Source organism: Meleagris gallopavo, chromosome 3 (genome assembly GCF_905368555.1).
Source record: "Meleagris gallopavo chromosome 3, MGAL_WU_HG_1.1, whole genome shotgun sequence".
NCBI classification, from domain to species: Eukaryota; Metazoa; Chordata; class Aves; order Galliformes; family Phasianidae; genus Meleagris; species Meleagris gallopavo.
This window is the reverse complement of record NC_139406.1, coordinates 90,727,337-90,871,515: the sequence shown is the minus strand read 5'-3', so window position 1 is coordinate 90,871,515 and position 144,179 is coordinate 90,727,337. Positions and strand designations below refer to the sequence as shown.

The following is a 144,179-nucleotide window of genomic DNA, read 5'->3' as shown; positions in this document are numbered from 1 at the left end:
GGCTCATCCTGGATATTTCTCCTTGGCCAGAGATTCCTGCCTTAAATCCATTGCTTATGTTTCAACAAGAGCATTGTCATCACCATCTCCGGGCTTTTCTGGGGAATTTTTTTAAAGTTCTGGCTGGAGTATGACTGCAAGAAAATGGTCTGAAGCTCAAAATGCCTTTCACAACAGATCAGCTCTAGACCCATATACTATTCAAACCATATATTAGTTGAACAAGACCCAGTGTAATTTGAGAACAGTTATTGAGGTCTAGGCCAGCAGTACAGTAATGGTTTTCCAGCTTAGGGCTTCCTCTGACAGAGCTACAATCTTGACTTGCAATGGTTTTTGGTGGATTTTTCCCCCCTTTTAATTCATTCTCTGCTGTCTGGATCCACCTAGACTCCTGGCATCCTCATTGTCCCATGCCAAGAAATACAGAATGTTAATAAGAAGACTATGCAAAGAAATAAAAGAAAATTATTTTTGAAGTGCAAACACTAAGATCTTTCCCTCAGTCCCTTTATTCACCTGATTTACTGTGGGCTTTTATGTCAGTCAGCTTGACAAAGGGTCTTTCTTTCTGTTCCACTCACGTCATTGTAGACCATTGTCCTCAGACCTGGGTGCTCCCACCTATTTGAACAAATTTAGCTTTCTTCTCCAACTCTTGTTTATCTGTTTCCTGTCTTAATTAAAACAAGCTGTCTGCAGTGCATTCTGTTTCAAGAAGTGTGTGCACAGATGCCAGAATTATAACAAAATTTAAGAAAAAATTTAAGAAAAAATAACCTCAATAAATCCTCTTGTCCAACTTCCTGCTCAAAAAAAAAAAAAAAAAAAAAAAAAAAAAAAAAAAAAGGGCTTTGACATTAGAAAAAATTGCTCAGGGTCTAGTCCTATCTTTATTTTTTTTTTTTCTTTTTTTCTTTTTTTGTATCTCCAGGGCAACTCTACGGCTAATCTGGGCACCCTATTTCAGTGTTTAAGCTAGCACTGATAGGAATGAAATTTTATCAATACATTAATAAATTCTGGAACAAATTTGGGATGAACCAGCCTGGACTTGACTTGTGCTGTATCTCTGTTCTTTGTATCTCATTATCAGTATCTCAAAGTAATTCTTCTCAAGGATTTTAATTCCAGGAGCTGTGATTGCTTTCAAATTGATTGTCTATGGTCACTTCTTATTCAGATCTAATTTCAGAACATTTACTATGACCTCCTGGGCAACAATCTTCAGATCACCTCTTTCAGCTTTTTTGCTTCTTCATGCAAACTTTTTATTTGTACCATAGAAAATAAAAGTTAACGGAAAAAACCAGCGATAGGAAGACAATTTTTACAGTTCTATCCAGAATAAATGGGAGAGAAAGTTTTATACCTTTTTTTTTTCCTTTCTTTTTTCTTTTTTTTTCTTTTTTTTTTCTTTTTTTTTTTTTTTTTTTTTTTGTTTTTAGATCCTTCTTTATCAAGAGTTGAAAAATATCCTGCTTTCAGGTTTCCAGATGGCCCCATCTCTATGATTATTTATTGTGTGGACATGAGGAGGCTGGTTGGCAGTAAACAAAGGTCCACAAATTTTCAAAGGATTTCATACCACTTGTTGAAAAACTAATTAAGTATCATACAGACTAGATGCATGCTACAGTGATTGCAAATGCTTTGTGTCTCAAATGCTATCAGAGCACAGACATCAACTTTATAATTTTAATTTCCTTACACCCATCCTCTCTTCAGTTCCGCCCGAGTGGTTTACTTTGGCTTTTCAAGTGATATAAATTAGCATAAATTGAAATGTCAATATCAAGCAAGAGGAGGGGAAAAAAACTCAAAAACTAATCACTCTTGGGAAAACTATGTGTCTTTTTTCAGTTACTTGAAGAGTTTTTATTTTTAACTTAGGAAGCACTACCACTTCAAAATGCTACAACCTCAAGAAGTTTAGTCAGTCTAATAAATGAAAAGGAAGTGCAGATCATGGCTTAGAATATATGCTGGTCTGTTATTCTTAGTTTCCCATTCCTAAAGTGCAGGAGTGGTAATTTCACCGTTTATAACAGTAGAAGAGATGGAATTGCATGTCTCAGTACCTCAGTGAAGGGGCAATGGCCAATGATCAACCAGCAATTTCATATCAGTAGCTAAGAGACCACTTTGCGATAGATATGTGACATCCCGGTCCATGTTAAAGATTCACAGGATCCAATAAGAAATGGATATTGATCCTCAGCACTGGTTCTTCCAGGGGATTTCAACAATCCTGACATTTGTTGGATAAGCAATACAGCCAGGCACACAAGGTCCAGGCAGTTCCTGCAATGTGTAAATGATAACTTTCTGACACAGGTGGTGAAGGAACCAACAAGGAGGGGTGTGCATGGGGATGTAATGTTTGGGGGCAGCTTGAGATGCAGTGATCTTGAGGTGGTGGAGTTCAAGATCTTGTGTGGAAGAAGCAAAGCAATAAGTAGGATTGCTACCCTTGACTTCAGGAGAGCAAACTTTGAACTCTTCTAAGACATACTTGGAGGTATCTTATGGGCTAGGGCATTAAAAAGTAAGGGGACTCATGAAAGCTGGTTGGCACTTAAACACCACTTCTTCCGAATTCAAGAACAGTACATCCCTAAGAGTAAGAAACTGGGTAAAGGTGGCAAAGGACCTGCATGGATGAGCAAGGAACTCATGGATAAACTAAAAGTAGGTCCGTGAAATGTGGAAAACGGGCCCGTCCACCTGGGAAGAATATAGGAATGTTGTCAAGGCCTGTACAGATGCAACAAGGCAGACTAAGGCCCTCTTGGAACTAAACCTTGCAAAGGAACTGAAGGATAACAAGAAAGGTATGTTAAGTATGTCAACAATAAAAGGAAGATTAGGGAAAATATGGGTCCCTGCTAAGTGAGATATGTGCCTTAATAATAGGAGACGCTGAGAAGATGGAGATTCTGAATTCCTTCTTTGCTTCAGTCGTTAATGCTAAGACTATATAATGCGTCAGACTTTAATGCTGAGACCTCAGAGGTAAGATAGTCTAGAAAAAGGAAGGCTTCCCATTGGTTGAGAAGGATCTGGTTAGACAGCATCTAGCCAAAATCAACATACACAAATGTAGTGCGTCCACTAATCTAACTTGTACTAATCATTACAGTTAGGGGATTACATCATGGAGATGAGCTCTGTAGAAGAGGACCTGGGAGTCCTGGTGGAAAACAGGTTGGACATGAACCAACAGTGTGCCCTTGTGGCCAAGAGGACCAGTGGTATCCTGGGGTGCATTAAAAAGACCATCGCCTGCAGGTCAAGGGAGGTGGTTTCACCTCTGTGCCAGGGAAGATCATGGTGCAGATCCTCCTGAAAGCTAAGATAAGGCACCCGGATACAGATTTGATGGATGGCCTGTTCAGTGGACAAAGAAATGGCATCAGGATCGAATCCAGAGAGTGGTGATCAATGGCTTAGTGTCTGGACAGAGATCAGTGATAAGTGGTGTCCCACAGGAATCAGTGCTGGGACCGATGCTCTTTAATATATTCATCAATTACACTGGCAGTGATGCACCCTCAGCAAGTTTGTTGATGACACCAAGCTGTGGGGTACATTCAACACACCAGTGGGATGAGATGACACTCAAAGAGACCTAGATAGGCTTGAGCAGTGGGCCCAGGTGAACCTCATTAGGTTCAGCAAATCCAAATGCAAGATCTTGAACCTGGGGGATGAAAAGAATGAGTGTAGCCCTGCTGAAAAAGACATGGAGGTACTGGTGGACAGGAAGCTGAACATGAGCAAACAATGTGCCCTCGGCACAGAAATGCAACTGTATCCTGGGCTGCATCAAAAGAAGCATGGCCAGTAGGTTGAGGAAGATGATCCTGCTCCTCCGCACTACACTGGTGAGGCCTCACCTGGAGTATTGCAACCAGATTGGGAGTCCTCAGTATAGGAGAGACATAGACCTGTTGGAGCATGTCCAGAAGGGGAGCTACAGGAGAGAAGGGGACAGATTCTTTAGCAGGATCTATGGGGACAGAACAAGGGAAAATGTCTTCAAACTCAAAAAGAGTAGATTTAGGTTGGATATAAGGAAAAAGTATTTTACAGTGAGGGTGGTGGGAACCTGGAACAGGTTGTCCAGAGATGTGGAGGATGCCCCATCCCTGTAGACTTTCAAGGCGAGGCTAGATCAGGCCCTGAGCAATCTGACTGAGCTGAGTGTGTCCCTGTTCTTTGCAGGGGAGTTGGACGAGGTGACCTTTAAAGGTACCTTCCAACTCTAAGGATTCTATGATTCTATGATCCTCCCCCTCTACTCTCCCCTGGTGAGGCTACATTTAGAATACTAGATCCCCAGTTCAAAAAAGACAGAGATCTCCCAGAAGTAGTCTAGCAGAGGGCCACAAAGATTATAAAGGGCCTGAAGCATCTTCTGTATGAGGAAAAGTTAAGTAACTTCTATCTGTTCAGCCTGAGGAAAAGAAGACTGAGAGGGGATCTGATAAATGCTTATAAATATCTACAGGGAAGTGGGAGCCAAGTGGATGGGGCCAGGCTCTTATTGGTGGTGTGTAGCAGTAGGACAATGCCTTTAGTAATGGCCTAAAATGTGTACATAGGAAGTTCCATACTAACAAGCAGAAGAACTTCTTTACAGTAAAGGTGATGGAGCACTGGTACAGGTTGCCCAGAGAGGTTGTGGAGTCTACTTCTATTACAGATATTCAGTACCTATCTGGACGGCTACCTGTACAACCTATTGTAGGGTACCTGCTTTAGCAGGGGATTGGACTCAGTGATCTCTTGAGGTCCCTTCCAACCCCTGCGATTCTGTGAAGAGTGAAGAATATCTCTCTTATTCGAAGTATTTTGAGGCTCATGGGGAAGAAATCCATGCAGTCTCAAAGGATTGTCTATTCCTTTGTCTTTATATGGACTATGTTCAGATGGCATGTTGGACAGAAGCAGAGTGTAGGAAATTACCTATACCAAAGGAATCTCATGATCTCTAACACAGTGAGTTTTCCAGCTAAGGTGACATGGATTACAGGCACAGAGCATGGTGATGTGGTAGGTGACACTGTTTTACAGGAAGCTTTTGGAAAGACAAGATGCAGCAAACCAGTGAAATTTCTTGTACCTTCCTAAGTCTGTAGAGAATCTTCCACTTATTGTTACCATCTGTGACATGAAATCAAGTCTAGACGAAACGATTTAACAAATCACAAACACATGACTAAGAAGCAAAGGTGCTCCTTCAGTAACTATATCTGCAAGGGAAAGAGAACAGATGTGTTTCACTGCTATTCATCAAATATTCTAGAATTTTTAGACCAAAGTGCTAAATGAGAGCCAAGTGCTAAGATGCATGATGACAGCTAAATTAACAAACTATAACTAGGAGCAGCCAGGAAATAAATGGCACATCTGGAATGAGTTTTCATTTCAGAGTGCGATCACTTCAAATCAGTTGTGGCACTTTGGTTGTGACTTTTCCAGCCTAGATGGTATAGCCACTGCTTTTTCATATGATTGCAATATGAACAAGCAACTGTCCGTGACCTGGTGATCTTCTTACCCGTCATTTGTAATGTCAACCTCCTCTTCCCCATCAAACCCTCAAGATTCTCACATCCTAGCATAAAGGGGCTGTAAGTGGGAATCTTTTATATAGGCATACAGCCTCCAACCATGCAGCCCAAAAATTCTCTGCTGCTGCTATTCCATACCAAAGGGAGGAGCAGATATGCACTGGTAGCAAGAATCAAACATTTCAGTGCTCGGTGTTCCACTATTTCAATAATACAGGTACTCAAATGCTCCTTCGTGCTCATTATTTTCCTTGCCTTCAAGGAAGGTGGAGACCTTGGTGGGATCAATAAATACATTATTACTCTTGTTCAATTACATTCCTGCCTGCTTCTGAGCTGGCTGAAGGAAACCATTCATTGGGTTCAACTTTCATGGTCTTACTGCTGCTACACAGCCAGCAGCTCGGTTCTGAAGTGGTGCCAGCCATCTCCTCCTTGTGCCTATGAGGGCAGTCAGAGCACGTCGTTATCCGAGAGGCAGTGAAGCAATGAATGCATTAGGGATGAGGCGCAAAGATGGTAAAACTGCTGAATATTATTTCTGACAACCTATGAGCTCAACTGTAGAAATGCAGCAGCTTTTAGGGCAGGAAGGATTTCACTGCTTATTAGTTGCTTTGTGTGGTACAAACTTCTCTCTCTAGTTCTCCTTAGAAAAAGGGATGGATAAGACCCCTTCCAACTCAAACCATTCCATGATTCTATTATTCTGTGGATATTCTTACCCACGTCTGCACTGGTTATTACTGTCTATTACATGGCAAGACCAAGTGTTGGATTCATGATAAAAATACTCCTCAAAATGCTGCAGATGAGGTGGATCATTTAATAACTATGTGATTTTGCCAACGATCTGATATTGTATCAATAGCAAAAGTTGTCTTTTAATAGGAAAAGAACAAGGAGAATGTTATTCTTGTCTGCATGAGAACTGCAGCCTTCAACTAATGCAGTTTAAATTTACAAATGTGCTTTGAAGGAATGCCTTGGAACAGGGCCTATCTTTCCTCTGCACAACAAAGACCCATTACTGAGAATGTGCAGTGTAGCAGGAACACTTAATAAATGTGTTAATTAATCAATTTTCTTTAGAAAGTTGTCACAGAGAATAGGTCCCAAAAAATTCACCTAGACATTAAGAATAAGAGACTGTGACTGACCGTGTTAAAGAAGAAAAGTGCACAGACACACAGGGCTCTTGCAAACCACTGTATAGATTTACCCTTCCTATTTCAAAACACTGTTCTAAATTACCTCTCTGGGGCAGATTCATCAGATGGGGACAGATTTACAGTAGCACTTTCCAACATACTCATTTCACTCCGAAGTAGCTCCAGTTCTGAGCAGTAATAAAAACTAAATTACATGTATTAAATCCCTTGATCCTACCTTTAAGGATTGCCAGTAACAGCATTTTCATAAAAGGAAATGTCTCTCCTAACTCCAAATCTTTCAATTTCTGTTGGAATTTAAAGTGGGGAATAATTTCTTAAGAAAAGATAACTACCAATGACAGACATTCATGTTAGGAATGGTTAATGTTTAATAAAATGTTGAATACACCATGCCATATATCAAACACTTCAGACACCAGATACTTGAGTATCATACAAGAGACATTTCAATTTACTGAATGTTCATTCTCATTGCTTCAGAGACTGCAAACTTTCAAAATGCATTGTGTTTTGTGGCTATTTTGTAGGAAATCCTATTGTAGGAGATGCGACATCAGAAGATGTAAGTTCTTCTTGGGAGCAGGAAGGGTGTAGGCATCAGTCCCACACAGCACAAATCTTGTACGCTGGCTCCACAGTACTTCTTGGCTACTTGTTCACAGCCTTGGAAAGACTCAGAAACATTACTAGAGAGCCAGACCTGAGCACCTGGTATCCTACTTCTGTGTACAGTGAGCATGGTATTTATGATGGAGAAAAAGGACAAGTCATTGAAAAAACAGTACTTATCCAATACATCCATCATTTAGTTTGTTGTCTACTGTGATTTTAGTACTTCTCCTACTTGAAGACAGGGCCCAAGTCACTGCTGACACACCCCGTGTTTAATAACACAAAGTCCAAGAAACTAATATGCTTGCTGAGTGAGTGCCTCAATCACACCACTGCTAGGGGAAGTAGTGGGTATCTGTGGAAGGACAAGAAACAAGAAAGGTATTTTTCTCCTAAAGGCTCTCTACAGTGTGCAGAGACATCATCAGTCTCTCACTTCATCAGTTCATCATTTTCCATGACAAATAGATCTACTTTATGAATTGACAGGAAATAAGCCCAAGTGAGATCACTGGTTTCTCGCCTGAGCAACTCGACATCATTGTGGACTCTCAGTTCTGGCAAGTTGAAGCAGGGCTCTCAGTGACCCCCCCACTGTAGCTCCTCCTTACTGATGGAGGACTATGACATATTATCACAGAGACATGTTTACCACTAAAACAAGAAGCTTCTCATAGAAGAGTATGATGCTACTTGTAAAGTCCAAGTAGAATCTCTGGCCTATTCAGACTAATAGAATCCCATTTTCCACCTAAAAATTCTGAGGAGCACTTTCTGCTCTTTCCTGGTACCACAAATTGTGCTTCTCTTTTTATACTCTCATCTTAAAAGTCCGTCAGAAAATGAATTGGACCTTCTCAGCAAGCTCATTTTTCTACTGCATTTTTCTACAACAGCTACAGTTAACAGAGATGTAAGGGCTGAGGCTTTGCCGGGATGATAGATGATTATTGACTGTAGAATTCCCTAAAAGTAGTTGTATGATGCAATTCATGTCCAGCAATAGCAGTACATTTACCATCAGTGATGGAAAGGGACTTACAGTCCAAATTTATCCTGAAATAAAATGTGGTCGTCAAGGATAAACTAATTCAGTATTTCAAAAGAAAGCAAAGGGAAAGAAGCAAACAGAGAACAAGTCCTTCTTCCTCTGTGTGTTGCCACAGCAGTTTGATGATGAAGAAAGAGGTTATTAACAACAGATATGGAAGAATACCTGTCTCCACTTTGTAATTTTTTTCCTCCAAATAAAAATATGTGATAGCTTTTTGGCAGCATATATATGAATACAAGGAATACTTGACAAGGAAGGAAGGATACTATCCAACTGTGGGATTTTTTTGTCTGTGTACTTGCTCCTTTCTTTTTAGACAAAGTCTTAACTGGAATTTGACTATGTTGATATGCCAGCAGTAACAAGAAAACTTCGAAATAACTCAAAGTGCTCCTCTAAAACAAAGCCTAGTCTGTTGAGTACTGTCTGTGCTTGCACACCAAGGTACTGATTTAGTTGCAACTATAGGAGAAAAGTGCTGCAGGGGCTGAAAAGTTCAATCTTCTGTGGATTTACTGAATGAAAAGTCCTCAGATCATTTATCTCTGAAGATAAGCTACCTTACATTCACTGTACACAAGGGAATGACAGGAATATTCATGTATTATTATGGTCATAACCCATTTAATGTCTGTTTAAGAAAAACTGAAAAAAGAAAGCTTTGGAAATTCGTGGATATTAGATGAAACCTTCAGTTTACTTTTTTTCATTTACTTACTTCAAGCTTCAGGCATAAGGAGTCTTTGCTTTAAAAGAGTTTGGGATGTTTTTACGGGATGATCACAGAGTTACTGAGGTTGGCAGAGGCCGACTTCCTGATCAAAGAAAGGTTAGCTAGAGAAGGTTGCCAGGCCAAGTTTTGAAGATCTCCAAGGATGGAGACTCCATAACCTTTCTGGACAACTTTTGGTAAGTTTTTGACCAATGACAAAGCACTGACTTCATCTTCTTTATGCGCTCTTTGCCTCACTTACTGCTCTGTGATTGTGATTAGATAGTTACGAGCTGCAGCCTCTGGATTCTGATCCCAATTGCTTGAAGGCAAGCCTAAGAGCCCCTCAGAAAGAAAGACTGGATAGAAAAGAAACAGAATTCAGCTTCATCCTTCAGGTCTTCCTCCTCTACAGCTTCACTGTTGGGAAATTGCAAATACAACACATGGCCTTTCAAGATATGCATACTTGAAAAGAAAAGGCACTTTAGATGACTTGTGGAGGCTGTAGGCAACATGGGAAAGATGAGACTGAAGAAATAAGGCAGGCATTTTCCTGAGTATCTCCATGTAAAGAGGGACAAAGCCGACAGGGTTCCGGAGAGGACCAGATCTGAACACTCTAATGAAGTACTGCTGGTGGTCAATATGACAATAAGATAAATTACAAAGTGTGTAAAATAACATGACTTAGGCATGAAGGACTTTATCCATGAGTAAGGACAGCAGGCATGAGCCTGCTATCGCGTAATAGCTTTATTGCACCAAAGCTTGTTCCCCTTTTGTTACAAAACCAGACACGCTTTTACTTCTCCACCTGACTGTCTTTCCTCTAGCACTGAGAAAAAAAACACAGTCCATAGTTAATAAAGATCTGGCATCTTCTCTGGAAAGCATGGAGATAAATCCGCAGTGCAGTGGAATCATACGCTATTGAAATATATGTTCTGTCTCCAGGACTGTCAGATTAGATGCTTTCATAGCATTCAGTTGGCTGAATGCTCCCTTTTTTTTTTTCCCCACTTTATTTCTTTTTTTAATAAATACCCATATTTTCTCCAGACTGCCAGATTATCTTCAGGCAGGTGCACATCATTGGTCTAAGCATTTTTTTCTCATTAGTAGCTCAACCTTTAGACTGATGTCTGGGGTCTCTGCCAAGTTTCCTTCTCTTCTACTTGTGATTAAAAGTCTGTCATTTAGATGTGGAGGATTCATTCTTCTTTTCAGCACTTCTATGGTTCTTAATTTTCCCACAAGTTGAACATTTCCAAAAAAATTCAAAATAATTTGAAGTATTCTAAGAATAAGGTAGGTAGGGCATAATGTCTGTTGCTGGGACTGTAAGCTGAAGGCATTGAGCCAAAAGGGTTCTTGCCCACAGTCTATTCCTGCCAAGAAGTCCTGGTTTGGGTGACTGTACTTGCTGTGGATTTGGGAAAAGCTCTGTGTTTTATGTAGCTGAAAACAGACAACGTGAGGAAATGTGATTCTCCAGGCATCAGTGCCTGGGTTATCATGAAAATGCATTTTTAAGCTCTCTGTGATAACTTATGGAGTTATTACTTCAGAAAAATAATGGAATAAAATTTTGACTTTGTCAATTCCCTCTAGAAAACAAAGGAAAACTAGAGGAAAATCTCTTTACTGGCCAGTATGTGTTGATTTTCATAATCATCAGCCATTCGTACAGCCATCATCTGGTCTTTAATAATCACAAATAACTTTGAAGAGGCAACCTGATAGAAAAGCATTCTGCACTATTCCCATGGTCTTAATTAAGAGTCAGAGCTGAGATATCCTTAGATCATTCACGTCTGTTCTTTAGTTAAATGAAAACATTGGGTAGCTTAACAATATTTGTCTTCTTTTGGATCCCTGTTTCAAAATGATAGCTAAATACATCAAAACAAAATGTGAGGGTATGAGATATTCCTTATTGCAATTACATGTGGCAGCTATGTTGATTAATCATCTCAGCCTGGATGGTAGAGAGGTGAGATTATGAATTTAAAATGCCAGGGTCACATGTGTAACAAAGCCAGAATATAAACCAAAAAGACTGGTGGGAAAGGGATAATATTTTAGCTATCTCTATTTTGGAAAAGTTCATCAATGGTGAAATGCCGTAGGAGTTAAGAAAACATTTTATCTACTAAAACTGATTGAATGCTGTTTCTCTGCAGAGAGGAAATTCTTGCCTGTTGCTATTTTTCGTTTCTTCAGAAAAATTTTTTCTCCTGAGACTATACCAGAATTCAAGTCCTCATGAACTATTGCTACCAGCCATAAGCTTGAATATTTTGTTTTATTTGTTAGGGAATAAACTTGCTACTTTGTCCCAGCTAGTTAAATTAGCTTTGCTTTTTGCACTGATTCCCCAAGCTCAACAGAAAACAAAATATCACCATTCATTTGTTAAAGAAAAAAACATCAGAACTGGAAACTGGATTTTGGTGGATTTTTTAGCAAGGGATGTCTAGCAAAAAATAAAATAAAGGCAATTTATTTTCATTCTCCCTATCTCTGGGCTGCTTTGCAGAAACTTAATGAATGCTTCGAGAACATCTGTTTTCATTGTTGGTCCAGGATGAATGTAACAAACCGTACCTTGATTTCTCTTTTCTGTAACCCTGTTCCGTTACCCTTTGACAATTTGAAAGTTTCCATTTTCTTAAATTATGTTTTTGGAAGACGGAATGATGGGGTTTCATTCTCTGGGTACACAGCAAAACCATGGCTTTTTAGGTCTTAAAATCAATGAAAAGAGGAGTGACGGGAATTGTGGCAGCTTCATCTCCCACTGCCTCCCAGGCCTTTGCTTTTCTCCTCCACCTCTCCTCCTTCACTAAAATAAGGAGTGTATGTCCTTGTTAGTACCCACTCATTGTCTGGGACATTGCTTCTCTTTTTCCTTAGTGGAAGAAGCTCAGTGCCATCCCTCTGGTTCCACCTCCTGCTAAGAAGCCTTGAGTCATCTTTGGTTTATCTCTAAATAGAATAAGAACTACATAGAGATTAATTTTTGCCCAGCTCTAAACTCAGTGAGCTTCTCCCAGTCTCCATCCCTAAACATGTCACCTGTTTATCTAAGGGCACAGAAATTTCAAACCCTTGTCATTGTTTTGGAATCATATTGGCTATAGTTGGAGCCAATTGCACAAAAGTTTTTCTGGACTTTATAATTCTAGGGTAAAAAAGAGTAGATGCTGAGCAATGACTGCTGGATCATCAATTCTTCTTTTATTATTTCCTAAAAGTAAGAGGAGGCATTGACTTCTGTGATTTCACCCTAAAGATAACGAAAGGGAATTGCACCCCAGAAATTCTATGGTGACTCCATGGTAACTCCATGTTGATTCTAAGATGATTCCACATTGATTCTAAGGTGGTTCCACAGTTATTCTACAGCACGGTGATTCCACATAGTGATTCTAAAGTGATTCTACTTGACTCTAAAATGATTCTAAGCTGATTCTACTAAGGTGATTCCATGGAAGTACTAACGTGATTCCAAGGTGTTTCTAAGGTCATTTCAAATTTATTCTAATCTCATTCCTCAGTTATTCAGAGGTTATTCTGACACCATTCCAAAGTGACTCCAGGGTGATACCACAGTGATTCTAAGGTGATTCCATGGATATTTGAAGTTGATTCCATGTAAATAATAAGGTAATGGTATCTGATTTCACGATGATTCAAAAGTAATTCAGTGGTGGTTCTAAGATGATTATAATTTTATTCTAGTATGATTTTAATTTAATTTCACAGTGATTCCACAGAGATTTTAAAGTGACTCCAGGGTCACTCTAAAGTGATTCTAAGGTGATTCCACAGTATTTCTAAGGTGATTCCTTGTGATTCTAATGGTGTCTCAAGACTACATATAATCAGCTCATCATGTATGACATGTGCCAATGAGCAGCTTGTTTTTTAGGTGCTTGTAGTGGTGAGGGTTGGTGTGGGAGGGTTGACATTATCCTAAAGTAATGGTCTTGAACACTCTATAAAACACTGAACTTTCACCAGATTACTGATCCCCCAGAAGAGACCAGATTGCATTGTTTTTTAGGGCCAGTTTATTCATAACCATGCCTAACCTAAAATTTTCTCCTCCTGTATATTGAAAGTAATAAAATTTTCTCACATTGTCCCTTGGTTCATCTTGTTGGTATAGATAAGAGCTACTTTGCAAAATTCTCTATGCCTATGTATTTACCTAGGGCTTAGCATAATGAGCCACTAATCTTGTTTCCGGCCTCCAAGCAGTACTGAAATATAGACTGTTATTAATAACGATAGCACTTATATATTACTGTTGCTGAAATGGCAGCCCTTCCCACCTTGCTTGCAAATGCTGCAGGAGAGTATGTTGGCTGAATAGCGAATGAGTATGTCAGAAAAACAATGTTAACCACTCCAGCTATACCCAGCTTTACTAAACATCTCTTCTTCGAACAATGGCACTGCAGATTGCTGCATTAAATAATAAGTAAGTAAATAAATAGTGATATTACATGTTGGAATCTTCATACCAAGGATGCAGCTCACTGAGCTGATATGAGTCAGGCAAGGCACTGTTCCGTCAAGTCTGATGAATCAGGGAATTAAATACGATGGCACTTCTGGTGTCTCATCATATTCTCTGCTAAGTAATTGAAAATGGTCCAAAGATCATCGATCCCAGGAGCTGGGATGCACGTTATGGGCTGCTCAACTGGGAAAGCTGCCATGGCTTTGGTCGTATCACAGAACCGTAGAATCATGGAGTCATAGAACCACAGAATCATAGGATTATAGAATGGTTTGTGTTAGAATGAACCTTTAAGATCCACTCCACTGGTCACAAAAATGGCACTCTTCAGGTGTTTCACCTTTACAGCAAGTTGAGAACTTTTATCTCACAATAATTTTTCACCAGAAAATGACATTTAATCCAAACAGAGATGCTGTGTTGAAACCTGTTGGTTTCAGCGGCATTTCATATGGTAAAAGTGGATAAATAGGGATTGTTTTGACTTCCTCATTCCATTTTGATGCTAAAATATAATATTTTGCTTCAGTAAAGTAAAAGGGATCTATTTTTACTTTCTCACTCTTTGATTTCACATTAATTTTATGTTATAATCCTTTAAATTCTATATTTATGTATTTGGCTATTATGGCAATAGTTCCTTGGATCATCTGAAAATTTGAAAGAAATCAAGTATAATTCATATTTTCTGCTAATAATGCTGATTACTTCACATCATACTGTTTCTGCAATCACTGATGTTTTTGATGTGGAACTTTATTTAAAAAAAAACATGTAAGTTTTATTTTATTTTGTTTGGGTTTTTGTGTTTTTTTTGTTTGTTTGTTTTGTTTTGTTTTTTGTTTTGCTATATAGCAATTTTCAAAATGGCAGTTTTTCCCACAGAGTCCAATCCCATTCAGCTTCAGGGCAATAAGTTTGCCCACCGTGTAGCAATGGTTGCCTTTTTTTCAGCTGATTATAAAATCATAGAATCATTCAGGTTGGAAAGCATCTCTGAGATCATCAAGTTCAACCGCCAACTAATCATCACAAAACTAATAACCATGTCCCTCACTGCCACATCCCCACCTTGCTCGAACACCTCCAGGAATGATGATTTCACCAGCTCCCTGGGCAGCATGTTCTTGTGCCCAACCATAGTTTACTAGAAGAAATTTTTCTTAATATCCCACCTGAATCTTCCCTTGTGCTACTTAAAGCCACGACCTCCTAACCTGCTACTAGTAACCAGTCAGAAGACTGACCTCCACCTCATCACAACCTCCTTTCAGGGAGTTGTAGAGAGCTATAAAGTCTCCCCTGAGCCTCCTCCAGATTAAACAATCCCAGCTCCCTCAGCTGCCCTTCATGTGCTCCATACTCCTCACAGCTTTGTTGTCCTTCTCTGAACATGCTCCAGGACCTCAATGTCTTTCTTCTTGTGATGGGTCCAAAACTGAACACAGTTCTCAAAATACTGTGATCCATAGTGCCTCACTGTACAACCTTCCTCTTGCATTGGAGTAAGTCCTCTGGCCTCCTTGCTGGAAAAATTAGGCACTGCTTCTCACAATATCCAGAGAAGGCAGTTTTTGACTCCTTGTTTGATGTGATGGCAAACAGTGGCAGCAATCTCGATAATATTCATGTGAACATGTGCAGGTGATCCAGAAATATCTTCAGAGAGGAGAACAACTTGGTTCTGCACAGCATCTTCAAGAGGTTAGAGGATGATGGCAGTGTATCTACATCAGTCTTATTCCCTCAGTGTTCATCAGCCCTCAGTGTTATCTTTAGGTCCATACCAGTCCTAGTAGTCAGAGAATCACAGAATTATAGAATTGTTTGAGTTGTAAGAGGCCTTTAAAGGCCATCTAGTCCAACTCCCCTGCAGTGAACAGGAACACCTACAACCAGATCAGGTTGCTCAGAGCCCCATCCAGCCTGATCTTGAATGTCTCCAGGGACAGGGCATCCATCATCTCTCTGGGTAACCTGTTCCAATTTCTCACTACCCTTATTATAAATTATTTTTTCTTATATTCAGTCTAAATCTTCTCTCTTTTAATTTGAAACTATTTCTCTTTTTCCTGTCACAACAGACCCTGTTCATATATATATATATAAGAACATGTTTATATATTTATGTGTCTTCATTTAACTCTTAATATTCCTCATACACAGCACGCACAAAAACTCTGCAGTTTTATTCAAGAGTGGTGGTCTCTGGCCATCCTTCTGCCAAACAAAGCACTGCCAACATAATGCTGTTGTGACATGGCTTCAGCTTGAACGCTCTGACAAGTTTTTTGTTACTCCAGTTTTTTACTAACATATTTGTGTTTCTAAACACTTTCCTTGTTCTCACTTCTATTTCCACCTCTGTACTGCTGTTATCTATTATTACCAGGTTGCCACAGTAACCACATTCCTCAACACTCCTTATTTGTTCCATATCAATTGTTATATGGGCACTGTTTGTTCCCACTGTTGCCAAGATCTTGGTCGTTTTACTTGAAACTTCCAGCCTTATCTCCCCTCATTCATCAGCAGTTTGGAAGCTCTTGGCTACATGTCATAGGTGAGAAAGGGGCATCTACTTCTGTAAGGCATTCACATTTCTCATTGGCAATGTTGTTATTTTCTGAGGCAGCTGATCCTTAGGCATCAGTGCCTGTGGAGTGCTCGGTTTCTCCATCTTTTAAATATTAACACCCCTTAAGAAACAAGGAGACTCTCTTTAGCCATCAGTGCCTCACCTCTTTCCCTGGAATTGCTCTGATTTGAATTTTTAGCAAAATTCTCACCCTATCGGTTTTGACCAGGCTGCAGGAGCGTCTCCATATGCAGCACTGGGCAATCCCCAGATCCCATTAACCCATCTTTAAAACCTTTAAAAATGTTCTTGCAAGCTTTGCAAGGGGATCTCCTTTCTCTCTCTCTATGTTTTGCTGCCCTCTTCTGCACAGCTAGGAAATCTCTCACTGCTTTCAAATCAGAAAGCCCCTCTAAAAAAGTCTCCCTGGATATTACAGTCACCCGCATGCATATTATGGGTCTTCCCTGATCGGAACAAAGCAGCAGAGGCAGCAGCCGGGTACAAGGTGTTAGTGGAGACCAAGATTAACACTTCTGACAATGCTGCGGGAGGGAAAAAACACCCAGTGAATGCTCTGCAGAAGAGTCATCGAGTCGTAGGAGTTGGAAAGGAGCACTGGAGATCATCAAGTCCAACAGCATGCAGTAATGACCAGCCCCTGCAGCTTCACCACAGTGAAAGGGACATTTTCCAATGCTTTATGTGTGCCCTTCGAGTACTGAAGATGTTTCCCTCCTTTTTCCTCCCATCTTGCTGTTTTCCTTGAATATTCCATAGCTCAAGGTGTGGCAAAGGGGAAGACAGGAACATCGCAGGGGATTTGGACTAGATGACCTTTGAAAATCCCTTCCAACTTACACAATTCTATGATTCTATGATTCCATGTTGCAGGCATGGCAGCCACAGAGCTGCAATAAAATCCAAGTACCTCACCACCTACATACCTGGCCCATACTTATGGGACACATAATGGGGCTTAGCCTCCATTTCAGATGTGACTGGAGAGATTTTATAGTGCTTTTACTGATGTGCTGAATGGCTTTTCTGCAGAGCAGAACAGAAACTTAGTTTGGGTTGATAGAAACCGAGAACCGAGGGGCCTGTACATCTGCAACTCTGCTAAGGCATCAGGAATGGAGCAATTTCCTCCCATTAAAAGCCATCATAGGAAAAAGGAGACCGTGGCTGGTTTTAGTTGATTTTGTCCTTGAAAGGAAGGCAAATGGTTTCCGTTAACTCACTCCCTACAATCCAGCACCAGAACGTCACACAGTAATGCAGGAAACTGAGTCATCATGTCCCTTTCTTGATAGCTCTTGATTGGCACTGCTGTTGTACACATTACTGAGCTATTGGCTTGTTCTAGACACCACGTGGCTTTCCCCACCTGAAGACAAACCAACAAAAACATACATTGTAATATGTGATTTATGTTCATCATTTCCTTGTATCACTCATTACTATTTTCTCCATGGAGCCAGGGTATAAAAACTCAGCAAGTTAACACTTGATAGCAAAATATCAAATTAAATTCTTATATTAAATGGCATCCTCCTTCAGCAATATATCATATTAGTTTAAATTCTTTGAAAGGCTGGCTTGACTAGAGAGCTAATGAAAATCTGTACATCTTCACACTCTGAAGGAGCGCCAACTAAACTAATAACTGTTAACTCTAAGGTGTTCATCCAACCTCCATTAAGAAGATCAGACAAGCAGAGGTTGCTGTCCTACATGGGATATACTTCCACACACACAGAAAATGTTGGCAGAAAGCTTTGTCTAAAGCACAAGTGGAAGAATATCTAACAGAAAGAGAGATACATCCAAGACACAGATGATGGACAAGTTACCCACATGCTCAGTGCTTAGGGATGTGCTGCCCATGGCCTGGAGCAGTCAATGACATGAAGAGGTTTGCAGTTTGCAACCAGGAAAAGTCTGACTTCGCTGAATATCCAAATTATTGAAAATCTTTTCCAAGAACATAGTCCTTTATGACAATGTTAATATCTGGAGTTCCTTGTGCTAAGCATCTCCCTGGAAGGAACACATAAGCTGGCATTAGACAGCAGACAGAAAATAGACAAATGGCTGGGAAAAATACTGACTGTTTTGTTTTAAATTCAGATACTAACACATTGAAATGTTGAGCAACAGCAGAATGGAATCAACTCAGCGTGTTAAAGCAAAATAGGCCACATTATTTGAAAGCACTCTTAAAATAAGTTTTGATGTTCACTTAATTATATCCCCGTGGTTCAGTCAGGAAAACAAAACCTTGCCTTATTAATATCATTTCACATTTTTATGAAGGTCTTTGATTGGGTTTAGTAGATGGTCTTAATGGGATCTGTCAAACAATAGGATAATCGTAATTTAAATGAAAAAGCTATCTCTCCCAAAAGCACATTTGTTTGATTAATGGCTCTTTCATTAAGCACAAGCCTAGCAAGGCATTGAGTCATGTGTTCAAAATATAATGGTTCACATGATTAACACAGAGTTAACATAGAAAGGTATAAGGTACTTAAGAAAAATCTCTTTATTCCCAAGAAGAAAAAGAAGGCTGTGATAGCAGTATTAATATTTACTGATGATTCTGCAGCAGCTACCTCTGCACTCACTACGAATTATCATGTAAATTCTACAGCCCTCCAGTAACATGGAGGTCCAGGGAACTTAGGATAATAGATCATTTAGAGTTGTCTAAAAAATTCCACTGGAAGAAAATTCCCTAATATGTTTATCAAAATCATTGCTACAATGAATAATTTCTACCAACACAGTTAGAACTGGAGAATAATATCAATCAAATCAGTGAAAGCAGAAAGGCACATTTGTCAAAGCAATATTACCAGCAAAGAGGCGTATCATAGCAAAAATGCAGAAAACTGCACTTTTTCTTCTCAGAAAAGCCATAATTTGGCAAAGAACCTCAGTATGTGCCTGAACTATAAAGTACATTATACTCAATGGAAGTGAAGCAGTGAGGTTATTATTCCCTGTAACGGTGTAACTTAATTTCCCCCATTTAGCAATTAACTTAGCATGGGAAAAATACCTTAGAAATTAAAAAATAAATATACCTTGGGAAGTGCTAATAAAGGTCTGATGTATAAGACGGTTGGCTATGATGTCCAAACTTCACAAAACTTGTACAACTGCATACATTACTGATTCACTTGCAAACGAGCATGCTACAGATCTGCCAGAGTGCCTCGGGCCTTTTTGAAAACCCATTCTATATGAGAAACAAGAAAATCCAGACTTCCTTTATTTATGATTTAAAGCAGAGTCTCTGGGGTTTTGTCAAGGCTGAGAAATGTTCATGCTTCAAGGCGTGTTGCAACCATCAACTAGCAGAGGTCAGGAGGAATATGTCCTTGCTGGTGCGTCTCTTGAGGGTAGGACTACCCGTAGCATTTCAAGGCATGTGTGCTGGGCTACCTTAAAAAAGAACTCATTGATCCAGTCTAGTAATTCCTCTGTCCCTGGTCATCTTCATGAGGATCTCAAAGGATATTAGTTATTTTCAGCCCTTGCATATTCCCCAGCCAGATGCAACATGTCCAGAGTGTCTCTGAATTGAAGCTGAAGGATCATAGGCAAAGTAACACTGGGAATTGCAATTTGGTGGGGAGGACACCATAGCAAGGATGATTCTCAATAAGGCTGTGCTTTCATCTAAAACTAGACAAAGATTTGATTTGTATACAGTATTGCCCTTCATCTCATCGAGTCAGCTCTGGAGCAGCCTTATGAATATCAAGGGCATTATGCAGAGACCTCTGGACAGATCTCACTGGTTATGTCTCTACCATCACATAACTCAACTTTCCAGTCACCTCCAGAGTCCTAGCTCCTGAGGATCCATAGATATGTAAACATCAGTTCACTCCTAGGCAATTTTGGAATAAACCAACCACTTACTTCCACAACAATCGCCAAGTTTCACTTGGGTATTTTTACTCCAAAAACCTTGCTCTGTGGACAACATAGATGGGATTGCATTAGATTCAGCACTCTTAGCCCTACAGTGTGTTCGGATGGGGTTCCAGCTGGCTTTACACCCTCCACAGTACAGTGTGAACACTTCATTCTGCTCTAAAAGAAACAAGTCCTGATTACTGTGGAGAAGTAGTGGCCATAATGAATGAGAAGAACGGAGAAAGTGGGAAAGGATGGCAGTAGATGCTTAAAAAATCACAGGAGAGTGGGATGAAATCCCCAGACTCAGCAAGTCTTCTATGTTGAATGTATTATTCCCATTCAACAGAGTACTGCTGAAGAGCACCATTCCCAGCTGCAGCTCCTTTCTGTGGTCTGCCATCTCATCTTTCCTGCAGCAATGTTGACAAATACAGCAAAAGTGAATTCCACAGGACCACAATTTCGCCTAGTTACAGCTATGCTATGCTCAAGTCTGCCCCAGTAGACCTGTGTGAAGCTTTGACAGAGGAAATCTGGGCCCAGTCCTCAAGAGTTCATGAACCTTTCAGCAAAACTGGCTCCAGTTCCAAAAAATCCTGGGCTGATGTCCAAGAAAAACTCCAGTTCCAAGAACATCCTGCCTCGCCATAGCTCTTCTGCACCCATCCACCCAGCTCATGCCAGAGAATGCTAAACGCTCTCTCTGCCTTTAATTGCACAGACAGAAACAGTAATGGATCTTACTATCAGGAAAGCAAACAGAAAGGCCAGGTGTCTGCTAAAGCCAGCCAGAAGGAGCCTCTCTCCTCTCTAGTAGCTGGTATAACAAGAGGGTGTTAATTCATGCTAATTTACAGATGCATTCCCATGGAATTGTGCACTATACCCACATCTGTTCTTGCACTGAGTACTGAGGAAGAGGGAAGCAGAGACTGACATGCTTTTCCTCCTGTTTTGCAAGCATTTGGCTTCTCATATTTGTTAACCTCTTCTGGGAAAGACCAACGTCTCCAAGTGGCAGCTGGGATGTGTCACGTACCCCATCATGCCACTCTGTGTTGTGCCATGCCCATGGATTACTCTTGGAGCTGCTCCAGCTCTCCAGATATCACAGAATCATAGAATCATTAAGGTTGGAAAAGATTCCAAAGACCATCTAGTCCAGCCATCAACCCATCTTCACCATGCCCACTAAACAATGGCTTTGAATACCATGTCTCTGCATTTCTTGAACACCTCCAGGAACAGTGACTCCACCACTTCCCTGGGCAGCCTGTTCCAATATCCCATCGTTCCTTCTGAAAAATTTTCCTAAAATCCAACCTCACTACCCAAGTGTGAAACAGTCACATTTTTCAACCTGCAGTGATATAAAGAGGCTGCTGGTCCTGTGTCAGGAGCAAGGTTCTTACCCTTGTATGACAGGGTGCACCCGTTGTTGATTCTACTTCTAGTTGTAATTCTTTTAAGAAGAGATGGGATGTACTCAGAGGATTTAAACATCTATTGTGCACCTCGAGTTTTAGGCCCCTCACTACAAGAAAGACATTGAGGCCCTGGAGCTTGTCCAGAGAAGGGCTGTGAAGCTGTGGAGGGTTCAGAGCACAAGTCTTATGAGGAGAAGCTGAAGGAAGAGGGATTGTTCAGTCTGGAGAAGAGGAAGTTCAGGGGAGACTACCGCTTTCTCCAACTCCCTGATAGGACATTGTGGCGAGGTGGGAGTCAGTCTCTTCTCCCAGAAACAGTGATAGGATGAGGGAATGGCCTTAAGTTGTGCCAGGAGAAATTCAGGCTGGATATTAGGAAAAATTTATTCTCAGAAGGAGTGATGAGGTATTGGCACAGGCTGCCCAGGAAAGTGATGGAATCAACTGTCCACGGGGATGTTCACAAAACATGGAGATGTGGCATTGAAGGACACGGTTTAGGAGGCATGGTGGGGATGGGTTGATGGTTGGACTAGATGATCTTGGAGGTTTTTTCCAACCTTAATGATTCAATAAGTCTATGCAACAGCAGAGGGCAGAAATCTCTGTGCCAGGATTTGAACTTAATTCAAACACAGAGCTCAGCCAGAAGGTCAGGGGTTTTACAAAGAACTGGTAGATCAAAGAAGCACTTACATAGATATTTTCAGGTATTGTCAGAAATGGTTAGACAGGACTAGGCAAGCATGCTGTTCTCATTTGCACTGTATTTCTGACTATCACATGCTCAATGAACAGAGAAAGTCTGCTCTTGATGTATGTACTAAGTGTGTAGGAGAGCACTAGAGCCACTTAGCACAACATCACTATTTCCTATATCACTGACATTGATTTTCCTTTCAGTCAAGAAGTAATGGGGGAAATCTCTGTTTCAGTCATTGTCAAGTCCAAGAATTTACAATTCTACATATGGAGAAGCTTGTTATCATCACTTTGCAAATTATAAAGGAAGAAAAAATCCTTCTGTGGATTTGACATACAATGCCAGCCCTCTGAGAAGCAGGTTCAGGTCTTCAAGTCACCTCTCATTTCCTCTATGACTCCGATAAAGTTGTTTAATCTCTCTGTGTCCTTCAGATCTGTCTCTCTAAGTGAGGATAATGCTGCTGACCCAGAAGCCTGTTGTAAGGAGAAAGGTCTTCGATTATCCTCACTACCATGCAGAACAAACTGAGAGAGAGTTTAAGGAGAGGAAAAAGGGATTACTTTCAGCTCTGCTTCTTAATTGCATAAAACTCTATTTGCAAGTAATTGGAGGAAAACACTCAAGTGTCTCTGAGTAGGGAAAGAGGAAAATTCCACTAATTTGCATCTCACTGTTGCTAACTGAGATAAATATGCTTTTCTCTTTCTTATCAAATTTCTATGAATGGTGGACAAATTGTGCAACACTGATCTTTCCTGACTATGGATAGATGGTGTATGTGCTCAGCTCTGACAGGACAAATGATTAATGAGATCTTCCTTAATGGTGATGCCTTTTTAGTCACAGTTATCACCTAACACTTTGGGTAGTTAAAGCCTGGAGGTTTCACCTATTCTTTTTATGAAAAAAAAACTCTCTCATTAGAACCTCCCTTGCAGGAAGTTCTGCTGCAGATTTACCCAGTAATGGAACTGGAAGAGGTTTGAGCCTCTCTACAGTCTTGATACAAAGGTCCAGAGGAGTCCATATAAACTGCAAGATGAAGAGTCCAGATTTGCATCCAAAGAGAGAATCCTCAGTACAAGAGAGACACAGACCTGTTGGAGCACATCCAGAGGAAAGACAAAAAAAAAGATCCAATGAATGGAACACCTTCCCTATGAGAACAGGCTGAGAGAGCTGGAGCTGTTAAGCCTGGAAAAAAGAAGGCTCCAGGGAGACCTGAGAGTGGCCTCTCAGAATCTAAATGGGGGCTTCAAGAAAGAAGGGGACAGATTCTTTAGCAGGGTCTGTTGTGATAGGACAAGGGAAATGGTTTCAAACTAAAAGAGGGGAGATTTAAGATATAAGAAAAAAGTTTTCTATGATAAGAGAGGTGAGACACTGGCACAGGTTGCCCAGAGAGGTGGTGGATGCTCCATTCGTGGAGACATTAAAAGGCAGGCTGGATGAGACTCTGAGCAAACTGATCTAGATGTAGATGTCTCTGTTTATTGCAGGGGAGTTGAACGAGATGACCATTAAGGATCCCTTCCAGCTCAAATGATTCTATGATTCTGACTCTACGAGCAGGCAAAGTGTGGTTCATCTGTTCACACTGCACGAGCAGGCACTTGGATTTCACATTCCTCCAGATTCATCCAACCATTTGCATCTCAGCCTTCACAGAAGTGATGGAAGCTGTGATTCAGTTTCAGATTAACTGGACCCACATCTAGGTTGAATGAGCATTGTAAATTGACCCTTGCTGTTATCAGCCAGTTTTGGGTCGGGCTGAAATTTAGTGTGTATATATATATATATATACATACATATACAATTATTTTTTTAAGAAGAGTCTTTCCAGTCACCTGGCACCATAATCAGCAGTCAAGATTAAGTCATCTGCATGTAGGTGTTGGCATACACCTGTATGATAATGTGTCAGCTACCATAATAGTCAATGGACAACGTGGGCAGCATGCAATTGCTTCTACACAGGGCTTTAGTGCAAATTTTAGTCACCTTACACAATCCTACTTGGCTGCAATTATGGCTTCACATGGGCACAGCTCTCCTGTATGGCCTCTGCTCTCTCTACCATCCCCATGAAAATTGTTTGGGTGCTAAATGGCAGTAGGAGTCTGTGACAACCAAGTATTGCCACTGGTAAATAGTGCCAGCTCAGACCGGAGAGTAATGCATTCTAAAGCAGAAGCTTACGAGCTATTCATCCAGAAAGAGGTAGGTCACTCAGAAGACCTCTGTTACTTCTGCCTGCCCCATAGATATTTTTGGCTGCTGTCAGGCATCCCAAATGGCATGTGGCATTTGTATTTGGCAAATGAACTCTACCTTTGTGCTATCATCTGCACTAGTGAAAAATTAACAGAGAAAAAATCCAAGAAGTAATCATAGCCAAAGTCAATATGAGTGACCTCATGAGGTATAATGTAGTGGGTAAAGAAATCCATCATTTTGAGTCAGTTATTGTTTCTTTTCTCTGAGCAACATTCCTACTTGACTTTTTAAGCTAGCAAATCTGTATTAAATAGTAGCACGTCACTTAACTCTATTTATATTTATATATATCACCTCTCACATACGTTTGCTGCACACAGTCTTAACTGCGCTCCTTGCCAATAAGCCATCCAGAGAAGCAGAACAACATTAAAGATCAGGAGAAAACAACAGCAAGTCAATAATAACCTCGGTGGTAATTTCATGATGAGAAACACACTCACGGTCTTATTTGTGCCTGGGAGCTCTCATTGTTCTTATTATGAATCCTTAGGCATGAAAAGTGAATGTGACGTCTAATTTAAATACAATTTGTATCACCCTCCAGAACTGAATCTTCCTGAAATTATTAAGCAGAGTTTCAACGCTGCATTTTGAAGAGAGTTGCATGTTCTGAATAGTGTTGTGGCTGCATAACTGGATGATGGAGACAAACACCACTGCCCTCTTGGTAGAGAAATGGAACCCCTGTTAACCACATTTCATACAGTTCACATAGCTACACGCTAACATGGAGTGGGTCTGCGCTTATGGGAAAGAGAAGAGAGAGAGAGCTGCCTGAGGTATCCTAGGAAGTCATCATAGTAGTAAGATTCTGACTTATGAAGGATCGAATGGATGTCAATGATATTGACATTTGGTGGGACATACAGCATAGATCATATCTTGTCCTGAATGTCTGAATATTTGGAAAAGAATGCGAAACCCACACAACGAGAAACAATGACACACCAGCAGCACTGATGATTGGTCTCAGTACTTCAAAGAATAACAAAGTTTGCCTAATTGCTGCAGGTAATCAAAAGGTATTTCTTTCTCTGCTAGTCCTTGACATTACATATAACATCCTGCTACAGAGCTCACTTGGATCTTGGTACCCCTTAGACTACACGGAACATTGTGGTATCTCTCCCACTTATTACTTATCAGAGAATCAACAAGGCACCAGTAGTCCTGTTCAAAAGATGCCCAGACCCTCAGGCATGGCATAAGATATGAATTGGCACAATCACTTTGTAAGGTTTTGACACTGGGATTGTGTAGTCTACAGAAGAGACTCAGAGGAGACCTTACCACTATCTAAAACTGCATAAACAAAAGTTATGTTGAGGCATTTTCTTCTGTATAGCAGTGATAGGACAAGAGAAAAACACTTCAAATTGCACCAGGGGAGGTTTAGGTTGGATATTAGGAAAACTTTCTTCTCAGAAAGAGTGGTAATGCATTGGAACAGGCTGCCCAGAGAGGTGGTAGAGTCACTGTTCTGGGAGATTTTCAAGAAACACGGAGATGTGGCACTGAGGAACATAGTTTATTGGGTATGGTGGGGATGGGTTGACGATTGGACTAAATGATCTCAGTGGTCTTTTCTAACCCTAATGATTCTAAGCACCAGTGAGGACACACCTAGAGTAGTGTGTTCAGTTCTGGGCCTCTCACTGCAAGAAAGACATCAACGTTCTGGAAAGGGGCAACAAAGCTGGTGAGGAGTCTGGAGCACAAGTCTTATGGGGAGCGGTTGAGGGAACTGGGATTGTTTAGTCTGGAGAAGAGGAGGCTCAGGGGACACTTTATAGCTCTCTACAACTCCCTGAAAAGAGGTAATGGTGAGGTGAGGGTTGGCCTTTTCCGCCACATAACTAGCAACAGGATGAGAGGGAATGGCCTCAAGTTGTGCCAGGCGAAATTCAAGCTGGAAGTTTGGAAAAAGTTCTCCTCCAAAGGAGTGGTCAGGTCCAGGGAGGTGGTAGAGTCACCATTCCATCAAGTGTTCAAGAAACATTTAGATGTACTAAAGAACATGGTTTAGTGGGGAAATATTGGTAGAAGTTGGATGGCTGGACTGAATGATCTTGGTCTTTTCCAGCTTTGGTGATTCTGTGATTCCGTGACTCTATGTTTCTATGATTTTAAGGCTAAAGCAGGAAAGAAGTGCATTTTTTGAAGATAGACTATGATGTCAGATTGTGTTATTGTATAGGCAAACAAAAAACTTCCCTTATTGTAGCAATATATCAGACGTTTTTTTATCACTTCTTCTCCCCCAGGTGAAGTGAAATTTCCATCCACCACCTAAAGATGGATTCTCTACTACTTATATTGCCTAAAGCAATTTGAGTGTCAAAGTTTCTGAAGTGTTATCCACATGCTACCTAGCCCCTGTCCCTTGGTGAGAACAGCAGAGGTATGGCATGAAAGCTTCTAGGTCAGTTCAAATTAGTGATGCCCAGACTTGCTCACCTCCTCCTCAAGGGCATTTCCTTCCTGTTTCCTATCATTAGTGCTGCATTCATACCTGACTTAGCACATGCCTGGCCTCAGGCTCCTTGTCTCTGCTACAGCTGCCTGAAAACGCATTTGTAAAACTCCTGAATGATACGATGATGTATTAATGCATATTTTTGGTACTTTTGATTTCCTTTTCAAAATAACTTCTACAGGAAAGTACAAAGACATGGGGACCAGGCACTATAGCCAAGGAGCTGCATTCTGGAAAGGAATACAGGGTTCTACAAAGGATTTTGAGATCAGAGCAATCTCTTTCAGCTAAATAAATTGTAGGGTGCATGAAGAATTAAGCAGAATTAAGGAAAGGTTTTAACCTCTGTGTACTGCAATCCCATATAGAGTTTTGGATCAAGTGGCTTGAAAAAAATATCTAAAAGCACACATTAAACACTTAGTGTTCAAGAACTATGGAAATTGACTTAAGTGGAGATTTTGAGGAACTGATCATAAGAAGGATGGAGCTGATTTGATTCTTGCAGAGAAAAATGTAGCTAATATTGAGTTATATATATCACATATATATATATATATGTATGTACATGAGAGAAAGAAGTAGCAATAAGCTGAGTTGTCAATTGGTTGAACATCTCCATATACTATTTTCTCCTTTATCCCTAGCTCTAGAATTTAGAAAAAATTATCACTAAAAATACCAGCATGCCTTCACTGACAAATTAAAACGAAGTCTTTACTGTATTTTCACACGCCAAACAAAACTGCTTAAAAAACTGCTCTGATCCTGTGGGAGTGGTCAGAGGTCTGAACTCAGATATGGAAGAAAATCTTGCAGAGCAGAAGAGTGTTGGAGGTCTGAGGCCCTTATGATGCCCCTGCCTGGGACTGAACACATGGTTTGCATAGTCTGCATCAAATGGCCATCAGTGACCCAAAAACTAGGTCTCTTCCGTTCCCACCTGTGTGTTATGATGGAGAAGGTGACCTTGAGGGAACATTGTCTGATAGGCATGAAATAAACATCTTGAAATCAGAAGGCTTAGTATTGCTGAATTTCTCTGTTTCAGAACAAGATAGTTCTGGAAGCAAGAAATCTTTCTGCTGGATTAGCCCCTTTCTCTGGAAATCACTTTGTCATATAACATGAGCATAAAATGACAAATTCCATGCCTGAGGTCATGGCAAAATCCACTTTAATAAAAGGTAAATAGTGATTAGAACAAAATCATTATCTCCATCACATACATAGGGAAACTGCAACAAGGAAAGGGACTACTGAGAGCTCAGACAGGAGCATGAGCTGGAGCTCCAGGGGTTCATAGCTGGTGCTTCCCCTGAGTGCCTTTGCAACCCTTGGGGCCCAGAAGTGAATGGCACATATGACATTCCCAAGAAAAAACAAAAGTAGTTAAGAGCCTTTCATCAAAATGGCTCAAAGGGAGCAAAGGTCCCAGGGTTCTGAGATTTCAAATTTGCAAAAAGTAAGCCTTCAGCAAATATAAATCCTTTTTATTTCTCTCTGCCCCCTGGTCCCCATCTCCTTTAGCTAATGACTTACCAAGACCCTATAAAGTCAAGTGAAACACTGTGCAGATTAACATGGGACAGTGTTAGGGGTACGGAGGTCAACCTCTGAAGATTGCTCTTTTATAAATGACAATTTCTTCAGTGGCGTAACACTTTTGACAGTATAGAAAGGTGCCATAAGCACATTCTACTTAAGTTTCACCTACTATGGCACTTGCAATAGGACTTCGTATATCCAGAGCTGCTAGGGTGTGAGGAGAGACAGAATATGTGCACCAGAGACCCTTCTGTCTGACAACAACCACATCCATGGTAGTTTGATCACAGAATCATAGAATTCTTTGAGTTGGAAGGGACCTTTAAAGGTCATCTAGTCCAACTCCCCTACAATGAACAGGGACATCTATCTGCACCTGATTGAGTTGCTTAGAGCTCTGTTCAGCCTGACCTAAAGCATTACTCCCTATCTCTCCAAGTTATCCTGTTTGTGCTGGGGTCATCCAAGTCACAGCCACAGACCATATTATAGGAGACCAGGCAAATCTTGCTGAGAAAACTTGTGATTAAATAGACAAGAGATCATTAAGTTATTCATAAGAAATCTAGGAGCAAAATCTCTAGACACTGGCCAGTGGATACCTATTTGATGTGCTCCTCCAGTTGGAGCATACCAGCATCTCTCAGACAGGACCATCTCTTCTTGACTCCTGGTGGACACAATGCAGTTATGAGGCTCTGCAACATGCTTTGATCCCTAGATGGACATCAAACTCTTACTTTCTTGAGTCTATATGGATCTACTCCAAATTCCTCCAGTTTTGGGCTTACTGGGGAAGTCCTCTCCTGCTGCAGCTGCATGGTGGCTTGTTGTTCATGACCACCAGAATGCTCTTGAGGACAAAGTCCTCTCTGTTCCAGGGTAGCACAACAAGGACTTACCCAGTAAAAATAAGTTCCCCTGCCTGTTCCTTCAGGTCTGGACAGTCACAGCTATGCAATCTGCCACATTGTACATCAGTCACATAAAATTGCAGCATACTGTAGGGAACCTGATTTGGCAGGGAGGTTGGACTTGATGATCCCCAGAGGTCCCTTCCAACCCCTACTATTCTGATTCTGTGAAAACTGCAGGGGAGTTTGACAAGATGACCTTTAAAGGTCCCTTCCAACTCAAATGATTCAATGACTCTATGGAAATAAGTGACCCAGGAGAGGAAGGGGAGATAGAGACATACCTGGTGCCTCTGTCCCCTTGTAGGCTAGGGATTTCTGAAAGTTGAGTGGGTACAATCGGGTGCAGATTTGTTTTTCTATGCTTTCACCTACATAACATCCTTTGGCCAATGTGCAGACTTGGGCAATGGGATTAGATGGTCTTCGGACTGGAGACATATAGCAGCTTTTATGTTCTCATTTACCATGTCCCTATTTCTTCCATGCTGCAATGGCTGCCATGAAAAATGCTATTTCCATAGATGTAGGGGTGAACTGGGGTAAATCAGAGACAAACCTTGGGTCTCCAGATCTATAGGTCTCTGGTTCTGTCCTTCTCTGGTAAGAGAGAAGTACTTGAATATGCAACAAAAGTTTAGATTGCTATTTCCAGTGCCCTCATCTCCATCACTGCTGGGAAATGCCTTATTTTTGCTAGCTGCTATTTTAATCCCTTTCAGAAAATTCTGAAGGAGAAGCCTTTCTACTAAGCCTGAGCAATATGTACCTGTTATGTTTCCTTTCTTATTCCTTACTCCTTCCCAGACGTGGTGGGCTTAACACATGGCCAGCATAAGGTCTCTGAGCAGTGCTAATGTGCATGAATATTGTCCTCTCCACACTCCTAAAGCACATCTGAGCTTACCTCCCTTGCATGCCATTGTGCAGCTTCAACCTCTCCAAAGTTAGCATTGTCATTCTATATTTTTTGTTGTTGTTGTTGTTGCATCATAGATCAACTATTGGGGGTTATTCACGTTTTCAGTGAAAAGTTTTATTTGGTAGTTGAAACTAGTTTTTAAAGGAAGGAAAGGAGAATACACTCCCTTTTACTCTGCGATAAGCTGGAAGTAGCAAGTTAGTAGAAAAATAAAACAGATATCAAGGTGGAAAGAAATGTTTCTTTACAGATTCCTGCAGGGGGGCTGGAATTGGATGATATTTAAAGCCCCTTTCAACCCAAGCCTTTCTATGAATCTGTGATTCCCACTTTCAACTAAGAGAAGTGCAGGAGCCCACACTGCTGAATATCAGGAAATTGCCCGTGGGTGGTGGATTTCCACACACTTCCATGTCTCACCTCTTGAGCACATCCAGCAAACCTGGCAACCACAGAGCCTTCTCAGCAAGTGTTCCGTTTGCTGTTCATTAGACCCATCACCCAGCTGCTGTGTCTTTCTCCATCCCTTAAATACTCAGAGTCATAATCAAAAGTATGTGTTAATAAAGCAAAGAAAGGAGCCTGTAGAATCAAAGAATTGATTGAGTTGGAAGGGACCATTAGTGGCCATCTAGTCCAACTACCCTGCAATGAACAGGGACACCTACAGGTACATCAGGGTGCTCACAGGTGTACATCAAGGGGTGTACCCTAAGAAATGTCACAGTGTTTTCAGTGGGGTAAGCGATTGCATCCCGCATCAAACAGCAGCTCTTGCTGCAGGAGCAGGGAGCAGGAAACACAAATCCCAGGCACTGTGGGGGTGAGGCTTTGCCCTTCACTCCAGGTCCTTGAGTTCAGCCGCAAACAACAGCGAGTGCAAGGGTGGGCAGATCTGAACTGAAGTTTCACACGACCTTCCTCCCTGAACCAAATCTGCTGACGTCCACCCGGCCCCAGTCTGGGCACAAATCCAGAGCCTGCTTGTGAAAGTTTGTCCCCCTTCCAAACCACCCCAGCTGGAACCTCTGAGTTCTTGAACCTGCTGCTCCTGCAGCAAGAACAGCCCTGGGCTGCAGTCCACCTTCATGCAAACAGCCTCGGTCTGCACAGCTCCCCAATAACAACCCGAAAACTTCCCCCACTACCTCTAAAGTAGGGGCATGGAGACAAAAAATAGCCTGGAAATTAGTCAGTAGCATTCTCAGTTTGTAGACAAACCCCTCTTTTGCTGCCCTGTGTCATCATCACTATGCTATCTCCATCCTTCTACCTCCTCCTTCTCAAGTGTAGAAAACTGTACATTTTAATGGAGAGACTGGAGAAAAGTGTTGTTAGCTGTATTTTTTTTCTTATTTCCTTTCTTTTGCTTTTTCTTTTTCCTCTTTTCTTTCTTGTCCCTTTTCTTTTTTCCATTTCATTTTCCTTCTTCTTTGATAAAATGAGAGGGAATGGTCTTAAGATGCACCAGGGGAGATTCAAGTTGGGTATTAGGAAAAATTTCTTATCAAGAAGAGTGGTAACGCATTGGAAACAGCTGTCCAGAGAGGTGATGGAGTCACTGCCCTAGAAGGTTTTCAAGAAATGTGGAAATGTGGCACTGAGGGATGTGTTATAGTGGGCAATATTAGTGATAGGCAGACAGTTGGACTAGATGATCTTAGTGGTCTTTTCCAACCTTAATGATTCTATGATTCTTTTCCCTCTTCTTTTCCTTTTGCAAGGTTCATTTTCCAACTGAAATAAATAAGAAATGATTCCTTTCAGAGGTGCCCTTATCTTTAACAAGATGCCTGGATTTCCATATTAAGGGGTTGGCACTTGTTTCTTAGAATTAATAAAACATGCCCCAGGAAATTCTGATATACACTCAGCCACTGGTGAGAAAGCTATATAAAAATAGGAAATATTGTAGGAAGAACTGGACAGACTCTTTATCAGGATTATCTCTAAACCAAACAGGTGTTACAAATAAATAAAAGCAATAAAGGCCACTGCATCTAAACAGAGGTACAGACAAGCTGCTTTTGCAGTAAGAAAAGCAATTATTGTTGTTTTTATTTTTCAAAAAGATGAGAAAGAAGAGCTCAAATTCATAGACTAGCAAGTCAACATGATTAAAGTAATATACAAACATGAAGCAGTCAAAACAGAAATGCAATTAGGATAGTGAAGAAAGAAAAAAACCCACTGAATTGCAGAATAACTTCACAAAATAGCATTTCAAATAGCAGTTTGGCCTCTTTCTAGTTAGAGGCTGGAAAGAAATGAGCTTAAAGAGCCCTGATAAGCGGATAACTGTATTATACCAATTCATTCCTCCCTCCAACACAGTTCCTTAATGGGATCCTTGAGCATTGGAGAAGGTTGGAGAAGTGGCTATCATCCCTCAGATAACAATTCAAATCCTCTTCTCAATGAGATGTCTAATCCCAGATCTGTTCTAAGGGCAGCAGGCCAAGAAAAGGGCTGGAGCAGCTGCCAAGCTGTGTTGTGTCCTTCCCTACAAAAGAACATGTTGCCCAAAGAAGGTATGGATGTCGCATCACTGAAGGTGTTCAAGGTCAGGTTGGTGGGGCAACACAAACTGGTGTGTGGAAACCAGACAAAGGCAGGGGGTTGGAATTTGGTGGGTTTCAAGGTCCTTTCCTACCTAAGCCATTCTATGATTTCCTATGAGAAATGCAGTTTCTTGGACCAGAGCTTTGTCCTTGGGAAGACTGATCCAGTCTGATGGTTTCCCAAGTATCAGAGAGCAGAAGTAAAGACCATCACAGTTCAGAAGGTGACACTTCCCATGCAAGTCCTCAAGTGGTTAAATTTCTTACAGACATATTTGCTCACATTAAAAAGTGAAAGCCTGGATATTTATAATCCCTATTCACCAAAAAACAGGAACAAGGAAGGTGGAAAAGTAATATTGACTCCATGTCACCCCTGAAGATCAGCCCTGGGAGAAGGCAGGGATTCAGACAACATCTCTTTCCAGGTGTTCATCCATTGCAGAGCATCACAGCAGCAGGCCCTAAAGGGTGGCATGGACATCAGGGATGTGAATGCAGGGCAGGTGGAAGGTGAACATGGAAACAATCACTATATGAGACAAGGGGAGATGGAGTAAGAGCTTCAGTTGGCTGGGTAAATAACAAGAGAAAAAGGAGAGCTAAAATATCTTACATAGGGAGAGCTCTGCAACTTCAGAGCCTTTCCTTGGGGTCTTATCAGTGCTAACAGGACACTCCTGTCCACCAGGCTCTTAGCACTCTGATCTAGATGTAGGTGTCCCTGAAACTTGCAGGGAGGGCCTGTAGCGGACCAGCTGGCTTTTAATGATTCCTTCCAACTCAAATGATTCTATGATTCATGGGGCCCAAATCCTCAAAGATTTGGAATTTAGACCACCATTTAGGGGTGGTCCATAAAGACATTCAGTTCTGAGGGATTTTCATAGCACACAGAAAAGAAATGGGTCATTTGGAAAGAAAATTAAAAAGTTGGCTCCCTGCTTAGCCTTGATTTTTCTAGTGTAGGCAGATTTTTGATTCAAGGGTTTTGGCTGTTGCTTATGCAGTAGAGAGATGGAAATCACAGAAAGGAGAGGGCAGGTAGACACAGATCTACCCTGGATCCTAAATTCATCTTCCTGAGTGGGGTGACATATATGTGATTCAGCAAAATGACAGGGCATGCTAATTATCTGAAAAACTAATTTTACAGAAAATCCATTACATTTTTTGGAAATAAGTAGCACCCTTATTTATACGTTTTGAAAACAATCCTAGGTCAGTTGAAATTTTGCCGATGCCAATATGAAACCTAGGGTTTAGGTACTTTATTAATTGTATTTATCAGCCCACCAAGAAATGAACCAACAGAAGCATGTACTTATGTTATATGTCGGAGCAGGCAGTGCTGGCACTCAGAAGCACTTCCAGCCAGATCCAGACACTGATAAATGCTGAGTTGGCCCTTAAAACTCAAGTGCCCAGCTTCAAAACCCACAAGAGAATTTGACATTTATAAATAATAATAACAGCAGCAGAAGCAGCAAAAACCTTGGCATCTTACCCTCGGCTTTCCGCTGTATTCCCAGCTTGCATTTCTCAGCCAGCGTTCACTTTTTGATCATGTAACCTGAGAATATTGTATGTTAGAGGATCCCAGGAGCTGGATGTTTCAGAGAAAACCTCAAATATTGCAAAACTAACCCCAAAAAATTGCATGGCTTGACAGCAGTGTTGTGCTTGACATCTTTATGAAGCAGGCTTATATGTATTTCTTTCACTTACCTAGGAAAATCTACTGAATATCTGTCCTTTCCAGCAACCAAGTCACTTTTAGACACATTCAGTTTTATGCTTTACTCAATTTATTCTTTTTTTTCCCCCTGAAAAGGCAGAATGAGGAAGAGAGCGGAATGGGAAAGCCAAAAATATCCTTGATTTTCATTTTCCAAAAATGGTGAAGGGGAAAAAAAAAAAAAATGCTTTGCTTGGTGAGTTAAGGCAAATGCCCCTTTCTGAAATAACAAAAAAAAAAAAAAGCTATTTCCCACCCCAACAACTTTCTGGCACAGGGAAATACATGATTTGATTGTACAAGTTGAACGTGTTGCGCTTAGGACAAATGGAGAATTGGTCATATTCAGGACTGCAGAAGCAGTTCTGGCCTCCATCCCCATTTCCCCATCTCCACCCCTTCCTAAAATCCCCCGCCTCAGTTTCCCCATATGTACAAAACACTAAAAATAGCATCTCTCCTCACAGAGGAAACTCTGTGGAATAATTAACTAATGTTTGTAGAGTGTCAGCAAGCACTAATTACTATCATTACTCTGGAGAGGAGCTGTTGGGGTTTGCTTTGGTCCTAATGGTGCTTATTTTCCCAGACTCAACGATCCACTGCATCAGTGAGCCACTGATGGGGCTGTAAGTGACTCCCCAAGGTGCTGCAACACATTCTGACTGTACAAACACCAACAACTTAATTCAGCACTCCAGCAGCCTCCAGGACAGCAATGGTTCAGGCCTCCATGCTGAGGAAGAGCAAAATACTGTTATTCCCATTACTTGGGGCTGATAAAGAGCCCAGGCTGAGCTGCCCATCTCCTTTCACCATCTGATTTGTCTGAGCCTTTCTTTCAAACCTGTGTAGGTTGCTCCAAAAGTAATGCCTCCTCATTGTTTCCGTGGAAATACAACAGCTACAAAGACTACAATAACAATATTTGATAGAGAAAAAAAAAGCCACAAAATATTATTTTTCAACATAGCTGCCACCACCGTCTGTACATTTTCACCAGCAATAAACAAGAGTCTGAATGTTGGTCTCATAAAATCTGCACCAGCGGAGGTGACCCACTATTTCACAGCTGTTATGTCACTGTAATTGCTGAAATGCAGCAGCCACCACCTCACTGTATTCAGATTCACTGTTTGGTCTCCATAAACATTCATCAAGTGTTGATGAATGTCAGTGAGTGCCATTTTTGCCACATGGAGGAATTCAATTCCACATCTTTGCTTCAGATGCATTTCCATGTCAGATGTCAGTTTATCAGACTGCCCCTCTTCTGCCATCTGTTGCATGGCAACAAAAGGTAATAGAATACTGGTGGGAAAATTTAACTTCTACTGCCATATCACCAACATCTGCCTCCAGAGTCGTGGGCCAACATCATGAAATAGGAGGCATTACTTTTGGAGCAGCCCTCATATTTATCTGACCTGGAAAATATCAGCTACCCTGTCATTCTTTGGTTTTACAGTAGGAGAAGCTGCCAGGTGTACAGATCTGTGCAAGTTCAACCAAAATTACAGAAGGATCCAAGGGTATGAAGTGATAATTATGTGACCTTATTTATGGCTAACTTCCTCATGTCCTTCATATCTATCTTCCTGTGATTGCATGTAATCCAAGTATTTATGTTGTCTGCTAAAACCAAGTCTTTATTAAGGAAAGGAATCTTAACAGATCACACTTTCAGTATAACCTTCTGTTCTTTTTCTCTGTAAAGTAATTCTTTTGCTTGCTTGTTTGTTTAATGGAAAAACATTTTCATCTATTATGATTTTGCCAGTTACTAATACCCAGTATAGATAACCATACAGATAACTTTGTCTGCTGCAGGCAATCTGCTTTAGTAGGCTGATGATCTCTAAACAAAATGATCTCTGGAGGTCTCTTCCAACCCCTACAATCCTGTGATTCTGTGTGTGATAAGGAAATAAGGAAAAAGTTTTCTATGATAAGGGTTTTCTATGATAAGGATAAGTTTTCTATGATAAGTAACCTGGAAGAGGTTGCCCAGAGAGGTGGTGGATGCTCTGTCCTTGTAGACATCAAGGTCAGTCTGGATGAGGCTCTGAGCACTCTGATGTAGCTGTAGGCACCCCTGTTCACTGCAGGGGAGTTGGACTACATGGCTTTTAAGGGTCCCTTCAAACTTATTTTATGATTCTATAATCATGGATGTGTGGTGGTGGTCCAGTGGGCATGAGGGGAGAAGAGGCAACCTGATCCTGTGAGGCATCCATCGAGGGAGGGTGATGGTCACTTCTCATGCTCTATCCCCTATCAGGGGAGCAGGGAAAGATCCCAACAGGATGGCAGCTGTGCAGTGCAATGTCTCAGCTCCACAGAAAAGCTGGAAGTGAATTGTTGTGATCCATCTCCTGCTGCTTGTAAGCAAAATATTCTCCTCTCTCCTGTGAAGAATGTGTCTTTAAGGGCTAGACGGACTTGATCCTTCTGCTTACACCAAGGCCCCTTCAATTAACAGGACTAAGCTTGAAGAAATGAGCCTGTGTTACCCCAAAGTGACATTAGATGTCACCCATGCACTGCATTCCCTGCATGTCTCACTGTCTTGGTCCCCACATTGGAAAGCTGCATCTGAACCATTCCCAACTCACATCGGAAGACTGACTTCAAGTGATTCGGGTTGGGGTGGACTTCAAGAGGTCACCATGTCTTTGCAACTGGAATGGCTCTAACAGAGATTTGCTGACAGCCCAAGATCTGAAAACTCAACCTGGAAGCAGTGGGATGGGAGAGGGATATCTCATGCCCCCATGTCTTGGGATACAGCAGGGGGTAACCATGCAGAGCAAGGAATTGGGTTCATAGTATGATCCACAGCACAGATATTTAATTCTCCATGCAGCCCATGATCCACGTCATCTAGCACTGCTCATGCTTAAGGAAAGGGAAATGGCTTCAAACTAAAATAGGGGAGATTCAGATTGGATGAAAGGAAAATGCTTTTTACAATGCAGGTAATAGGGCTGCCCTAAGAGGTGGATTCCCCATCCCTGGAGATATTCAAGGGCGGGCTGGATGGGACTCTGAGCAACCTGATCGATCTGTAGGTGTCCCTGTTCATAGCAGGGGGTTGGACTAAGTGACCTTTGAAAGTCCCTTCCTACTCAAATGGTTCTACATATTTATGATCCTCTGGAGGGAACTGAAGGGTTTTCAGACTGGTCCCAAATGGGAGACACACCTAATTCAGTACCAATCATGTACGTAATGCATGTTTACGGTATCAGATGTGCTATGCTAGGGAATAGGTCACTGGGTGGGACTGTGGCCAGCAATTACAAAGGGATCACCCTTACTTGTAAGGCAAGCAGGCTGCTCTGAAAAACCAGGACTGAGCAGCCTTGGGCTGAAAACCCCAGTGCTGTTGGGGTGCTGGGTGGAATGAGATGGGCATCCTCCTGGCACTGCAGAGGAGCAAAGGAGGGCAACCTCATGAAAGCCCATGGAAATCCCCTTCCACATTCCCAGCACTGGTGTTTCCTCTCTCACAAGGGCATGCGTTGGTGGCAGGAGGAGGGAGGCACTTTGGGGAATGTGTTTACAGAGCTTCTGCCAAACCACAGGAAGTCCCAGCTCCTGGGGATGAAGAGCAGGAAGAGAAGGAAGAGGAAGAGGCCAAGGCTCTGTCAAATCCTCTCCACCACTGCTGGCAAACAAAACCCAGAGCACAGCACTGCTGTTATGCAAAGACATGAGAGATAGAGGGACGGCTGAATCCTTCTCTCTGTGCTGTTTTATCTCATAGCAGTTCAGAGGATGAAGTCTGCCAGCAAAGGGAGATGAAAGCTTCTGGGAAATACATTGCTCTTCCACCCATAAGAAGGTGGCTTTGCTTGGATATCAGAGCTTCTCAATCTGGTAGCCAAGGGCAGATCTTTTGCAATAAGACACAACAACTCACAGTCCAGAAAGGTGATCAGAGGGCGCTGAACACCCCTATGAAGTATTATGGAGTGTTAAAGGGCTCTTGGGGCCAGGCACCATGGGGCTCTCCTCTACTAATAGCTCTCGAGCAGAATTTGGGCAGTAGACTCATGGCACAATGAGCTTTTCCTATTCCTCTGCACAGTACAGGGACTTGTGCTTGCAGCCCTGGCTGGCACTTCTCTACGTTCACCAGAGTAGTACTCTGAATGGTTTCTCCCTGTTCTCATATTTGACTTACTCAGTGAGGACAGATACTCCACACCCAGATTTATCTGCTCACATCTGCAGGGGCACAGACAGGCAGAAAAACAACCCACCTACTGAAATATTGCCTCATACTTCTTAAAGCCATTAGGAACTGCAAATTAATCTGTAACAGACTGAATTTAAGAGCTAAAGAAAAATATAACATCATTTTGCTGGACATGCTATTTCAGAGTGAATAATACAGCTCTGTTTTAATAGCTATTAAACAGACAGACTCAATAAAAAAGCAAAGTCCCCAAGAGATTTCAGCTGACAATGAACATCCTACTGAATATAGGCAAGAATAAGAGTTACACTGACATTGCCACTGTGCTGAAGTCTATACAATTAGTAGTTCTCTGCACTTCTTTTTGGCAGTGGATTTAGCAAATCCCAAATGTCCATAGTGACTTAAAAATTGCTGGAACACCTCGCAGTCAGAAACTTTGCGCAGGCTCTCATATCCTGTGGTGTTATTAATCATTAATTATCTGCATGTGATGCTGGTTCCCAGAATAATGGCCTCTCCTATTAGCTGAGCTATATTTAATCTCATTTCTTTTTTGCAGACTTATTTCTACATCACGATGACCACTGTGATAACCCAGAGAGATTGGGCTTCTCCTGTTTAAGTTAAAAACTACTATTGTTTAACACTCTTTTGAGGTGAGACTTTCCAGGTCTTGCTATCATTCTCTTCTGGACTTAGAGCATGGTACAAGAAATATATTGCATTGCATCCAAGCACTAAACATTGACTGCCAGGCTAGGCTACATGCTTGTTTATGCTTCCCAGTATGCTTTTTACTCCCTCCAGAAGAGAATGGATTTCATGGCTTCCCTGAAACCCATTTCCCAAACAGGTTGTTCTGTATCTGTGCAGTTGGATGTTTTTGCCTCATTCCACTCTGCATGTCTCCTGACTACAGTTCACTCTGCTTTTCTTAGCTTAGTTCTCCACCGATCTGAAGCCACTCTACATCCCAGTTTCACAGGCACGGTGATGATGGATTGACAGTCAGACTAGATTGTGGAATCATAGAACATCCAGAGTTGAAAGGGACTCACAAGGATCAAGTCTAACTCCTAATGATCTTAGAGGTCTTTTTCATCCCTAAAGTTTCTGACTTTATAATCCTCCAGTGCCATCTTCAGTTTTTCCTGACTCTTGTGCAGTTCAAAAAGCCTCCTCTGTAGTCATTCATCCACTCTAGAAGCATGCTAGATCTCCACTTTCCTCTCTTAGAGGCCACTTTAACAAGCATGAGTCATGTGCTTTAGATATTTGAGGAGAAGGCTTTCAGTGATGAAAGCCTTGCTGGAGCCAAGACACGTGGCTCTGCTCCCTCCTTTCCAGAAAGACTCTCACAAAAAGAATTCAATGGCTCCAAAAGTTTCTTCTGACAGGACACATTTTTGTGGTGCTTCATATATATTTGCAAAGAGGACATTTTATTGCCCATCCCAGCCCTTGCTTCTTCTTTGTAAGATTGTATGTGTCATGACATACTGCCATAGGTTTCCCAAGGATGTGTTGGAGTCACCATTCCTAGAGGTGTTCAAGAAATGGGGAGATGTCGCACTGAGGGACATGGTTTAGGGGGCATGGTGAGGATGGATCAACAACTGGACTAGGTGGTCTTAAAGGTCTTTTCCAACCTTAATGATGTGATGGTTCTATAATCCTATGTCTCCTGTATTTCACCTCTTGGCTCTGTTAATCCCATTTTACTGTGGTTGTATACTTTGTCTTAATGGCATTCTGTATCTTGATCTCTGATCCTCAGCATGAAACAACCCTGCTACTAGGAAGCAAAGATCATTCAAAATCCTGTATGAATCTGTGCTAACTTTTACCACTGTCTTCATTGAGTATTGGGGTCTCAGTCCATCAGACCCTAAGAAAACCTTAGGCATGCAAGTAACACCAACTTCACTACTGGCTACATAGTTTTTGGCTCTGGCCCATAACATTGTCAAATCTAAATGTTTTCACTCATGGGTTAAAAAATACCTATTGATGTTTATCTATTCCAGCGAAATAGAACTGATAATCCGTTTCACACCTGTGAAATGGATTCACAGATGACAAATATTTTCCAAGTCTCAAAAGAAAAAATACATGAGCCAAACAAGGGGGAATGGTTTCAAATCAAAATAGGAGAGACTCAGATTAGATATAAGAAAAAAGTGTTTTACAATAAGGGTAGTGAAGCACTGGAACACATTGCCCAGAGGTGGTGGATGCCCCAACCCTGGAGACATTCAAGGTCAGGCTGGATGGGGCTCTGAACAACCTGATCTGTAGGTGTAGGTGTTCCTGTTCATTACAGTGGAGTTGGACTAGATGGCCTTTAAACGTCCCTTCCAACTCAAACAATTCTATGATTCTATGAAACCCTGGCCTCACGCTTCCTAGCCAGGCTCATACCCATGTTCTCCTGGGAGACCTGTGCTGAGCTGGCCTCAAAGGGGATTTCAAACACGCTTGACTGAAGCACTGACATTTAAAAGCTGGCTCCCTAGGGCCCTTATATAACCAAAGAAGAGGCAGAATATCACTCCTGGAACTTCTTTAGGGATCTGTAAGATAGCAAGCACGAATGCCAGCTCCTCTGGTATTGTTTCTTTTTTTTTTTTTTTTTCTCCACTGTTTTGGGGCAAATTGCTCTCAGTCACGACAAGGAGGAATCAGAGCTTGCATTCCACCCACTCTTCAACTCTTCTGCAGAGAGATAAAATTCACCCCAAAGCCAGTCTCTCTGTGCCAGAAAATGGAAGGGATCCAATGCAAACAGCAGGACAAATAAGCCAGCCAGCACCAGCTCTTTCTGTCCATTCGCCTTCCTTGCAAAATGAAAAGTAAGCAACTCCCAGAGGTCTCTCCTGCTCCGAGCATGTCTATGCAATTATAAATTATCCCAAGACTATCTCTGTCCCCAGCGCTGCTGTATTCACCTCCTCTGTGTTTGCTGGGGGGATTAATTGCTGTTGCATTGGCTGCACTGCAGAATAAAAGCTTGGGACACAGCAAATTCCTAATTACCACCATCATTCAGTGGTAGCAAGAGGTGATAAATTTAAAGCCAAATATGTGAAGAAACGTTTTTTCTTTTAACAGTCTACAAATCTGCAATTAACCAGCATGGAGCACTGCTGGGAAGGACATCAAGAGAAATAGGACCAGCCACTCAAAAGATCCACAGGAAGAAGGGCTGAGTTGCATTGAATAGGATAGTAATGCCCAGGGCATCATCCAGATACTTCTTGCTTTTACCACATCCTGGCATGATGTCTGACAGTGCCTGGCTGCAGCATCCATCCTAACCCTGATATCTTCCTGTCCTATGCAGCCAGATAGTCTTTACTGTGTAGCTAATGGGGCATCACCAAGATGAGAGAGGCTACAGTGATGCCAGCTTATGGGATTCTACACTTGAAAGAGGACAATCCCCACATTCAACCTCTTTCTCCAATGTAATGCATGTTCCACATGAAGTGTGAAGGCAGTGATGCCAGAAAGGAGAGCAACAGAATCATCATAGATTCATCATTCTCCCTGATAGGGCAAGGGGAAATAGTTTCAAATTAAAATGGGAGATTTAGATTGGATATAAAAAAAGAGAGTTTTATAGTAAGAGTAGTGAGGCACTGAAACATGTTACCCAGGGATGTTGTGGATGCCCCATCCCTGCAGACATTCAAGGTCAGGCTAGATGGGGCTCTGAGCACCTCGATCTAGCCATAAGTGTTCCTGTTCATTGCAGAGGAGTTGAACTAGATGGCTTTTCAAAGTCCCTTCAAAATCAAATGATTCTATGATTCTACGATTCATCAATCATCAACAGAAAATCTTCTGCTTTGCAGAACTTACCCTCATCATCCTCATCCATGATGGGAACAAGCAGTAAATACATTTCTCACCATCTCCAGGCTGGAGCACAGTAAAGCTCCATGGGATTGCTGGAAGCTTCTGGACACCAGAATCTCTGTCATTCTGGTGTTATGGGACTGCCATGCACCCAGAAATGTGGACCCAGAGGCTCAGATGAGATACTAGAAGAGCTCCATGGCCCTGACTGGGCCTGGGCTGGAAGTCTGAGAAGCTTTCTCATGAGATTTCCCCTCTCCCTCCTGATTCTGTTTGAGCTGGAAACACCATGAGAATTGCTTTCCTCCTCACATTTCAGCAGTTTTGCTTCCGGGCCTGGGCTAAACAAGGAAGTGCAGAGGCGTGGGAACTGAAGGGAGACACAAACATATGAGAGCATGGGCTGAGCTGCTCCAAATCTCTGTACACAATTCATTGCTTCCATCAGGGCAGTTCTGCCAAAGTAACTCCTCCATCTGGATGGTACCTTCAGATGGAGATGGCTTTGTCAGACTTCCTTGTAGGCCAAATTGCATTCAGACAACAAAGCTTGAAATAGCTTCTCAAACTGTACCAGTGCCAAATGCTTTGTTCATACTCATATCCAGAATTCTGATGCATTTCAAAGACACATTAGTCCATGGACTACAGAGCACTGAAGACCAAACCTCCAGAGAACCTCAGTCTTTTCATTATCTACCATGAGACACAGTAAAAGGGCTTGATTTCTTGACTTAGTATCTCAGAACCCCAAAACCAGGGAGCATTTCAGGTGACTGAAGTTAAGTTTCTAGTTAGAGAACCACAAACCACTGGCAGTTCAGGAAGGGGTTGACCTTATCTTCCAGAATCCAAATTGTTTCACTATTGTTTGTCTTCAGCACCCACAAACCAAATAAGGTGTGCTCAGAGCAGCACGTATGGTATGTAGGGATGAATAATGCTTCTCTCACCCCTTATGTATGTATGTATGTTATGTATGTATGTATGTATGTATCAGTCATCACCACAGGCTAACACATAATGTAGGTTTAGACACAGTATCTCAAAGCTGCAAAGAATGAGGAAATGGCAAGGAGCTGTTCCCAACCCAACTGACTTGCAATTTAAGGCATTGCTCTTTCCCACAAGCTGTCACCACATTGGCATAAAAATCTCTTTAGGATTAGGAGGATCTGTTCTGTAGCTCAAAGGTTAATTGGAGCAACACCAGAGTTACAAGCAGAAAGACGGGGACAACTTGTCAGTAGGACAAGAGGTAATGGCCTCAAGTTGTGCCAGGGGAAGGTCAAGTTGGATATTAGGAATCATTTCTTCTCAGAAAGAGTGGTAATGCATTGGAACAGGCTGCCAGTTAAGTGGTGGAAATACCATTCCTGGAGGTGTTCAAGAAAAGGGTAGATGTGGCACTGAGGGACATGGTTCAGTGGACATGGTAGTGACGGGTTGGACTAGATGATCTTAGTGTTCTTTTCCAACCTTAATGATTGTAATTCTATGAACTTTTAGCATTAAGGTCATGGAGTTCCTGAGCACAACCCTCTGGGGCATTCACCAGTGTTTACTTATTGCTTTACTAATAGCGAATATGATTTAAGGTATTTGAGATCTCTTAAGCTTTCCAAAAGAAGCAAGTCTCTGCTTTATTTGAGGACTTCTAAATAGGAGATGGGTGTAGCAGCCTTCTAGCCCCACAGGCCCTGTCTCAGCACTGAGCACTCAAGGCCATAGGACTTCATTATTTCTTGGTAGGATTGGGCTCAGACCATGGGCAAAGCAGTTCAGGTGTATCTCAAAGACCTGCTTACTGTTTACAGAGATTCTGGGACAATTTCAATGCTAGCCAGAACAATGGCTTAAGAGTCATTGAGAGCAACTCTGAGAAGAAGGATTTAGAGGTGCTGGTTGATGAAATACTCAACATGAGCTGGCAATGCGTGCTTGCAGCCCAGAAGGCCAACTGTATCCTGGGTTGCATCAAGAAAATGTGACCAGCAGGTTGAGGGAGGTGATTCTGCCCCGCTGCTCTGCTCTCATGAGGCCCCACCTGGAGTACTGTGTCCAGTTCTGGGACCCCCAACACAAGAAGGACATGGAGCTGTTGGGACAAGTCCAGAGGAGAGCCACATTGATGATCAGAGGGCTGGAGCAGCTAACCTGTGTAGACAGGCTGAGAGAGATGGGGCCTGACCTTATAGCGACTTTCCATTATCTGAAGGGGGCCTACAGGAAAGCTGGAGAAGGAGTTTTTAGAAGGGAAGATAGGAACAGGACAAATGGAAATGGCTTTAAACTGTAAGAGTGTGGATTTAGACTAGATATTAGGGAGAAATTCTTTATTGTGAAGGTGGTGAGACACTGAAACAGATGTCTGCGGATGCTCCCTTCCTGGAAGCATTGAAGGCCAGGCTGGATGGGACTTTGAGCAACCTGGTCTAGAGGGAGGTGTCCCTGCCTATAGCAGGGGCTAGGAACTACGTGATCTTAAAGGTCCCATCCAACCCAAACCATTCTGTGATTCAATGATTCCACGATTCAAGATGTCACCTTTAATTTCATCTGAAAACCTGGCTGCCCTTACATGCTGATCAGCACCAAGGGATCTCCATTCATTTGGGAGACAAAGGGACATGGTGATCCTCTTTTCAGTGGTCTGTGGGGACAGGACAAGGGGAAATGGCCATAAAATGGAGAGTTGGAAGTTCTGCACCAATATACAAAAAACTTCATGGTGACGATGACAGAGCACTGGAACAGGCTGCCCTGAGAGTTTGTGGAGTCTCCTTCTTTGGAGATATTCAAGACCCACCTGGACACCTACCTGTGCAACCTGATGTAGGGAGCTTACTTTGGCACTGTGGGTGGACTCAACGAGCTCTGGATATCCCTTCCAACCCCTTCAATTCTGCGATCCTGTGATTCTGTGATCTTATCAAATGCTTTTTGTTCAGTTTGTCACATCTGATTTTGAGCCTGGAATTCAGGATTAGTACTGGTTGCAAAGCTATATTCTCCTCCTGGACAATTCTGCTTATCACCTAACCAGGTTCTGTAGTCCTTCCTCTACAGCAAGCACCGTTTGCCTGCTCTGTACACTGATATTAGCTGCACAGCTGGAGCTGCATCCCTAGAGGCATGTGCATGGTTTCTCTGTGTTCTTAACTCACACAAAGTCCAATGGTCCTCTTTCTCTGTCTGTTAGGAGAAGCAAGAGAGGTAGAGACATGGCCATGAGCCATCCTGTGACTCTAATCTTTGCCAGTTCCCTCCGATCTGCCCTGCCTAAGGCATTTTTCCCCATCACAGTCTGGCACATCTATTTCATATCTGAAATTCAGAAGATTGTCACATATCTTAGGAAATGAGAAACAGATTCCCACTGGGGAAGGCAGGTCCCAGAGCAGCGTGGTGTCAAAGGCATGTCCTTGAAGTTCTGAGGAGAAGGACCCAGCTGCTTATTAACGCTACTTCTCAGCTGGTGATTTCTAGGGATAACCTAACCAGGGAATTCTAGGGAAAACTTCAAAAAAAAATTTAGCAATGCACTGTGAGAATTAAATCCCCAGTCTTGCAGCTCACAGGGAGGCAGTGCTGCTCATTGCACAATAAACCACATGTGCCATTGGACACAGATTCAAAACATGAGGAAACACACAGGAAAGTCTCTATGCCCTTCTAGCAAAATCATCTCTCTCTTTCATAGATTGGCATTAGAAACCTGGTCACAGTCTCCTGTACTGGGGTGGATTATATGATGTTTTCATGTCTACTCTTAATGGGGCATCACCAAGATGAGAGAGGCTACAGCGATGCCAGCTTATGGGATTCTACACTTGAAAGAGGACAATCCCCACATTCAACCTCCTTCTCCAATGTAATGCATGTTCCACATGAAGTGTGAAGGCAGTGATGCCAGAAAGGAGAGCAACAGAATCATCATAGATTTAAAAAAAATTACTCAGCCTAATTTTTCCACAATTCAAGGGTTTCCTTACATTACTGATACTTTACCTCTCAGTACTTTTGTTAATTCAGAGATGCCTTGTCTTGGAGGACAGGAAGGAGCAAGATGGAAGCACAAAGGCCTCAGCTGCTCCTCCAGAAGACAAGCACATGCTCGGTGGCCACCTTGATCATATTTTGCACAGTCCTGCCAGTAATGGATTTAGAAATGAATCAACAGGACAGTGCTTCACCTTTACACTGCAGGGAAAAAGAGTCAGGGATGAGGGTAAGTCATGACGTCAGAGCTGCATCACTCAGCGTGGTCAGTGTGTCATCGCATTGTGCGATTGACCACTTGAGTCACACCAGTGGAATTCATCTCACTTGAATTTATACACCTAAAATGCAGACTTGTATGCTTGGCCATGCAACTTCATCTTATTTTATAGCCTGTGATTCATCTGACCTCTTCAGATACTGTTGTAGACTGAATCACACTCTGATTCTTCTTATTTCTCTGCATCGGAAATAAAGAGAACCAACAGTGACTGGTTCATCTAAAGTCAGACAGTTCTCTGTCAGATGCCGAAATAAAAGCAAAGGAATCCCACTCTGGGCATTGTCATTTCTCCCTAACTGAAGGGCTTAAAACTTTCAAAGTAGGAGGACAATGACTGTTGGATTTGCGGTTGGGTTTTTCATGCCAACATTCAGAGATCATTCTTCCCCTGCCAGCTTAATTCATGGGAATGTCTAGAAACAGGAACCCCTGGAGCACAGCAAAAACGAGCTCAGCTCTGGCATCTGTGTGAGCAACTAGTACTCTATTATTTGAGCAATTCTAGCATTGTGCAGCAAATACATGCACCAAAGAGACTACAAAGAAAGACCCGCATGCAAACCTCCATATGGAAGGTGGAGCAGTGTATCTACAGCATTCCACATGCAAGGGCACAGTAGCCAGCAATGAGTTTGGGGCCTGTTCATTGTTTGGAATGTGTAAAAAATCATCAGTGGTCATGGCACCAAGCTGTCAGAGTTCAAAAAGTGCTTGGGCAATGCTCTCAGATACAGAGTTTGAATTTGGGGTGGTCCTGTGTGGAGTCAGGAATTGGACACATGTTCCTTGTGGGTCCCTTCCAGTTCAGAATATTCTATGACTTATGATTCTATGATTCTTTGATTCTGTGAGTAAGGTGCAAATTCTGGAGAGGATAGGAGTTTGCTGGAAGTGAGAGTGATAGGAAAACCACATGAGTGGGTAAAATTATTCATTGGTCCACAGAGATTGGATCCCTGGGGAGATGAGGTTTCCCACTTCCTTAGGGGATAGATCAGGAGAGGTTCTGGTTGGATATTAGGAAAATTTTCTTCTCAGAAAGACTGGTGAGGCACTGAAACAGGCTGCCCAGGGTGCAGTCATCATTCCTGGAGGTGTTCAAGAAATTTGGAAATGTGGCACCTAGGGATATAGTTTAGTGGTATGGTAGTCATGTTTGATGGTTGGACTTGATGCTCTTAGGGGTCTTTTCCAATTTTAAAGATTCTATAATTCTATAGATCATATATGACTAGAAATTAGGGCATTATCCTTTCAGCTTCCTGCGCTGAGAAGTGTTGCTTGCAGAGCAAGGAGAAAAGGAGATGGCTTGGGCTGTGCCCACAGGCTGCACTCAGACCCCATGGGACTACAATAGAGCACTGGAGAAGGAAGTCTTATGGCAAGGTTGCATAGCAGCTGTCTGCAGAAATGAATCCAGGAGCAGCATTCTCCTGGGATGGGCCAGGAGGATCTTGTGTTGACTGACTGCCCTTCCTGAGTTTGGGAGGAAATTAATCTCCCACTGTTGGCTCCAGTTTATTTTTACATTGCAAGTTAGCCCAAAGGGGAAAAAAAAAAATCATAAAAAAAAATCTATTCCCTAAAAGGAATCACAAATTTCACAGTGAACTAAGGAGATTAGTCAAATCCCTGTGACTGTCAGCAGTTACGCTTAGGTCAAAGCCTGGCATAACTCAATCTCTGTGAGAATAGAGGAGTGGCTCAGACTGCCCAGCTCTGCAAGCCTCTCTGACAGGTCCCTTTTGCAGTATCTGGAGGGAAATATCCCTTTTGCTGCCCTGGAGAAGAGAGGCAGTCAGCCTGGCCCGGAGTACAGACAGCAAAAGGGAACGTTATCTCTTGCAGATACCAGAGTGAGACCTTCCAAGCTGGGAAGCAGGAGGGGAACCAATTTCCCAGGCTAGGAGACATCAAAGGCTGTGTGAAACCTTCTGAAAATGCTCACCCTGAATTTCTCATGCCTGGTTGGGCATGTGGGACAACCCTCCATAGGATTAGGGAAATGGAGAAAGCAAGAGCTGTTGGGTTCTGATTCATCTCTTGCTCTAGGGGAGCAAGTTCAATAGCTAAAATTAAATATGCCACCCGTAGGTTTGATTTTGCACAGAAGCCAGCTCAGGTTAGGTAACTGAGGGCCCTTTTTGGATGAAGTCATTTCCATGCCCTGGCTAACACATCTGTGCTGTTGGGCTCACAAGACATCAGCCTTTTGAACCATGCATCAGATTTCATCCTGGAGATCAGTAACACTCAGGAGCTGTTGGACCATTGCAATGCACATATCAAACAGAGAGGTGCTGGAGAAGGAAACCAAGAACAATTTTTTGAAGTGTTCTAAGGAGAAATAGGCCTTTCAGCCACAAGCAGCGATTTAAAAAGAACTGTAAACTTTTAGCTCTGAGGAAGGAGCTTCCTGATAGAAATTGAAGTCTCCTCCCCTGTTATACAAACACAGACAGTATTGTTTTAAACTGTAAACTTTAAATCATGAAGCCAAAATAGGATAGGAAAGCCCATGGTGCCTGCCTTCTACAGCAGAGAGGCCAGAGGCTTTTTGCAGTTGCTTCCCTTTCCCTGATAGAGTTGCTGGTGTGGTTTTGAGATTAAATCAGCATTTTCTGCAATTCTTAGCTCTCCTCACAGGGCAGGTTGGTCTCTAGTCTGCCATTTGAACCCTTTCAGTAGTAGCAGCCCTGAGGTTTTCAAAATTATGAGTCAAGCACAGGGAAATCCTTACACTGATTTAGAAACAACAAGATTAAAAACAAGACATCAAAAGAAAAACCAAAGATGGGAACTTTCAAGTTGCTTCTGGTCTTTGAGCCTTTAATGTTGAGAGTGGAACAGTCCCATTGTGGTGTTTCTGGGCACCATCACACCTGCAATTCCAGATGCTGTTTCTAGTGTACATTTTCAGCCCTTGGTATTTGCTCCTGACCCAGTGAGAGCTTTCCTGCAGGAAAAAGGAAAGACCAATGAAGATGGTTTCAGTGTCGCTGATGTCAAAGCACAGCCTGCATACAGAAAAAGACATTCAGGTCCTGTTTCTAGTAGCAGACATTGTGGAGATCTCTGAAAGACCTCTCTGATCAGGTTTCCAGTGTGATTAGTACTGCTAGAGCAAGTGGGAAGATATTCCACTCCCAGGAAGTTTACATCTGTGAGGCAGAGCACAAAAGGAAAAACGTGGCCCTCACCTCTACAGGTGGAAAAAGCAGATCCATAAGGATGGAGTGAGCTGAGGTTCACCAGCACTGGACTGTGGGATGGTCAGAACAACAGAGCTGGAGCAACAGGGCCGCACTCAAACATGGGCATGCTCTGTCCACACCCAGAGCACCTCTTACTCCCAAGGGTCAGAGCAACGCAGCACCATGTTCAACCACTAAAGCCAGTCAGACCTGCTCTGTACAACCCCAGAATATCTCTTCTCTTGGTCCCTTGCAAGGTCAGGTTGCTCCGAGCTGCAGTTTTCAGCCCTGCACCTATAATCCCTGCAAAGAGGACACGAGCCCTGCTCTGTTTGACCAATTGATTCTACTTGTTTGCAGGAATGCTGTGAAAGCGCCTCACAAAGTGCACGGTTTTGGTTTTGTTTCTGCTGCAGAGACTCTTCCAGTCCAAAATGCCCATGATCCTATGATTAAAGCTTACTTTGATCTTTCTTCAAGGAGTGGGAACTTAGAGGATCAAGTGAGGAAGCTGCCTGACCTTAGAGACAGAATTGCAAGAGTGGAAACGCTAGTGAGAAAAGCAAAACCTTCAAAATCTTTGCTCCAGATGGAGGAGCAGGATCAAAATAAAGGTTTTGCCTACTTGGAAGATCAGCCTACATCCAGGCTGACTTTGGTTCTGGATCTGCAGAAATAATCATAGAATGGCTTACATGGGAGGCGACCTGAAAGACCATCCAGTTCCATCCCCCTGCCACGGGCAAGGTTGCCAGCCACTAAATCAGGCTGCCCAGGATCTCATCCAACCTGACCTTGAATGCTTCCAGGGATAATAATAATAATAATAATAATAATAATAATAACAACAATAATAATAATAATACAATATTCTTTCTACCTCAAACTGCTACTATTTCCATAATACTGAGATGACCAAAAGCATGAGTTGGACTTTGCACCCCAGAGGGTTCAGAGGTAACATGACCTTTTGTTTCTGATGATCTCACCAGTCTGATATTTGTTCTCATGTACTTCCCCACACTCCATTCCATCTCCCCCCTAACTAGAAACACACATTTCCAAGTAACATTTTCCAGACCACGTTGCAAAAGGTAAAGTGGGACAAACTTTTTCAGCACTGCTTTGGCAAAATCTCCCTGCTCTTACCTGCCCCCATGTTGTCTGTGCCCCGACAGCTTCTTCCAAGGATCTCCAGCTCCTCTCGAGTTCGCCTTTTTGTGGTGTTTGTTTCTTTGCCCTTCTTAAATAAACCACTGGCAGTTACTATGGTAACACGCCTCATTCTTTCTCCCTCCTCCCTAAAAAGTCTACTTCTATTTAACAGGCTTTTAAAAAGACTATTTATACTTTCTTTTGTTATCCTGCCCCTGCTCCCTTGCAGCCAGACAAGGGCAGGCAGGGAGAAGTGCGTGCACGAGCCGATGTTACTAATAATGGCTATAAACACAAGAGTGAGCCACGGGGATCAAAGCCGTGACCTTCATCAAGAGACGTTCTGCGTCTCACATGAACAAAAAGAAAACCTGAGATGTGGCACACAGTGAAGAGCGGCTGGAAGGGACCATCCCCACCTTCCACAAAGGGCCACCAGTCTCCAGAAAAGCATCGTGTGAAAAGCAGTCATGCTATCACTGCAGGCAGCTTCCACCTTTCATCCATCCTCAATGTCAGACGTGCGTCTGCTCTGCTGGTAATTGGATAAAAAGAAGAGCTGTGCTCCTTTTTGTTTCCTGTGAGAAAGAAAGGCTGCCTTCTTCTCTTTGCTTTTTCATCCTAAATGTCAGGGCTATTATCAAGTGTCAGGGCTTACTTCCTTAAGGCCCATTATATTATTTCAATGTACAGATTGCAATTTATCTTAACCCTTAGCTAAAGCAGTAGGTGTCTGAATTTTTACCATGGCAGCTTTTCTCCTATTGTTTCTCAGGCATTTCTGTTAATACAAAACAATGAGTCTGAAACAGTCTCCATTGAGATGTCTCACTTGCATCAGGCTGATGCCAGAAACCACATGTTTTTTGGTCATCTTTAGGGTGTTCCAGGAAGCATATTGTCAACGGAGCTCAATTTTTTAGTAGGAACAGCAAGTAGAAGAAAGACTCCCCAGCCCTTCCCATCTTCCCCCCACATAAAGATAGCTTTCAAGATCTCTTTATTGATGAAGCATGACCCCAAAGATCATTAGTCCATTTCTTTTCTTGCTTGTGATTTCTGGACAGCACTCGACACTCCAGAAAGGGTTAAGACATCTAAAATTTCAGCCTCAATAAGCAGCTAGCAAAAGTGTCCTGTCCCCAGGGTAGGATCAGTGTATGAGAATGTGCTCAGATCATGTAATGTTTGTAACTTGATTTCCTGCCGGAAAGCTTCAGTGGGTGGAGTTTCTGCTGAACCAGACAGAACTAGAATTATTTCCTTCTCCAGATTGCTTGTGCATGTCCAGTCAAGCTCAACTGAATTAATAGCAACCGGCTCATTTCCCCCCACACACCCCTTCCCATTCACTTTTTGCAGTGGAGGTGCGGGAAATATGTGATAATCTTTCTGCCTGAGGATGTGGGATGGTCCTGCAAACTTAGCCAAGTTCCCTTCCTTCTCTGTACCTCTTATCCAGGTCTTCTTGAATTCTGGAGAAAGGATGCCCTCATGACCAGCTTGCCGCCCTATTGATTTCCTACATGACCTTGGGAAAGTCATTTAACCTCTGCTCTGTAAAATGAAAAGGAAACCAGTTGGAGGCTTGGTCTCCCAACTGCCAGCACCACCATCAAAGCAGGACCCATCAGGACTGAAAGAAGGAATTTCTCCAGTTTAAGCTTTAAAAAGTCACTATCTTTTCCTGGAACAGTGGTGGATTGCCACAGAGTGCTTCTGCAAGAGAAATACAGCTCCCATGCTCCTAACTGCAAACTGATGCATCTATCCCCTGCCTCCATCACTCCAGGAACCATGAGTTTCCTTTGTATCCATCACTGAGAACAACCAGGGCTCCTTCAGAAGGCCAGATCCTGCTCCAGGTGCTCCATTTTTTTCCCAAAGTTCTGGACTTCACCTAACGTATTGCCAGTATGTTCTAAGCTAAACTACAGTAAAATGCTTTCGTCTGTATCAAGAGCATCCACAGCAGGATGAGCGCATGCCTCGCCAAGTGGGATCCTACAGATCCTGTAGGAGAATTAAGAGCCAGGGCCAGGTTTCTATGTCAGGTACAGCTCCAGTACTCTGTTGGCTTTGAATGGTTCCAGGTCAAGTTATTTGGCATTCATCTGGTAACCCAGACACTTCACCATGAATGTTAAGAATCACAGAATATCCCAAGCTGGAAGGGATCCATAAGAATCATTGAGTCCAACTCCTGGCTCTACACAGGACCACCCAAAAATCAGACCATAAAATGAAGATGGACAAATTCCTTTCCTCCAGTCAGCATTCAGCAGCATATTTTGCAAACCTTTCCCAGTTACCCTGACCAAAATAAATGAAGCACTCTTTTTTTGTTGTTGTTTGCTTTTGTGTTTTGTTTTTTTTTTCACACGAGACCAAGCAAGAAACTCCTCCAACACAGAGAGACATTTCTGAGCTCCATTTTTCTCACCCTTTTCCAGTTGCTGTCTCTATCAGCCTGGGGCACACCCTGTCCCTTCCACACCGATAGTATCGTGCCCTTAGGATGTGTTGTGTCTGCTCTCCCAGGTAGAGCTTGTTACACAGAATAGTCCTTTCCGTAGGGGTGGCTAAATCTGGATGCTTGGGTGTGAGATAGAAAGTAGGTGCTGCGGCTTACCATACAAGGAAAATTATGCAAGCTTGTTCCTTCATAAAGAAAAAGCCGTTTTGATAGGTTGGTAACTTCGGGCAGTGAGAAGGGCTCTTGTAGCATGTATCAAGTTTTTCAGTTGCCAGATGAAGTGGCAAACAGCTGCCCCTCAACAACTTCCTTAAATCAAAGGACTGCTTCATCATCTGGAATTAAAAAAAAAGACAAAACTTGAGGACTATTGCGTATAGCATCACTAGAGAGATTGCCACCAAGCTGTAGCTCTCATATTTTTATCTATTACTAATAATCCTTCCCTATCTCCTTTCTGATTGCTGGCTTGCTGGAGTGGGAATGCATGTGTATGGCTTAGTTTTTTTAATTGCAATCAATTTGCAGACCACCTTCAGACATGTTGGAGACCACCAGTAGAGCAGGGACCACATGGCTAGAAGCCCTGCCCTGGGAGACCCATTCTGCCTTCCCTCATGTGATTAAAATACCATTCCACATTGCAGTGTCTGCAAAGATTTAACCAAGTTCTCAGACCAAATGAAAAACCCTGGACTATGCCATGTGCATCAGCAAGCAGAACTGAGTCTCAGCTGCATTGGATGGCAGCAAGGAGGCTATCTAGCCATCAGCAAATGATCCCTGCTTCTCCCATCTCTGTCACATGCAAATGCAACTTCTTAGTGCCCTAGCTCTTTCTGTTCTGAAGTCTTCATCAGCTATTAATATCCACGGAATCTATGATGTATGCAAACAAGGTTTTGATGAGTGTGGGAAAAAGAAAGGCAACTAACACATATGAGTGAACTTCAGTTTCACTCATGTGCTGAATGCAATTCAATTAGTCAGTTCCTTCAAGTGAATTCCAAGTGTTGGTCCAGCTATTAAATGACTCTTCACGAATAGGTAAATGCTCAACTTTCAGCATCTCCTGAAGGAAAAGCCCGTTTAATTTAGAGGAAAACAAACTGACACAATAACAGCTAAATGTTAATCAGAACTTTTGCATTTGTATATATATATGATTCCAGCTTTCTCAGCTCTCCCAGAAAGAAGTACTCAGCAGACACTGTACAACAAGCTAGAGAAACCCAGTTGTATGTAACACAGGTGAATATGACATCTGTCTACTAACTGGAAGCCTCATCCAGATGTGCAAATCCCAGTGGAATACCATGTCTTAACTGCTCCACCAAAAGAGTGGAAAAGGACCTTGTGTACTTGGTGGAGAACTTGTTCACTTCAAACAACTAGTAGATAAGAAGGAGCAATCGGTGTTGAAACATTCAGACTGACATATCAGGAATCCATGTTTCACATCCTATCCTGGAGGAGTTGTTTCTCCTGTAGCCTTTTCAAACTGGAATTATCATTTTTCCGCTGCTTTCCTCCAACACAGCACTTATGAGAAGCATTCTCTGCAAGTGGCAAAAGAGCAATTTTTTCCATCATTTCTGTGTGTTACAGTGCCCTGATTCAAAGAAAGCTTTTGCATTCAGCTGAAATGGAAATGACAGAAGGACCACGGAAAAAATGATTACAGAAACTCAGACAAAGCAGGTGCATGGGTGCTGTTACCATCCTTTCAGTAAACATGGTGGTTGCACGGACTTGATATGAGCAGGTGTTCAAGCTTTAATACAAGCACTGCCACAAGCACACATTAAAACACAGCCAGGCTTTCCACTAACTCTAAGGCAGATACAGTCCTCCGGGATTAGCATCCACACGGAGGTTACAATCCTCCCACATTGCTTTTCAGTGCATTATGCTGGAAACTGTGCTCAAGGATGGTAACATCCACAGGAGATTGTCGATATTTCTGCTGCAAATCCATTCAAATTCAGGAAATTACAGCTAACGTGAAGCCTATTTGATCCTCTTAAGGCAGTGACCTGATTGCAGAAACATCTCTCAAACTGTTTTTCTAAAATATGGAGAAGTAAGTTGGCTGAAGATGAATACAGGCTTGCCAAGAGACCTGAAGGTGTTCCTCATATCAATTTTTAATACCTCCATTTCCCCTTCAGCTTAGAGAGGACAAATGCTCATGCGCTAAGGAGCAGAAGCAAAACCCAATCCTTTGCCCAAAAAGGCTGTAGATGCCCCATCCCTGGAGGCATTCAAGGCCAGGCTGGATGTGGCTCTGGGCAGCCTGGTCTGGTGGTTGGTGACCCTGCACGTAGCAGGAGGGTTGAAACTAGGTGATCATTGTGGTCCTTTTCAAGCCAGGCCATTCTGTGATTCTATGATTGTATGAAAACTGGTATGAATTTTTACCCTCGGCCAAGAAGCTCATGCCCAGCAAGACTTCAGCCTGTTCCATGAAAGAAGGATCAAACTTTGACATTTGAGGGCACTTCTAAGATGTGCGGGAGGCTCATGCTGCTGCCCCTTCTTCTTTTGCCAGCAATCTCAAGCTGAGATTGCACTCGAGTGCTTGAATCTGCCATGTGACATTTCAAATGGTAAGTAAAGAACAGCCTGCCAAGCAGCGTTCTCAGGTTCTCGACTAAATAAAAACAGATTACTGGCATTTGCTGAATTTGAAAGGAAGGCAAGCAGGCAGATCATATTCACAAACAGTAAAACAAACACATTCCCTTGGAGCCAAATGAAGTTCCCCCATCATGCCTGGGAAACCCCATGGAAGGAAAAAGGGTCATGCTGTTTCAGCAAGAAAGGATTTCACCAAAAATACCAAGTAAAGCAGCTGCAAAGCTGTTTTTCTTTGTGCTGGATTTTTTTGTTTGTTTGTTTCAGTTGGGTTTTTTGTTTGTTTTTGTTTTTTTTTAAAAGAAAGCACTCACAAGTGGGTTTCTCGGTCAATTCCAGCATCACCAGCACTAGCAGGAGTGCTGTGATCCCAGCATTGCCAAAAGACACGCTCCGAGTATTTTGCTAAAAAAGTTGATGTGAATAACAGATGATTTTCTCACTTAGAAAATAAAATCCAAACGTCGATAGCAAAGGAAGTAACAGTTTTGTTTCTGTTTTCAGCGAGGTTGTATTATAAGGTGTGAATTTGCTGGTGTCTCATCAAGGTTAAGCTTATGCTATGCCTCTCCTATGCGAGAGGAAGGAAAAAGCTGGGTGTGCTGATGGATATCCCTTTTATCCAGCTGCCTACTTGCCAAAACCTAACATCCTCTGAAATTCATCAGCAGGTTCCAAAGTTTTAGCAAAGGAACCATTCTGTATACTTATCCACATACACTGGCAGTCGCATAAGACTCATTGCAACAAGCAAGCTTGGGAAAACTGACTTTTATTACTGATTCTTTTGTGTGTGATGCATTAAGAAATCCTGAGCCATCTCTTTTCGCTTCTTCCCCTGGAAACACTCAGAATGCCACACGAGACATTCTCAGGTTTTGCTTGGATTACTTGTAGGTTGGCCCTGCTGACCATTTTAACGCAACATGCTCTTAGAAATAGAAAGCTGCTGGACAGTTCTGCTTTCTGGGTATCTGAGTACAACTTCTGAGAACTAACTGCCTGTCACCGCCCCCCCCCCCCCCAAAGAGGCCAGGTGTATGGTCTCCCATAACACCCAGCCTCCTTCACTCGAACCTTCTTCCCCTTAGCTATCCCCGCCCTCACACAGCATAATCCCGCCCACTTCATAGCCACGCCCACTCCGTAGCCGCGCCCACTTTCGTAAAGCTCCTCTATCGCTCCTCCTCCGCTTCCTTCCCATTGGCTTCCCCGCTGCCACGTGACTCCAAGCGGGGGCGAGGCTCTTTGGGGGCGGAGCCTGCGGCGCGCGCGCGCGGCTCAGGACCAGGGGGAGAAGGAGCGGCAGCGAAGCGATACCGGCGGCGGCTGCATGTGCGGGTGCGGAGCGGAGTGGGCGGCGCGGGGCCGAGCGGGGCGGCGCGGCCGGAGCTGGAACCGGGCGAGCAGCAGGTCGGTACGCAGCGAGAAACGAGGGGAATTGGGAGGGGGGAGGATGGAGGTGGCCGGGCACGTGGGGCCGCCCGCGCAACAATGCCGGAGGGTGGAGGAGGGGGGGGGGGGAAACGGACCGCGTGTTGCGGTCGCTCCACGCGGAGCGGGGCCGTGCGCGGCGCGATCGTGGCAGGGGAAGCGCTGAGCGGGGCGATGTCGCCCGCACGGCGCAGTCGTGGCAGGGGGAGGCCGCCCGCGGGGCGATCGCGGCGAGCGGGGGCGGCCACGCACGGGCGCAGCGCTCCGCTGTCACGGCGGGGGGTGGGCGCTGCGCTCTGCGTTGCGTCCGGAAACGGTGCCGAGGGGGTGCGTGGTGCTTTGCGGCATGGAGGGGGGGGGGGGTCGGGCACGGAGTGGCACGGTGCGGTTACCTCGGGAAGGGGGGGGCAGAAGGGGGTCAGGGACGGCGTTGCGGAGGGTGTAAAGGGAGTCCTGCGTGGTGTTTCACATGGGGTTAAAGGGGAGTCTTGCGTTGTGCAGTAGGCACTGGGGGGTCCGTGCACGGTTTGTGACCGTGGGGGGAGGTAGCAGAGCGCTGCACGGTGCAGTAATCGTGGGTGTGGTGCGGGGGGGGTCGTGCGTGCGTTGCACGGTGCAGTAATCCTAAGGGAGGGATAGCACAGCGTTGCACAGTGCAGTAATCACGGGAGGGGTGCAAGGGGGTCGAGCACAGCATTTCAGGGTGCAGTAACTCTGGGAGGTGGGGGGTAAAGCGAGTGATGTGCTGCATTGCACAGTGTAGCAACGATGAGGAGGTACAAGGGGGTCATGTGTGGCTTTGCAGTAGCCATGGGGGCTGTAGTGGGGGCCGTGTATGATATTGCAGGGTGCAGTAACGCTGCTGGGGGATAGAGAGGATCATGCACTGAGCAGTGATCGTGAAAGCAGCTGGGGTTTCAGGCACGATGCTGTATCAGTGCAGCAGCCCCAAGGAGGCCACGTGCAAGGTTGCAGACTACAGCCACCCAACCTAATGGGGCTGTGCATGGTGCTGTGCACCAGCAAGGCAGCTCCACACAGAAGTCAATGTTGCAAGGGACAAGTATACACTCCCTTGCAAGTCCTGATTTTGGCTCTTTGCATAAAACAGCATCCATTGGATTGGACACGTGGGGTTGCAGTGTCTTTCTCCACCCTACATAAGATGGATAAGTGACTGGGATTGCTAATAGCAGCAATGAGCTGGAATCTGACACATTGGCGCTGCTGCCAGTTTCTTGTCAATTCGGTTACAGTTTTGTCTTCCTGCTCACGGGAGCTGAAACATAAATGGGGCATCTGGAGCTGTCAGGTTGGCTCTTTGTGTAAGCCCAGCATCCTTCGTGCTGAAGGAGAATCAGCAACCAAGCAGCACCTTAAAGAAGTCCTGTTATTTATTGATAGCAATGGGAAAGGAGTATTTTGGGTAAAGGTGTAGTGGATGGTAGATACGGATCTCCCTACCCAGTGTTTGTATTCTGCAGTTATAATATTTCCTAATGTTGGGGATCAGATCATTGCTAACAGTGTGCGATGAAAGGCTGCAGGTGGATTTAAAGCTGGGGGTGCTGTACACCTACCAGCATTCAGCACTGATACTTGTATACAGCCAGGAGGTTAATCTCATGTTATCAGTAGGCTTCAGAGTTAACCATCCAGGTGCACGCAAAGGGAGTTGCAACATCAGCAAAGCTGCATTTTGGGGATGTCAGGTGCCAGCAGCCACCATCAGATTTGGCACATGGGCAGGTGAAGGAAACGACTTTTACCCTTTGGTGAATGCTTTGCACTGGAATCTGCTCCCTTTGGAAGGCGGTACTCGTGTTTGCACGGGGCTGAAAATAGTTGTGTCACCAGAGCCCTGTTGGCTCTGCTTGCAAAAGCTGAAACCTTCTGTAGGACCACAGAGTGGTTGGGGTTGGAAGGGACCTCAGGAGGTTATCTGGTGTAACCCCCTTCTTTCATTAATGCTCTTTTAGTTTCATTTTTATGTGTATCTCGATAACTGGAAATCACGCTCTGGTTTCTAGGCAGTTCCTGATCATAGAACTAGTAAGATTGGACAGGACCATTAAGATCATATCCAACTCTCTGCCCATCACCACCGTTCTCACTCATAGAACCATTAAGACCACTGAGATCATATAATCCAACTCAACGTATCACCACCATGCCCACTAACCCAGCTTCCTCAGTGCCACATCTGTCTGATGAGCAGCATCCTCTAGGATCAGTCTGCAAAGTGCATTTATTTGATTTGAAAGTACAAGTGCTTATAAAAACATTGAGGGGGAAAAAAAAACACCACACATTTAGCCCCATTTCCAGCTTAAACATCCCCTGCAGATGATGGAAATCAGTACTTTGAGGTCTAGCAACACTTGATATCAAAATAGCCAGCAGTAAACATTGGCTCCTATCAATAACTTTAATTACAGTTTGGGTTTTGTCTTAAATAGCTGCACGCTGTCACACTATAGGGAAATCCAAGGTTAGCATCGGGATGGATGTGTTTTTATAGCCTAAGTGGAAAAAAATAGGATTTCTGCCCCTATTTTTTCCCGTACGCTGCTGTTGTGGAAGAAAGCAACCAATTCTGGGGCTAGAAGCACGGGGTTTCTGTGCACTGCATGAGACCGTCCCACCTTTGGGACATCCTCATCTGCATCCTGAATGGGAACAATAAATCCACTGCTTAAATGCTTATTTTTTTTCTAATTTTATCCCCAGTGGATGGAGGCGAGCAGCACTCGTCGCTCCATTGCAGTCCCATTTTTATGTGGTTACACCACTTTGCGAACATGAGAAGGGCCTGGATTCCTATGGCAAGGAGCCCTTAAAATTTCAACAGCCCTACCTATAAATCTATAAATATATTCAGTGTGAAAGGCAATCTGCCTTAAAAAAAAAAAAAAAAAAAATATGCACAACTCATGCTCTTTTTTTAGTCCAACTGCATCTGCCTGACTTGAGTGCAATGCAATGCAGTGCACTCCAGAGCGCTGATTTATATGGACAAAAAGTCATCATTGCAGAGTGAAAGACTGGGATTTGTCAGCAGGGGTGGGAGGCAGGGGACAGCTTTTGCAGAGGGAGTTTTGCTAATGGTTTGGTGCTGCTGGAGGTGCGGCACTGGTGGGTGATGCACTCGGAGCCCTTTGGGTGCGGAATGATGCATTGGGTGAAAATTAAAGAAAAAAAAAAAAAGTAATAACGCAGGGATATCCATCTCTCCAAGCAGGAGCTGGGTGTTGTCCCTGTGTCTCCAGTGCAAAGCACAGGGTCACCTTGCAGAGTAAAAGCCAGGAACGGCCGGCCGGGTGGGGAAGTGCTGCATGTGCACTTCTTGGGGCTGCGTGGGAGCTGCAGACAGCTCCTCACGTGACCGTCTGCATTTCAGATGATCACTGGACCACTTTGCCAGCAGCCTCCTGCAGCTCGTCGGTTGCAAGAGAGCTTCTTTTTTCCTTCTCCTCCCCTTTCCCCCCCCCCCCCCCCACCCCAAATGCCTGATTTCCAAACAGGAGGGACGGACGGCTGTGAGGAAGGCTGGCTGCAGCTGCACACAGCTCTGCATCCAAATGGTTTCCTGGAAGGCGAGTTGTTTTATCTTAAAAAATAATTTTTCCCCTCTTCTCTCCTCGCTGTTTGAATGTCAGGTTTCGTTTCCCATGACATGGGCGGGGGGAAGGAAGGGTCAAATGCCTTTCATGCATGGATCTCCCCGCTGTGTTATCACGCCCAATAAATGGCAAATGTGTCCCCTCTCATCTCTGCGATAGTTCCTGGCGATTTCCTCTTTACGTCACAGCTGTTAATAAGATGTTTAACTTGGGAGCTGGCAGCACTGCCGTGTTATCGTGTTGCAGAGGGGAGGGGATCAAGTGCCCAGGCAGCCCGGTGTTGGGGAAGAACAGATCAAGACAGCCTTTGGGGTGGGGGAGAGCTGGGTGTGGAGCTCTTTACCTTTCCTACATCACATATTTTAAATTATTGTTATTTTTCCTTTAAATACTCAAGCAATTCGATCCCTACATCTGCTACATTGCTGGAGTCAAGAACTTGAGTGCGTTCATCTGCCTCGTGAGGGATGTAGTTCATTGGGCACAGAATCATACACCCATTACGGTTGGGAAGACCACAAAGATCATCTAGTCCAACCATCAACCCATCCCCACTATACCCACTAAACTATGCCCCTCGGTGCCACATCCACCCTTTTTTTGAGCACCACCAGGGACGATGACTCCACCACTTCCCCAGGCAGCCTATTTCATGATGCACAGTGGTACTGGGTTGACTACTGGACTAAATGATTTTCGTGGTCTTTTCCAACCTTGATATTTCAACAATTTTTAAGTGGTTTGTATCTACTTGCCCAAATATAGCCCCTTCCCCCTTTTTTCCTTGCAATGCATTGCGTGAGTATATTTGATGACTTTTTTTACCATTATCACCTACAGTGCCAGAGCCATCCCCAGCTCCCAGCTTGGATTTGGGAGTCCTTTGCATGTTGCTGTTTGATGATAGAGTTAAAGCATCTCTGTAGATGTGTCTGGACAGAAATAACATCCCTCCTGGCTGTGGTTTGCAGGGCCAGCTTGTTGGGAGCGGGTGAGCTAGTCAATAAATGCTTCCAGTGGCACCCTTGGGACTTCTGCACCAAAATGGAAACACTGGCGTCCTTCAGCCCTTCTCTCCTCGCCACACTGTTTCCTTCCCTGCTCTGACCTGCTCAAACCCTCTCCTTTCTGCTGTGTTTTTTCATAACTCTTTCGAGCATGACAGCAGTAAGAGGAAAGCCAGCACGGGGCCGTGGTGCTGATGCTATCAGCCTCCATTGCCTTTGGCTTTTTGGGATGTGGCAGCTGCAAATGGATTTGCGCTCAGCATTGCTTGCACATAGCTCAGCCCTTCCAATTTGGGGTTTGAGGGTGCTTCACACATCTGAAGACCCACCCCAAAAGCCTGCACCTCTTATCATAGACTGGCTTAGGTTGGAAGGACCCCATCCAACATGGCCTTGAGTGCATCCAGGGATGGGGCATCCACAACTTCTAGCTCTAGTTAGGGGTTCTGACAAATAAAAGCTTAATTCCTCCACTGCACTGCTCTCGATGAGTTCTCCCAGTCTGTACGCATATCTGGGATTCCACCAAAGTACTGCACCTTGTACTTGGCTTTGTTAAACCTCATTATGTTCACATATGCCCATTTTCAAACCTATTCAGATCCCTCTGGAATGGGCATCCTTTCCTTCTGTGGTGTCAACTGCACTGCTCAGCTTTGTGTCATCAGCAAATTTGCTTAGGGTGCACTTGTTGCCATCATCTGTGTCATTGATAAAGATGGTAAAGACTACTGGTCTCAAGACAGACCCCTGTGGGATGCTTCTCATCACTGGCCTCTGCCTGGACATAGAGTCTCTGACCTCTTTAAAGTTCCTTCTGGTCACACTAGTGGGTTAACTGAGATGCCCCAGTGCAGATATTGAGTTGAGAAGGTCCCCATAACCCTAAATGAGCAATGAGTGAATGATGGGGCAATAGGATTTGGCAAGAACAACCTCAGCTCCAGTGGTGGCATCTCCTAGGGCTTCCCATGTTCAAGCAGGACCTACCTATCAGGCTTCATACCAGTGATCTTGCACAGAAATCTATTTTATTATTATTTCTTAGGAAGAACAAGATGTTTCCTGGCAAGTAGCTGGAGGAGGGCCATGTGATGAGTTTGGGGGTTGAGGGTGCATGCAGAGCAGGTCTCACCTGGCTTGGTTTTTGGCGGGTTGCAATCTCAAAGCTCTCCTTTCAATCCAGGAAGGCAACATGGACGCAGTTTTCAGCTCACTTGACTTTAAGAAACTTTTGCATCCAAACTATGCAAGCTCACCTTTAATTGCTGGGTACAGGAGTTAATTTTTCTTGCTTCTGCCATGCAAAGCAGCCCTTCCCATGCAGGAACAAGGGAAAATTCAGATGAGAGTTGGGACGATCCCGACTCAGCACATGTCCCCGATCTGGGCAGCCACCAGGGGCCCCTTTATGTGGACAGGGTCAGCAGCTGGGAAATTGCAGAGCAAAGTGCCTCCATGGTAATTCCCAGCTGCCATTAAAGCGGCTTTAAAATAAATTCCCTCTGAGAGCAATTCCAAGTATTTGAGGTTTTGAACTTTTCCGGAGAGGATTTTGGGAGCTGCTGTGCTGCACCCTGGCACTCCAGGGAAGGGAGTCAGGGGAATTGGTTTGATCATCTCAGCCTCTAGAAAATGCTTTTTAATGTATATGCCATTATTTATAATGTATGTACTTGTTATTTATATGTATACATAGTGATTTTTGTTTAGCAGTTGCATGTGCAATGCAACAAAGCACTGCTGGAAGCACAGTTTGCATTAAACTTGGGTACTCACTGAGCATTGCAGGTGTTGACCTTGGGGCTCGATGGCCCTCACATGCCACCCTACCTGTCCCCACTCGTCCCTGTGGGCTGGGTGCCCCTCTGCTGTGCATTCCTCAGCCAGCACTGCTTGGTAACGTGGGCATAACAGAAAACAAACTCTGCAGTGAGCTTTGCTCTCCCAGAGCCCCTGAAGCTTGCTTAACAAAAAAAAAAAAAAAAACAACTTTGGAGCAATGCAGTCTTTTTTTTTTCTTTTTCTTTTTTTTTTTTTTTTTTTTTTTTCAAGTTCATGAAAATTCTCATACCAAAGCTGTAACCTCTGCTGCCCCGATTTCATTATTTTTTAAGGTGGAGTTTGGGGGCATTTGAGGGGAGGCTTATCCAGCCTCCGCATCCCCCTTTTGCACCCCACCAAATTGTGCTGGATTGCAGCTTGTGCAGAAGGCAGAAAAATGGGGGTTCTAGTCAACAAATGAAAAAATTCATCTTGTCTTCATGCTGATGGATACCTGACATCCCCCAAATAATGGGGATGCTGGTAGCAGGGCTCTGTCCACGCTCACACTTCTGTGTCCCCATAATCTTTGCCTTGTGCATGTGTGCTCAGAGCTGTCAGGGGATGCGCTGAGTCTGTATGGGTTCATCCATGCTGGAAACCCAATCGCAGTGGTATTTTCCACCCTTCACCCAGCTCGAACCAATTTTGTTCAATTCTTTTATGGACTCCTTTTTCATTCTTTCACCTTACTGTTCTTCACTCTGTCAGCTTTTAAATTAATGATTGTGTTTATAGTTTACTATTATTGTGCATCGAGGTGGGAGAAATGCATCTCCTTAAAGACAGAACAGGGAAGTGGGAGAAAACTTCAGATTGCATGGGATAAGAGCTCAGTGGGTGCAGTCCTTGCTCTTGGCCAGGTCCCGACTCCCATCCCCAATTCATATCCATCAGACCACACACTGAGCTCTCTCCTTTCTCTCTCCCAAACTAATTCCTCCAGCCCCTTAGGCTTTGTTGTTGTTGTTGTTGTTGCTCCTCTCTGAATTCCTTCTCATTTACAGGCTCACTGCCAGCATACAACACGCTATAAAAAGGGGACTTGTTCTTCAAGCTCCCCTCTGGTATAGAACATTCACACGAATAGCAACCCAAGTCAGCCCCGTTCCCCCCTGCTAGTACTGAAATGTTGGTAGGGTGCTTGGAGGAGCAGGGCTGCTGTCTTAAGAGAAGCCAAGTCGAATTTCACGGAGTCCAAATCCAGTCAGCAGTTAAGCTCCCCTCCTCCTCTTGTCAGCTGGAAAAACAGAGCCATGCCTTTATTTTATTTTATTTTTTATCCCTTCTCAATCCCCATGCAGTTTCCCCAAGAGGATGCATAGGCAGGCGCATTGCAGTGGATTTATAGAATCATAGAATCAAATAGTCATTTGAGGTGGAAGGGACCCTGAAAGATTATTTAGTCCAACTCCCCTGCAGTGATCAGGGGCATGTACAGCTAGAATTTGGTTTGCATCCCTTTGGGCCGGTGTGATCATTGGGCAGGATTTGGGCACAGCCCCCCTGACAGCTTCCTTCTTCAAACTGTGAGCCCATTTGACCACAGCAAATCCTCTGAATACATGCTGCCTGTAAAGTATTCTTGTTTTTAACTTGAATTCAGTTGTGGATGACTTGGACCCATTTGTTCTTGTGCCTGCATTGGCTTTTAGAATCACAGAATGGCTTGGCTTGAATGGACCTCAAAGATCATCTAGTTCTAAACACCATGCTCCAGTATTTACTGTTTCCTGGGTCTGCCAGCCTAAATAATGCCAGTGTTCATGGTCCGAGTGTGGTTGGGAAAGGTTTTGCTATTCTGGGGGCTCTGTGCTCATTTGTAGGGGCATTGAGATGCTCGTCCTTGTATGGACCATGCAGAGCTCCTTGCTGAGCTGCTCCTTCCTCAAAGCCTCCCCAGTACTGCACGATCTAGACCTGCAGAACACTTTGCCATCAGCTGATTTTATTAGCACTCTATTTTGCAGTATAAAAAGCCTTTTTGGCAGAGGAGGTTTTTCTTAATGCAGCCTTACTAACCGTTCCCTTTCCCTCCAGCTTGCAACCTTGGGTAGCAACAGCACAGCTTGCTGCTGGCCATGCTAATCTTGTGCTAATCTCTGTCCTGGTTGTGTGAAGCAGAAGTTTCCTGTATGTGGCTGAGCCAGGTGCTTCGCTCAAAGTTGATGTTTATTTATGACATTTAAGTTCATCAGAACAAAGTGCACGTGTGTCTTTGTAGTACTGATCTCTTCCAGGTGCATGGAAGACTCAAAATGATTTGGTTAATACCCCACTGAGTGGGCTTGAGACTGTGCATAAAACCTTAGAAAACTCAGGTGATGGTTGGGTGCCTGCTCAAATGTAGGAATTGCTGTGAGAAATCTGCTTTCACCTTGAGGGTGATAAATTCTCACTTTGGTGTCTCATTTCCCCCATTCTTTCTTTTGACTATCTTTGTCATGGGTTTTCTTGGTTTCCTTTTTGCTCTTTCCTACGAGACTCTGTGCTCCTTCCCAGAGATGCTGAGATGCTCGTCGTGGTCTGGATGCTCTCTTTGGCTGCTTTTAGTTGGTACCTTTGGTGCAGGGAAAGATGCAGTGTCCAACTGACCCAGTCTGTTGGACATCACAAGCCAGATCTTACACTTTCTCCAAGTTTTCATAGAATAGAATCATAGAATGGCTTAGGTTAGAAGGAACCATTAGAGATCGTCTTGTTTTCCTTTAGTTAGAAGCTGATTTCTGTGGGATTTTCATCCTTAAGCTGAACAACATCAGCGTGTGCCCATTTGCAATAATTTTATATTCCACCGCAGCGTTGTTCCCTAATGCCGTGTTGTTAAACCACGTGAAAATTGGCATCATTGAGGAGGAGCTGGGCTCTGCGGTTATTAGCAGGATTATTCTTGGCTCACCATTTACCAGCCAAGCTGCTCTGCTGTAATAACACAATTCCCGCTCCTCTCCACTGTTGGGTGCCAACCTGACACTGAGGATCAGCAGCAAATTCCTGGGAGCAAACCAGCAGAACCCATTGCTTCGCTCCACATCAAGTGGTTTTCCACCCCGAGCTTCTCTTCTCCGTGCCATGTGGTTTTGTATGTTACATCGGGCATTAAATCTCCAACCCAAATCCTTTATAAGCAGCCTGCAGGCTCCTTCGCAGCGCAGGTCTCCCATTGTGCATTGTGTCCTCCTCACTGGTTTTCCTTTATTTTGTGGCGTTGTGTTTTTGGCCACTTAAATCACCCTCCACTGCTTCCAGCACTTGTTGTGGGTGCAGGTGAGCATTTTCTCCCTGGAGTTGCTCTTCCTCTTCTCTCCCCATTTCCTTGATTTGAAGGCAGGGGTGCATGTTTTGCAACCTTCCGCTCCTGTTGTTCATTTCTGAGAAACGAAGGGGAAGGAACCACAAGCAGCAGAGAGCCCAAGGTCTGGGGACTGGCTGTTTGTTTGTCAAAACTAGAAAAGCTGTAGGAAACGAGAGGAAATTCTCAGCAAAAATGTAACCTCAATTACATTCAGGCTTGGGCACATCAGAACTAAGGGGAGTATAAGGGACGGATGGAACACGGCCAGGTAGCTGGAATGGGAGGATTTCATCGAATCATAGACTCTTTGAGGTGGTAACTCATCACATTTCTGGGTAGCCTGTTCCAATTCTTCACCGCTCTTTCTGAGAAGAAATTTTTCCTAATATCCAATCTGAACTTCCCCAGAAACAACTTCAAGCCATTCCCTCTCATCCTGTCACTGTTACCTGGGAGAAGAGGCTGACCCCCACCTTGCCACAACCTCTTTTAGGGAGCTATAGATAGCACTGAGGTCTCCCCTAAGCCTCCTCCAGACTAAACAATCCCTATTCCCTCAGCCAATCCCCATAAGACTGGTGCTCCAGACCCATCACCAGCTTTGTTGCCCATCTTTGGACATGTTTCCTCCTGATAAGGTTTTCACCTTACCATTGCATCTTAGGTTGTTTTGCACCATATTTTTGCAACCCCCTGATTCGCCCCGTTTGCACAGTGTTGCCCATCTTGGTGGCAGTGTGGCATCACCTGCAGTGGGTTTGCTTGTGGTTGACCATAAACCAGTCCCAGGGGTGACTGTGCTGGCAAGGAAACTCAGGCCAGCTGCAAGATGCTTGGGAGAGGGACTAAGATGTTGAAGCACAAGATATTCTGAAGTCCAGAAAGGATAGAAATAGGTTTTATTAAAGCATCTTGAGGGCTGCCTAAGATCTTTTCCCTTGTACATAGCAATTTACCAGATGAAAGAAAATGTCTTCAAGCAGGCATCTAGACATCTTGGAGCATCTGTTTTGGATTTTGCAGTCACGTTTGGGGCAGCAGGGAATGTCTATAGCTGGGCAAGGCAGAGTGGCATCCTTCAGGGAATACAACAGTGCTTATGAAATGGCTTCAACAGGAGTGATTTCCACATCTTGTCTGTGTTTCAGTGTGCATCGTTGATAATTTTCTCAGGTGCAGATACAGAGCAGAAGGTGTATTTCTGCTCACAGGAATTGTCTTTGCACAAAGCAATGAGCATGCAGTTTTCTCTTTTCTTTTTTCCCCTCCTTGCTACTGAGGAGGCATGGGCATGTAATTACCACCAGCTGTAATCCAGCAAGACCAACTGTCTTTTTGGCAAATGCAAACACAGTAGGAGCCAAAGGCTATTGCATGCCCCAAATAAACCGATTACGGCCCCCAAGCAGTTTGCAAAGTATCCAGGATCAACTTAATGCCGTTTTCTCAAACTCAGAAGTCTTGTTTTGATGGCGTTGGCTGATACATTTGTGGATTTTTTTTCTTGGTTTCTTTGCTAAGCCACCTGTCCATTGGCACTGGTTGCATCTCGAGGTGCACCTGCAGCTGCCAACAGCAAAACATGTGGCTGCTGCTAGCGAGCCTCCTGCAGATTGTGCTCTGTTCTTGCTAAAATTATTCCTGGCTTTAATTGAAACCAGGGGTGGGCAAAGGCATGTCGTGCTGGCTGGCACATGACTTTGTCCAATGCTTCGACCAACTGATAGAAGGATGGAGACACCAGGCATCATGCAGGGAGCCTGGGGGAACCATCCTGGAGGATCTCAAGGGCCAATAAGATGATGAAGGGCCTGGAGCATTTCCTTTACAAGGAAAGGCTGAGACACCTGGGACTGTTCACCTGAGGAGACAGATGCTTATCAGTATATAATGGGCAAGAGTCAATGGAGGGGACCAGATTCATGTCAGGGGTATGACAGGACAAGTGGCAGCAGGCACAAAGTGGAACACAGGAAGTACCATATGAATAAGGGGAACGTGCAGCCTACTCTATGGAACCTGCTTTAGCAGGGCATAGGATTAGACGTGGTCCCGGAGGTCCTTCCCAACCCCTACGACTGATTCTGTGATCCTACTGTGCTTCTCCTCCGGCTCTTGCTTTCAGCTGAGATTTACAGCGAAACCCAAAGGATTTGACTTTCTAGCCCTGAGCAAACACAGCTTGAAGTGATGCAAATGCATGACCTGACCCAAATCTCAGGAACAGGTAAGTATTGCATCACACAGAGCTGGCTGCCTCCTTTGCCCCACTATGAGAAACTTTGCTTTTTTGTCTCTCTCCCCAGTGCTTTTGACAGAGGAGAATGTACTGTATTATCATCAAGGTTGGAAAAGACCACTAAGATCATCTAGTCCAACCGTCAGTAGCCCAACTAGCAGTTGGGCTCAGCTTTACTGACTGTTCATTTGAAATGCTGTTGATTCTCACTCAGCTGGAGAAGCATTGCTGCTCTTACTTTGCACTGGTGTAAATTATCACTGCTTTGCACCAGTCTGAAATGTTGCAGCTCAAACCCAGCTCTGTTCCAAGCAGAAGGTTTGGAGAAGGTGGAGAAGAGATAAAAGGTGGGAAAACCTTTGCCAGAGTCACACAGTTTAATGATTATAGAATCATAGAACCATTAGGGTTGGGAAGACCAATAAGATGCAACCATCAATCCATGCCTGTGACCATTCTAGACCATTTCACTCCGTGTGACAGCTGTTCTTTTCTTAATGCCTCCAAGGATGGGTGTCAGCATTTGTAATGTGACAGGCATCCATCCTGCCCTCCCCCCCCTCCTCTCCTGTTCTGGCTGCCAGCATCCCCATACTGCTGCCAGCAAGGAGTAATTGGGTTTCACAACCTTTCCAGGCTCCCACAAGATTACTGGAGGGAGAGGAATGTGCCAGAGAAAATATCCCAACTGCTGTTAAAAGGCATGACTTTCTCTACTCCTTCCCTCCCTATGTCACCCTGGGGTGCCTTTGCCCTCCTGGCCTCCCCTTCATGTGCAAATAATTGCAGATGTGATAAGCAGGAGCTGTATGGCTTTTCTATGAAAGAGCTTGTTGCTTTTCCTCACCATGCTCCTGGGACAGGAGCCACTTGATATCTGAACAGTAAATCTCATGGCTGTCCAGGACGCACCCTTTACACAAGGCAGTAATGCCTCTTAAATAATGAGCCTGCCAGATTCTTATTCTGTCTGGGTGAAGAGTGTGTCAGCCAGTTGTAGCATCTGTAACTTGTTTTCCAGGAGGATCCAGGTAGCACGGGAGTCTCAATCAAATCTATTTCACCCAACCCTTTGAGTTCCTGAATTTATTTCTCAGTGCTTGGTGATGAAGCATCAGATGAAGGAAGCACTCTACACGTCTTGGGAAATAAAATCATTGAATCATTAAGGTTGGAAAAGACCACTAAGATCATCTAGTCCAAACCGTCAACTCATCCTCACCATGTCCACTAACCATGTCCCTCAGTTGGGTGCTGGGCAGGAAGGTTGGGAAATCTCCCTCCTTGCTCCTCCTGCTCCTAGAAAGTATGAAATCCTTGCCAGGCAAGGTTAATTTAAGCCATTTGGATCCATTCTTTGTTTCCAGTGATGCCTTGAAGTGAGAGCATTGCTTGGAGAGATGTGGTCCTGGGTGGTGGGGATGGCGGTTGGTTTGCTGTTGAATTAACTCTTCCTGATTGATGTGACACTCGGAATGCTGAAAGTGGGAATAACTGATGTTCTCTGTTGCTCTTTTTCTGGGGCACCATGACCCCAGTCACGTTTTGCCTCCAGCAAGAAGAGCTCCTACAAATTCTCTGCAGAAGATCTCACTGCATTTGACATACCAGGGATGGTGTCTTTGCAATGCACTTGCCTTGGTTTCTCTCCCAGGCTAATTACAAGCCTCTTGGACTCTTTCAGGCGGCTTTGGCAGGTGCTCTGCTTTTCTAGCTCCAGCACCGGGGAGCCCCGGCCACAGCCGTCAAGTCTTTCCCCAGCTATTAGAAAGCATCTTCCGTTGCTGGAATCTGGGAAGTGAAAGGGACCTACACAAATAAACTTCTCAAGGGCAGGGAGTCAAAATATCCCTGGGCATGTTTGGTGGAAAAAAGTTAACCAGCTTGAAGCCTTGGACTTGCTGCTGACCCAATCTTGTTGACAAAATACGGTGTTATTAATTAGAGTTGCAGGCAAATAGCCTGAGGGTATTTAGCAGAAATTTGCCCATCACAGTGGCTGAGACCTCCATGGGCAGTGTCATGAGAGCAGATCTGACCCTGCTCTTTGGAGAGCTCTGCAGAAAGCTGAATGAAATCTTTTCAGGATGTATTTTCTTGCCAAGCTGCCCTGAAAGCCAAGGCTACTGTGCAGTGCTTAGATGGAGAGGATGCTGCAGCAGACCATGCTTTCTTGCTCTCTCTCTGGTCTTCTTCCAGCCACAAACTTAATCTTTCAAGAACATAAGGTCTTTGGACATGTACCTAGGGCCTTGGCCAATGCTCTGGGTTTGAGTTTTATTGCTAAGAATAATGTGTGGAGGGATCTCAGCTTCCTACAATTGCCATAGGAGCATGGAGGTTCATGAATAGTGGAGCTACAGCAGGAGGAAACCTAAATTCAGATTTCTTTTCTCAAATTTAGTCCTACCCATAGCATCATCACCTGGGCAGGAGCAAGAGCTTTACTATGAAGCGAAGCGCATGGTCCTAAACCTCACCCTGATTAGAGCTGCATGGTTTTGGAGATGCTCACCATCCTGTTCCACCAGCTAAATGATTAATTTTGTATCACAGCAAAGCGACTGTGGCTCTTTTGGGTGCATTCACAGCATTTCATCTGTAGAGCAGGAGCCGTCTGTTCCTATAGTGGCTGGCAAGTTGATTCACAGGATCTCACGGCAGCGAACAGCCCATCTGCTTGCTTCCCTCGGCTCGAAAAGCAAGCAGAAAGCAGTGCTGGCTCTGGCCCAGAACAGAAGCTATGGGATTCCTCCTCAACAGCGTGACAGCAAATGCTTGTCTCACACAGGGCCGGTGCTGGGAGGCTCTCGCCTGCTGAGCCAGCAGCAAAGCCCATCCTGTTTCAGGAAGAACTTGCCTTGGGCTGCCAGAATTCCTGCACCTAAGTGACTAAGTGTGCTGGAAAGCACCACTGGTACATGCCAGGGTGGTAGAAATAGGGCTTCCAGTGAACAAATGTGCTCATGCACATGCCACCATGCTTTGAAGAGATGGGTAGCACCTGACAGAGGGGCTGTGCACTCCCCTCAGTCTCCTTGAAAGGCTGAGATCATCTCCAAGGTAAGGTCAGGCACATTTAGATTGTGCCCCATGTGGGTGAAGTGTGCTCCTCGAGGTCCCTGGAGTCTCACAACTGAAACCTCCTTCCTTGGAATGTGCAGTTTTTTGTTTTTCTTCCTTAATTCAAGTTACGCTGTGCTAATGAGCAAGTGGGAGCAGGATGCCTGATCTTGCTCTTGTGCAGCCTCTTGTCATGGTCTTGCCCACGGTGAGACCACTGCAGGAATGCAGAGCAGCCCAACAGTTCTCCGCGGAGCAATGATGGCAAGCAGCCCACGTTGCACAAGTGGGGTTTTCCCATCAGACTCTCCAGCTGCTATAAATAACAGGAAACACTTTGTCATCTCTGCTCTGGAGAAGATCAGGAGCTGGATTCTGTGGTCTTTGGAGTTGTAATGAGCATGGAGATGTCTGCAGAAGTCTCATGGGACAGCCTGCTTGAGGCCATCTGATTCCTTAGATGAAGAAGTCTTGAGCACCAGCCTTTGACGGAATTGCTTTAGCCACCCTAGTGAGATTAATTTATCCTTCTCCTCATTCAAAGAATCACAGAATGGATTGGGTTGGAAGGAACCCTAAAGATCATCCAGTTCCAACTCCCCTGCTGTGGACAGGGTTGCCACCAGCTAGATCAGACTGTCCATCAAGGAAGCTGGTTCCTCCTGAATCATCCCTGAGTCTGATGGACAAATCCTTTGACTCCTGGGTACCTATATCCTCAAAATGGCATTTGTCTCAGGCATGCCTTGCTGGAGAGCACTGTCTATAAATGCATGGATGCCACAGTAAGGCTCCTACCAAAGCTCTGCTTCTTCCCAGTTGCCATTCTCTCTATGCTCATGGATAGTACTTGGGTTAATATTAGGGATGTGTCCTACACTCTTTCTAAAGTTAGTATGAGGGATAGAGAGAAGCTTCCAGAATTTGTTTTGCTCCACAGACAGGGGAAATGTCCTTTCTCTGTATATTACTTAGAGAAGGAATAAAATGCAAAAATAGTGTTCGTCCAGGTCTAGCTCCTGTGGAATCAAGTCACGCACACATTTTCTGGCTAGTGGTAGTGATGGATCTCTTTTTGGGCTGTATTATTTCCCATTGGGCATCCCCAGCTTCTCTCCTCATGCTTCTCTCTGCAGACTCAGAGAGTTTTCTGAGACATCTCAGCAGCTTTCCTTGTTTGTGGATTGCTGGGTGGAGAGCTGTGCAGGGAGGAGGCAGACGTCTGCTGCCTCTCCCTTTTCCCCAGCAGCTGCAGGAATGCTTTGATGTTTTCTCTTCCAGCCCCAAGCACCCAGGACCAGGATTAACCACCAGTCAGACCCCTCAACCACCTCCAAATAAATCTCCAGAACACAGACAAGGCCTGCTCAGAGGGGTCCTGGCATTCCCTGCTTGCAGGATAAGAGTTAAAAATAAATTCTCCCCTTGCACCTGCTCCTCCAAAGCTAAATCTGAGTTTTATTTTTACAGCTCAGATTTCCTGGTGATTGTTTCCACTGACGGATGAGGCATAGGAACAGGGAAGAATAAAAAAATCACACATCTCAGTGGCACAAAGAGGATAGACAGCGTGGAAAGTGCTTATGCTACGTGTGGATTGGAGGGAGCCTTTCCTCTCCTTATAACCACGTTTCAAATCTGAGGCAGAAATGATGGTCCTTAGTAGAAATGCATGATTTTGCTCCATTTTGCACTTTTCCCTCAAGGGGTGAACAATTGCAAATGGAACTGGGTGTTTTTTTGGAGTGTTATTTTTGCTTGTGAGTGGTTTCCTGGGTCTGAGTTAGCATGTGCAAGTCCATGAAGCAGAGAAGAAAGCCTGGCTCGGCCCCAGTTATATGGTTTCAATGAGGCTGATTTTTATTTTTTTTTAAGTCTATGTGTTTATGTTACATAAGGTTATTTTAAAACACATATATACAAGAGCAGGCTTATTTATAAGGCAGAATAGCTTGCTGTGTCCTTACCTGACTGGAGTGTCAAGGAAGCAGCTTTTTTTTTTTTACTTTTTACAAGCATAGTTTAAAATAAAATACTGTTTTGTTGCACCCCAGTGAATCTGCCCAAGAGGAGGTCAGGGCAAGGTCTTGTTTTCTGACTGTAAAAAACTCTTCTGCTTGTTTACAGAGCATCTTCTTGCCAGCCATCATTTTAGGGCAATCTGTTAATGACAGCTATAGGTAAAAAAACTCATTTCCATCCTCTAGAGTCTTGGCATGCCTGCACTGCTCAAATCCCAAACCAACACAGCTTCCCAGAATAAAGCACTTGGGTATTTTCCATCTGTAGAGCTGGATCCGCTGGGTGACCCTTTCAGTTGAGGTCTTGGCAGACTTTCTAGCTCCAAGTCCCCAAGGTAAATTCATCAGAAAGCCTTTTCGGGGTGATGGATGTTATTTCCCTGTTACTCCTGCTGGGTAAACCCTCGCTGTCTGCATCCAAGGAGCTTTTCTACCAAGAAGAGGGTAGATCCAAGTGAGGAGGAGATGGAAAAGGAAGAGGATGCCATGACCAAGGGAAGATTTTATTTTTCGTTGTCTTAACCATTTGTATTGACAGGAAAGTGGGAAGCACATTATTGTGGTGCAGAAAAGTTTCAGGTGCATGTAAGTATAGTGAGTTATTAAGTATGAACCTTAATGACTGGACAGAACAGGCAAGGAGAGCCCCAAGGAATAAAATCAACCACTAATTCACACGAAAGCAAAGTGAAGGATGTAAAATTCGTCTCATACAAGGAGGAGAAGCCTGTAAATGTTCATATGCCTATGCTGAATTTTTTTTTGCCTTCAGCAAGCTTCCACGAAGCACATGATCATAAGGGGTATGAAGATGAAAACCTAGGAGGTAGGAACACCATTTATTTATACCCAAGGAAATAGCTGAAGCAGACATAGAATGAAGGACTTTTTTTTTAATCCAGCAGAGCTGTAAAACCAAAGCCCTGACCACTGATGGTTATTTAAAGACTTCCTGCAATGGGAAGGTGCTTGGCCTATGTTCAGGCTGGGTGACTGCTCTCTGCAAAGCCAAATAAACAGAGGCCACTTGAACTTTCCACCTTGTGGACTCAGCCTCATCCCTTGCTACAAGCAAGGCCCCTGTGCACTTCAAATGGGCTTTGCTGTTGGCATCTGAGGTGACCACCATGCTGTGGGGTGCTTTTCCCTTCGTCCAGATGAGGAGTTTGGTGCTGCATCCGAGTGCTTGGAGCTGGAAGGCAGAAGCTGGGTGGGAAGGTCTGTGTCTCCAGGATGGGCTGGGATGCCCTGCATGTGGTCTGCGTCCTCAAATGACTGTGGGCAGGGCAGCAAGACAGGAAATTATATCCTTTAATGTTAGACGTGTAGTTTAGATGCTAATTTCCCAAGAGGAGCACAATTGAGATATTTCCGAGTAGCTGGGACCAGGAATCTTGTTCATCCATCATAGACCTACTGGAGCGAGTCCAACAAGTGGTCATGAAAATGGTGGGACTGGAACACATCAGCTACCAAGAAAGAGAGTGCTGGGACTGTTCAGCCTGGAGAAGAGGTTCAGGGGGATCTTAACAATGCCCAAAAAGGGAGATACAAAGAAGACAGAGAATGACTTTTTCCATTGGTGCCCAGTGCTAGGACAAGAGGCACAAACTGGAGCCCAGGAGATTTCCCCTGAATATCAGGAGCTCTCCTGTGCTGTGCAGGTAACAGAGCAACTGGCACAGGTTGCCCAGAGAGGTTACTTTACCCAGAGAGGCTGTAGGCTCACCTCTTTGAAGATCTCCAAAAGCCACCTGGATATCATCCTGGGCACTGCTGTATATGTCTCTGCTTGAGCAAGAATTGGACCAGAGTGACCCAGAGATCCCTGCCAACCTCAACCATACTGTGACATGCATTGTGAAACATCAGGCACTCGCCTATATGTATTTCCATACTTCTATTAGGATTTATTTAACGTGCTGCATGCCTCTCCCTGCTTCTGGACCCTTGGAAACCCAAGACGTTTTGGCAACCCACATAAACCTGTATGGGGTGCACCTCCACGATGGCTTCCCGCTGCCAGCAGCAGCCCCGTGGCCTGGGAATTTTTGCAAGACTTGGCAGTGGGGCTATTGTGGGATTATTTCACACAGGACCCAAAAATACTGTCGTCAGGGTAGCGCTGGTCGGTTCAAACGCAGGGTCAGGTCCCCAAGAAGTCGAGACTGTTGATGGACAAACTAAAGCGTATTCAAATGTTTCGTCTGATTTTCTTGGATTGCAAAGTTTCAAGGGAGCCAAAAAGCTCGCTTCTCTTCTTGTTTGCTTTGCAGACCAGTGAGACAGCTGGGTTCAGTGAAATTAGGAAGCTCAAGTTCTTGTAGCAGAGGGGGCAACTGGAAAAGCTCAGATATCTGTTTCAAAGTCCATACAGTCAGCCCAAGATGTCATGTCTCAGTCTGCTGCCCTGTCTCTGCTCCCTGCCTGCATTCAACATCGGTGCTGATGGTTCAGGCAAGAAGCAGCCCCGACATTGAAATCCTGGCATGAAATCTCTGGATATGTAGCAAAGGAACAAATCTGGAGGCATTTCTCTCAATAAAGGTCAAGTTGGGAACACGCAGGCGTTTCTGAGCTCCTGTGTGCCAGCGCTGAGTTTGGATGAAAGCATGGGAGATACCGGGTGCGACCAGAGCATGGTTTTAAACTGTGAATGAACTCTGAAATAATAGCAAACTTGAAACAAGCCTGTGTTTTGGGCCAGGCTGGCCGTGAATCAGCTTTGGAAAAATGAAAGATGAAACTTTCTGACTTCAGCTGAAGTTATGAACTTATAAACTCCCAATTATCCAATTAACTGGAGGCAAGCCAGAGAAAAACATTTTTTGAGGCGAGCATATGGGGTGGCTTCATGAAAGTGAACTCATTCAAAGAGGCATGATTTGGAGACAAGTTATGCTTTAAAATCTGGTGTTTTAAAAACTGGGTTAATCCTACATGCAGTTAGCTTGCTATGGGTTCCTGAGCTCCTCTTGAGCATCCTCATTCCCATTGCTCTTTGCTAAAATGTATGGGAACAATAAAACACATAGAAAGTGCTGTCTCCAGTAGGTTGGTTACTTGGAAAAATTTCTTCTCAGAAGGAGTGGTGAGGCATTGGAATAGAGTGCTAGGGAGGTGGTGCAGTTAACCATCCAGAGAGATTGCCAAGAAAAGAGTAGATGTGGCATTGAAGGACATGATTTGATGGGCATGATGGGATGGGTTGACAGCTGGACTGTATGATCTTAGTGGTCTTTTCCAATCTCACTTATTCTCCATGAATGAGATTGGTGGGATGGAATTAGAATTGGTACGAGAACAAACTGGATGATGGTCTCCTTCTGTGCTTCTTTGACCATCTTAGCTTTCAAAGAGGGGCATTGTGCACACAGCTTGGCAGCAGTTCTTCCCATGAGATGCTGGAAAGTGCTACCAGATAATTTTTTGAGTTCTGTTTGTTTTAGTCAAGTGGACAGGTCAAGGATGGGTTTTATTGGTTCCTGGACATCAAAGGGCTGCACCTCTCATAACCGTCTGCTGGGAATTGCACTCATCCTTGGGGCTATGGCTGCAAACTGGGAGGATTGCCAGGGTGTGCTGTAGGTGAGGAGATGGTGTCACCGTGCCACTGCTGGTAGCCCTGGTGTCTGTCCCCTCTCTGTGTTTCCAGTGCTGAGGGGTATGCTTTGCAACAGGATGGTCATTTGAAATAGCGTTTGGGGACTTCAGAAAAATCAATTTTCAAACCTTGACTTGCTTTGGATTGAACCCAGATACAAAGCACAGCCTGCACTGGCAAGAGCTGGAGATCCAAAGTCCCCAAAGTCTTTTTGGTGTCATTGCTGGGCAGAGCAATTGCAGCCTATGGGTAATGCTTGGGGGAACTCGTTTTACTGTGTTTCTAGTAAATGCCTGTTCATGCCTTGCTAATGTCTGTAGAAAGGATGTGTTCCATCTTACTGAGAGTGCCATTTGCAGTAGATTTGGAAATAGAATGGAGAGGGTTCTTTTCAAGCAGCTGATAAGATCGCTGAGGAGCAAGCAGCTGAGTTTCATGTCATGCTGGTGTCTTTAATTAGCGCTCATTTAGCATCCCTTGGCTGCTTGTCCCTACCTCATGCTGCCCACTGTGCTGTGCCAGGGTGATTGCAGATGGGCTGGGATTGGCTTCAGCTGAAAATAATGCTTTTTCATAATCTGCTCCCCAAGACAGGTCCAAGCTCCTGGGTGCAGTTGCCCAGGAGGGAGCAACCAGCAAGAGCTCATAAGAAGTTCTGGGTTCTGCAAGATGGAGGAAACCCCAGTTTTGCTGTCAGCTTTTCAGTGTTCTCATGCTGATGAAGCTGAACCAAGCTAGGATTTCAGCTGACTTTTTGCTGAAGCAGATGAGCCCCCATGTGCTGTAGCTAACAGGACATCTTTGATAGACCTCATCTCTCCCCACCCAGGCTGGACTGCACGTACAACCCGTCCGTGGGCTGGTTTTACTCTTAGTTCTCATGTGCCAAATCTGCAGGATACATTGGCCAACTAGCAAAACATCCTTTCTGTTGGCTGCTCTAAGTATTCTATGCACAACTCCTGTAGGGCAAAGTAATGTGCTTTTTTTGCTGAGATAGTTAAAATTGTATGGATTTCAGTACAGAGCCAGGTATATTAATAGGCATGCCCTCATTTAGTTGCACTGAGTTTGTGAGAGAGGAACTGAACAGCATTAAATGCTGGGTATTTCTGCATGGTCCCCAGAGATTCTCACAATGTTATATTTTCTGTTTGTTATAGCTGAGCTTTTTAGGAAGCAGAAGGAAACAGAGGTGGAGAGAAATGCAGGTGCAATAGGGAGAATTGAGAACAGCTGTGTGTCCGCCAGCCCGAAACCATCTCATGTGTCCCTCTAACCCCAAAGCAGAGAAACCACTCCCAATGACTTCTGCTTTCCTAAGGAGGAAGGAGTGATGGGGATGCCCAGCCCAGCCTACAACAGGGTGTGTACCAAAATGCATTGAGGTGAACCTGAAAATAAATATTTGCTATTTTCATCATCACGACTGATGAATTTACACGCACAGCTTAATTGATGCAAGCCGGGGAAGCTCATTCATTTTCAGCCTGGTTAGAGCCTGCTGCAGCACAGCAAGGGTGGCCAGGAAATGCCACCCACGCTGAGGTGTCAAGATGTCACTGAAACGATGGGGAGCGGAGCAGCTTGCGTGTCTCCAGTCCATCAAAACCTCCCCCGCGGGGCTGGGAAGGATGCAGAGCACACATGAAACGCAGAGTCCTGCCTGGCCCGTCCCTGACAGATCCGGCTCTGGGAGCTGGGGAAGTTTTCCTGCTGAGCAGGGTGGGGAAGCTTTGCATCTCAGCCTTGATTTAATTTTCAGGTGATAGAAGTGTTTGCTTCCCTGCCCGGCACGTCTGAGCAGCCAGCACGTCCAAACACTTCCCTTTCTTTAGGGAATTTGCATTTCCCTGTAAACAGCACTGATTTTATGCAAATATCCTAACGAAAGAAAGCCAAAGCATGCTCGTGATTCTTGGGCAATTCTGTAGAAATCAAGTGCTCTCTTACAAACCACATACTGCCATCCATGGGCTCCTGCAGCCTTGAGATAAAATTAATTACTAAGATAGAGAAAAGGAAAAGGATAATAGTAACAATTACGTATATATCTAAATGTATGTAACAAGTGATGCATAAGCAATTGCTTACCACCCCCAACCAATGCTCAGCTAGCTCCCCCAGCAGCAGAAGAGAGGGTGATGAACCCTACCTTCTTCAAAACTCCTTCCACATGATGTCATGTAGTATGGAATACCCCTTTGGCCCTCACTCAGCTCTCCTAATTCTGTTACTCCCAGCTCCTTGGGTCTTCATAATAAAGGCTTTAGCTCAGTGCAACACTGCTTAGCAGCAACCATAAACATCAGTGTGTTATCAACATCGTTTTTCCCCTAGAATCAAAACACAGCATCATCCCAGACAGTCTGAAGAAAATTCCATCCCAAGTGAAACTAAGACAGTGTGGCATCCCCACTTGTTGCGGTGTTTACATGATGCACTGTAGCATCCGCTTTGTTGCTTTAGGCAAAGGATTTCTCAGCTGTAAACCTTTAATCTCTTTTTTCCTCCTCTTCCTGCCGTTCCTTTGAAGACGTCATACTTCTTCAGTGCTCTCCAAAATCACCTGGACACAGTCCATTGCGGCCAGCTGCACAGTGCTACACAACATCCTCCTTGCTTTCTCTGCCTGAATGGGAAGTTGGTGGGTAGCAGCGTCCTATAGAGTTTCTGTTCAGAGCAGGCTTTGTTTGTTCATGTGAATAATTCACTGGCTTTTATGAAGGCTAGGCAGGATGGGGCCTTGGGCAGCCTTATCTAGTGCTTGATCTAGCAGTTGGCAACTCTGCCCACAGCAGGAGGGTTAGATCTGGATGATGTTCGTGGTCCCTTCCAACCCAAGCCATTCTGTGATTCAATGATGAGGGCACTGCTCAAGCTGGGAGCTGGTCTTGAAGGCTTTCAACATCATGCAGTCCCAATCCACATGGCTGGCTGATGATCTGAGAGGTTGGTTGCCCTGTCCATGAGTGCTTACGTCTCCATGTGTTTGGTGATGATTACACATAGTTCAGCAAAACATCTTCCTTCTGGAGCACCATCTCCTTTCTCGCTCAGGCTATTTCTTCCAAAGCAATCCTTGATCCTGCCACCTCCTTCCAGTTTCGTTCCCCATCTCCCTGGTGGATAGGACATCAAGGACAGCTGTGACTTTCATCATTTTGTTCCCTTTGATCTTTTATTTGAAAGAAAACCACGTTTATTTGCTCTGCAAGCTCTGATGGATAGGGGAGGCCGGCACAGCATCTCTCAATAAAATCTCTTTTGCGCAAGAGTAGCCGCGGGTCAGAACAAAGCCCTGCTGGGTTTTGTCCCTGCTCATCAGAAACCGGCAGGTCAGAGGCACTCACAAGCCCCACTTTTATCCCCAGAGCTTTGTCTTCATGCTGTGTTTGCAGAGCAATGTCCCAGGAGAACCGAGAAGCTCTTGCTGTGGCTTTTTGGTAGAGCTAACGCTTCTGGATGGGCTTTTCAGAGGAAAACTCTGTTATTCTCCACATGATGTGGGCTTAGGGTCCCAAAGGATAAGCCACACATCGGAAGTGGAAGGGCTGCTAAGAGGAGCAGTTTCCGCTGAGTGGTGGCAACAGTCAAGGCTGGTGAGGATGAGCTATCCCACGGTTTTCCACATAGCACCATCCTCATGGGCTGGTGGTTGTTTTGAAGATTGCTTTGGTGCCCAGCAAGAGGGAGAGGACTCATTGCATTGCCAGTAGCTAGAAGCCTGTCTCAGTGCATGTCAGCCTCCCTGGCAGCCTTTCAGTATCTAAAGGGGTGCTGTAAGAAAGAAGGGGACAGATTCTTCAGGAGGGTCTGTTGTGATAAAACTGGGGGTAATGGGCTGAAACTGAAAGAGAGAAGATTTAAATTGTAAATAAAGTTTTTTACAATAAGGGTGGTGAGGCACTGGAACAGAATGCCCAGAGAGGTGGTGGATGTCCCATCCTTCAAGACATTCATGGTCAGGTTATACAGGAGCCTGAACAACGTGGTGGAGCTGTAGATGTCCCTGTTCATTGCAGGGGAGTTGGACAAGATGACTTTTAACGGTCCCTTCCAGCACAAACGGTTCTGTGTTCATGGGGAGAAACGTGTAGACCCAACCCTGGGGAACATCTTGGATTGCAAACATTTAGGAGGACAACCACCAAGAGCACATGCTCTAGATGATGAAAGTAACTTAAAGATGGGGTAGGAACTATGAACTCTCTCTTAACCTGGTGCCAGTAGGGGCTGCTTTTCTTCATATCTGACTTCTCTGAGCAGTCTGGCTTGGTGCCACCAGAGAATATCTCTCCATAGAACTTATCACAAAACACTCGGACAGAGCATGTTTTCCCATGTTTTCCATATTGCCATCCTCAACATATCACAGGACAGTGTGTACTTTGAACACTGCCCACAGATCAAAATCCACCTGTTGAGTAGGTTGAGTTCCCATTTTTATCAACAAACGTCCATCAAAGCCACCGACAGCTGTTTGGCGACGAAGTTGTGCAAGATTTGCTGCTGATGCAAAAAAGATGACCGGTGCCCTTTTGTTCAGGGCTGCTCTGCTGTCACTGGCTTCCCAAAATGGTAGGACCAAGTGGTGAGAGGCGATTACGCAGCAGGGTCCCACCACCAAGCAGAGACATGTGAATCATAGAAACATTAAGGTTGGAAAGACCATTGATATAATCTAGTCCAACTGTTGACCTATCAGCACCATGGCCATTAAACCATGTCCCTGAGTATAATATCTCCACATTTTTTGAACACCTCCATGGACAGTGACTCCACCACCTCCCTGGGCAGCCTGTTGTAATGCACTACCACTCTTTCTGGGAAGAAATTTTTCCTAATATCCAACCTGAACCTCACCTGAAAAAACTTAAGGCCATTACCTCTGATTGTTCTCTGATTCCTGCCCTTCCCCATAGGGACAATAGCTGCCCATGTTTCTTATGCTTCCCCAATGAGGAGCATTACTCCCCTCATCCTGCCCTTCAGGCACCTGCCATGAATATTAAACTTGTACAAAAAAACACTGCAAGAAACCAAAAAGAGGTCAGATGTTCAGCCACGCTGGGTATTTGGGGTTGGAGAAGCACCAGGGTTAAGGTGCTCAAGGGAGATGGTTTACACCAGAGTGGGCTTGTGCCTCTACATGTATTGGGGGCAGGAATGATGCTTCAGATTTTATCTTCCCACAGATTCTTTTGGGTGAGGCAGGAAGCTCGGAAATGTCCCCTCATTTGAACTTTTCTGACTCCTCACCAAAAAAAAAAAAATCCCTGAAGGAAGTGAGGGGACCCAGCACCCAATATTTCGAGCTCGCTATGGAACTTGGGGATCCGCCATCTCCAAATAGTCAACCATTTACACTCCCCCAAAAAACACTGCATGTTTGGGAGGCAGCCAGCCTTCAGCATGCAATTACCATTCCCTGCAGAGCTGGCCTCTTCCCCCTCACACCACCTCTTTTTTTTTCCTTCTTCTCCTTCACATCCAAGCCAGGAAAAGCCTCTGACGTTGGCTCCACAGCCACAGGCTGGTGGGGGAAGGCAGCAGAGGGGATATCCCAGATCATCAAACAAAGTCCACACCGCCCATAAGTTAACTCACTGCTGGGCATGGGGTGGGGGCTGGATCGTTTTCCCCCAAATACTGAATGTTTGATGCCTGTTTTGCATTTTTCATGAGTTTCACCCACTTGCTGAAACTCTTAGGGTGCAAGCAAGTGTTGAGGTACAAAAAAAAGTTGTCAGCACACACCCCAAATTTGGATTGCTCGGGGGTTGGGGAGAAACAAAAAAACAGCAATAAAGGGCTGTCTGGAGCATCTCGTCTCATCTGCAGGGCTGTAGGTGCCTCTCTTCAAAGAATAGAGCTGCAAATAATAGATAAAAAGGAGTCAATCATGTTACCCCAGCCTCGGGTGCATTCCCTGCTTGCACAATGCCGAGAGGACTGTGCTTTCCTTGTTATCTGTCTGTCTGTCTCTCTGTCTGCCTAACTATCTGATCTTCCCCATTCCTCCCTCTTTCCCCACCTCCCATGCTTGCCAGTCTTCACCCTGACACCGTGCCAGCTTCATTGCTCCTTTCCTAAATACCACCAAACTCCTTCAAGTCTGATTAGGACTATAATATAAGGAGCCATACAGTTCTTTTCTCTGAGTTTAGGTGTAAGCTGCTGTTTGCCATGTGCTGTAAAGGAGGTGGAGGAGGTGCAGGAACTCCTCAGCCCCTCTCTCCATCCCAGCACCCAGAGCAGGACGTGCAGATGGCTGCCTGTAGCTCTGCCTCCAACACTGCTCCTGCAGTGTTTCTTGTTTTTGTCTCTCTCCTCCTGGACTTTTCCTGTCAAATTCCTGTTTCCTTCCGCACGGATGTGGCTGGAGGAAATCTCAGCGCGATCGCTTTCCTCCAGCTGGCCCCACTTCTTCTCCATGTCTTGGGGCACAAGGGTGGTGGTGGGTCCCTTGTAGACCTCAGTGTGATCAAAGGTGTATATGGCAGTGATGGACTGGTGCAAAATTCCTACATGAGAGTGACTCAGTTTTTAGGGTGTCAGGATGGAAATGCTCTCGGTGCGGCTGGAGTTGGGAGCAGAAAAAGAAAGACTCAGTCATAAGGGAAATGTACTGGCATCATCTTGCTGCTTGGGATGAAGCCAGGAGAGTAGCTGAGCAAATGTAGCGCAGATGAGTGTTTTGTTAAGTTTTTCTGAAGGTGAACTTTGAACGTGAGATGTGCACACTCAGGAGATATATTTATATACGGGTAAGATACGTATCGTCTGGGTGAGTAAGGCCCTTTGTTTTAAGTGCTGCTGCTAAAAACCCATGTGGAGCAACAGTTTGGCTCTGCAGAGCTTCCTCTTCCTTTGCTTAGGGAGTTGCTGTGTTTAGGAAAACCTAACTTTAGCAGCTGCATCCCTCTTTACACCAATGTAATGCTTAACACCAGCCAGTCTAGCAGTATGGCATCTGCTCGTCTGTCCCGTCCCTGTTATTAACTGCATCAAGGAAGACCTGATCTCTATTTTTCACCACAGTACCAGAAGGACAACTAGCCCCATCCCTGCCATTGCTGGTCCATTCCCATATGGCTTTAATAAGGCCAACATATGCTTAATGGAGCAATCACAGTGCAAATAAATAATTAGAAAGAGAGCCCAGTGCTCCCCTCTGCTCGAAGATGGCCCCAAGTTGCACCAGGAGGTGTTTAGATTGGATATGAGCAATAATTTATTCAGAGAGAGAATAATCAGTTATTGAAACAGGATGCCCAGATGGAGTCATCATCTCTGGAGATATGCAGAAGACATGTTGACATGGCACCAAGGGACATGGTTCAGTGATAGGATTCAGTAGGTCAGGTTGATGGCTGGACTTGATGATCTTGAAGATCTTTTCCAACCAAGATGATTCTCTTACTGCATCCTCACCATGCCAGAGTATGCTCACTCTGGATCCTCACTGGGCTCTTGGTTACAAAGCATACACGCTTAGATTTCTACAAAAGGACCTTCCCATGGTAAATTGGAGCTGTGGGATGATTTCCAGATCATGGCTTCACTGGAGGACTTGCTCCAGGCTTACGCTGCCCCTAAACCAAGGCACTTCTTAGTGTTTGAGCTCTCCAGGCCACCTGTCCCTAGGTTTTTTTGTACAGAAGGCAGCACAGGGCTCTTTCCTGCACCTTGGTGTGCACCAGGATCCAGCCATGGTCATCCCATGCTTGCAGGCCTCTCACACCCAGCAGTGTATCATGGTATGTAACCCAAACAGCAAATTGCAATGGCTTAAGAACACAAAACTTCCAGAATGCGTGGAGATTTGGGAGGGGGGGTGAAGACACCCATCCGGACAAGCTGAAGTCCATGTGTGCATTCAAAGGTAAGGTTTTCAGCACCAACTGGGGCAAAATGAGATTCTGTTGTGATGTCAGCCAAGCTGAGCACCTTGGGCCTTGTGGCACGTCTCCAGTGTTTGTCCCTTGCTGTGCAGTGGCTGGCCGCTAGAAAAGAATGGCCCCATCAAGTGCCACCATGGCAGTGATGGGCTGTTCTCATTCCCTTGTTGTCCTCTTTCAACCCAGCAAAATCTTTTCCTATATCAGAACCAAACTGCAGGTATTAGGGTCACACCGTTGTGTGCATTGTGGGGAGATGGTCCCCATCCCTCTCTGTGCTCTGGTATGGCAGGCTTGTGGTGGCAGTGGGGATAGAACAGAGTATCCAGCTCCTCCACTTGCCTACACTAGATTTCTTTCATTGGACTTCACTCCAACGAGTTTGAGCCAGAAGGGCCAGAACTGTATCACTACGGATCTTTGTCCAGGACTTGCTTATCACATATAGAATCATAGAATCATTTGAGTTGGAAGGGAACCTTAAAAGTTGTCTAGTTCCAAAACCCCAGCAATGAAGAGGGACATCTGCAGCTAGGTGCAGCTATGTCTCTGTGCTTCATCCTGCTTCCCTGTAGCTCTGCAGTCTGAAGGATATTTATTCACTTGGCAGGTTATTAATATTAGCCGAAATACCCTTGTCTGCATTGTTCTGCCATACTTAATATGGTAATCAGCATTGCAGCCTGTATAGCTAGGGATGATTTGTGATTGAAAATCCATTAGGAATTTATGGGCTTTGGGCTGAATTGCCAGGATGTGCAGTTGCCAAAATACTTGAAATGCTTCCACTGGAAATGAGACCTTGTGGGAAATGAGTACTTGCTTTTCTCATACACAGACAGTTCCCATTGAATCTCCATTGCTGGCAGCTAGTACACCCAAGGCAATAAAAACACATGTAATACTCAGGGCACCAATGGAGCACTAACCTTGTGTCAGATGATGATGGATAACAGACTTCAGCTCCTGACACACAACGCAGAGTTGGTGCTCACAACAGCTCAGCATTCCACAGCATTGTTTCGGTGACTGGCTTTAATCTGTGCATGAGGCACTTGCTGCTTTTTGCTCTGCATTGCAAATTAATGGTTGGACTAAATGATCTTAGTGGTCTTTTCCATCTTTAATGATTCTATAATTCCTTCAAACACACCTTGTTGGAGAAGAGCAAAATCTCTCTGCCAGCTTGGAAAACCCCATGTGGAGGATCAGGCATGGAGAGATGGACAAGGATGGTTTGGGATTATTGCTGGTCTGAAAATCCTCCCCATGTTACCCACAGATAGGAAGGGACATCTGCAGGCAAGAGAAATGCTGCAGAATTGAGGGAGATGGTTTAGTGGGCATGAGTGATGGGTTGATGGTTGTACTAAATTATCTTGGTCTTTTCCAACTTAAATGATTCTATGATTCTGTAATACCATGCAGATACAATGGGAGAAAAGCACAGATGTGTCTTGCAAGGATTCAGTCTAAGGCAATTTTCACTTTCTGAATCTCTTTAAGCAGGCACCTGTGGCTTTCTCCCATTCCTGAAGGGGATTTCATCTCTTTTAACTTAAAAGCATATGGAGAAGGGAAAAATCTTGCTGGAGAAGATAAATGCCAGCCAGTTTTTCTTGGAAAGTATTCACATGATGGGTTGCTGGTTTTTCTGAAGTCAGTTCTGAGCAAAAATCCCAGCTTCTGTGATCTGGGCAGTAGGTGGTGAGCTGAATGGGAGGGGATCTGCAAAACCCACTCGAGGCATCTCATTCACCCTTATGGCTCCAGAATGTCATCAAACCCATTTTTAACAAAGCTTTGCAGGAAGTACAGCTGCTCTGCACTGATCACTGCAGCCTGTATCATTCTGAGTCCAGTCTGGCTTTGAATTCCACAAAGGATCAGGGCTTAGCATCATTCAGGTGAAGATTCACCTTGAGGAACAGCAGAGCTGGCTCCATCCCATCTCTTCCTTTGTTTTTTAAGGGAAGAAAAAGTTAGGGGTGAAACGATGGGACTGATATTGATAGAATTAAAGTGATGCCGACAGTGCTGCCAATTCCCAGCTAAGAAGAATGGCTGGAAAAATGAACTGGCTCTGAAAATATCATAGAATCATAGAATCATTAAGATTGGAAAAGACTGCTAAGATGATCTAGTCCAACCATCAACCTATCATCACCATGCTTAACCATGTAACAAGGAGTAGTCGTCCTTCAAACCCTGTATACAGTGTGGTGTGGATGCCATCGTTCCCATCCTCGTGTCCCACCTCCACCTTCTTCGTGATCCCTTGCCCAGAAAAACAGGGTCTGATTGGACCATGGTGCCAAAATCCCTTTGGTTTGTGCCCTTTTCCAGCTCCCATCCCTCTCTAATCTCCTTTCCATAAACCCATCCACATGGGGCTGGGCTCTGTGCTGCACACCGGGGCAGCGCCAGGGCTGGCACGTGCTGTGAATAATAAATAATTAGCACACGAACATTGGGAAAGTCCATAATTTTCACAGCCAACTTGGGCACGTTTCCATTGGAAAGCTTCCCCATGCCACTTCAGCTGCTCCCTGGTTTTGGTTTTTGGTGGTTTGCTTGTTTTTTTTCCACTTTTTCTGTTTCTGCTCAGTCCTTGGGTACCACTTGCAAAACAAATCTTGCAGAGCAAGTGGAGTGGCTAGAAATGATGCTTGGGAAGTGTGATGAGCTGCTCAGTGTGTGGCCCCTTTCCTAGCCCCTCTTTTTCTCTTTACATCAGAGCCTTTTCAGTATAAAACAACGTAGAGGGAATTTTCCAGGCAATGGATGGGAGGAGAGGAGAGGGGGTGCATATTCTCCAAGCTCTGGTTACTTATGTACTTATGTTCTATTTTGAGGCTCCAGCCACGCGGCGCTAAGCAGCTGCTGACCCAGGGAAGGGACGAGCTTCAAAACAAGAGTCTGATGAGTGACAGTCTGGGGAAATGATTGGTTTTCCTCAACAGAAAGCAGGGCTCACAGCATCATCGTGTTCACCAGTGTTCAGTGTTGACCGGAGGCATGTCCGGGGGGAAATCTTATTTTTTTCTGTTCCCTATATCTTAATCTTCATGGATTGAAATTTAATGCTGAACATTTCTGAATATGCTTTTCATACCCACCTTTGGATGTATCTGTGCACAATGGGAGGTCAGCATGTTCCAGGACCTGTGTCCTGGGCAAACCCAGTGGCTTCCTTCTTCCCATCACTGTCATTCTTATGCGGTCTGATAGTGATAAGGAAAGGGAAAAAGGCTTTAAAAACTAGAAGGGTAATTCACATTAGATGTTAGGAAGAAATTCTTTACTCATAAGGTGGTGAGGCACTGGAATAGGCTGTGCAGAGAAGTTGTGTGTGCCCTATCGCTGGAGCCATTCAGGGTCAGGTTGGAAGAGGCCCTGGGCAGTCTGACCTGGTGGATGGCAGCCCTGCCTGTGTTAGGAGTTTGGAACTAGATGATCTTTCAGATCCTTTCCAACCTAAGCCATTCTATGATCATGAAGGCAAAGATGTGTTCCGGCTGTGGGGTACTTTATAGGAAGCAGTATGCTGGCAATAGTGGGGATGCAGATGAGCAGTCAGAGTGAGCAAGGGAGCATCCATCCCCAAGAGCTGCAAAACCACATGCATGCCACCCCCCTCCTTCACCAGTTCCCCTGAAAAAAGCTCATTTGCAGGCGGCTTAGGTGGCCTAAGAGCATTAGAGATGCATTTGGTTGACATTAGCTGCTCGAGTAACTCCAGGAGCATGTGGCTGATTAGGGGCAGGCTCAGCTCGTTGCACACGGTGGAAATATTGCTGGAACGCTCCGGTAAGGTCTGGAGGGACAGGATGGGTGAGAATTGGGTTGCTGCCCCAACACGTCACCCCCATGGGGTGTCTGCGAGCTTCCCTTGGGTGCTGCTGGGTGATTACGAAAATGCTGGGCTGAATTGCATTAAAGAAATGCAGATGGATGCAGAAGGATTAGGATGAACACGTGCCAGCCAGGCAGAGGAACATCAGGACCACCAGTGCTTCACCACCTCAGCCCCCCCTATTCTCCTCCTTGCACCCTGCGTGTCATCCAAATGTCAGTGCTGAGGCTCAGGATGCTCAGTGGGGATGCAGTGAAGGGCTGTAGGTCATCCCTTGGATGGAAATGGAGTTTTGTCTCTCTATCCCTGTTCTGGTTTCAAGAGGAGTCCCCATCTCAGCATCCCATAAACTGGGATGTGCAGGGCAGTTCCAAGGCACCATCCCAGGGCTTTCTTTGGAGGTATTCTTATCGGAACTGCCCTGACTTCTGTGTTTTGCTTTTCCTCCCTTTACAGCCTCGCTCTCCACCGGGATTTATGGAGGTGCTGAGAAGCAGCTTTGAGCTCTGCAGCCCCCGGACGCCTCGCCTCACCCGGCATCCCGACCTTCGGATTTAACCATTCAAGGCTCCTGTGCATGGATTGCCCGAGCCAGGCACCGCTGCCGGCCACCGCCGCCCCGTAGGCTCCCGGTCCCCCTTGCCACCCCTAAGTACTCCACATACCCCGATGGGGTAACGTGACGGGGCCACCACCGTGCCACCATCATCCCCATATGCAGAGGCCTTTCTAGAGCGCAGCACCGGAGGCGACAGCCGCTCGCCATTGCACACACCAAGGACACCGACACTACAACAAAGGGATTTTTTTTTTTCTTCGTAATTATTATTATTATTATTATCATTAATATTATTATTACTGTTTGGCTTTCACCCCGGGGGCTTGCGGTGTGTCGAGGAAGCCAGCACGCTCCCAGGAGCTGGGGTTATTTGCACAACGGTTGTACATTGAGTTCTCCATTCTCTTCTGTTTGTTCATTTTTTTAAGTGCAGAGAGGGGTGTTGGTTTTTCTTTTCCCCTCCGCACCACTCTTTTCTTGGATTTTTCCATCATCAGCATCACCTCTGCATCATCCTTCTCTTGTCCCACCATGGCCCGGATGAACCGCCCTGCACCAGTGGAGGTCTGCTACAAAAACATGAGGTTCCTCATCACCCACAATCCCACGAACGCCACACTGAGCACCTTCTTGGAGGTAAGAAGCAGGGATCGTTGTTTACATTTGGGGGCTAAAAGCTAAGCTGCGGTTGGTTCATTGGAATGGAATGGGAAGGCCCTGTTCCATTGGACAGCGCAATGGAGCGTCCTGTTGGTACCCAGCCCTGCTGGCATCCCATCCATGGTCCATACTGCCATATCTGCTTCTTGGGGCAGGACATTTGGAGGACTCTTGAGTATAGGGTTTGTCAACCCCATTGCATCCCCTACCAGCTCCCTAGAATCACTGCACAAATGGCAACCTCCCCTGCATCTTCCAGCATGTCAGTAAAGGACTTCTCACCCCAAATAGTTCCAAAGCTACCTCTGAGTGCAAAGAAACTTTATAAACACAAAGAAAAAAGCACAAGCACCATGGTGTTGTAGCAGAGAGACAGTGGGGAAAACCACCCCGTGCTCCTGTACACCGCACTGGTGGCAAAATTCACCTTCCCTCCAGATCTGCAGTTTTTTTTGGCTGAGCATACAGGGATTTTTAGTGATTTGGAAGCCTCGTGCAGGGAGGGGATCAACGGGATCATCCAAGCCCCCAGCCTGCCATAAGCAGGCACAGGGATGATCTCACTCAGCGCCCGGCCAGGGCTGATACACCGGCACGTAATCCAGGGGCAATCCATGCCTCGAGTGATAAGCCCAGCTGGAAACAGCCCAAGTCCCGGCGTGCCTGCAGCACGTTCAAGTAATTAACTCATGGAGTACAGCAGCAAAACACCTTCATCAGTCAAAGAAAAGCCTCAAGCAAATGCTCAGTGAATTCATGGGGAATGCGCCAAGCACTCACTCATCTCCATGCAGTTCTGCAGGGGGAGTTGAATCCTCACTGAACACTCAATAATTTCTCCTTTGGAGGATTTGTTGCTTTGGAGGAATTGTCCCCGTTTCAGGGATTTTTCTCTGGGACATCCATTGCAGCTCAGTATCATGCCCCATGCTGTTGGTTTTTCTCTTGGCACTGGGCCCCTGGGTGCTGGTTTTTTTCAGCCTGGAATTGGACTCAATAATCTTCATGGGTCCCTTCAAACTCAGGATATTCTCTGGTTCTAAGCTTTGGCTGCTTACATGGGGAATATGATGTGCTTTTGAATACCTCCAAGGCTTTAAAATGAAATGATTCCACTGATGCTTTGGATGAAAAAAGCTCATGCCTATGTGGAGGTTTAGTGCTCTAGGATTTAATGTTTCATTGGGAATTAGTTGCAATTTTTCCTTCCTAGCCCATGCAGACCATGGGGATTTTTGCTTGGGCATCCAGGTTTGGGCATGATGCAGTTTTTGGGAGTGTATGGTCCATGTGGTCATAGAGTCATTAAGTTTGGAAAAGACCACTTAGATCATCTAGTCCAACCATCAACTCATCACCACCATGCCCCACTAAACCATGTCCCTCCATGCCATATCTGTCCTTTTCTTTAACACCTCCAGGGAAGGCTCACCTCCATGAGCAACATGTCAACACAGGGCTTGACCATGTTGAGGATAACCAGGGTACAACCCAGCAGGATTTTCACATATCTGCTCATTGTAAGACCTCTTCTTCTCTCTGCAGGATCTGAAGAAGTATGGTGCCACCACAGTTGTGCGAGTGTGCGAAGTGACCTATGACAAGACCCCTCTGGAGAAGGATGGCATCACTGTCATGGTAAGTGGAGAACACCCCATCCATGCCTTCTACTCATCCCAAGGGTGCAAAAAGAAATGCTGCTCCATGATGGGACACAGAGAAGCTTGGGGTCCCCACATTCTTGGAGGGCAGCACTGGGATGTGATGTTTTATGCAGACATGTATTGCTCCAGGTGAGTACTCAGCTTTTTGCACATCCCAAAATGGATGTTCTATGGACAGTTTGGCTCAAACGGGTTTTAGGGCACGGAGAGGAAAAAATGGGGATGGCACCAAGGTCCTGACACCTCTTTACTACCCAGTGCCTTGTGAGACAGAAGGCTGCTCAGTCAGCACATTCTTGTCATGGTGTGAGCAGCATCTCTGCTTCATGTCCAAGCACCCACATGATTCAATCAGAGAGACTTAAAGATAACGAGGCTCCTGATGGGAAAGCTGGAAGTGGCTGGTCTCTGTCCAGGACAGATAGGGGATGACAGAGGAGATGTATGTGGGTTTGGGGCAGTTGCGGCCTTTCCACGGCACTGCAGAAGCCTTTGGAAGATTTTTGTGTTGTCTGAGCTGCAGGCTCCCTGCCGTGCAGCCAGAGCTTCCCACTTAGCTACTGTTGTTCAAATAGGATTCCTGCAGCAAACCTTCCCACGCAGCCAGCAAAGGGAGTGTTTTAACAAGTGGGGAATTCTTTCCAAAATAAACGAAATATCACAGGCTTTCCTTGGTCGACAGAGGGAAAAAGCTACAAATAGAAGGAGAAATTCAGCTTGCTCTGAACCAGCATGCAACACATGCTTCCCAAAGCTGGGGCAAAACTGAGCAACAAACACCATCCCTGGGGTCTACTTAGCATCCCTTGTTCAGCGTCGCTCATGCTTGCCCGGGAGCTTGAAGGCAGGGTTTGAAAGCCAGCTTTGGCCTCAGGCAGAGGCAGGCAAACTCCCTGCTTCCCGGCGTCAGGCTGAAATTGGGCTGGTGCTTTAAAAAAAGAAAGCATTGCCCACGCACTCGAAACTGTGACTCATGCAGCCGAGCCCGCAGCTGCCTGTGCTGCTCTGCGCTGGGGCTTGGAAGCACCCAGGGAATGAGAGCCCTTGATCCCACATGGAAGATATCCATCGTTCCCGTTACCCCTCAGCATTATCTTATCGAAGGGATATTAAAAAAGCAGGGCGGCTTTTTTTGCTCTTTTACTGGGGAATCAAAGGGAGAGAGCAGTGAGGAGAAAAAGAAAAAAAAGTGAGGATGCTGAGCTGGCACAGCTTGGTCTTTATCTCAGGTGATAAATAATTGGAGATGATGTCAGGTTTGATTGCCATGCTGGGGAATTGGCACAACTGGTGCTAGGTGAGCTGAGAGCCCTGCGGGGCAGACAGTGAGTAATTGGATAAAGGCAGCAAGCTTTTGGAAAAGTCCTTGTATGGGGCAGGCATGCTTCTGGTGGGCTCCAGCCTTTCCACTGCTGGAACAAGGAGTTTCTAGGAGGGGTCTGAGAAGTCTGGCAGTGCTGAGAGCACATGGGGAACTGCCTGGTGTGGGATGGTTGAGAGTTCTCTTTATATGAGATGTATCCTGGATGTAATTAATGTCATAGAATCATTCAGGTTGGAAAGAACTTCTAAGATCATCTAGTCTAACCATTAGTATAGATAAGTCCTAGATGAAAGACAGATCTTATATAGAGAGCAAGATAGGTTGGATATTAGGAAAAAATTCTCAGAAAGACTAGTGAGGCATTTGAACAGGGAGGTGGTGGAGCTACCATCCCAGGAGGTTTTCCAGAAAAGGGTAGATGTGGCACTGAGAGACATGGTTTAGTGGGCATGATGATGATGGGTTGATGGTTGAACTAGAGGTCCTTTCCAGTCTTTAACAATTCTATGATTCTGTGATACATATCTTAGCTACAGAAACTCAGTCTGGAGGCCTCCGGACAGAAATAGGGTAAAAGGCAGAATTCAGTCTACACAGGAACTGTGTCCTACCTATACATCCATCCTATATGTGGGATATAGTTACCTGTCTTTATAAGATATATCCTGTATAGGAAAATGCCTACATCTTAGATCTATGATAACCTATAGCATGTGGATATCTCTATATATTTTCAGCAGAGAGAGATCTATATTGTATTTATCTGTGGATAGATACATCTGTGCAGATACAGAGACATCTCTACATTATATTCCAAATACATCCATATATATAGAATCATTAAGATTGGAAAAGACCACTAAGATAAACCTACCCAACTGTCATCTCATCACATACTGACTCGGTATCCTGACCTTTTCTTTGAGGAGTAGGTTCAAATTGGTCCTGTCCTGGACGTCCTCCTTGGCTCAAGCATTAGAATGCCCTGAAGCCCAACATGCTCATTTCTTCTCAAAGCCTGTTGGACATTGCATCTCTTGTTCAAATCCCAAAGTGAAGTGAAGCTTAGTGGCTTTTTTGCCATCTTACACCAAAGATGACTCTAACACAGCAGCTCAGTGACTCAGCCTGTAGCCACGAGGCTTCTGGCCCTGTGCTTCTCACCTGTCAGATTTCACTGCATCTCATCCCAGCTATGCTCTCCTGCCCATTGTTGTCTCACACACCACGTTCCTCCTGGCAAATCCCCCATTTTGGAAGAGAAATCCCCATAGTGGGAGAAATGTGCAATGTCAGCTGCCTGATGGTGTCTATAGGGAGGGGAGGGACTGTCCCTCCCCCAAAACACTGCGGAGGAGGAGGGGAAAGCTTTTCTCCCCTGCAAAGTGGCTTTGTGCTCCTGGCACTGGATTTAGATGGGAGCTGATGAGAGAAAGGATAGGGCTTGTGGCTACCCAAAGCTCAGCACAGCCAACCAAATGGCTATCGCCAAACCTGAGTGTGTTGGAATGAAACCCCAAATGAGTCTGGAGGAGGCAGACAATGGCCTCTAAAGGCAAGAGGACATGGGGGTAAGACCATGTTGGAGGTCATGGAGGTACTTGCAAAGGATGAGCCTCTTCCTAGGAGACATGAGGATTATGGACTTGGCATCATTCAACCCAAACCCTGAGCCATAGGATTTGGTTTCACCTTGCTGCACTATGAGTTCAATTCCAAGAATAAGCACCCACCAAAAGGCATCAACTCAGGATAAAAGCAGTCCTTTATAGTTTTCAACATGGGATCTGACAGTGTTTCTCTCTCTTCTCATCCCTATCCAATCCCTGCAGGATTGGCCGTTTGATGATGGAGCACCTCCTCCCAGCAAGATAGTGGAAGATTGGCTCAACTTACTGAAGACAAAGTTCTGCGAAGACCCCGGCTGCTGCGTGGCCGTGCACTGTGTGGCCGGCTTGGGGCGGTGAGTCACAGTCTGGCACAAAGTGGGAAACAGCCACTTGTTTCCCCTCCCTCTTCTAGCAGGGTTTTGCGGTAGTGAGGATGTTAGTGGGAATAGGCATTGATGTATACTGCTCTCTGAGTGCATACTTGCTAAATTCTGGGTACCAGGGTGTATACCAGCAATGCTCAATGCCTAGTAGTGCATTTGCTTTTGTAATTTTATTGCAGTCCTCTCACTGAAACCAGGAACTGCTGCTTAGCCTTGCAGCAGGTCAGGGCTGTGTTTTGCGTGGATATTTGTATCTGCTTGTACAATTTGCCTCCAGAATCCTTCTGTTCATTAAAGCTCAGCTACCAGCCCTGTCTTGTAGGTTTTACCTATGGGATTAGCCACTCTTTGGTGCCACACTTGCAGCCTAATCTCAAGAAATAACAAAATTAAATCCTAGTGCTGGTGTCTGCCCAACCGCCCTGTGGTCCCCAACCTGGGATGGAATGTGAGTGCCTAGATTGGAGGCATAGTTTGGAGATGAACATTGCTGCTGTTGCCTTTCAGCGCTCCCGTCCTCGTTGCCCTGGCTTTGATTGAGAGTGGGATGAAGTATGAAGATGCCATCCAGTTCATCCGACAGTAAGTGTCCTGGCAAGCAGCGTTTCAACACAGGGGCAGAATCACAGAGTAGTTTGGTTGGGGTTGGAAGGGACCTCTGGGTACACCTGGTCCAGCCTCTGCTCAAGCAGGGACACCCAGAGCAGGTTGCCCAAAACCATATCCTAGCAGCTCCTGAAGATGTCCAAGGAGAGACACTGTAAGGTGGGGAGAAAGCAACCCTGAGTATCAGAGCCGTAAAAGGCTCAATGCCCATCACAGTCCTTGGAGGATGCACACAGCTTCAGCCTCCAAAATCCGTTATTTGCTCCAGGCGGGTGATTTTCACACCATGATGGCTGGGTTTGGGTTGGTGTTCTCCTGCTGTGTTGCCGACTGCACCAACCCCTCTGTTATCATTCCTTGCAGAAAGCGCAGAGGAGCCATCAATAGCAAGCAGCTGACCTACTTGGAAAAATACCGACCAAAGCAGAGACTCCGGTTTAAGGACCCTCATAACCACAAGAACAAATGCTGCATCATGTAACCTCAATGACCTCTTGCCAAAATTTGTGCACACAGACACCCGGGCACTCGCACACATCTCCCCTGTCTCTTCCCAGCCCCGTGCACCCCCACGCACTGCCCCATTCGTGGATCCCACTGCTGGGGGCTGGAGAGGGGGGGGAACACGGAGCACCGCCAGCGTGTCCCGGCACCTGGAGCGCACTTGCCTTGCTGAATCCCCAAGAAAGGATGCTCAGTCTAGCTGCAGCCCCAGAGAGGGAAGGCAGTGCTACCCTTTGACTGTTGACGTTAGCAGGCAAGGAGTTCATGTGCCGGTTCTTTTGTCGCCTTCCTTCTCTTCTTCCTCTTCCATTTCCTTTCCTGTTGCACTGAGATCAAGTCCGGCACAAGGAGAGTGTGCACAGGGGCACTTGTTTTGGGGGTGATACAGGTAGGGCTGTGCCAGCCATGGAGGGGTGGGGAGCAGGAAAGCTGGGGTACCCACAGAAAAAATCCTTTCCCACCTTTTCCCCCCCAAAAAGGGCTGCAGCAGTGGGTATGGACATGAGGATGGCTCAGTGACCTCGGGAGGAAAGATGGTGATGGCAAGGAGAGGAAAGGGGCTCATAGCATGGTGGTCGTGGGAACGGCTGAGCTAAGTGCCCCCTTTCTCCTGCCTCCTCTCCATCACCATCTTCCTATGGGGTTTGCAGGGGGCTCACTGCCCCTCCAGGCCCTGCAGGTATACTGCAAAGGCATCAGAAAATTTGGGAAAGATGGCAGGGCTTTGAGGTACCCAGCTTTCAGGGGTGCAGGATCAACGCTGGGTCCCGCCAAGTGCTGGATGCTCTTATTTATGGCTTCCAAACTCAATGCATGGAGTGATGGTTTCTCTCCCACCGTGTCCCCTCTGCTGAGCTTGCAGTGATGCAGTGGGACTGAGCTCATGCTCAACATCTTTGCCATTGCATCCCCAAGCCACGGCGCAAACCCAAGTTCTGACTGTGATGCCCAGTGAACACGAAGTGCATTTTGGGGCATGTCCACGTCCTCCACCACTATGTTTGCTGGCCATGGGGCTGGGAGCTTTCCTAGGGAATTTTGGGTGTTCCTGGCAAGAGCACATCACCAAATTTTGCACCTGCCTTTCCTCCCTTTCTGTTGGCATCTGCAATGTACGTGATACCTGGCACCCCAGAACCTCACCAGTATGTGCCATGGGGTGGATACAGAGCAGCCCCTGAGCCAGGACGGGAAACATCTCTCAACTTTCTGCCTTTGAATGCTTGGAGCAGTGGGCACGTAGGGGGCACAGGTGTGTTTTTTCTTTTGATGAGGGTAAGAAGAAATTTGCTAATTAAAGGAAAAAAGAAAAAAACCTGTTTGTCTTCCGCACGTCCTCTGGCCTTTATTTCTCCCATTGCTGCCCTGTAGAGCCCAGGAGATGACTTTCAGCCCTCCGGACTGATCCCCAGCACTATCACCAGGACGTTCATGTGGCCCAAGTAATGTCCCATATATCATAGAATCATAGAATGGCCTGGATTGAAAAGGACCACAATGATCATCTAGTTTCAGCCCCCCTGCTATGTGCAGGGTCACTCATATCCTATGGGCTTACTGTCACGTATCCCTCAGCTGCAGAGTCACAGATGTTTGGGCAAGGTGAGCTAGTCATCCAGCATCTGTGGTTTGGGGCTGCCCAACTTGAGATGCCTTCAGTGCTCTGTGTTGGGTGTCTCCACAGCTTTGTGTGCCTTCTGACTATCCAGAAACAGTTTGGAGGGCTCATTTTTCAGGGTAAATGTTGAGGAAGTTGGGCTGAGGATGAGCTTGGAATCCTTTCCAAAGAGCTAGACCCACTGTATATTAGAGATGACCACCTCAGGGGAAATTTATGGTACCAAGCCAGTTGGACCTGTTACACCAAACTATTATACCAAGCCTCACATAATGGGGCTGCTCAAGATCCCTTGAGTTTCTGCTGCCCCATTTTAGGCTGTTGATTCCCATGTTTCATAGGGAAAGCACTGGTGGCTGTAGGGTCTGCTCTGTTGGGAAGGGTGATAAATTGGGCTGATTAAAAGGCCTGATCCTGTATTAAAGCAATCTCTCTGGGTGGGTCATCCTCCCCTTTCTGCCCCATCGTGTCCTGCTGCTAAAATAGGTGCTGTAGCTGCTGCTTCGTCCCCAGAGGTTTTGGGAAGTGGCTTGGCATTGTGACTGAGACAGCCCCAATTCCTCTTAGAGACCTATAGAGGGTTTAGGATGAAGTGATGGGAACCACCATAGAGGTATTTCTGTCCTGACAAACAGAGAAGAAATGTTGTAAGTCTTGGAGTCACTATGGGACGGGCTTTGCAGTGCTTCATTTCATGTAGCATCAACCCAACCACCTTAAAAATAGGGAACTCCTCATGTAAGAGCAGTCCTTGACCTGAAAAAATCCATGTGGCCAAATCTTAAGCACCTCTGGCTGGCAGAGCAGTGTCTTGATGTCTTTCACTTTTGTGAGTCACTGCAGAAGAAACCATGCTGCTTTAATTGCCCTATTTCTTTTCCTTCTTTTTTTTTTTTTTTTCTTTTTTTTTTTTTTTTTTCTCTAATGGATGTTTCCTCCTGTCATGGAACTTTCTGTCACCTCCCATGTGCTGCTCTGTGGACAGGTCACCTCAGCAGCTCAGGAGCTGCCAGCGTTGCACAGAGGGTTTTAAGTCAATCTGAGGTTTCTCTGTGTTGGACTGCCAAATATTTGGAATTTTTTTAATAGAGACTTGGGCTCCTTTCTCCAAGGTACCAGTCCCTCAACGTTTCAGCCTATGGTCAATTACTGAAATACAACAGGGTGGGGAAATCAAGGATATCCCAACTGAGTTAGAAGTCTCAAGCCAATTCCTAAATGTAAATCTTGGGATGGTAATAGGGAGGTCTGGAGCTCAGTAGAAACAGAGCACGTGAGCAAGTCCTGAGTGACCAAGGGCTTGTAGCTTGGCTGATTGTGCAGTCTCTTCTTTATTCTAATTCCTGTTTCATCTCAGATGCCACAACATGTTGAAAGAAGAGATGTAAAAAAATCTAGATCTGCCAATTTTGTCATGGTTCCAGTTGTCTTCAGAAGTCATAGAGATTTGGGTCTCGCAGAAGTCATAGAGAATGGACACCTCCATCACTTTGGCTGTGAACAAACCACCTAATCCCACCCTTCCTTCAGAAGCAAAGGCACAAACTGGGTTTCATCCCTCCTATCCCTGTCCATCTCCTTCCCCTCCTCCATGGAAAACCTCCATCATTCCATCAGTAAGTCATGACCGAACATCACATGGGAGATAAATCTGAGCAGCAATTTGTGATCGTGTCCTCTTGTGGTGTTACAGGTGTGCCTCTCTTTGCATTTTAGCTTTGCATGCCCCTTGCGTTCTCCATGTTTGCCAGTCTAATGATGGAATGCATGGTGGGAGCAGTGGTTGAAAGGAGAACACCACGGCCATCACAAATTCTTTACTTAAGAAAGATCTGGTGGCAGACTTTGCATTTGCAAATATTATGGGTCTTGTAGTAAGGCTGACACTGTGGTGCTTGAGCTGAGAGCTTCAGATGAGGATGTTTATGAGCAACAGATTTTCCAAGGATGCATAGTGATTGTCTACAATAGAACGAGTCAATTTATTTTATTTTGTTTTTCTTTTTGTTATTAGTCCCAGTGGGGAAGTGCACAGGGAGATTCGTGACTTCCACGCAGTTTCCAGGGTCTTATATCTCATTTGCTTCCATCAGGCTGGGTAGGCAGGGTTTGGTGGATGGGTTTGGACGGGATGCTGTCTGGTGGGAGAGAAATGCAGCCAATTTCTTTGCATAATGGAGGTCGGAGGGGGGCTGCAGTCCCCTTCACAGACTGTGTCAGACATTGATGGGGAGGGGGATGTTTCTCCACGCTCAGCTTCTCTTCAGATGATGATCTCCAGATGAACTCTTGACTTCCCAGCTGTTTCTTTCTGTGCAACAAAGAGCTGCATATTTTCCTTTTTAACTCTGTGGGCAATCATAGTAGAATGTAGATTAAGCCCAGATGACTTTTTTTTTTTTTTTTTTTTTTTTTTTTGGTCTGAGCCATTGCTTAAGTTATTATACCCTTTGCTTTTTGTATCAGACAGCATCACTTCGAATATGCAGATGAGGTATAGGATCTTGACACTTTATAACCTTTTTAAAAAGAAACTTGTCTGTTTACTTATGTCTCATGTAAAAAGGAAAAGAAAATGTATGCCTTTTAGTAATCACTTTTTTTTTCCCTTTTTTTTTTTTTTTTTTTTTTTTCGAGATTTATGAAATTACAGTGGTTTCACTCCGGCAGCGGCAAAATAAAAAGTGTTCACTCTTTTGTACATCCCTGTGTGCTGCAGTGCTGCTAATGGGGACGGCAGCAAAATGGGAGGAGGCAGAGGCAAGGGTTAATGGAGAGGTGCACAGGGAGGGCACATTGGAGTCCTCTGGACTAATCTCTGTCCCATCCAGCACTGTCACTGCATGGTCCATCTTCAGACTTCACTTAGGAAGATGTTACGCAGTTCTTCTGTGTTGACAACCAAGCCAGGAAGCCTCACATAGATGTTGTGATCTCAGTGTCCCACCACAGCAGGGTTCGGAGGTGGCAGCCTTACCAGAGAGTCCAACTATCCCATCTCCTTCAGTCCAAGCAAGACTTCTCCAGAGGAAGCTCTGGCAATGAGGAGACCCTGAAGCAGCAGTCTTGCCTAAGCTGAAGAAGCTAATTACATCCCTCAGTTGCTAAAGTGTGTCTAAGCTTTTAGATATCCACTGTCATCATACAATTGATGTAAGCAAAGCCCACATGCACACCCTTCTCCTGTGTCTAGCATGTCTCAACTGAGTTGGACAAATGATTTTGCTACAGATGTTGTAAGGTTCAGAGGTGCCTCTATCCCATGTGGAAAGAGGTGACCTTATGGCAAGGCTGTAGGATGCTGTTGGTCACTCTGATGAGCTGAACACACTGGCTGAGACCCCAAAGGACCATGGCTACTAAATCAAAATCCTACTTGCTCTTGAGTTCATCTGTGCAGTGGGAAGCTTTTGTAGCAGAAATACCTGGATCAAGTGTGACTGGCCTCCCTGAGCCCTGGCAGGAAGCATCAGTGGGAGGAACCTGCTCCTAAATAACTATTATCCACCAGTATGAATACAACTGGGATGCCTGGGCTAGGAACCTGGGTGGAGACTGTGGCTGGAGTTGCTTTGCCCTCCCTTGCTGTTTCTCCTATTATAGACCAGGACAGCTAAGTTTACTGGGTGGAGAGCAGCCATTGCAACTGAGTCTTGGGGCAGCAAATTGACCTCAATCTAACTATGAATTGGACTGGTGTACCTACTGGGTGGACTGGTCAGCATACCAGCAAGGAGACAGGCTGGATATTTGGACAGGAAGTGTCTTGTCTGTTGGCAAGTGGACTTTTGCAGGGAGGATGCAGTCTCCCAGCTTTTGGAGAACTTCAAGAACAGGACTGTTTTGTCCCATCCAAGTTCAGGATGGGAGTATGACCTCTGCAGTGTGAATTTTATCCCAAACCACATTAATGCTCTGAGGTCAGCTGTGGTCCAGCCCAACTCCTCTCCAAGCTTAGGACCATCATAACAAATGTAAACTGCTGAGACAGACAGCTGAGCCAGGCAAGATACAGGGCACTCTGAGACATGATGGATACCTCAGCCTTTCTGCAGGAACTGGAATGTGTTTTCTATGGGAAAATATCTTCCCTTGCGTGGGAGAGGGGTAAGGCTGAAATGGCCAGAACTCATAATGTTTTCTGCAGGATGAGCCCGTATAGCCAGAATTCTCTGAAGAACCAATCACTGTAATGTATCAGCTGAGCTGCCTGATAGGTGGGATTTGGGGAATCATCACAGCTCATCAGAGCCAACACATCTGGGAATAGTTTTGGCCCTCTTCAATAAATGTTGAGCTCTGCAAAGGTCTTTGAAGGGAACATATTCAACTGACTCGATGCTGGGTTAGGGCAGAGAGCACAGGATTGGTGCATGGGAAGATGCTACAGGATTTCTGCAGGGTAAGTATTGGGATTACTTAAGAGTGTAATCAGTTTTCCTTACACTTCCCCTGCTACACTGATGGTTCAACATAAACTTAATGATGCAGAGCCCATTTGTCCATCTTTCTACCCCAAGACTTTGAATCTGATGATCCCAACACCATTACATTCCTACAGGGCTGAAGACAGCAGCAGATAAAGGAACAACATAGGTTGTTCCTGTGTATGTCCTACACAGGAAAAATATTACACATATCTCACCCATGTGAGATCTGCTCAATGCTTAATTGCAATCAGGACCACCCATGAGGAACTAAACTAAGCTTTGTTCATGAAACCAAGCTTTGCTCATGAAACCAGTGGGGTTTCCCACTCTGCCTCCCATGACCAAGGCAAGAAAGCTGGACACTCCACGGAGACCAAGAAGCAGAAGCTTACAAGAGCAGACCAGTAAGTAAGGCTGAGGATATTATGTGAGCTCCTGAGTAATTAACTCAGAGGGTCAGGTGGGTTAAGCAGGGGAGGGTAGAGGAAGCTTACCTTGCACTGCTGTAGGCTCAGGGAGACTTTCTGGTGAGATTCCAGCTTGCAATAGCGGAGAATCACAGGTCAGATCACACAGCAGAAGATGTCCTTGGTTCGCCCCAGTGCTCCCCAAGTGCTGTGTGAGGCTGATTTTTATCTCTCCGCCCGCTTTAAACGAGGCAGCTACAAGGGCCACTGCCTCCAGGATTGTGCAATGAGCAACTGGGCCTTCAATCAGCCTGATAGCTCCCTCGCCTCCCCACCAGAAGGGCCAGGGGGACTGCTGAACACAAGTGTGTGTGCTGGAAGAACACCCACCCACAGTCCTGCCTATACATGCTGTCTTCTACCAGCCAGCATTCCTCCTCTCCCTACATCACTGAAAAATACGCACCCCTTTAGAGGCCAGACCTCAACTCTCCCCTGCGCTTGGCTGGTGCCACTCCATGCAGAGGAGCACAAGAGAAACCCGACAAATCAGGGATGTCTGGAAGGCTTTGAGTTGGTTGATCATGGGTTACAGAGTCATAGAATGGATGGGTTGGAAGCTACTTTAAAGATCAGTGAGTGCCAATCCCCCTGCCACAGGCAGAGTTGCCACCCATCAGATCAGGCTGCACAGTGGCTTTGAACACCTCCAGGGATGGGGCATCCACAGCCTCTTTGGGCAGCTTGTGCCAGTATTTCTCTACCCTCTCAGTCTAAAACTTCCCCTGACACCTTTAGTTTAAAACCATTTCCCCTTGTCCTATCACTACCCATTTAAAAAGTTGATTTCCCTCTTGTTTACAAAATCCCTTAAAATATTGAAAGGCCATAAGAAGATCTTCATAGAGCCTTCTCCAGACTGAACAAGCCCAACTCCTTCAACATTTCTTCATATGAGAGGTGCCCCAGACCTCTGATTATCTTCATGGACCTCCTCTGGACCCACTCCAACAGCATCACATTTTTCTTGTTCTGGAGGCTCCAGGGCTCCACACGAGGTCCTGAGATCTCTTTCCAACTCACACCATGGTCTGCAATGCCCCAATCCCCTCTTAGTGGTGGAGGTGAGCAAGGTGGGTACCTATGAGAATTACCATAGCTGCGTACCTCAGAGCCTTCAGTCATGCCACCCCCAAAATTAGTGAGATCCACCCAGCTCAAGGTTAGCATCCATCATGTGAACTCATTATTCTTTTCACTTAGTAGTTATGAAGTCAAGAGTCAATATAGGAGATCCAGGAGGGATCAGTCTCATGCTGACATGGACACTTCTTTCAGAGCTTCACCAGCACAGTGGGGCACCAGACATCCATGCTGGACACCCATGCTGGAGACATGCAAAGCCCTAGAAAGCCAGCTCTCTGCAGAGACACAGAGGAAGAAGTTGCAGAGGTGTCACCAAAGCCTGGACCAGCCATGGAACAGTGCTGTAACAGCCAACACTACTTTGTCTTGGGCATGACACATCTCTCCTTGTTGTTCCTATCAAGCTACTTGGGATCTGCCCTTTTGCATTATCTCCATCTGTGGGAGCGGAATTCATGCTGTCTGAAAGGGGACTTCCAGCTTCTGCCTGTGCCTGGAGCGAGATGCCCCATCAGGGAGAGGCTGTGTGTGGTGGGAGGCTGCAAAGGTGAAGGTCTCACATCTCCTCATGTCTGGGTAACCTTGTGATGCACAAGGTACAGGAGGATGGGAGGTGCTGTCCCACTTGCACTGTGGTATCTGGAAACTCCCATGCTCCGGAGTGTAAAAATGTAGGGCAGAGCTTGGGTTGGGAGGAAAATTAAAATGTTCCCAACAAATGCAGCTGAAAAGTCAACTGAGGAATTAGGTGCTATTTGGCAAAGGCGCAGGAACTCCAATCATCGAAGGTGGGTTTTGCCCTTGGACGTTTCCCTGCAAGGAACAGAAGGAGAAATCCTGTGCCCACAGGCCACCAGCCCCAGCCCCATAGTTCAGAAGGGGGTTCTGCAAACAACGAGTTATGCTGCCACACGCAAGGTGCTCACCAGGCAGGACCTCAGAGCAGAACTCGTTTTAACTATCAGATAGAGAAAGTATTTGAATGTCAGGAAGGGAAGAGGCTTGCACAGAGCCTGGGAAGGGCTGAGTCACTTGCTGCAGCATCCAAGGAGAGAGCGCTTCTGCCAAACAGCCGCCCGGATCTTTGTCAGAGCATCCTTAAAATAAAGAAATAAATAAAAGTAAAGAGAAGAAAAGAAGAAAATTGGTTGAACTGTCGGCCTCTCCTTCATGCCAACATGCTACGTGTGCTGCCACGGCTAGGGAGTTCCCTGCTGTGGAAAATGCCCATCCCTGGCTGCAGGTGCTGGTTTCTCTTGCAACACCTCCCTGGGGCTCATGGAGCAAAGGAGGCTGTGTGGCTCTCCCACAGGAACCAGGCAGCCTCCAGGGATGTGTCATGATCAAGCTGGGGCTCAGTCCAAGGACTGGAGGTGGAAGATGATTAGAGAGTGCCAGCTGGGTGCTGGGAGAAGCCAGGGCTGCCTCCGCCTCGTGCAGATAACTGTGACACTGGAAGCACTGCTGACTTCAGCCCAAAGGTGATTCACCCATGTCTGGATATCACGTGGAGACAGGGAGAAATGCAGAATTTAAATGAACAAACGACGCTGGCTCATTGTGCAGCACTCAGGCAGCCATGGGGGACAGACAAGGAGAGCAACTTCATAGAAGCGTAGAATATCCCTAATTGAAAGGGACACACAAAAATCATCAAGTCCAACTCCTGACTCCACACAGGAATACCCAAAATCCAAAACCTATATCTCAGAGCTTTGTTCTTGAACTCTGCCAGCTCAGGGCCATGCTCACTGCCCTGGGGAGCCTAACACCCCAGGTGTCACCCCTGGTGAAGAACCTTTTCTCTTTTTCATAGAAGAGGTGCTCCAGCCCTCTGATCATCTTCATGGCCCTCCTCTGAACCCTCTCCAAAAGCTCCACATCTTTTCCATGCTGGGAGCCCCAGACCTGGAGGCAATAGTCCTGATGGTGCCTTACAAGGATAGAGAAGAGGTGGACAGTCACTTCTCTCTCCCTGCTAGCCACCTCTTCTGATGGAACTCAGGATACTGTTGGCTTTCTGCACTGCAAGTGCACACTGCTGGCTCATGTTAAGTTTTTCATCTACTACCCCCTATCCTGGGACTCTTTCTGGGTTTCATGTTTTCCCTGTGTATTAGGAGTGGGGAGACATTACAATTTTTAGTACAGAGCCATACATCCCACAGCAGCCCAACAGTTTGTTGTTGCAGCTACGACTGCAACACCTGCCGCCAAATGACCCAGCCAGGAAGTTGGGTTGAGTTTTGTGGTTGTAGCTCCTCAGCCTCGGACAGCTGCACTCTCCATTCTGGGAGGGTTTCAATATAAAGCCCTGAGCAACCTGGTCTTAACTGCATAGCTGACCCTCCTTTGAGAATCAGGTTGGACTGGAAACTTCCAGAGGTCCCTTCCAGCCTTTGTTACCCTGTGGTCTCATGAGGATCTCAACAGAGTAAAGGATATCTGGCTGCTCATACAATGCAAAGCTGGGCTGCTGAAAGAGTTTCCAGAGAAATACTTCTCTTGGAGCATGCACATTTGGATGCTGACACTGTCTCTTCTAGCTCCATGTGTCAGGGTCAAGGTGTCCATAGCAGTAAAAGGAACTATGTCCAGTCTGCAATGCTCCCCACCCAATTTACTGATAATTATGGAGACGCATCTAATATCCTTTTTTGTACAATGTGGTCCATGAAATAACTTTATCAAGCCCAGAAAGCTGTGTTTGGCTGTGGACAGGAATGCAGTTTTTGTGTGCCAGGGCAGTCAGCACAGTCCAAAGTATGGGCACTCATTCAGTGAGCTGCAGCAACCTGGTTGGATGGCCAAGTCCTAGAACGCTTACTGTTAGCTTGAACATCCTCTCTGAAGAGTGGAAACCAAATCAAAATGTTATACCCAATCTCAGGCACCATCTAAAGCAGTTGAAACTCTTTCCTGCATGCACCTCTTACTCAACCTGTAATCTGTTTTCTACAGAGATCTTTTAATCCTAAAATGCAAATTTTCCAAATTCAAAGCTCTGTAAAGAGATGTTTCTGTCTCAATCAGCTGTCACCACACAATCATCATGCCTTCAGTGAAGCTGAGTTTCAGTCCATCACATTTCAATCCCTCCATCAATCACCACGGTTCTCTTCCCAATAGATATAACTTTTCCAGCTGGCTGGTTTGAACTCTGAATAAAAATGATCAATCCCTGTGACTGTGTCTCCTCATTCACATCATTCCACTCTTTTTAATCCCTTCCCAACTCCATCAGGAGCAATTGGGGTTTTATTTCCAGCACACTGGTGGAGAATACTGAATGGCTTTGGATTTTCCTCAGACAAAACAGATCATTCAGTAATGATTCCACATTGATCATCTTTTCTTGAGATCTGTCAGTTAGCCAACTCTTAGCTCATATAACATATGCTCTATTGGTGCTGTGTGATGCTTTTTCCCCCCACTGGAATGTCACTTCATATAAATCAAATATTTCACAAGCATGTCGCACACACAGTTATGTTTATGAACCAATCCTATGATCTAAAAGAACAAAATCAAGTTGGTCCAACAAGACCTTTTTCCATAAAATCACTTTGACTGGCACTTTTTATATTGCTGTTCTCTATGTTTTTATTAATCAGATTCTAGATCAGACAGTTATTATTAACGATCAGACTGTTGTTATTATCCTGACATCACTTCTTGGCATGTCTGGCCCATAAAGGCAGTTGAGCTATTCAGCAGGCTTAGCACCACATTAGTATGGATACTGAAGACTGAGAAGATGTTGGCATGTGTACTGAAGTCTTTGCATCTTACAAGGAGCTGAAGACCAGCAAACTTCACTTCACTGTTTCCATACAGATCATCCTATTGCCTCAACTCAGGCTCTGCTTGGGACTGTTTGGCAAGGATCTGCTCCCACTTTATTCCATTTCCTCCACACTATGGGCTTGAATTCCTATTCTGTTGGGTCTCCCAGAAATACCCAATCAATCAAATCCTCAATCAAATTCCCATGAACCTAAAGCAGAAGAGGTCTCAAGTTTTGAACTCAAGACCAAGCCATCAAGACATAGTCATAGCATCATAGAATGGCTTGAGTTGGAAGGGACCTCAAATTTTATCAACTTCAAACCCCCTTGACATCCACTTGATCAAGTAGTAGATCAGATTGCTCAGGGCAAAACTCCATCCAACCTGGCCTTGAACATCTCCAGGGACAGAGCATCCACAACCTCTCTGGGCAACCTGTTCCAGCACCTCACCACTCCCTCAGTGAAAAATGTCCCCCCTAATTTGCTCTCCTTTGGTTTAAAACTTTCCTACTTGTCCTATCAGTGTTTATTCATCTAAAAAGTTGGTTTTCCTCCTGTTTATAAGGCCCCTTAAAATACTAGGAGGTCGCAATGAGGTCTCCTCGCAGTCTTCTCTTCTCCAGACTGAACAAGTCAAGCTCCCTTAGCCTGCCTTCATAGGAGAGGTGCTCCAGACCTCTGATCATCTTCATGAGCCTCCTCTGAACCCTCTCCAAAAGCTCCATATCTTTCATGTGTTGTGGGCCCCAGACCCAGAGACCATACTCCAGATGGGGCCTTGCAAAGGAAGAGAGGGAAGATCATCTCTCTTTCTCTGCTGGCCACCCCTCTTCTGATGGAACCCAGGATACAGTTGGCCTTCTCAGTTGCAAGTGCACACTGCTGGCTCATGTTAAGTTTTAAGTCTAACAGAAGCTGTAAGTCTTTCTCAGCAGGGCTACTCTTGAGTTCTTCTTACAGTCTCTGTACATACCTAGGATTACTCTGAGCCAAATGCAAAACCATGTATTTTGCTTTGTTGAACCTCAGTATGTTCACGACGATCCACCTTTCGAGTTTATCAAGATCCCTCTGGAAGGCAACCCACATTCTGCTGCATCAACTGCACCGCTCAACTTGCTGTCATCAACAAACTTGCTAAGGGTATGCACTTGATCCTATCATCTGTGTAATTGATAAAGATCTTAAAGAGTACCCGTCCCACTACAGACCCCTGGGGGACACTGCTCTTCACCTCTGTCTCAACCTGAGCATGCAACTAACCCTATCTTCTCTTCTGCTCCAGTAAAATGGTAAAAAACACTAAAACCATCAGCTAGCACAAAAAGCCAGCTGGCCACCCATGCTCTCAGCATGCCACCAGGGTAGAGAATCAATGTCCTTAAGGACACAGCCTTGAACAAAAGCCAGGGAATTAAACCAAAACAAGTTCCTCTGCAGTCTGACCTTTCATTGTCCATATGGAGCTGCCAAACCAAACTGTGCAGCAGGTCCTTCCCGCTTCTTGCAAACTCATCTGATATTCCTCCCACCAAGGCTCACAGGGAATCACCCCCAGCTGTGTCATGGGGACTTCCCTGGTGTTAGGAAAACAATGAGGGGAAGAAGACAATGAGGGGATCCTAGGTCCAGCGCAGGCTGCCCTCAGACAATAGCCATGGCCAGTTGCTTCCTGTGATTCCGTTTGGGAAGGGACTTTAAGGGAGAGGTTGAGTGAAGGCTGGGATCTGTAATTCTTGGAGAGTGGGATGGAGAGGAAAGGTGAAAGCAGATGCAGCATTCAGAGAAGATCAGAGTGAACACAGTGGGTTTAAATAATCTTCTCCCCTGCAGGGTCTGTTTGGGTGACAGAAAAAAAAAAAAAATCAAAAAAGTTCCCCTTTTGAATATCTGGTACCAGCTGCCAAAAGAAAAGCTTAGCTCTGGGCTGTGCTCACCCCTGCAGAGCCTGCCTCGCTTTTGCTGCCCTTCATTTTTCTCCAATGCCCCACTCAAGCTTGCGAGCTCCTGAGGACGCAAACTTAAGCTTGAGCAGCCAAGAGTCCATTGCCTGGACGCAAACTTAAGCTTGAGCAGCCAAGAGTCCATTGCCTGGAGGTGGCAAGCCCTGCTCTCCCTGCCTGCAAGCACGCAACCAAAGCTTATCCACATCAGTCAGAGCTGGCTGCCTCTAATTAGCAGAGGGTGATAAATCTGGGGGAGAGATGACAACCCAGTGAGATGAATCCAAGCATCCTGTCTTTTCAATTCTCTTCTGCTCATCACACATGGCCGGGTTTACCCAGTCCTGTAATGTCCTGAGTCAATAAGCCACCCCATCAGATGGGGGACAAATTCATGGCCCCATGTGCAGTCCCATCTGAGGGAATAACCGAATTAGGAATTTGTTTTGTGTCCTCCCATGGGAAAGTAGAGGCTGTCCCAGCTTTGCTTTCCCATTGTCAGTGGAGGGAGATGCCACGAGGTCTCTCTTGTTAGACAATAGATGGGCTCAGCCATGTTGTCCAATGTGGACATGCAATGCCAAGCTGGCCTGAGATCCTACACAGAAGACCAACCACAGCTTGGATGAAGAATCACCTGGTCTTATGGTCTCTTTCATCATTGCTGTCTCTTCCTGTAAAACAGGCTCTTGCAAACACAACTTATATTAAAAGAGAATGTGAACAGCCAAAAGAGCTGACTCCATCTTGCACCCTTCTATAATCCTTTGTTCAGCCCAGCAGCCAGTAGACCTGGATGACATCTTGTCTAACATCTTGTTCCTAAAGCTGCAGTCACACCTTACCACCCATCCCTGATCCCAATCCACTCCAATATTCCCTGCCACAGTACACCTATGTTCCCCTCACTTGCTCAGAGCTGAGTCCAACCACCTCACAACATCAGCACTGCACACTTCCAGTGAAGAGGTGGAATTGCTGCTGGCGTGGAATCAGGGGCAGAGCTTTGGCCAAGCAGACAGGGTGGAGTGGACCAGCACTGCCCTTTCAGCCCTCTCTGGCCTCTCCCAAATGAAGGAGCTCCACCCCAGCTAATGTGGAGGCCTGGCTCAGTGTTCAGGGCTCAGACCATTTATTTTTTTTTGCCAATGGTTTCAGTTCCCAGATCCTGCCAAGGACAGGAAGGGTCCCTCAGTGCAATGGTCCCCAAGGGCAGTGGCTGCTTTTCCCCTTCAAATCTGGAGGGAACATAGTTTTCTTGAGGGCTCTTCAGCTCAGCGTCATTTGGGTTGAAACTGCCCAGGATGATTCACATAAGTCTTTTTTCTTTAGAAAAACAAGGAAAAAAGCTGGAGTGTGGTGTAAAAGCAGCTTCTTGTGCCAAATGCTGGGTTTGCTAAACCTTCCCTAGTGGTTTGCAACGCAATTCTGCAATCAGAGCTTTTGGGAGGCTATAAAACATCACTGGGGCTGGCATGGCTTTGGGGACCACCAGCTTCAGGAGTGGTGAAGATCAGCATCTGCTCTGCAGATCTCCATAAACTGCTCAAACAAAGCCCGTCCCTGCTGCTGTCCCCTGCTGTGAATTCATCACCACCAAGGACAAAAGGGACTCATGGCCATTTCTCACCCATAAGCAAAGTGTGCACCTCACCAGGGAGTTTCTTCCCACAGTCTTGTGTAGTTTGGTTTATGGTACATTTCCCATTGCACCAATCTTTATTGCGGGAAAAATAAAAAATGAGAGAGAATTTAGGAAATGCAGCCATAGGGTATGAGCTTACAGTGGGACAAGTAGTGGAGTTGGGAGAAAAGAAGGACCAACAGTTGGCCAGCAGTATCCTGGGCTGCATCAAAAGAGAAGTAGCCAGCAGGAAGAGGTGATTGTTCCCCTCTGCTCTGCCCTTGTGAGGCCCCATCTGGAGTACTGCATCCAGGCCTGGGACCTAGGTAAAGAAAGGATGTGAAGATGTTGGAGTGGGTCCAGAGGAAGCCCATGAAGATCAGAAAGCTAGAGCAACTCTCCTATGGATAAAGGCTGAGGGAGTTGGTCGTGTTCAGCCCGGAGACAAGAAGATGCCAGGGAGACCTCATTGCAGCCTTCTAGTACTTGAAGGGAGCTTATGAGCAAGAGGGGAACTGACTTTTTAAGTTGTCTGACAGTGATAGGACAAGGGAGAATGGCTTTAAACTAAAAGAGGGGAGATTTAGGTTAGATAAGAAAATGTCCTCTGGGCACAGGCTGCGCAGAGAAGCTGTGGATACCCCATCCCTGGAGACATTCAAGGCCAGGATGGATGGGGCCCTGGGCAGCCTGATCTGGTGGGCAGGGCAGTCAGAACTAGATGATCTTTGAGGTCCCTTCCAACTTAAGCCATTATACTATATGGTTCTATGACCTCACATGGAACTGAGCATCACAGTGAAGCCCAGGGTTTCACAGTTATGCCTTGCTCCATTTGGAGACTGGACTGGAGGTTTGTGGACGCATATCAGATCCTGCCAGCAACATGGAGAGGGAAAAATAATCATTAGCTGGAGCAGGAGGCAGCAGGTGAGGATACAGATGCAGAGCTGGTGAAGCCTGGGTATTTAAGCTGTAGCTCTGACTCAGCTGCTCATCTGCCAGCAAATGGTTTCTCCTCCTTTGGAGTAGCCCAATTCCTGATTTTGGGCAGAAGCTGCCACTTAGCTGTGTAAAAGGACAGTGGTAGATCTGTGACACAAGGAATATGTGGGAAAACTGCCCATGCAGCTGTCATTCCCCTAGCCGTGCATGGTGCATCAATGCCCTCTTCAGGAGCCATGAAGGTACCGTCACACACTGCAAGGACAGGACTGCGCACTGCAGGCACCAAAAACACCTGAAAGCAGGTTTTTGTAGCTCTAGTTGGTGTGGCCTGTGTTCGGGCAGACCCTACAATGTATGCAAAAGGCCAACTTCACCATCTATGAGATGATCCAAGTGAGTGGAAAGCATATCATCAAAGTTAACAGCTCTCCTACATTAGATTGTTTTTAAAGGAAAGTGATAGGATCAATTGCTTGCAGATGACACCAAGTTGGGAGGTAGTGTTGATCTGCTTGAGGGTAGGAAGGCTGAAGCCAGTGGGATGAAGTTCATCAAGACCAAGTGCTGGGTCCTGCACTTTGGCCACCACAACCCCAGGCAATGATACAGGCTTGGGTCAGAGTGGGAGGAAAGATGGATGTGTTGTCAACAACTGGCTAGGTAACCAAGAAGGCCAATGGCATCCTGGCTTGTATCAGAAATAGTGTTGCCAGTAGGAGCAGGAAGGTGATTACCTCCCAGTACTCAGTTCTGCTGAGGCTGCGCCTTAAGTGATCTGTTCAGTTTTGAGTTTCTCACTACAAGAAAGACATCAAGGTCGTGGAGCATGTTCAGAGAAGGACAATGAAGCTGGTGAGGGGTCTGGAGCACAAGTATTATGAGGAGTGGCTGAAAGAACTGGGATTGTTTAGCCTGGAGAAGAAGAGGCTCAAGGGAGACCTTATAGATCTCTGCAACTCCCTGAAAGGAGGTAATAGTGAGGAGAAGTTTGGCCTCTTCTCCCACGTAATCAGTGGTAGGACTAAAGGGAAAGACCTCAGGTTGTGCCAGGGAAGGTTCAGGTTGAATATTAGAAAAAATTTCTTCTCCAAAATAGTGGCCACATGCTGGAACAGGCTGCCCAGGGAGGTGGCTGAATCACTGTCCCTGGAGGTATTCAAGAGACATTTAGATGTTGTACTAAGGACATGGTTTAGTGGAGGAGTATAGGTGATAAGCGAATGATTGGACTAGATGATCTTGGAGGTCCTTTGCAACCTTATGGTTCTATGATTCTGTGATAGGATTGCAAACTCCATGGCTTTGGAGTTTTAAGTAGAGTCTTAAGTAGATCCAGGGTTCTCATGGCTTGAAGATGTCAGGAATAGGCCATGGCTGTATGTTGCAGAGCCACAGATACTGGAATGACATGGAACTGTCTCAACACATAGTCTTCCACATTTCCTGCCTTTCCAGGCTTTGGCAGATAACAACAACATTGTTGACCAAACCTTCCAATACCATGACTCTGGGACACAGAAGTGAGGCAAGAAGATGTGATTTTTGTCTGTATCTTAATTACATAATCTGAATGCTCTTAGGAAGCATTCTTTGCTTTATTCTATGCAAGCTGATCAGGTAATAATCGGGTAGTAATGCCTTGTATTTACAAGTAGCAATCTGATGTGGTTGCTTATTAGACTAGTATTAGACTAGGGAGGAGATTAACAAAGAGCAACATTTGAATAGCTGTTTCAAGTCTGTTCTCTATGGTTAAACAATAGAAAAGGTCTTGAGTGTCTTGTGTGCTGCACCAATTACTCATTGGATTCATCAGATTTCCATTCCCTATTTTCTTGAATTAAGGTAACACTTAACAAGCCAAGTCTCTCGCTTGACAGAGTGCTTAAATCTCTTGGCCTCAGTGGCACTTAATTGCAACCTTGTGCAGTTTTCTGAATTTGAGGACCTTGAATTGTTCTTTTATTATAAAGATAACATGTCCATCTCATTGCCAAAGTAAGTATCATGAAGTCATATTGCAAGTTAGCACAATGCTCTTCATTACTTTTTTCTCTTAAGTAGTGAAATAGTAACTGACAAGTTACTATTGACATGTAAAAACTTACATGTTTTTACCTTTTGTGTGTGTGTGTGCGTGTGTGTGTAGCAATGCTGATTTCTACCTGACCTGTATGAAGGACTTTCAATTTGGACTCTGAGTTTGGAGGGTTCTTTTTTACTTGATTTTTTGGGATATCTATCTTGCTGCAATCATGGGATTTTCTCATTTCTAACAGATGAAGAAAGGTTGCTGGGAAATTCAAAGGTCCCTTCTATGAGTGAAAATGCTGGTGATTGGCACAGTCACTTTTCCACAAGGCAACTTCATCTCTGAGTAAGAATGCTAGAGCAGTTGCCAGTAAGCTATGCTGATGCTTTTCATTAAGCAAGACTTACAATGCCTCAGCCTGGAGGCCAGCTGGTATTTCAGATGAGAAATGAGGAGGGTAATTTCTTTCAAAGAATTCAAGATCTGAAATGTGAGCTTAGTGGGCTACATCCCATTTGGTGTCCACTGGTAATACAGGAAGATACCAGAACACCTTTAATAGAAAACCAGGTGCCCAGACAACCTGTGGGCCACACAGTTGCTGCTGAAGGACAAGCCATCTCTCCAAGGTATGTGTGCCTGAGTAAATCAAGCATGTCTGGCTTAGATGGACTTCATCATTGAATCTAATAATGCAAAATAACTTATGTCCATACTGTTAGAGTCTCCTTTGGCCATTGAAGGTGGCCAATGCTGTCAAGCCTGTACACTTTTTGGAAATACGCTTGGAAGAGTGTAGAGCTCATAAACCAAGAGGGGATGGACTAGATGATCTCCAGAGTTCCCTTCCAACTCTTATGATTCTGCAATTCCGCGACTTTTAACAGCTGAAAAATCCATTCTCCACCCACTCCACAAAATATTTCTGCCAGCCTCTCCTGCAGTAGCGACACAGGAACGTTTAAGTGGGGGCAACTACTAGCACTGTTTAATTTATTAGGAAAGATGTAGCCAAAGAACTGCTGCCCAAATCCTTCATAGGAGACAAGCTAATGTCCTCTCAGTCCAGTAGTGCAGTAATGGAATGATAGTTGGAGGAGGATGTTGGGGAGCTCACTGAGAATTATTCCTTCCAGCCAGCGACTCACATGCGGCCATTCCTTCACTAGAAGGAAGAGATGATTTTGCGACTCCTGCATGGAGGTGATGCTAAGGTGGCACATCGTTACCCAATGGTGTCAGTCCTTCTCATTTGCTATTTAAAAAACACAGTATTCAGATTTGTAGAAGGTCGTCAGCTGTCCATCAATCTTCTTGCACCTAATCTAGTCCTCCAGCAGGCACTGGCTCTCTTCTGCAAGATTTTTTCTTATTTTCTAGGAAAGGAAAAGGGGCTCTAACATCTCCTTCCCTCTCCCAGGAAAGGGTGCCTTACCATCCTTGTCCACACCACTGAACTAATTTTTCGTCTGAATAAGGGGGGCACATCTGAGCTACAGCTCTTGGTAAATCCCAGTCCATGCCAGGGGACTGTGCTGCATGCCGCAGAACTATGCAGGACGCACCCTAAGAATTTACCAGGGTGGATAGTCAAATTCCAGTACTCAAGTCTGTTCCTATACACTGCTTATTTACCTAATGTATAAGGACCTAGAGCCTACTAGAGAGAGGATGCTGAGTCTTCTCTCTGCAACAGATGGTTGGGGTCAGCCTCTTCTGCCGGGTAACAAGCGATAGGATGAAAGGTAATGGTCTCAAGTTATGCTAGGGGAGGTTCAGGTTGGGTATTGGGAAACATTTCTTCTCAGAAAGAGTGGCGAGGCATTGAAACAGAGGCTGCCCAGGGAGATGGTGAAGTCACCACTCCTGGAGGTGTTCAAAAAGTATGTAGATGTGGCTCTTGGCTTTTGTTCCCTGCAGATTTTTATTCACCAGGGGGACCAAACTTCCTACATTCAGTGTTCACTTTTTCCTTGCTCTTGCACTCCCTCTGCCGTTCCAAATGATCTATTAAAATAGAGAAACACTGGAGCCAGAGCTAAGAAATTTGTAGGGTGCTTTTGTATAACAGAAAATGAAACAGTTCATGCAAACTGGAACTTACCTGAAAAAGGATGTAGAACACAACCTGTCCCTAATCCATTTCATGTCTAAGACAGCATTGTGGTTTTGGGCTGGCACAGCCAGTGCTGTATCAGGCTGCGGACATATGCACATCTGCCTTTGTTACCATTTTAGCTAAGTCATTCTGGATACTGAGAGAAGTTCAGGTGAGCCTTTGGAAGCAAGCATCAGGGTATAGAAAGTAAAGCTGTCAGCTCCCTTTCACTACTGCACCCATACATCAAATCAATAGTGTGCAGACTTGGAAAAGCAAAGCTCCTGCAGGTAAAGACAAAAAACCTTTTGGCTATGCCTGATACAGTCCTGCATTTGCAGGTCAGGACAATAAAACCCATTTCCCACCACTAATGGATGCACCATCAGGGCTAGCATCTTTCCTGTTCAGCTTGCCCCTTGAGGTGCTTCAGCATTATGAGGACACTTCACACAGCATCAACCTCCAGTCTCTTCTGCCACAGTAATCCCAGACTGAGGTGGAGTGATTCCCAGTGTTCAGATAGGGTAAGACATGACGACCAGGCTAGGAAAGGCAGGAGGCAGTCCCCCACTCCTCCATCTGTCCTTTTGCAGCCCAGAGCTGCTGTCCCCTGCTCCTTTTTCGTCTCCACAGTTCTTTAGAGAGGACTTCTTGAATCTACCAACATGTTGTGCACACATCCCATGAAAACAGGCCCAAAATACAAAGGCCTCGTGGTTCAGCTTTGGAGGCAAGTTCTTTGGGCCAGAAGAAATATAACCCACAGAGGCCCAGTTAACCTTTCCCCAAACTACTCTGCCTTTCAAAGCCAAGAAGATGAGAACTAATGGGGCTGCTGGGAAGCAGGGGAGAGCAGAGAATTGCTCTGTGTGTCCTTTTGAAGGTCCCAAAAGGAAAAGGTCTCTGACAAGGAGTTTATTTTCATTAAAAATGACAGGTCTAGCTAACCAGTCAAATAAACAAAACAAGTCTGTAGAAGAGAAAGTGCAAAAGGTCCTGAGTTATTTATAAAGGGCTTTTAAGTATATTAGGCCTAACACCAAGATAAATCAACCCTGCTAGGATTCCAGAGGAATATCACATGTGGCTCTCGCTGTTGTCAGCTAGATATATTTAGCTACCTGATATCTTCCAAATCCTCTCTTCTTTTTCCCTAGGGAATCCCCTTTGAAAATTAATGCTTTAAGACCAAGCACAAGTTCCTATGCTCAATCCCATATTGATCAGCTCAAATCCTGCAGAAGCATTCAAATCCTTACCATAGCATTCAACAGCTGCCAAGTGCCTTACAGAAGGCAGAGGATACTCTTTGAGACCAGGTTTGCTCAGTCCAACCTGCAATAACATTTTTTCTGTTTAATTTGGAGGGTCTTAAACTTCTGATACTGTGAACTCAACTTCAAATGAATCTGCAGGATTACTTTGCAGCTGGCCATAAGGAAGATGAAAATGTTTGGGATCATGTGGGTCTGGTTCACGTGACTGACTGAAGACTCCTGTCATGGTTTTAGGCCAATTAGGCCCATATGTCAATCAAATATAACATGAGTGATTTGTGAAAAGTACAGTAGGAATTGACTCTGTTGCCTTTGGTCTCTGGGTTGTTGGGCTCTGGGAAACAAGGCAAGTCAGAAAGCCAGAGGAGAAAGGGAGCAGAATGAAAAACATTCAAAATGTGGGTTCCTTCAGTTAGAGAGCAGAAATTAAAGGTTGTAGAGCACCTAGAAGAAAATAAAGGATCTCATCCCACTGGGGCACAGAAATATCACCTTAGCTGGCAACCAGCTTAGTCTGTTCAGACGCTGGCCTCCTCTCCATATCTTCAAGGTACCCCAAAGTATCTCAAAATGTAGCAGATGTTTAGATAATTGTATTGTTCGCTATTGTTACATCTGGAAGATTAGCACGGTTAGAATGGTATTTTATAGGAAAGTAAGTGTGCTCACTCATCTCTGAAGATCTAGGCTCCACAAGGAAGGGATCTCCAGAAAGAGATCCCTCCCTAGTGGCAGTCAGCCCTTCAATGAGGTCTAAGAGAGGTGCAGCCAGGCTCCACCCTTTCCAGTCACACAGGCGAATTGCCTTCACCTTGTGCTCCCAGGGCTGACCCGGTCCTCTCCCCTGGTGATCAGTCAGTGGTTCAGGCCATGACTCAGCGGTTCCCATACATCTATACATTCCAGGAACTTGAGGACAGCTTGGGTGACACTTATCCCTTGGAGTGCCCTGCATTATATCTCATTTCTAAGTAATGGCTTTAATTCATAGAATCACAGAAACATTAAAATTGGAAAAGACCACTAAGATGATCTTGTCCAACAATAAATCCATCAGTTCCTCCCACTCTTGCTTGGAAGGGATGCCACATCTGGGAAGGGGACTTTTAGAGTAGAGGAACTGTCTTAGAGCAGTGTTCAGATGCTTTGGGACACCAGTTTCCCTACCAAATATCATCTGCTTGTGCACCTCTGCTGAAGCAATCTGGACAGCTGGATTTGGTCTTCCAGAAAGGATGCAGGTTAGGGCTTTTGTCCTTATGATGAGCTCAGACATAACTGACTGGGAAAGCAAAGAGGTTTTTTCATCACTGCAAGGTCAATATCGTAGAAAATGTTTTTAAAAAGGAGTGGAGAATCATAGAATGATAGAATCATTAGGGTTGGAAAAGACCACTAAGATCATCTAGTCCAAACACCAACTCATCATCACCATGCCCCACTAAACCATGTCCCTCAGTGCCACATCTAATCTTTTCTTGAGAACCTTGAGAGAGAAAGGGAAATACTTGATTCGGAAAACACAAGTGAAATCCTTCAGATTTACTTTTTGATGCCAAATGCCTCAAATGCTTTCAATTTATTGAAATCAACTCCAGTTTAGTAACATCCAGTAACTGCTTAATTGGCTTGAACTAATTGACAACATACAACCCAGGAGTACCAGCTTGTGACTTTCTGCCTTTCTGACATGTCTGTGGGAATTGTCTGTAGGAACAATTGCTCAGCAGGAAAGGCAAGCTTTGCAAAATCAAGTTTTACTATGAGAAGAAGCTGTAGTTTTATTCAAGTAATTATATTTTTTTGTGTGTGTGTTTGTTTGTTTGATTTGTTTTTTCTTCCCTGAAAGCTCAAATGAAGTTTCCAGGTTTGGGTTAGTTTAGTGCCAGACATCTGCTTTAACTTAGTGCCATGATACACTCCCCGCTTTAGACAGACAAGAAGCAGATGAAAGCATTGAGGAAATTGAGAAAAATTAAAATTTAGCCATTAAGTCTTAAGTATGGACTTCTGTTGCCTTTTGCTACCATAGATAAGAAATGACACTATGTTTTTCAGAGTGGCACTCAGCATGCCTAGCTATCTTCAAGACAACTGCCACCCAAATTTTGCTAACCCCATAGACTCAAATACTTCTTATAAAAGACAGGGGTCTGGCCTCCATTGCCAATCACTTTTCTTTTTTCCTCCATCCCTGCACTTAGCATCTTGCAGCTTGATGCTCTGAGTGTTTCTGAAGAGGAAATCAGGTTGGAAAATACTGAGGACCGAATTGTTGTATCCTTGAATCATTCAGATCAGCAATGCTGGGCTAGCACCATCAATATCAGCAGTGCTCTGATCAGCTGTAAAATCGCAGGCAAGTCTATTCATCCTGGAGCTGCTCAGAATCGGTTAGTTCATGGAAACTTACAGCAGGTGGCGGTGCCAGCCCATCTCCAGCTTCATTTCTTAAGAAAATGCAGAGGCAAGCTCCGTAGCATTCCTGAATTGTCAGGGTTTTTTTGTTGTTGATTTTTTTGTGTGCTAGTTTCTGATGCCTGGGCCATGCAAATGTCCCAGTGCGATGGTCCACTGCAAGGCAGACTTTCTTGGGTACTATATGCTCATTTATCCTAATATCCTGGGAGAAATGAGAGAAGAGGGGAGAAGAGTGGAAGGGAGGACCATTAATTTATCTGGGACAAGGAACACTTTATAGGTGAAAAGCAAAGCTGGATATAAGGACTCACAGTGTGGCACTAGAAGATGCCAGGAGCAAGATCAGGGCTCAGCAGCCAACAAAATACTGTCCTGCCTCTTAGCCTTGGTAGATCACAGAATCATAGGATCATTTGAGTTGGAATGGACCCTTAAAGGTCATATAATCTAACTTCCCTGCAATGATCAGGGACATCTACAGCTAGATCAGGGAGCTCAGAGTCCTGTCCAGCCTGACGATGAATGTCTCTATGGATGAGGCATCTCTCTGGGCAACCCGTGCCATTACCTCACTACCTTTATTGTAAAAAAAAAGCTTTTTCTTATACCCAATCTAAATATTCCTCAGCTTAATGGAAAATCTATGAAATCAGATTGCAAAGGTCTCTGGTCTCTGTTTTTTACCCCCATATGCTGTGGTACCAATCTTCTAGTGATGTAAAACAAATGTTGCCTTTGAGTCTTTTGGAGCTCCTATGAGCCCACCTCTGGGAATCCAGCTGCAGGCACCACAGTCTGCCTGCCACGAACATTTCCATCACCTTGATGTACATCCCCACTGAACCCAAAACCTGTCAGGGAGCTGCCTAGTAAACAGCAAACAGAGCTTGTTCCTGAACGGGAAGTGTATCTGATCAGAGAGGAGTCTGGCCTCCCTTCTACCCAAAGGTGAGGGATGGCTCTGGATGGAGGTGGCTGGGTTGAAGAAACCAGTATAGCCCCACTGGGACAAGTCTTTTGACACTTCCCACAGCAGTAATAGCCACCTGCTCTATAACCTAGTGGGTTAAAAGCTCTGCTTGCAGCCAGCAGAAATTTTAATCCCTCATTTGCCCCTGGAAGCAACAGCCTGATCTCAGGGGAATTCTGCATCAGAAAGAAAATATGTGCTAACACTAACATGTGCAAAGGTTTAGACCAGGCTGTGAAACAACCCTGATCACTCATTGTTTAGCAATTATGGAACCAAGCTATACAAATCAAAGCACACTGGGAATTCATCCACCTTTCTCTTCTGGAAAGCCTCAAGGAATTTAGGAGTGATGTGCTTAATGACTCTGCTGATCCCTCCAGCCAGCCTGGCTTTTTGCAGAAGGTATCAATCCTCTGCATGATGGAATGAGCATGATCTGATAGGGGGAGAGATGAGGAAAGGACCACAGAAGGCTGGATGCAGGTGGCTTGGAGATAAGTACTTGCCAAGGCCATGTCTGACTCTATGTTGAATAGGGCAGGTAATGAAATGGTTTCCTTGTTCTCAGAACTGCCAAATAAATTCTGACTGAAAAGAAAAGAAATTAAAAAAAAAAAAAAAAAGAAGCTGTGTTTTTCACATAAAATCAGAAAGAGTGGAGCAGATATAATTTGATGCTTGATGGTTGGACTAGGTGATCTTAGTGGGCTTTTCCAACCTTAAATACGCTATGATCCTATGATTCTTGTTGCTTGGACAGTCTGTAGGCAAGTCATTTATATCTCTCTGACAGTCTAAATCTCTGTTTCATTCTCATACAACACAGCCACACAACTTTCTATCACAACATTTATCCCCACTATCACAGTAGTCTACCTATCCTGCTCAAACGCTGTGCTGTGCATGTTGCTCAGAGCCTTACCTGGTCAAACTTTGAATATCCCTAAGGCTGGAGATTCTGCAGGCTGTCTGGAAATCTATCTCAGTTCTTAATCACTCTCAGGATAAATTTTTCCAAAATTTCTAGTTGGAAATTCTATTGATATTTGGGCCTGTTGCTTCTCATACCTTTGAGAAGAGCTTGACTATAGCTTTTTCTAAGTAAATCACCTTAGGCAGTGGAAGCAAGTGATTAGATCCTCCTTTCCTCTCATCTTCAAAGCGAACCCAGCTCCCTCAGCAGCTCCACACGTGGGCTCCAGCCCCACAAAAATCTTGTTGGCCTCTGTCCTGGAAGATCCCCAAACTTGACACAGTACCCCAGCAGCAGCCTCTCAAGCACAGAACAGAGGTGAATAATCAGTTCCCCTGACTTGCTGGCTACATCTTTGCTAATAGAGTCCAGTACGGGGTTAGTGCAAGGATGCATTGCTGGTTTATATCTATGTTGAACTGCTGCATTTTGCAAAAATCAGTGTTTACTGAAGCAGAGATTTGTAGTTCCTTCTGTTATGGGATTTCCGTAATAGCCATACTCAAATAAAATTGCATATCAACTCCCTTTCTCTCCAATTTTGACCACAAATTCACCGTGAGACCTCAGAAGCTCTTCTCAATCAGATTTTCATTGTAATTGTTATTTTCCAATGGAAAGACTCAGTTTCCAATAAAACAGGATTTATTGATGGTAAAACAAAATAGTCATCAGAAAGCATTCCAGTCTGTTCTAGACAAATTTACCTCAAAAGATACACAGAAGACTTTCCTTAAATTTGGGAAAGGATCTGAGTTTTCAGTCTGTACCCAGAAAACATCTTTCTCATGTAGAAACATGGCATGAAAGCTTTGTGTTTGATGATTTCATTATGTTTGTCTTTATTTGATTAAGAGAGTTAGAATTGCCTTCTGTAGTTTTGATGAAAAACATCTTCTGGATTCAAAAGCAATTTTATTGCAATCTCTAAATTCTTCAGAGCAATGAAAGGAGTTTGAATCCTTACTAAAGACTTCCTTCCTCCCAGTGCTTTTATTCATTGGATAAAGATAGGCTAAAACAAACAGAAACGACTGGTATAGACTCAAAAATTTCAGTGGTTAAAACACAATTTTCCCATCTGTGTTCCACATAACTTCCTTCCTTCTCAATCTCTCCAGTTCAGCCTAAACAGCCTCAGGTGGCAGACAAAGCCAGTCTTTGTCTTCAATAAATTTTTCAGAATTTTGGAAATAAAATATTATGACATGCATGGACGGTTCCTTGGATCACCACCCACATGCAGATCTGCTGTTCATCATGGTCTTGGACAGAGCTCCTGTCAGCAGTTATGTCTTGTGCAACTGTATTCCTACATCAAACTTTTGTGCTCTGAATTCCCTTGAAAGGTTGTCATTCCTTGCTTTCCTCAATAGCTCACATGCAGAATCATAAAATCATTAAGACTGGAAAGACACTAAGATCATCTAGTCCAACCATCAACCCATCAAGAAGAAACATCCCTCTTTGAAAAAGGTCTGATGGCTAGGAATAAACCAAAGCTGGCAGCCCATATTGCCTTTAGAGTTGTTCATAGTTCTTTCCTAAGAAGGACACTCATGAAGCTCAAAGATGTGAAGCCCTTTTGGGCATGAGTTTATGGCAAAATATCAATTTATTTTTGTATGGCAGACACCTGCTATTTAGTCCAAAATGGTCAGAAAGCTAAAAGGAAAGAGTTCAACTTGAGGCCACTTGAGCAATTACTGGCAAAAACACCTTTTTTGTTGAAGCTTTTTATGTGTTTAGTCCTCCGAAAAACAGATTGCCTGAGAAAAACACAAAAAGCATGTGAGAATCATTTGACTGTTGAAAGACAATAAATGAGAAAACAACATGCATTTCATTTGGCACATGTCCACTTTCAAATCGCAATGCAATGTGTGTAGAAACATTGCCATTTCAGAGGTGGAGATCTTTAAATTAGAGACCAGCAAGGACAAAGCATAGCATGCATGACAAAAAAAAAAAAAAAAAAAAAAAAAGGAATGATTTCTGATGGTTGACCATGCTAGAACCCAATATATACTCAAAGGAAAGTAAGGAAAAGGGGCTGATGTCAACAAAAGGAAAGATCTTTTCATCTACATGATGTGTGCAATAAACTCATGGGGTTTCTCACAGGGTGTCACGGAGGCCAACTGTATGAATGGGTTCACAAAGAATTTTTTCAAAACCCTGGAAAATTTCAATAGGACACCTCAGTTCAGCAGTCTGGCTTCAAGAATTTTGCTGTAAGCATCTGTGTTTCATTCAGGCAGCGTCCAAACATCTGCTCCACTGGAAAAAGCAGCAGATGCACAAAGATGCACTGACAGAGTTGTTTATTGCCCAGTGTGGCAAGGAAAGTCTGGGGGTTAATGAGATAATCTCTTATTTCACAGGATGTGGAGGGCAGATTTTCAGCTGCTGTAAATCAGTCTAGCTTCCTATGTTTCCACGAGGCCCTGGAGATTTATCCTTGCCAGTGACCTGGCCCCGTTTGTCTGTTTTAGACACAATAGGACAATAGTTTTCAGCATGCCCTCAAGAGCTCCCCTTGCATTCAAAGGCTCCTAGAAAAGCTCTTCAGATTTTCTGGGAGTGCACAGAGGAGTTTCCCCATGTCTCTTTGGCCTTTTAATCACAGGATCATTAAGGCTGGAAAAGACCACTAAGATCATCTAGTCCAACCACCAACCCATCCCCACCATACCCCTCCATGTAATACCTACCCTGTTCTTGAACGCCTCCAGGGACGGTGAATCCACATCCCTGGGCATCCTGTTACAATGCCTCACCACTCTTTCTAAGAAGAAATTTTTCCTGATATCCAGCCTGACTCCCATGGGACCCTCTCTGCAGTACTGTGTCCACGTGAGCAATGCAGATGTCCTGATGGATACGTTTCAGACACTTCAACAGTAGCCAGATATGGGGGTTAGTCAAGGAGTAAGCCAATGGACATCCCTCCAGTGCTGAGCCATTCCTATTGCTCTCTTCTCCCCTATTCATGAGTCTTTTCCTTTCCCTTCAGAATTACCTTCAGCAGCAGAACAGCTAGTTCAGGAGCTTTTCAGTACAGCATGGACTTTATTTAGCATAAACAATGCTCACTTCTTGGAATTCATCAGATATTTGACCTTTAAATAACTGGGGAAAGGTGTACAATATATCAGCTAAACTGTGATAATGCAAGCCAACAAAAAAAAAATGCAACCATTCTCTCTCCAGCAGAAAAAAAAATCACACATACTCAGCACAATAGGGGCAGCTATTTGGCAGCCCATAGCCTTTCCCATGTGACCACTCTTATCTGTTCCTAAAGGAACTGCCACCATCATATTACATTATAAAGTTCCTTTCCCTGTAGGTCGCTAAATAAACTGTTCTAATACCCATCAGATGGACTGATCCCAACTGCTCAGAAGATGGATGACTGTATCACAGATCAGTATCAGATCCTGACGTAACACTGAAGAGCTTTTCCTCCCCCAGTTCCCAGTCCTTACGATATCCTATTTCACAAGAGTAATTGTTAGCAATACCCAGCAAACAGCTCAGAGGCTGAAAATGTCATCTAGAGATGAGATCTGCTCCTGCTCCGAAGGATTTACACCAGCTGGCTGAGTAGGCAAATAGAGAAAAATGTTGCCTCCAGATTATATTGATGAGGCTGGACATTTTGTGGTTCCTGGGGTGGTGGCAGCCCATAGAGAACAGGTGATCTCAGCCTTTTGTCTGTTGGGTTGATTACAATGGACCCTCAACAGAGATGACATCCAAGATCTTTGAGATGAGGAGCCTGGGATTTACTGACCTCTGAAACCAAAATATCACATTGCTGCTAAAGGTTATACTTTTACCAAGCAGTAGCAGAGCAGTGTGAAGAGGATGCTATGAAAATGTTCTGTGCAGCTCTAGGTGTCAAGGCTGTATTTTTCCGTGTGATAATGCAGTTTACCTGTGTTCCAAGGTAAAACTGATCGTCTGGCCCTTGTCATGTGTTAAAAGCAAAAAGTCAATGAACCTGAACTGGAATTGTTAACTTCCCAGCAAGATTCGTGTTAGACTTCCTCCTTCAGTTAATCAGCTGCAGCCTATCCATCAGCGCCACAGGGGTCTGCCAGGGGTCTCTCATACAGAGGACAGCCAAAGGTCTGTCTCCATCAGTCTGCTGTCCCCGGCCAGAGCCAGAACTTACCTAGTAAAGTGAGTATGAATAGGGATGAACTGCAGTAAAGCTTCTCCAAAATATTCCTACTTCAGTCAGAAGGGCTGTATTTCCCACTGGTAAAACGCACTGTATTCTTCTTCCAGGGATTTGTTCTAGCATAGGAATCATTTTCTGCATTCATAAGATCTTATGTTATGGAGATCTTATTAGCTGTACGCTTGGTGAGTAAGGAGCTGCAGCCAGGACCACTACAAATATGAACCTCTTCATACTATTTCCATAAGCACAAGCCTCCCAACCCTTGATTTGGAAATTGCATTGGTGTTATGTACTTTTTTGTGCCGCCAAAAGCCACCAAACAAGTGTGCATGGAGTGGCTCATTCATGCACTGTCTCTCATTGTACGGAGCCCCAGAAATATCCTGGAGTAGCAGGTTATAATTCCTCATTCTGAGCAGATCTTCTTTCCTTATCTAATGTCCTCTGTATTTCTATGATTTTTTGCCAGCATCTAATGTGGATACTGTAAGTTGGGAAACATGGTGGATGCTCTCGTAAAGCTGGAAAGAGCATAGCAAGAGACTTGTGGTATTGACCACATCTGGGACCAAGACTGATGCACACTCAGTACTCATCATACTTATTTTGGCCTACATTTTGATATCCAGGAAGGTTTTACAGATGTCTCATCACAGAGGTCATTATGTATTGCTTGGGGCTGAGCCAGAGAGACCCCATTGGCACTGCAGGGTAATGCTGCTAGAGGATGCTCTAAAGTACCACAGCTACATGAAATATAGTAGTAAATGTCTACCACAAGTCCATAGTCCACCCTCTTTCGAATTCCAGCTTTTCTTCTCTCCAGACTAGAGAACTCAGGAGTTGGACTCAATCCGTATAGGTACCTACCAACTCAGGATATTCTATGATTCCATGAATCTCACCCCACCTGGCCACACACACCAGCCTACAGAGCCCAAACACAGATATTAATGGCACACACACTGTAAAAACTACTCATCCTACCCACCTGTATACTCATGCAGCCCAGCAGCTAGATGAGACTATTCCATGAGCACTAGTAACAGAGATATATTTGGGAGCTAAACATCCTGTAGTTCAGAAGGGACTGCCAAAAGAAAAAAATCCTCCTTTGATTCAAATTCTACAGGCTTTTAGCAGCTGGAGACATCCCAGGGTCTTGCTGCTGTTTATTCCCTCCTTACTTCCCCCTGAGATAGATGCATCTCTGAGTAGTACAGGCCAGGGATCACCACTCCTTGTTCCCAGTGCAAACTCTGAAGTCCACTGTTTTGTGATCACAGGGGCTTTCACTCCCATTTTGATTCCTCTGACAGAACCTAATTTCTAATGCATGCTCCTGAATCCTCATCAATCCGTAGACGTAGACTGCACTGGATCAAGCCAGTGGGGATTACTCAGGTTCCCTGGTACTTAATTCTGCCTTAACATTCTCTTCATGACCTGCTTTTGCCCCTGAGGTTGCCCAGGAAAGTGGTGCAGTCACCACCCCTGGTAGATGGGAATGGTTTAGTAGGCATAGTGGTGATGGGTTGACAGTTGGACTAGATGATCTTCACGGTCTTAATGATTTCATGATTCTGTCTCTTGGGTCCTACTGCAACCCAGATCACCTTTCCAAACACAAACCCCTGCAGCAACCCCTTTTCTGCATCACTAAAGAGGGAAAGCCCTCCCTTGCAGACATAGCCACGACTTTTCCAGATCTGCTGACAAACCTGGGAGGCTCCAAGCAAATCTTCTCATCCTCCTGCACTTCAGCAACCATCAGGATTCAACTCCTGTCCCATATCAGCCACCAGCATGGGCGTCAGCTCCCCTGAAGGAAATGCATACAAGGTGCTGAGGGATATTATTGCACTGACAGCTGGATTTACACTTTCTCCATCTGGACCAGACGTCACTTTTCACAGCTTATTGCTCTGCTTTGTGTCCAGAACTGCTTCCACCTCCCTCTCCTCCCTTTATGTATAGATATTTTATTGCAAACACTCTGGCTTTTTACAACCGGATTTTTCACGCTCTAGCCCACTTCCCCCATCCATTCTGTTGTCACTTTTACCGTTAGCTGCTCCTGGATAAAAATAACAAGAAGGGCTAGGTTTTGTGAGATGGTCTTCATGCTTATGGGAACCTACAGAGAACAAGGAGAAAATGATATTAAATAACAAGGCTACCTGTCAGGAGGAGCAGCTAATAATAACAATACACTGGGTGAAGAGACTGGTGTGTTGTAACTTACTATTTAATTGAAATGCTGCTCCACTCTTATTCAAGATCCTATCTTAGGCAGAGAGCAACTGGGTGTTCATCACAAAGTAGATGCTATTTTAATTCCCAATCCAAATAACCCTAATTCCACACATTAAGCAAATAATGCTGGCTTTCATCCATCACTGAATATCTAGAAAGGCATTCTTGTTTACAGATGTTCATGAAACCCACAGGAGATCAGCCAAGAAGATCTGATTGAGCTAATCAAGGTAATGGACTAAGATAATCGAGGTAATGGCCTCAAGTTGTGCCAGGGTAGGTTCTGGTTGGATGTTAGGAAATATTTCTTCTCAGAAAGAGTGGTGAGGATGCCCAGGGCAGTGATGGAATCACTGTTTCTGGAGATTTTCATGAAACAGGTAGATTATGGCACTTAGGGACATGATTTAGTGGGCATGGTGACGGTGGGTCAAAAGGTGGACTAGATGATTTTAAAGGTCCCTTCCAACCTTAATGATTCAATGATTCTATGATTCTGCTTTTATTCTGAGCCCATCAGTCATTGCCTCTACACCAGCACTTCTGGCTGTGCAGATCACTACTTCCGTAATCACACTGGAACATCATCTCTCATACGGTAAACTGTTAGCACAGCTCTTTACATGACTTTGGCCAGGGACAACTAAAACCCTCCTAAATGACTTCCCAGCATAAAAATTAGAAGTTATTATCACGCTTTCCCCACCAGGCAACTTGCATGCAGACACCTCATTTTGGACGTAAGGAGAGTTTATTAGTACTGATGCATCTAGATCATTACCGTTAAGCTCAAATAGTAAGAAATTCATTGTCACTGGTGAATTTACTGTTATAGGTGGCCAGTGTCAATGAGCTGTTACTGCAGCTGGTCCCCTTCTGGACTGAACATTACTCATATTGTACGGCATTGTAGGACTGTTCCTTATGGGACAAGAAGTCAGTTTTACAGCCAAGAACCTTGCTAATGTTCTTGTTTACTTACAGAAAAGCCACTATAACTTATCCTTCACAGCAGTTCCCACCTGCAGATCTGCTTTCTGCTGGCCTCTCTCCGAGAAAGCCCCATCTCCCTGCTTGTCCTCCTTGCTCAAAGCTGCTCTCCTGGTTTCTCTTTCAGTAGATTGCCATTTTCTGATAAAAAGGAAGAGAACTGTATAAAATGACTTGGGTATTGCTGCTTCAGTAACACCATGAGCAAAATCCATTTCATTTCATTGCAGGCACCCAACAGGTAGACATTAAATCTGGGCCCATCATTTAAGCTCCTTCTCTTGATTGTATCTAAACAGATCATCTCATGCATATTATAGCTGAGACTGAAAAAAAAATCCTATGAATATGGAAGGTTCTCTTTAAAAACCTTGAATATTGACCAGATAACATGGGCTATGGTAAGTTAAGGCTTTTTTGGCGCAGAATTCACTTCCTTGCAGAGAAAGAAAGACTTAATTTAGGTATTACAATTTTTTTCTTGAAAACAATGCTTAGAAATAACTGTTCAGCATTTGTCACAAGCATGAACTGTAGCAGTTCATGAACACATGAATGATGCAGATGATGCAGCAGTTCAGCTCCATGTATAAGACTTTCATTTATATTTCACATTAATCAAAGATAGTAAAGTTGAATATGTTTTTTTCTTTCACATGGATTACACTGAGAGCAATCAAAGGCAGAATGACACAGGTGTGACTAATTGGCAGGAAAGCATGGCTTCCAAGTTGACAGGAAAAGATTTTCATGTCCAAATTGGATTCAAATCAGTATACGTGTATTTTTTAGTTTCCTCAAAAGTGGAATATTTCCAAACATGGTGCACAGCCAATGGAACTGGCATTTTACCAGCTCCACAACTAGCAGCAGCATAACAGACATTGATACCAGTTGAACACGCTGCCGCAGGCAGCACCCATGTTCCCTTGTTCATGGGGTTAATCACTGTGTGAACTCACCCAGGGCTTGAAAAATGGCAGGTTCAAGAGTTCCTGGCCCGTAATCCTGGCCAGGTTTCACTGAAGTTTAACTTGTACTCAGTTAAACCACTTTAAGCCCACGTTTATTTCAAAGAATGTCATGTTTGCTGAAATAGCACTTTCCCATGGCCCTTATATTTTAGAAAAAAAGGACAATAATCTGAATAATTCCAATTGCAACAGTTGGTCTTTCATGTGCTTATCCTTGATTTTACATGGGCAACTGTGCAACCTTCCTACCCAAGCGAAGGTCAAGTGCACATTATATATCCTCGCATACAATAAAAGTATCTCATGTCAGGGACAGCCTGGAAACAGGAGGTAAAAACACGGATTTAAAATATTTTCAACCCAGTTGGTTCAGCTTCATCTTTCACCTTCAAGGTTCAAAGAACATCAGCAGTTCTCAGGTAAACAAAATAAAGCATTACTGGCACTGGGAATTCACTTTAGGTTTAAGTATAAACAAATCCAGGTATGTTGATGTAAAGAAATGTGAAGGTAAGATAATCCAAAATATTTACTCTGCTCTGTAGGAAGCCCACACAAAACCAATTTTGTTATGAGACGTGCTCTAGTTCTGTTCTCCATTTTTCAGCCATCAATTAGATGGAGCTACCAAGGCCGCATCTGATCTTTTTGCTTTTCTCCTTCATGGTATGTTTTGGACAAAATTAACAAACAAATGTCAAGAGCTTTTTAAAAAGTGTCCTTGCAAATGTATATGGAGGCAGTGGAATTTTCTTGCAATAACAGTCCTATGGCTGGAGTTGTTTAAATGTAGACAAGGCACTTGAGAATGAAGCAGAGAGAGTCCCGTTCTGCTCCTGCTGGGGCATGTGGACAGGATGACCTAACAAGCCTTTCCCATCTGTCACCCCTATGGTTCTCTGAGAAATCGAATCCCAGGAGACCCAGGGCCTGATCCTGAGAGGTGAACCCAGAGGACTAGACTTCACCCTACTTAGACTTAACTATAAATAAGCTTGTGTCAGACCCTGTTCCTGGCATTTGCCTTTTTCTCAGTCCTTTCAGTCAGCCCCTCTTGGCATTTAACAATGTGATTTTTCCAGTGAAATATGGATTGCTTTCACTTCCACGTTTTTTCCCAGCTGTCTGACTCCGAAATGTGAGCTGACTTGGTTAAATCTGAGGTGTCAACACTAGAGAGATGGGCAAAGATTAAAAAAAATAATAATAAATCCCACTTCAAATTATGCAAATATTTGTGCAAAGGAAAAAATGAATCTGCCTCTGCCATGCCTACCCTCCTGCTGAGTTTATAGTAAGGATGCCAACAGATGAAGTTTCTGGCAAGAAACCTGGGGTAAAGAGAACGCATTAAGAGAATTCTTAAAAATATTTCAGGAGGGTTAATTTTAATTGCACAATTCATCTTCTAAATGTCATTAATCTCATCAAAGATCAAAGACATTGCTGGGTAATCTGTGTATCCTACAACAAGTTAACCAGACATGAAACTGTCGCTAACAGAAATATTTACTACAACCAGATGAAAAATAATATCCAATGATTTCTACAATCAAAAAAACCTTCATGCCACAGGGGAGAAATTGAAAACAGAAGAGGAGACTAGAATCCTGAAATGTGTTGTGTAACTGAATTACGTTCTCAGTCTTCCTTTCAGTTTTTTCATATGTGTCTTCCAGTTTGGGGAAAGTGTTTGGCAATAGCATAGAGCTAGCAACAATTGTGTGTGGGCAACTATTCGTTTGAATGGAATCAGCCATTTTCCATCAAACTTGGAGTTTACAGAGAACTTCCAATTTTTCACATAATTATTTTTAGCCAGAAAAATGCCCTTGAAGAGATGCTTCAGTCAATATAATAGAAGTTAGTAATTAAGTCTAAAGAGACTTGCTGATAATTTGGAAATTATTTGCATTCAGATTTCAAACACGGACAAAACTGGAACTCATGGTCACTGTCCATAGAAGAGGTGACAGATGGACACAGCAAACATCTGCACAGAAGGGGCAGTTGAACTATGTGTGGATGACAATATGACCAAATTGAATGAAGAGAAGGCAGACCTCATGTCCTGGCAGATTATAAAGATCTGGAGACATTTCTGGTTCTCTGTGACCTTCTCAGCATGGATTGATTGGTGTCCATCTTGAACGGCCCACTTTATACAATCAAAGAGAAGACAACAAAGATGTCCTCCATGTCCTGTGTACAGTATCCTCCATTCAAGAACTGTGTCTAGAAGGCTGAGTTGTTCTTGATGGAAAATATTACCAGGTTCACAGTCAATTCTCTCAGTACTTTATGACTGGACTGTGCCCTGGGCTTCCAAACAGCCTGAATCAGTTTTAAGAGCTGGCAATTCATTACAGAGATAATTTGTGGAAAAGAAGGGAAAAAAAAAAAAAGAGAGAAAAAAAAAGAGAGAGATAAATAATCAGCAATATTGAGAAACACGTTTGTGGAAAAGCTGAGACCACGCTGGGGAATGAAAACAGCATGGTCTCCTAGTGACCTGGTGAGTAGGCACAGCAACACTAGTCATTGAGCTCAGGGATGACTGGAGCAGGCTGCAGAAAGATCCCACTAGCACAGACTTCGAAGCAGGCTATCACAGGGAAAATACAGTGCTACCCAGCACCACCTAACTAAGATGTGGTGGACCTGATGTCCACAATGGCAATGACACAAGTCATGTTGAAGTCCATTCCATGCAATGTCCTTCACAAAGGTACCAATTCCAAGAGGTAGAAACTAATATCTTAACTAAGCCATGAGAGAAGCAGATGAACAAGCAGCAAGAGTAGAAGGAATTAGGGCTACTTGTGCTTTCTGGATTCATTCTTCTGCACCCATTTATCTTGCCATGAATGGAGACCATTCCTCTTCAAAGGAAAACCGTGCTCCTACCTCAGCAAGTGGCAAAATGCCCAGCAATTTCAATGACGGCAGAACAAAGCATTGTGAGAAAAGGGCAAAGAAGGGGAGCAAATCCACTGTTTCCATAAATGTGCTGGCATGCTGGCTTTCTATCTGCAGAGGCTTTGCATGAGCTCACCTCATCCCCATCGCCACAAGCCGGCATCTGGGTGGTCAGGGCAGCGTTCAGTGCATGATGAATGTATATCAATAAGCCTCTGAGCATCAGAGCTCTGCTGTGCTCACAGGGGAGGTCCCCTGTGCTAAGATCTCCCATGTTAGGTAGTGCTCAGGAGATGTGCACAGACTGTGCCAACCCAATGCCAGAACCAGGAGACAAATGAGGGAATTCAGGCATGGAGTTGGGAGTTTCCCAGCATTGCTGTGCAGCATCATCTTTCAAGGTTTGCTCATTCTCTATTGATCTCAGAGCCTGTGCATGCTGCTCTCTTGTAAGACAGCATTACAACATGCTGCTGACAACATACAAAGAAAAGTGAGTGCTGGAGGTGTGGGATTTGCATATTAGTTCAACACACCACTTTGCTCTGATGCCCAGTTGACTACGTGAGGGAAGAGCCCAGGCTCCAAGGTAAGCCTTCCAAGAAAGGATGCTGGAGTCTCCAGCTCTGGACAGTTTGCTTGATGAAACGTCCTGAATTGTATTAATCACTGATGAGGCTGCGTCTTGAGTACACTTCTTAGTTTTGGGCCACTTGCTTCAAGAAAGACACTGAAACCCTGGAGTGTGTCCAAGGAAGGGCAATGAAGCTGTGAAAGGTCTGGGGCACAAATCTTATGAGAAGCAGCTGAGGGAACTGGGATTGTGTAGTCTGGAGAAGGCTCAGGGGAGATCTTATCAGTGGAGGTAGAGGTTGGCCTCTTCTCCCAGGTAACAATGATAGGGCGAGAGGTAATGGCCTCAAGTTGTGCCAAGGGATGTTAGGAAAGATTTCTTTTCAGAATGAGTGATAATGCATTGGACTCACCATCCCTGCAGGTGATCAAGAAAGGAGTAGATATGGCACTGGGGAACATGGTTTAGTGGCCATTGTGGGGGTGGATCAACAATTGAACCAGATGATCTTAAAGGTCTTTTCCAACATCAGTGATTCTATGGTTCCACAAAAATCCTGATCTGCTCAGCAGCCTTCACACTAATCAGCAGAGAAATGTGGCAAGAACCAAGCAGACATGCATTGGCTCTACTTTGGCAGCAGTTTATCAGCCCAGCTTGACCTGCTGTCTTGTTAGCACCACATGATACTGCACTGTATGGGAGGGTGTGGTCTGTAAATCTCAGCTGACACATAACGATAATTACTCTTCACTTTCCTTCCTCCTCAGCTAAGCACGTATTTAGCCTCGTGGCACTGAAATGGTTTCCCATCCTGTGTAGTTGCAAACCTGGAAATCATACAGAAAAAAAATAGCACACAATAGTCTCCAGTAGACTTGGAGATATAACTGTGTTCTTGGTGACGTATGAATCTTTTTTCTTTATTTTCCCCTGGCGTTTGACAGCCTTTGAGGGGAAAGAGGAAGAAATATTTTTTTAAATGGAAAGTGCAAGACAGGTGCAACACGAGTTCTTGTTTTACTGAGCTGTAGCTGTCAGAAGTTGTAGGGTATTGAATTCTCTGGCATTTCTCTCCAGCTCTCTTGTATAAATAAAATAAGTCTGAACCATCAAGCAAAGGCTTTGTGTCCTAGGGAACTTTGCGTTTCTTTAGAGTATTCTTCACAGGGAAGGAATGCAGCTCCAGAGCTGGACAATTTGCTTGATACCATACTTCTGGTTGACGTGACTGTGGATAAACAAAGTAACTCTGGAGCCAATAGTGAAAAAAGGGCAAATTCTTCTTTGAACAGTTGCACCACTAACTCATCTGCTCTGAGGCCTCCTGCCCAACTCCTGTCCAGCTTACCAGTGGGCTCTTTGGGAAGTAGAAAAGACCCTGAAAAGGCCACAGAGACCTAGCTCATCACCAACACTGTCACAAGACTCCCACTCCATTGTTCTCAACAGGGCAGAAAACTCGCAAGACAATTTTACTTTAGGCCAGCTCTTGTCATCCCCCACCATGCAAAGTGACAAATCTATATGATGTGGATGTGGGACCAGAAGTGGAGGCTAAGAATAGTAACGCTATACTGAATAATGAACGAATTTTGTTGTGTTTTCTTATGGATTTGTCTGAGAGGAATGAAAAAGGATTAAATAGTTTGTGTTCCATCACAATTCCATCCATTCTCCTGATTGAGCGGCCTAAAATGTAGTACAGACTGAGATTTCTAGATTAAAACATAGAAAGTTAGCTGCTCCCATGTAAGTTTAACATCTCAGTGTATTAACAACTCAGTGTATTAATTTGATATCAACACATCCCCTTCACAAATAAACGTTCAGACATGTTCTTTCTGTATGTGTCTTCTTGGCATTTGGGAGCCGTTTTTTAACTAATTCCTAAACGGCCTTACTTGCAATGGTGGAAGTCCATGCCCTGATTGTCATGTTTGTTACAGGTTTCTTGGTCCTAGAAGGCTACATTTGAATGTTAGCCCCACATCTATGCTCAAAAAGAATGATATCAAGAGAGGAATGAGTGGCCAGGCTGCCTACCTGCATCTGAACCCATGGTCAGCATATCCTCAGTGCTATTGCATCTACATTTGATGTAGATGTCTCTACAGTGTGTCAGTTCCTTCAACATGAAGGATGAGATGAAAACAAAAGATAATCGCATCCTTTTTTTCCACTCAAATAAAGCTTTCCTCGACTCCATCCAAAATGCTTTTGTTCCCCAAGCTGTGTGCACATCAGTGTCTGGACATATCAGACGTCCCATGGGAATAGCAGGAGAACAAGCTGGGTGAGTCAGCATCCTGCCTTCACAAGTGGACGCCCAAGTAAGAACATAGGCTTAGGAAAAATACGTAACAATATTTCCTTAAAATGCTTCTCAGCATTCAACAGCCTGTGGGCTGGGAATTTCCCAGGTAAGAAGAGGGATTTATGCATGTGAAATTTTCTTACAGCTTTTTCCAATTTGTTTATGAGCCTTCGGGTCTACAACATCCTGCAGCCAGGATCTCCACGGTTTTATGATGATATGTGAACAACCACCTCCTTTTCCTTGTTTTCCTCTTGTCCTTCGAATTCTTCTGATGTCTCCCAGTTCTTACATGGAAGAGTTTGTGAAGTTTCATCCCCGTTCTCCTTCTCTGTGCTACTTGGGAGTAATATTGTCATATTCCCCCTCATTCTTTGCTTTCCAGCCTAAGAAGTCCTAAAATTTGGCAGCACTGGCACTTCTTGTGCCATCCCTGGAGGTGTTCAAGGCCAGGTTGGATGGGACCCCGGGCAGCCTGATCTAGTGGGTGGCAACCCTGCCTATGGCAGGGAGGTTGGAACTAAATGATCTCTAAGTTCCCCTCCAACAAAAGCCATTCTGTGATTCTATGATTCTTTCCAGAGAAGGTCAGCAGAGGGAGCTGATGGTCCAAGCCCTTTCAGCAGCTCGTGTCTCTGCACGTTTCAGCTTCTAACAGTCTAAATATAAAACAATGCCCATTGTTTCTCCCAGCTGCGTGTCTGCAAGATTCAAGAGAACACGATCAAATATCCAATTAAGGCAATGCACTCAAAAGGAAGACTAATAGTACTTAGGAGAATGCTTTATGTTGAACAAAGGCGAATTTCAGGGCTTGTCATAAAAACAAGAGAATGAGATAGGCAAGACCAAAAATCCTGGTTCAGAATGACCCTTCAATCACTGCATGTTTTGGAGAAGTTTGGATTAAAACTGAAAAATCAAAGAATGAAACTGCAGACAGGGATGCAATAGAGTTGAACATGGGGATGTAATAGGGTTGGGAACAAGGGTGCAGTGGGGTTGAGGAAGGGGATATCATGGAGTTGTAGATGGGGATGCCATGGGGTTAGGCACAAGGATGCTATGGGATTGGGGTGGGATGCAATGAGGTTGAGAACAAGGATGGAATGTCTTGCCTTGAATATCAGATTGTGAGAACCTGCAGGAAGACAGCTTGTCTTTTGATTGAAACTGCTTTTAATTCTTGGAGAGGTTATCTGAGCTGGGAATATTCCTTGCATTGGTGGTTAGAGAAAACTCCAGCTAACATGACCTGGACTTTACAACATTTTAGCCTTGCCACATATTCAGCTAAGAAAAAAAATTAATCTAAAATTACCTCCGTTTCTCGTGTATTCTCCAGATTCTAGGGCATGTTTTCCCTACAGTTTTTCTTCACTATGAGCAAACTTTGTCTTAGGGTGGACATCACCTGGAGTACAGCGTCCACATGTGGACCCCTCAGTACAGGAGAGACATGGACCTGTTGGAGCACATCCAGAGGAGGGCAACAAAAATGGTCCAAGAAATGGAACATCTCCCCTCCGAGAACAGGCTGAGAGAGCCAGGGCTGTTCATCCTGGAGAAGGAAGGCTCCAGGGAGATCAGAGAGTGATCTTTCAGTATGTAAGGGGGGCTATAATAAAGGAGGGGACAGACTCTTTAGCAAGAGCTGTTCTGATAGGACAAGGGCAAACGGTTTCAACATAAAAGAGGGCAAATTTAGACTGGATATAAGGGAAAATATAGTGATGCAATGGAATAGGTTATCTATAGAAGTGGTGGAGACATTCAAAGTCAGTCTGGACCAGGCTCTCAGCAACCTGATCTAACTGTAGGTGTTTCTATTCATTGCAGGAAAGTTGGACTACCTGGTCTTCAGGGTATCCTTCCAACTCAAACAATTATATAATTCTATGAGTCTACAACTCAGCATCTGGTGGAGATTGCCCCATGAAATGAGATTTTCGTAGGGTCTACCATGAGATTCAGAGCACAGAAAGCATTGACTGCAAGTCCTGAGCTCCTCCCGTGTCCCCAGGCTGAGCCTTGGGCTCTGCAGGAAGCAGAGCGCAGGAGGAGACCCAAGGCCTGACAGCTTCCAGTCCTCCGGAAACTTCAGGGAAATGAAAAAAAAAGTCTGCTTTGGGTCTGCTTTGGAGCCAAACCAGCTCATAAAGAAAAAGAAGAAATAAAAAAAAAAAAAAAAAGAAATAAAAAATCCTTGATGACATTTCCTGCTAACCGGAAAGCCTGCTTTCTTTTCCAGCAAACTCTCACTCCCCCATCACCTCTGATTCTGGCATTCCCTAAGATGCACGTGCTTTGCCTGGGTTTTATTTAATCCTCAACACTGAGGAGCCTCGCTTCTTGTTTCTGGCAGCTGGATTCCACCACTGGGTAATTCTGTGGCTAAACTGTTTAAATAATGTTAATGGCTTTACAAATTCACTTTCAAAACAGCCTGAAGTGTAAAGCCAGCACAGCTGAAGCAGCATGCTGGAGCTTAGGCATGTTTAGATAAGAGTGGGTGCAGTGTAAGCTGTCAGAGTGCTCCATGCAAACTATTCACAAGCCAAGAACTAGGGACTTCTGCCTATTAGACACATCTCCTGCACTGTGTAGGTGCTTACTGCAGCAGGGCAGGGTTTGATAGCCAGAACAACTTGGAGGCTTTGGAGTTTTGTGGTTTTGTTTTTCTTGGCAGCATGCTCCCACTCTGTGACAGGTGCCACTGATATAGCATCTCCATTGGTATTTTCTTCAGGTTTTTGAAACAGCAGTAAGTAGGAAAAGGAAAAGGAAAAGGAAAAGGAAAAGGAAAAGGAAAAGGAAAAGGAAAAGAAAAAAGGAAAGGAAAAGGGGAAAGGGGAAAAGGGGAAAGGGGAAAGGGGAAAGGGGAAGAGGAAGGAGGAGGGGAAGGGGAAGGGGGAGGGAGAGGGGAAGGGGGAGGGAGAGGAAGAGAGGGAGGGGGAGGGCAAGGGGAAGGAAATGGAGAGGGAGAAGGAGAGGGAGAGGGAGAGGAGAGGGACAGGGAGAGGGACAGGGAGAGCGAGAAGGAGAAGGAAAAGGGAGAGGAGAGGAGAGGAGAGGAGAGAGGGAGAGGGAGAGGAATAGAAAAGGAAAAGGAAAAGGAAAAGGAAAAGGAAAAGGAAAAGGAAAAGGAAAAGGAAAAGGAAAAGGAAAAGGAAAAGGAAAAGAAGAAAAAGAAAAAGAAAAGAAAAGGAAAAAGAAAAAGAAAAAAAAAGGGAAAGGAAATGAAAATATGAGACTTCACAAAGTATACTGATTGTATGGTAAAGCTTCAGGGTTTTATCATGGGGTAAATATGTGTTCCTTTATTTGAAACAAAAATGGCAGCTGTCTGGAGCCATGCCATACCCTTAGCTTTTATCCGGGATCTGCTCCAGCTAAAGATGAGGTTGAGAAATGCTGCTGGAGGGCAAGACTTGGCTACCCCAAATCTGCATTTCCACACCCAGACCCTTTCTGGATTGAACAGAGAAAGCTATCAGAGAGCATCAGAGCTCTCTGTGCATAACTGTATTTGCGCATCTACGACTCTCTGGTGCCTGCATAGGCTTTATGTCCACCATGCAAGTCATGCTGTCATCGTGGTAGTCATAACAGTATAGCTCGGGATTATCTGTGCCTCTCAGCAGCCCAGATTTCACAAGGGTCACACTGCTTTCACGTAATTGCAGTTGTGCTCAATAATCTCCCTTGGACAAATTAAAATAGGGTCAGGAGATGCTTGTGCTTTGATTTACATCAGGATAAATCAACTGTTCTGCCCCAGTGGTTGTCTGTGTACCAGTGAAGGAAAAGTGAGATAAGGTCAGTACAGACCCACAGAGATTTAATGTGTGTCAGCATAGAACAACTCAGCATTACGTGTTTAGGAAACCAAACAAATTCAAAAGAAAAATTAAGTGCGTATTTCAGCAGTGTGGATGATAAACCACTGAAACAAGCCAGTACGGGAAGGGGTGGATTCAGTACTTTGTAATGCCTTCAAATCAAATGGTTCCTTCCAAAATTGTTTTGGGCAATTTAGTGAGCAGTGATGTAAAACCTTGAGGCTGCTGAAGCCAGAAAGCCTGCCAGTGAGTTTGAAGTTTACAGTTTGGTTTTAGCCTTGATGAATGAGAAGGATCAAACAGGAAACAGGGTTTGGAAAGGGACAATTTTTGGTCAACACAGAAGGAAAACCAGTCATATGATATAGTGGTGTTTGTGGGGATTGCATAGTAGATGTTGGCCAATGAAGGATTTCAGGCCATGAGGTCAGGGCTGGATGAAATGGGATCTCAAAGATGATGTGCGTATAAAGGACAGGAAGGAAACAGAACGCATCCATTCCTAGTGCTGTTCCACATGGTAGTTCGTGCCTGGCCCAGCACTGACCTGGGACATGTCTAGCCCATGGTGATGGACCTACAACAACATGTTGCCTGAGGTGGACCTAGCCCGTAACCCCCAGATGTCATGGGAAATCATCTTCAAGGTATGAACCAGTCAGTTTATCCAGCTTCTCCAGTCTAAACACATAGCCCTGCCTTCCCAAAGACAAGTGCCTCTTTTTCACAATTAGACAGTGGGCACAGGTATGCTATAGCAACCCTAGAACCTCAGCTTCAAGTGCTATATCATCCATTACCATGGACAACCTAAGTCACAAATATCATCAGTGTTGACAAATAGTTTCCTCCAGGCTAGACAGAAGGACTCTTCACAGCTTCCCACAGGAGAAAGTTGAGGATGCCCTAACCACAAAGCATTAGACCTCACATTCCAGAGCATCATAATAGGATTATGGGATCACTCTGGCTGGAAAGGACCTCAAAGCAGGCTCAGCTATGGGTATCAACACAGATTGCTAAGGGCTGATTCCAGTTTTCTCTCCCAGGATGGAGACTGGACAATAAGGAGTGCTAGAGTCACACTGTCCAAAGCATGAGATGAATGATGGAGCAGGATTATGATTTCTGCCAGATGCAGCCTGCCAGCCTTCCTTCAGCTTCCTTCAGGAGCCATAGATCCCATCTAAGGAGTGCAAGAGGTTTGCTCTTCCCCCATCCTCATTCCTCATCTCCTTGCAGACTCCCCCCAGCCACAGGAGCCCAAAAGCCCCTCACGCTACTCCAGTTCTCTTTCATGAGTGCCCTGTGGTCATTCCCCAGCTCGCTGCCCTGCCGTGATTCATGGCTCCTCTCTTGCTCTTCCTTATATGGGAACTTTGCATTTCCTCACATTTCCTGCACTGGGAAAGCCAAGGCTGAAAAGTGCCTTTTTATATTTTCCGCTGCCAGCCCCTTGCCTAGGGACAGTTCACATCCCACTGTGCCCCACGACACCCCCCATGCAGGAATAGTTCTTTAAGGCCCCCCCATCCCACACCATATCCTGCCACCTGAGCCATCGTAGATGCTTCAACTCGCAGAGCAGGGTGCCCAGCAGCACATCCAAGTGGCTTTTGGAGATCTCCAAGAAGAAGAACTCACAGCCTTTATGAGGAATAGTCTGGCTCTATTTTAATTACACTCTCTCTCCAAGTATTGAAAGGAACACTACTGAGCACTGAGAAATGTAGCTGCTTATTCTCTCTTTTTCCAACCTATTTTCCAGGTGGCTGAGAGACTGTAAAATCAGAGCAGGGAGGAACATGGGGAGAGATGGACAGATGCCCATTTCCTTATGAAACCAGGCTAAAAATAGGGTGAGACTGGCCTTTGGAAGCCACACGGTTCATCCTTTTGTGCTGATGTGGGACCACTTCTACGAAAGCAATTGCGACACAAACTATTTTAAGCCCACTCCAGTTTCTCCCACACTAAGCATGCTGGATTTGCCCCCACTGCCTTGCTCCCTTGTGTTATGGGCCATCACCAATCTGCAGGGCATTTCCCCATCCCTTTACAGCAGCTGCCTGCACTCACAAGATTTCATGGAGGTCATACGGCCTCATCTTCCTCTTTCTGCTCCTGTTTCCAAAAATTTGTCAGAAACACAAATTCTGGTCTAGCTGTAGATGTGCGTCCCTGTGCATTGCATGGAAGTTGGACTAGGTGACCTTTAAGGGTCCCTTCCAACTCAAATGATTCTATAATTCTGTGATAATACTCAGGGCTGCAAGCTTTTGTACCTGGTCCACATCAGCCACTGAAGCAGCACATCCCTCCTTAAGCATTTTTAAAAAATAATGGACCTAAGTTTGTATTTAGTCCACCTCTTTCATTACAGTTAATTTCTGCTTCTTGACTTCATGACTGTTTTCTACAGTTCCCTAGAATTCCTGAGGAGGTGCTTCCCTGCAGTGAAAGCCATCTGCTCAATCCCCTGCACCAGATACATCCAGGTTTCCCCAGCCTTCTTGTTCTGCTGTATGTGGAATGTTCCCATATCCAGAACAGACAACTCAAACCTGATGACCCACAGAGAAGAGATTCTCCAACCTTCTCCAACTCACATCCTCATGGCTGGGCCACATCCCTTGGAAATGCCATCCCTTAAGCTATATGCTTTGCACTGCTTGTGT

At 44.7% G+C, this 144,179-nt stretch overlaps 1 protein-coding gene and 2 long non-coding RNA genes across 3 annotated transcripts; 1 reads left to right on the top strand and 2 right to left on the bottom strand.

The window, feature by feature from the left end:
- Positions 1-49,909: 49,909 nt before the first annotated feature.
- LOC146544810 (uncharacterized) lies at positions 49,910-51,980 on the bottom strand. The gene is made up of 2 exons (XR_014882203.1): positions 51,452-51,980; positions 49,910-50,064 (listed from the first exon to the last, which is right to left on the bottom strand). It is a non-coding gene; the product is annotated as an uncharacterized LOC146544810 (long non-coding RNA).
- A 5,819-nt stretch (positions 51,981-57,799) lies between these two features.
- Positions 57,800-102,069, top strand: PTP4A3 (protein tyrosine phosphatase 4A3). Its single transcript, XM_085221752.1, has 6 exons — positions 57,800-57,983; positions 90,897-91,635; positions 93,205-93,297; positions 96,480-96,610; positions 97,148-97,222; positions 97,610-102,069. The coding sequence occupies exons 2-6, from the start codon at positions 91,531-91,533 to the stop codon at positions 97,725-97,727; spliced, it is 522 nt and encodes a 173-aa protein (XP_085077878.1). The 5' UTR covers positions 57,800-57,983; positions 90,897-91,530; the 3' UTR covers positions 97,728-102,069.
- A 20,108-nt stretch (positions 102,070-122,177) lies between these two features.
- On the bottom strand, positions 122,178-140,713 carry LOC146544809 (uncharacterized). Its single transcript, XR_014882747.1, has 3 exons — positions 130,908-140,713; positions 129,695-129,766; positions 122,178-129,451 (listed from the first exon to the last, which is right to left on the bottom strand). It is a non-coding gene; the product is annotated as an uncharacterized LOC146544809 (long non-coding RNA).
- Positions 140,714-144,179: the final 3,466 nt, after the last annotated feature.

Coding starts and splice junctions, on each gene's coding strand:
- PTP4A3 (XM_085221752.1), top strand. CDS start 91,531: ATGGCCCGGATGAACCGCCCTGCACCAGTGGAGGTCTGCTACAAAAAC. Junction 91,636..93,204: donor CACTGAGCACCTTCTTGGAG/GTAAGAAGCAGG, acceptor TTCTCTCTGCAG/GATCTGAAGAAGTATGGTGC. Junction 93,298..96,479: donor AGGATGGCATCACTGTCATG/GTAAGTGGAGAA, acceptor CAATCCCTGCAG/GATTGGCCGTTTGATGATGG.